The sequence below is a fragment of the Aristolochia californica genome, unplaced genomic scaffold, assembly GCF_029961685.1.
Source record: "Aristolochia californica isolate CCGP_79_NKW_82.1479 unplaced genomic scaffold, dmAriCali1.0.hap1 SCAF_10, whole genome shotgun sequence".
In the NCBI taxonomy this organism is placed as follows: domain Eukaryota; kingdom Viridiplantae; phylum Streptophyta; class Magnoliopsida; order Piperales; family Aristolochiaceae; genus Aristolochia; species Aristolochia californica.
The window spans coordinates 32,606,545-32,711,845 of NW_027181771.1; the positions used below are offsets into that span (position 1 = coordinate 32,606,545).

Below are 105,301 nucleotides of genomic sequence, written 5' to 3' on the forward strand. Positions count from 1 at the left end.
TAAAATTAATTTAATCATACAAAATGCATTACCCTTTGGGGATTTTGTAAATTATATAATTAAGTTAATTTTCACGTACAAATACATAAATATATAACAAGGCATGTAATAACAAAAATTATAAATACTTCAAATAGCCAAATAAATTCCAAATAACATGGAAATTCTATTCAAAATACAATTCTGGGTAAAAATAAACCCTTAAGACACATTCTGATTCATTATATTAGCAAAAATCTGGTTTGGTTCATGGTTTTCGGTCATTATCGACCCGGACCGCACAAGCCTGCACCAGCAGGCCCGTGGACAACAGCCCGCACCAACAGGCCCGCACACAGCAGGCCCGCGCATAGTAGCCCGCACCAATAGGCCCGTGCATTGGCAGGCCCGCCTGCGACGCCAGAACCCAATAAACCTAAACTAGGCTATTTCCATTCACAAATAAATAGCCAAAAAATCCTAAAAAATTATGGAAAAATATAGAAACCTAGAATCTATCTCTATGATACCAGCAGAGGCATTAATTACTTGTATTTGTTAGACTTGATGTCTAATAATAATATAAACATCATAGAAAATAGATATTAAATCTTCCATAATTCCATTATCATGAAAACCATACATATATCATAGAATTGAAATAAGAAGAATAAAGAGAGCGTACATTTCATCTTGAAGAATATAAATAGAACTTGAAGTGCACAAGATAACATTTGATAATTTGTTTACAAGTGATAAGTTTGTTCCCGTTCAGCCAGACTGGGTGTGCAAATAGCCTTAGCCTCACTTGTAAGACCATAGAGGAATTTATAGATTTTCAAAGGGTGTGGCACTAATGACTATTCATAAGGACACATCCTCTTAGAAGAGATATATCCTCTCAGGAGAGATACATCCCCTCAAGAGAGACACATCTCCTTATTCCCAAAGGATGTGTCCACTAAGTCAATGCACCCATTTAATCTACCTCTATAGGGTAATGTGTTGGCCATTATTCTATGTACTGAACATCCAATGACAAAGCATCTAGAAGTAAGCCCCATGACATATGAATCATAATAATTTTATTTTATAAATAATATATTTGAAAACATAATTCTAACATCGCCCACCGTGCCGTTCCTCGCGGAGAAAGAAGTTGATAGGTACCGCCAAGTACAGCGTCAAAGATGCCTTAAAAGGGATTGAAACGGGGATGGCGAGGTGGTGCGTTGTACACTTCTCTTGAACGGGGTTTCTGGCATGGCGGACAGAACATTGAAGGTGAAGCTCGGCTGTGGAAAGAGGTTCTTGAGTACGTGGGAGAGATTGATCATCACGATCATGTGTCGTCTGATTCGGTCACAGAATCGGGATATTTCCGGTGAGCCGAAGAAAGAAGCATTACGGCGAATTTTCTTGTTTCCCATGCTCAACAAAGATTTTCTCCTTTTTTAGTGTTTTTCGTTCTTCCATTACTTTATTCTTGACAAGACGAACGATTTCTACACAACCATTATAATATTTAAAAATATAATATATTTTATGTCTTAATGATATTTATAGATTTCTTAAACTTTTATATATGATTATAATATAAAAAAAGGAAGGGTGGGGTTGGGAAAGGCGTGGCATCTGTACACGATCGCGCAGGGCCGCCTTCGTCGTCAGAGGAAGGTGAGTGTGGCTGTGCGAGAGAAAGACTTCAGCGACAGGACGTTTCGCCATGACAGAGATACAAAAGCCGAAGCCCAAAGAAACCCTCTCTTCTTCTGATACTCCCAAGGCCTCCGGTGGTAAAAAAGGTGACGGGTCCTTTTCCGGCCACAAGTACAAGTTTCCGAATCCGCCAGAGTCTGAAATTCCGGATGCTGCAACTCTTCGGGAGCAATGGCGATTTGCGATTCGGCACTATGGTAAATGGTACTCGCACGCTTGGGGTACTGCTATACTCGCCGGTGCTGCCTTTTTCGCCCTAGGTTGGATCCTCAAGGGTGGTAATCCTCTTCCTTCGTCGCCGAAGGACACCCACTCGTCTGCCTCCTCCGATTCTGATGGTAAATGAGAGCCTTACCGGACAGTTTATCCTGTTCGAATCGACCGGTTTTCGGAGGAAATTAGTAAGCCCTTTCCTTTTCTTTGCTTCTTTTTCTCTGCTTTGCGTTTGCGCTTGTGGTGATGTAATCCTTTTGTAATTATAAGCGCCACAGTTCCCAGAAATGGAGTAAATTACAGATACGAAATGGAAACTCTTGTTGGATTCCGAGGTGAACAGTATCTCAGTTGTGGAGAGCAATTGAAGCTCTAATATTTTTCGGGTATGGTAAAATCTCGGCGGTTGGTGACATGGCGAGAACTTATACTGAAGGACCAGGGCCCTGCTTCTCTGCAACGTGATTTTCTCGGAGGGGGAAACGAAAGACTGACTCAAAAACGAGAGTTGAAATATTGTAGTGCCGATGATTTATTTGGCTTGAGGTTTAATTGCTATGAATGTTTCAGCCTGTCAGTGATTGCCAGCACTCATGATTTGACTAAAACTGGCGTCCTAGTTAACTAAATTATGTTAATGTAAATATGTGTATGTAAATAGGAGTATTTTGTCTTTTTTATTTTTGTAAGGGTATACTTGTAATTTCCCTTTTCCTTCTTCGTTTTGGAATAGGGTTTCTCGTGAAACCTTCGGATTTTTTATGATAATAGAAAATACTCTCTAAAATCAAAGAGATTTACATGGTACGAGAGCAGGAAATCGAGCGATTTTGCTTCGATTTTGCAATCTAAGGTGATTTGTTTGTTCTGGCACTCAATTTTTTTTTGTTTTGCTCGGTTTGCACTCGTTCTGGTCATTTGCCATTTTTGCGCCACCATCTACTCATTGTCCAGTGATCTCAAGTTCTTGAAGACGCCGCGCCGCCTTGCAAAAACTCCAACTTTGGTTGAATCGTCATTTCGGCGCCATCAGAGGTTGGTTCCCCTCTCTCTGTTTGGTTTGTTCTCGACTAGTTTTCTGTAGTGGATTTCGGAGTTCTTGGTTCATTTGGGTTATTTGTGGCTAGGGGTGGCATCGAGCCGAGTTTAATTTAAATATTTTGAATTGAGCTTCGAGCCGAACCTCGTCTCGAGCCTAAAATTGTTATCAAGCTCGAGCCCAAAAATTTTAACTGAGTTCAAGCCGAGCTCGAGCTTCAACATATGTTTAAAACTTTTCAAAAAATATATATATAATTATACATATATTTTACATAAAATTGGGTACGACCTCTACATAAAATTGGGCATAACCTATATATATAATACATGTATAAGATTGGGTATAACCTCTACTTAAAATTGAGCATAATCTATGTATATAATACTTATATAAAATTCAACATGACCTCTACTTAAAATTGGGCATAATCTATATACATAATACCTGCATAAACACTCCATAAAATTGTCTAAACACTCCATACAATGCATAACATTATGAATAAATTCCATACAATAATCAAACATAAAAAAATTAAATGTAATATCACTATCAATTTACAATCACCCAAATAAAAACTATAAATAATTTAAATAGAATCCTATTACTATTAGAGACTTACTAGAAAATTACAAGAAATATTTTAAAATTTTTTAGGAAAGTTAAATGGACCTCTTATTACCTTTTCTAAGTAAATAAATAATAATTAATAATTAATCTAATATACTGTTATACTTATCGATAAATTTTTAATCAAACAAAATGTCAAACACAAAATTGTTATGAAAATTGCCTCATACTAAAAGGATTATATCATCAACTGTCAAATACTTATTCAAAATTTTTCTATACGGTTTTCTAACCCATCTTGGCAAGAATATCTTACTTAGAAAATTATATGATTTTTTAAAAAGAATTTATAATTAGAAAAATATTTTCAAAAAAACACGAGGTGCTAATTGTTCCTATATTTCTAGTAAAAATATTTTTTCAACATTTATTCAAAAAACCACTAATAGTCTCTAGAAACACATTTCTACTAAAATATCTTTTCAATTTATTCAAGAGCCATGAGGAAGGGACAAAGAGTTTTTTTTTCCTTGTTTATGATCTCGCACGTAGGGGTGACTTCGAATAAATTATATATAAAATTATGAATACATTAAAAAAATAATGATAGGGGAGGTTCAGGATTGAATTTCAATAATAGATTAAAATGTACCAATATTAATCTTTTTTACTCCAATTGTTGTCTAACTTGTTTAACAATTTTTTAATCTGGCTATAAATTTACTATGGCCTCCTTAGTGCCCCTAGATGAAAATTTATATTCTAGGAAAAACTAGAAATATTTTCCTATAATACATATTCCCAAAAAAACTATTAAATAAAATCCTATTACTATTAGTGACTTATTATAAAATTACAAGAAATATTTTAAAATTTTCTTAGGAAAGTTAAATGGACCTTTTATTGCCTCTTCTAGGGATATAAATAAAAATTAATAATCAATCAAATATATTATTATACTTATCGATAATTTTTTAATCAAATAAAATGTCAAACACAAAATTGCAATGAAAATTACTTCATGCTAAAAGTATTCCAGCATCAACTGTTATATACTTATTCAAAAAATTTCTATACTATTTTTTACCCCATTTTGGTAGGAAAATCTTACATAGAAAATTATATTATTTTTAATAAGAATTTTTCATTAGAAAATTTTTTAAAAAAAACATGAGACATCATAGAACTTATTTCTATAAAATGTATTTTTAATTTTTTCAAAAGCTATGAGGAAGGAGAGTTTAAAGAATTTTTTTTTTTTACTTTATGATCTCGCATGTGTGAAATCGCACGTGCGAAATCATCTTCACACGGGGCAGGGGGGAGATTATTTCTCCCCTGAACTTACTGGTTCAGGTTTTCCACCGAAACGACGCGGAGAGAAGGGGATTACAACGTCGGGGAGGACCTGTCGTCGGGGATGATGGCTGCGACGACGGCGATGGAAGCAGCGGTGATGGAAGCGGCGACGACGGAAACAGATGCGACGTCGAGGAGGGGAAGAAATCGAACGGACGGCCACAGAGGCCATTGTTGAGCAGCTGTCGACGACGATAGAGACAACAACAATAGCCGACGGGAGAGGCTCGGCGGTGACGAGGGGGGAAAAAAAATTTCCCCCCTCGCTCCCGCTCCCCCGATCCCGACTCACCTCGAGCCGGCTCGTGAGCCGAAGAACCGAACCTAGCTTCGGTTGAACTCGGCTCATTAAGGTAAACAAGCCGATTTTAGAGCTCGAGCTCGATAGATAACGAATTGAACCGAGCCGAACTCGACCCACTCGCGAGCCGACTCTGTTCGAAGCCACCCCTATTTGTGGCTTTCGTTGCTTTGTTTCATCGGCGAGAGGTTGGGGTTTTGTCAAAAAAAATCGTTGGCAGAGAGGTGTTGGGGCTTCGTTGGATTTCCGTTGGCAGATAGGTTGTGGTTTCGTCGGATTTCGGTGTTTGGGTTTCCGTCCAGAGAGGTTTTATTTCCTCTCTCTGTTTTGTTTCCATCAATTTCGTTGTTTACTTGGGGTTTGATTTTTCTCGCAGCCGCTGCGAGTGGGATTTTCTAGTTTGATAAGAATTCTGAAACAGGAGGAGATTTGTAAGTAGGGGTTTTGGTTGTGGACTTCTTGAGTGGTTCGTGGCGGTTGGACGTGATTTTTTTTTTGGGAAGGGTCCAGCTGAGTTTTGCTTTGACGGGGTTATGAAGTTGCATGGTGAGTGTGGCTGCTTCAGTTGCTGGTTTGTTCTGGTTGGAAGTATCGGTGGAACAGTAGCTTAAGGAGGATTATTGAAGTTCAGTGGCATTGCTGAATCGGGTTGGGTTTTTTATTCTGTTGGGGTTCCGTGGCAGAGAGGTTAGAACTTTAGTTACCGTTGGCAAAGAAGAGTCATTTGACAATTAATTCTATGGCTTCTATTAGTAACTCAAATGACCTATCATCATTAGCCGCTGAGATTGCTTGCATTCTTAGTAAGTCGTCTGTTCCTAGCACTCAATTTGCATCTCATGCAGGTATGTCTTGTTTGGCTGGCTCTGATACTACGTTAAATTGGGTTTAAAACCTTTTTTTCCCCATCTAATAAATACAAGATCTTTATACTCACTAAAAGATTTTTTTCCCATCTTTATACAAGATCTTTTTTTCATAGATGTTTCTAAATATAATATTCATTGCGAGTTTAATTGGCATAGGTTACTTGCTAGTTATTTTTGGATAGGCTTTGACCCAAGTTTACGGGGGCCTCTATCTAAATTATTTATATATAAAACTACAAAAAAGGATATGATGAAGAATATTAAAGAATAGTCCTATATAAATTCGTAAATACAAATATCTTGAATTTATTAATTAAAGAATAAGTTTACAGAGGTTGATTCACCTTGAATGACCACATGATTCAACTTGATTGATCAGACTTGAATTTCTCTATGTATATCTATCTATCTATCTATCTATATATATATATTATCAGTAGAACTCACCTCTTTTTGCTAAGAAAAAATTAATGTGATCATAAGCGGAAAAATATTTCTCCACAATCATCTAATTTGTGTAATAGGAGAGGACTAGTCCGATCTTTGCTAACACACACATGCACAAGCGTACACATATAAAGAGTCGGTTTAGTTTGAGTGATATAATTGGAGTAGGCCATTATAATATATAAATTTGATATTGTCTTACAATAAATACAAGGTAATAAAACTTCTTCTACCAAAAAAATGTGATTCTTTAAAAACTAAATTTAAATAATGTTTTTAGATTGAAATAGCATTTTAATTTAAATTATATAAATCAATTAAATAAAGGTGGGAATGAGCTTTTTTAAGTTTTATTAAAAAAATTTAAACTCAATTGGACAAAAAGAGATCATAAAATACTTTTGACTAAAGTTAAAATTGAGTATTTTGACAATTAAATATGAAAGTTTTATATTTACTTAATTAAAATTTTATAAATTCCGTAATTTATTATCACAAAATTCGCCTAACTAAATCAAGGATCTCAGCTCACAGGCAGAAATTCTGCGAAGAAGACCTGTCATAAACCAAGAATTAGTAAAAATTGATGAGAATTTGAAGAATCAGTGCTCTTCGAATTTGAATTCAGTAAGGAATTCCGCTACACGATCCTTCCTACACCAAAAATACAAGTTTCCAATTCCCTTCCGCTTCAGTTGCAAGGAATTACCCCGTTTCGTTTTCGTGATTCGATTAGGATTAGGATACCTCTGCCTTCCATATCTATTAAGTAACGCAGATTTTACCCTCTTTCGTAGTTGCGGTTCGATTAGGATACCCTGCCCCTCCTTCCCTCCTTGTATATAAGCGAGGGAGTGCGCCATTCACTGCTGTTCACTCTCGAGTCCCTCCTGTACTTATGGCGGCTTCGCGTTCCTCCTCTGTCGTGCCTTTCACCCCTTTCTCCACTCCCTCATCTTATTCTCTCTCCTCCCCTCGTCAATACTCTCACCCATACAGAGTCTTGGAGGTGGAGACGGAAACCAGGGCTTCAGTGAAACTATGGGTTTACCACGACGACCAGATCGTTGCCAAGGTTGATAGGACGAGAGCTGTAAACACCGCCTGGAACAAAAAGTTTATTTCCGCCGTCACGGAAGAGTTCCTCTTCGACGACGATTCTCTGCTCTTCTTGGATATCTACAGTCGCCCCACCGTGCCGTTCCTCGGGAGAAAGAAGTTGATGGGTACCGCCAAGTGGAGCGTCAAAGATGCCTTAAAGGGGATTGAGACGGATGGGGATGGCGAGGTGGTGCGTTGTACACTTCCCTTGAACGGGGTTTCCGGCATTGCGGACGGAACATTGAAGGTGAAGCTGCGGCTGTGGAGAGAGGTTCTTGAGTACGTGGGAGAGATTGATCATCACGATCATGTGTCGTCTGATTCGGTCACGGAATCGGGAAATTTCCGGTGAGCCGAAGAAAGAATCATTACGGCGAATTTTCTTGTTTCTCAGCATGAACAAAGATGTTCTCCTTTTAGTTTTTTCGTTCTTTCATTACTTTGTTCTTGACAAGACGAACGATTTGTACACAACCGCAATTAGTGATTATAATATTTAAAAATATAATATATTTTATGTCTTAATGATATTTATTGATTTCTTAAACTTTTATATATGATTATAATATAAAAAAAGGAAGGGTGGGATTGGGAAAGGCGTGGCATCTGTACACGATCGCGCAGGGCCGCCTTCGTCGTCAGAGGAAGGAGAGTGCGGCTGTGCGAGAGAAAGAATTCATCGACAGGACTTTTCGCCATGACAGAGATACAAAAGCCGAAGCCCAAAGAAACCCTCTCTTCTTCTGATACTCCCAAGGCCTCCGGTGGTAAAAAAGGTGACGGGTCCTTTTCCGGCCACAAGTACAAGTTTCCGAATCCGCCAGAGTCTGAAATTCCGGATGCTGCAACTCTTCGGGAGCAATGGCGATTTGCGATTCGGCACTATGGTAAATGGTACTCGCACGCTTGGGGTACTGCTATACTCGCCGGTGCTGCCTTTTTCGCCCTAGGTTGGATCCTCAAGGGTGGCAATCCTCTTCCTTCGTCGCAGAAGGACACCCACTCGTCTGCCTCCTCCGATTCTGATGGTCAATGAGAGCCTTACCGGACAGTTTCTCCCTGTTCGAATCGACCGGTTTTCGGAGGAAATTAGTAGGGCCTTTCCTTTTCTTTGCTTCTTTTTCTCTGCTTTGCGTTTGCGCTTGTGATGATGTAATCCTTTTGTAATTATAAGCGCCACAGTTCCCAATAATGGAGTAAATTACAGATACAAAATGGAAACTCTTGTTGGATTCCGGGGTGAACAGTATCTCAGTTGTGGAGAGCAATTGAAGCTCTAATATTTTTCAGATATGGTAAAATCTCGGCGGTTGGTGACACGGCGAGGACTTATACCGAAGGACCAGGGCCCTGCATCTCTGCAAGGTGATTTTCCCGGAGGGGGAAACGAAAGACTGACTCAAAAACGAGAGTTGGAATGCTAAGTGCCAATGATTTATTTGGGTTGAGGGTTAATTGCTATGAATGTTTCAGCCTGTCAGAGTGTGATCGCCAGCACTCATGATTTGACTAAAACTGGCGTCCTAGTTAACTAAGTTAGAGCATGATGGTATAACTGTTCCATTGTTTGGTGCTCACATTTACCCGGAGACTTCTTTAAGCAGCTGATCTTCAATTGAAAGATATCCTCTTTCAAATTGTATCTGTTATGACCACTTATCTGACTGAAACAAGACCATAATTGTGTACCTCTTGTGTGATTCATGAATTGGGAAGTTGTAAAGTTAGTTTTGGTGTGTATTATGTGTGAAGGGCAAAGTTAGGTCATGACCTCGACTGCGGAGAAATATGAAAGCTTTCAGAAGAAGTTTCTCAAGATTCATTATCCACGCCCACTTCATCATGTTTGGCACTTTCTTTCTCTAAAAATCTTACATTACTCTTAATGTTTTATACTGTCCATATCTTATATGTTCAATGGTCTTAAAACTCTTGCTTGTATTGAATGCTTGTCAGAGTCTCGATTGTGAAATAGGCATCACTGATTTATTGATTTGTAATGGTAGTGCTCAACTGACCCCTAACTGTTTGTGTTGGTGCTGATGGAGGTGAAGAATTTTCCAGTTATAGGGCATCTGGGGTCCTTAATCAAGTCATAATAAACTTCAGGTTTTTTTTTTTTTTTTTGTTCCCCTTTTGCACAAGGAAGGTCTGAACCATGATCACCACCCCCATAAGAGAAATAGGTACAATATAAATGTGCACAACTAGATCAGCTTGAAGAGATCCACAGGTTCATCATTTGTTTTAGGCATCTAGTTTTTTTTTCTATCTTACAAATCCTTATACATTTTTAAGTACACTAAGATACCTGTAACATGAACAACTTATCTGCCATGGACCACATTCATTTGGTGGATTCTCTTGACTGCAAATGGTTTTATGGGCTTCCTCATATGAGGTTGCTGTAAACTTCTTGGATTGGGTGGCATGCATAATATGAGAAAATGCTGTGGAATTGTTGTAGATATATGATAAATGAATTTGCTGCTTTTACTTTTCTCTTGTTGGTCAAGACAGTCTCACCTGAAATCAGAATTGAGGTGGCAAAATCATTATTAAAACATATAAGTAAAGCAAGGTTTCCCCCTTCTCATTGTCTTCAAATTTTATTTTATTTTTAAAAAAAGGTATCCTGAAAAATGGTACTGAAAAGCTAAGATTAGAGATGAGTGTGTCTGTGAAGGACTATTTTGCCAAAATATTGACTATTTGACTGGATTAGGAATATCTAAATGATTGCTGAGAAGTTTCTAGAAACACTAAGAAAAGACTGATAAATTACATGATTGGGAATGTCCACATTTTTATCTTAACTCTTGTAGGATAATTCGTCAGGATGAAGGAAATTTTTGTAGATTAATTGGCAAGATTCAGATGCTAGCTTTGACAACTGAAAGTGAAACTCAGGATCTGTTAAGGAATCAAGTGTATTAGTCCCAGCAGTTTTAAAGTAAGGGATTGCCAAACCATGTTGAATACCCATGTCATGGTTAAATTGTGCATTACCTGTTTCTAAAATAAATATGCAACTAAAGATGTTTTAAAAGAATTGGTTAAGTGCTTAAAAATATATTCCCAGACGGCTAACCTTCATAAAGATCAGGAATCTGTTCTCTGATATAAAAAAGCATTGGTTGTATTTTTCAGGATCCCAGATGCTAGATTTTGCAACTACCATTGCAGCCTTTCAAAGGTCACCACCACTTCTAGCCTTTGCCAGTCGGCTGAGTGATAGGAAAGAATCCTAAATTGAGGTTGATCTCAACTCCTTTAGTGTTTATCATACTGAGAAATTTCTTTCAGAGCACAGGGTACAGGCACAGGGGAGAGTGGAAATCCTATACTGAGGTTGATCTCAACTACTATGATTTTGGTTTGTATTGCTCTCTGTATGCTTGTGTGTCATAATGGGAAATCTGTTATTTTCATACATAGCACTGGGAAGCGACGAGAGGGTTGAGCTCTTGCCATAAAAGAGTGCTCTCAGAGTAGTAAGCTGTCACACATCAATTGCTTGTTAATATGATTAGTGCTCAGATGAGTAAGTACAGGGTTTGTGGCAATTACTCCTGGGAGAGTGAAAGAGTTTTATGTGTTTCAGAAATAGGGCTCAAGACTCCTTGTCGCGATGTTACATGGGGTTTTTACTAACATCATTTCCAGACCACATCAAAGAAATGGTTTCACAGCATGGTTTAACTCTGTATTTGCTGAGTAAAAAAAAAAATTGATTGCCCTTAACTATGCTCTTCTGTCTTTTTATTTTCTTGTGTTATAACTTAGGGTTTGTTTAGAACCCTTAAAAAATAAAATAAAACTAGAATTTGATCATTATTCTCTTATTTTTATTATTTTTTTCTTTTTTTTTCTTGGGGCTCCAAACAAACCCTTTATTCTAACAAATTTGAACTCATTAATCTTCAAATTAGAGTTAACAATGGTATTTTTTGGTTTGCATGAAAAATAGAAAACAACATGGTATTCATCAAAATATAACATTCCCAATTGTTGCTTTTTTTTAATCTTATTTACCGTTGCAAGGAAAAGAAAGATGATCCAAGGAAGAACAAGGCAGTTAATAGGTGACTATGTTTCTCAGAAAGTTGATTGACTTTTTTTTTTTTTCTGTTTTTTTTTCTTTTCATGGAGGCTACTGTTTTGAACTCTATGGACATGTCTCTTAGACGGCTAAATCAATCACTCGTAGCTCTAAAACACTCCCCTCGAAAAGCAAGCAAGATCTCCGAACATGAGTGCAGTGGTGACTTTCCCAGACGCCTGCAAAGATGCCGTCAAGAACCAGACAGGAGCTCTTTTCACAGAGATTTCGTACAAGATGGACAACCTCTCCAAGCTCTCCACCAACGTTCTAGCTCTGGTTAACCGAATCACCTGCTGCCGCGAAAACACATCCGACGACGCTTTCCTGGCGTGGGTGTCCGGGAAGAACGCGGTCACGACTCGGGGATGACGCGGGGGCGACACACCGGTGGACGCGGGCGCGACTCATGGTGAACGCGGCGGTGACGCGGGCTCTACACGGCGGCGGCTCGGGGTGAACGTGGGGAGGACGCGAGCGGGACACGGCTGCGAAGCGGGCGCAACGCGGCAACGACTGGGTGGTGGACGCGGCCGCGACACGGGGTGGACGCGGGCGCGACACAGGGACGACGCGGTTGCGACTCGGGAGTGGACGCGGGCTCAACTCGGCGGCGCTGAGAGGACGCGGAATCAATGATGGCGATCCAAGAGGTCATAAATCAATGATGCCATGTTCGTACTGGAGCAAGGGACCCTCCGTTCCAGATTCCCTCTCTGAGTTCATCACTAAATACTGTATTAGACTTGATTTGAATAAATAAAAAATTTCTGAATTCTTTTTAAAAAATATATAATCTTTTAACCGTTTTTATGAATTTCTATCATCCCTTCTTCTAATTATTTTACTCAGAATTTATCGATTTTTCTTTGATACAAGCTATGGGTCTCAACTACTCTTTATGCAAAACAATCACAATATATTTAAATTATATATTTTCTTATTTTCTTATTTCTAGTTATTAAAATAATTTTAGTAACTCCAAAATTACTCTTGTAAATCCTCATATTTAAAATATACTTAAATTTTGGTTAAAGTACATAAATAAATATAATATAATTTATAGTTGATTTTTTCCTCCCATTTTATAAACATATATTTTTTTAATGGGTTTTTTGGTTTTTTTATCGAATTATTAAGTGTTAAAATTTAGGATTCTATGATGTATAATCTCAATAAAAAAGATTAATGGGTAAGAAGAAGAAAAAGAAAGTTGAGGAGAAGAGGAAGAGCGACCAATTTGGAGAAAATTAGGCCTCTCTTAATTATATTTATAGATGTTAAAAATACCAATATTATAATTATACCCTAAATGACACTCTAACATATTCGTATCTTCCAACATTAAGTTACCTTTGCATTGTTTTTATTAATATTTATTTATTTATAAAATTTAAAAATAAAGTAAAGACAAATACCGCCTTTATATTTTGTAACCTAATTTTTTTATTGTTTCTTATCAAACTGAGTAATAAGTTTATTTTTTAGCCATTTAATTGTTAGGGTGGAAGAAGAAGAATTGAAGCGATTTTTTTTTCTCCTAAAGGCTCAAGAAAATATCAGAAAAAATTGATCAAATTGTGTCCACTTTGCCTTGCTAATGTCAATTTTGGATCCCTGTATAATATTCGATTAGCATCAACAAAACTTTGTGCAACTGATAATTGATTAAGCTACTTTTTACAGATTCCTTAGCCATGAATATGAAAACCAATGATGAATAGTAGATTTTGCAGTTTTATAAAGATTAGAGGAGAAGAGGAAGGGGAAGTTAAGACTAAGTTAATGTATTCCTTGCTCTTACAACATAATAAAGTTTGGTACAAATCAGATGAATATTAAAATTAGGACACATTTTTTCTACTAATAATCAATAACCATGACTGACACTACACTATCTTTAGCTGCACATAGTTTAATCAATGTAGATTGGACATGCCAATTGAAGCTAGTTCACTCGAACCAATTCTCCTATTTTGGGTTAGTAAGGGAAAAATACCCAAAAATGAATCAATATCTCATTGACATGGTTTGTTTGCTTGACCCAATAATTCATTCAAGTTATTTAGTGTGGTAAATCCCTTGTTAAACATGTTAAGAGACACTAAGTGTGTAGGGCGGTATGACTAGTAAATAAGGAGAACTTTCATAGAGATGATATAAAATTATAATTATGCAAGTTGGTGTATGTCCTCTTATGTCGTTTTCTTTTTGAATCATGCAGCCCTAAAGGTATTGTAGTCATTGTAAACACCTTCATACAACTATAAATACAACCTCAAGGCATGTGGTAGAGCATTTAAGTTTTTTCCTCTTGCTCAAATTCGTCCGTTCACCTCTCTCTTTTCTGCTTCTTTCTCTCCCTTGGTTTTTTCTCTAAATTTTTTCAAGAGCTAGAATTCTTCACTTCTCTCTTTCCTTCAAGATCTTTGTGTTTATATGTGAGCCCTAAAAATCAACAAAATAGAAAAAGGGGGAGCCCACCCTATAGCAAGAAAAGGTCAACCTACCCCTTGTTAAACTTGATTTAAATAGGTTTAATCATACCTGATTACTTGCTTCATAAATCCTTTTTTTTTAGAAAAGAAATATCTAAAATTTGAAGTTTGAATCTCTTCTCTTCTAGTGATTTGCCCTGAGTGGATCACTTCCAGACTTTATTGGGACACTACCTTTCTTGGATTTTTTTGTAAGTAGTTCAAAGGTTTTAGATAACAACAGGATACGAATTTCTTGCTAGAATAAAATTTTCTTCCTGTCTAACAGAGAATTGTCCGACAATCAACTCAATGGAATGGTACCGCAATCTATTATCAACAACAAGAGAATATCGCTCGAGTAAAATGATGTGCTTCTGCAATCCTCAGCTAAAGGTACTGTGAGAAGAAGAAGAGCATTCCACTGATTGTGGGAGTATCAGTCACAAGACGTTCTTTATTTTTACTAGGTTGGGTCCTCTTAGTTATACTTCCTTGGTTCAAGAAAGGAGGAGAAAGCGAGGAAACGGCCATTGAATTGGGCAAGCATTCCACGAGAGAAAATGATCCAGTTACAGAGGATAATGATCAATTTGAGGAGGTATATGAAGTGTTTAGAAGGCAGATGTAGGGGTGGCATCGAGCCGAGCCGAGCCCGAACCTGCCTATGTTCAAGCCAAGCCTCATCTCGAGCCTAAAATTGTTATCGAGCTCGAGCCCATCGAGTTCGAGTCGAGCTTCGAGCCGAACTCGAGCCCCAACATACATTTAAAACTTTTCAAAAAATATATACCAAATAAAATATATAAAAAATTATGCATATATTTTACATAAAATTGGGCATAACCTATATATATAATACATGTATAAGATTGGACATACTTAAAATTAAGCATAATCTATATATATAATACCTGTATAAAATTCGACATGATCTCTATATAAATTGGGCATAATCAACATACATAATACCTACATAAATACTCCATAAAATTGTTTATACATTCCATAAACTCTCCAATAAATTATTTATACATTCCATAAAATAGTCTAAACACTCCATACACTGCATAATATTATAAATAAATTCCATACAATAATCAAACACAACAAAATTAAATGAAATATCAATATCAATTTACAATCACCCAAATAAAAACTATAAATCCATTATAAATTTACAAACTACAATTATTTCTCTTTATGCTAGAAAATAAAATACGTCCTTGCTTGAGCAAAATCTCCACCTATGACAAAAACAAAAAAATAAAATTAGTTATTGTCAGATAAAAAAATACTCTTCCACTAGTAGTTACTTAATGTCATTAAAAATATTCAAAATTTCCATGATGAGAAAAACATGAAAAATCATGTAGCTGGTAGCATTATCTTTACACTCTTCTTCTTAGGCTGTAATCATAAAAAAAAAATTTAATAAATAAAACTAAAAAATATCATAATAAATAATTAATCAAAGAAATTCACCTTTTGATTTTTCTTTATACCGTGAAGAGTCCGAACCCAACCAATGCCACAAATCAAAGTTTGAAATGTATTTGGTACCAAGGAAGAACTATACGAGTCTATTGCTCTACCACCAACACTAAATAATGACTCCGAAGCTACTGTGGATATGAGAATTATAAGGGGGGTTAGTCAATAAACTTAAAATTTGAAGTTCATCTTCATCTCCTGCTTCAAATTCATTTAATTCCTCTACATGAAATTTAATTTCAAACTTGGTGTTAGTGTGGACAAGTTCATATACATTAGAAAACAGTTTCCAGTGTTAGTGCCCCAAAATAAGAAAAATATAAAAAACAAGAAAATGAGTAACTTATAATAGTATACTTAATTAAAACATAATATTTAAACCCCAAATTAGGTAAAACAAACATGATTACAACACAAATAAGTAATTTAATGTATAATTAATATATTAATTAATTAAATTAGATATTATATTATTTATTGATTGTTGTTTATTATACATTAATACAACAATTACGTGAGCCAATTAACTGTGTACAAGATTAATTATAAAAAATAAAAAAATAAACAGGAAAATTTTATCAAATGCTAACTTTAACACATTATATTTTTACGTATTATTGCATCGTCCATAAGAAAAACAGGCTGAGAATAGGATTTGCAAGTTTTTTTTTTTTTTTTATAAAAACCACACGTGCGAAACTCGCATGTGTGAACTGCACATGCGAGTTCGCACGTTGTGCGGGACGGAGCGTCGAGGGGGGAAAATAATCTCTCCCCCTTTCTCTGAACTTTAGGTATCCGGGGGTTCCCGTTCCGACGAGAGTGGTGGCAGGCTGATTTGACGGCGGCAACAAGCGGTGGTAGGGGGGTGACGATGACGAGAGAGGGTCCAGAGCAGCCGCTCTAATTGGGGTACGACGAGGTGAGAGTGACGCTACGGGAGTCGACGGCGATGACGATGAGAGGCAGAGAAGGCGATGAGCGGGGGGAAGGATTAGGTGCAGCGGCGGCGGAAGGGGCACCAGCGGCGAGAGGGAGAAGGGAGATTGAGGCCGAGAGTGGGAATTTCAGAGGAAAAAGATAGAAGGGAAGGAGGAGACGAAGAGAGCGAGGGTGAGAGAGAGAGACCGAAAAAAAATTTCGGGAGAGAAGAGAGCGAGGGCGGGAGAGAGACCGAAAAAAAATTTCGGGAGAGAAGAGAGCGAGGGCAGGAGAGAGACAGAAAAAAAAATTTCGGGAGAGAAGAGAGTGAGGGCGAGAGAGAGACCCCCGATCCCGCTGCTCGTGAGCCGACGAGCCGAACCTGGCTCTGTTAGAGCTCGGCTCGTTAACCTAAACGAGCCCATTTCTGAGTTCGAGTTTGGCTTGAGCTCGAAATATAATGAGTCGAACCAAGCCGAACACGAGCCGCTCGCAAGCCGGCTTGGTTCGAAGCCACCCCTAGGCAGATGGAAATAAATGCTAGGGATTTACTTCCTCTTACGTTGTAACAACTTAGTACAACAAGAAAAAACTGCAAAAGACCGTCTCCAATGTTAATGGAAGAGTGAACGATTTGGATTAATAGTCTTCTGGTGTGGTATCTTCAGCACAAACTTGTTGATGCTTCTCTTCTTGGTCTCAAATTGAAATGCCGAAGTTATGAGTTTGGTTCGTTATCAAAAGATTAAAAAGTTAAATAAAAGGGACCTCTTGTTCTGTAAATTGGATTACTGTTTTTTGCTTATTTGTTGTCTTCGTGTTCGTAGTGCATGGAACAACAAGAAGCTTTGGTCATCTCTAAATAAGAAAAACCAATTGGGAAGCCTTTAATCTCTTTGAACTAAATCGTTTGCAGTTGTGTACAAGACACAAACCTCTGCTACGAACAAAGTAATGAATGAATGCAAGATTTAATTCACGTTAAACTAATTGTGGTTGTGTTCACATCGTTCATCTTGTCAAGAACAAAGTAATGAAATAATGAAAAAACTAAAAGGAGAATAATCTTTCTTCATGTTGATAAACAAGAAAATCCGCCATAATGCTTCTTTCTTCTTTGCTTGGTTCACCAAAATTTTCCCGATTACGTGACGACACATGATAGTGATGATCAATCTCTCCCACGTTGTTGAGATTTCTTCCTTTACGAAGAAATATATTCTTTCCTTCACAGTATATATTCTTTAAATCCTTGTAATTATGTGATTTTGTAATCCCGTTAATCACTCTTAAACTCTCCATGTATAGTTTGTAAAATGGCTATTTAAGCCGACGATGTGAATAACAGAATATCATAGAAATTAAAGGCTTATTCTCAACTTGGTATTGGAGCGGGAGAATTCTTTTCTCCTTCCAGTCACCGAAGATCAGAGTCAGTGCTCCTGTATTCATTTCCCATATTCATCTCCTTTGCTGGCGAAAGTCACTGGAAAAAAGAAGAAGCAACAACTCTCCGTTTTCTGCTCTGGCCCGACGGAGAAGTTTCAGTCATTGAAGAACAGAGCAGCAGCTCGTTCCCGTGAACAACACTGTTCAGTCCCGAAAGCCGACGATGAACCGCAATCGAACCACCTTCCAGCGTCGCTGACGGAGAAGACGAAGGTGCAATCATTTAATTTTATCTTAACTTAGATATTGTTTATTTATTTTCTGCCGAGCGCGATCCGGACTTGGATCAGACTGAGACCCAAAATCGGGTCAACCCAGCTGACCAAACCAAAAACCAAACCGGGCCAACCCAGTGGCAGATCAGACTAGAATCAAAGACCCAAAATCGGGTAAACATAGCGACATACCGGACCAGTTCCCAGACCATACCAGAATTAGAGACCCAAATTGGGTCAACCCAACGATAGGAAGCGAACCAGACCAGTTCGTTGAATGTTTAATTTTATTCTGATCATCGTCAATCTCCTTGCATCATGGTGAAGGAATCAACATCGATTATTTATATTCAATCCAAAAACTCTGGTTTTACAACCAGCATCATTCTTACGAAAGTTAATTACGATGTATGATCCCAGATCATGGAGACGCAAATTGCAGGACGTGAGAAGCTTGAATATATTATGGGAAAACACCAATCCCATAAGAAATTGATGTTTCCTATATGAAGTGGTATGCTGAAAATCAAAAGGTGAAGGGGTGATTGCTAACCTCTATGTCACCAAATATTATGAAGCGTTATATTCATCTACGCACTGCACGCAAAATTTGGAATGCTCTGGCCAAAATTTTCTACAATGGGTCAGATGTATCACAACTTTTTTCATTGAATCAGAGAGCTTTCTCCACCAAACAGACCGGTCGCCCTCTGTCAACATTTTATGGTGATCTTCCGAAAAATTTCCAAGAACTTGATCATCGTTACAGGATTATAATGAAATATCCGAATGATATTATCTCCTATAGAAAATCCGTTGAAAGATTGCGTGTAGACACTTTCTTAAACGGATTGGATGCAGAATTTGAACAAATCCGATACAAAATTCTCAAAAAGGACCCTATATTAGATATTAAAGAAGCATATGCTTACGTACGTCGTGACTCCGTTCGCATAACCACTTTAAATGGTGAAGTTGATTGTGTTGAGTAATCTGCAATGGTGGCACGTCGAGCTAAGCCTAAAATAGCTCGACCAACTGGTCCTACCAGTGATCAAAATCAAGAATCAGGATCTCAGAATCACAGTTATGAGATTGGAGCAGCAAAACCAGAACATATTTGTACTCACTGTGGTGAGATTGGGCATACTAAGTCAAGATGCTATGAACTTATTGGGTATCCAAAATGGTGGAATCCTAACAAAGCGCCTCACAAACTGAACTCTAAACCAAATATTCATGTTTTCGTTGCAGTAGCAGAACCCTCCACCTCTCACACGATTGAGGATGCGGTAAATGGTATGTCCTCTCACATTATCAGAGAAGGTTCCATCACCCTCACTGAAAATCTGAGTCTTGATTCTGTATTAGTTGTTTGAACCCTCAATCATAATTTATTAACTTGCACTCTGCTTTGTATTGTGATTTTTTGGCTTAACCTGTGTGTTTTTAAGGACATTCGAACTCGAAAAATAATTAGTTATGGTATTTGAAGGGGGAAACTCTATTACTTTGATTTGAAGCTAGAGAGTTCTCATCAGTTAGCTAAAGCATTCTCCGTGAATAAATCTGTAGATTCTGAAATTTGGTTATGGCATAAACGGTTGGGTCACTCATCATTTGGTTATTTAAAGAAATTGTTTCCAAAACTCTTTACTAGATTATCTGTTTCAGATTTTAAGTGTGATATACATGAATTGGCTAAAAGCCATCGTGTTCCATTTCAAATAAGCGTGAATAAGAATCCAACACCCTTTATGATTATCCACTCTGATGTATGGGATTCAACAAATATAGCCTCTCTTGGTGATAAATGGTGGTTTGTTTCCTTTATTGATGATCACACCCGTATGACTTGGATTTGCTTAATGAAATAAAAAAGTGAAGTTAGTTCATTGTTCAAATAATTTCACAAAATGATAGTCACTCGGTACCATTCTACAATACAAACTATTCGCACTGACATTGATGGAGAATTTGTTGATCAAGGTTTGAAAGAATATCGACATGATCATGGTATTACTCATCAACTACTTGTCCGTATACCCCTCAACAAAATAGGGTTGCATAACGAAAGAACTGCCACCTTCTTGAGGTTGTTCATCTTTCATTGTTTCAAACTCATATGTCGACTAGTTACTAGGGTGAAACCATCACAACTGCAGCTTATCTTATCAAGTGAATACCCTCGAGTGCATTATAATTTCAGACTCCCTTGAGTATTCTTCATGAAACCATAAGTTCACCTTCTATGTCGAATCTGCCACCAAGAGTTTTTAGGTGTGTAACCTTTGTTCATCTTCATAAGCCAATGAGAAATAAATTGGAACCCCGAGCTCTCAAGTGTGTCTTTGTTGGTTATGCTAAACATCAGAAAGGCTATCATTGTTACCATCCTCCCTCTCATAAATTGTATATCACTCTTGATGTGGTATTTCATGAAGATAACATACATTATTCTACTCCTGAGTCTTCAATTCAGGGGGAGAATATGATTGAATTGCATACCCTTAATCATCATTTGGACACCTTGGATACTACAAGTCGTAAGTATTCTTGTTACAGTAGTGAACATCAAAATGATACAAATGAGCATGGTTCACAAGATGGAGGTAGTCAAGACCAGATGGAAGTGATACAATCAGAGTCTCAACCGACATCTTTCCCCCTTCATAATGTACCAGTGGATCAATTGCTTTTTGAGTTCGAGTCCATGTCTGAGCTTCAGGTAAGTTCTGAAACTCAACTAAGAGTGTTACCTTATCAAATCACAAGAGGAAAACCTAGAGTTAATTATGAACCTCTTCTCACTTCTAAATCTCAGTATCGTATGCTTAATTTGGTGTTTTATCATAGATTGTCTAAGACAAATAAAGTATTTGTGAATCAATTATCTGTTATATATATTTCTAATAGTGTGTAGAAAGCTTTAAAAGATCCTATGTGGAAAGAAATTATGAATGAAGAAATGAGGTCCCTCCAAAATAATTCAACATGGGAAGTGGTTGACCTATTTGTAGGAAAGACACAAATCGGATGCAGGTGGGTATTTACCATTAAATATAAAGCCGATGACACCATTGAAAGGTTCAAAGCAATGTTTGTCGTCAAAGGATATACTCAAACATACAGGATTGATTACATGGAAATATTCGCACCAATGGCCAAAATCAATATTGTTTTAATTCTACTATCTCTAATTGTGAATCTTGACTGGCCTTTATATCAGTTTGATGTTTAAAATGTATTTTGACGGAGATCTCTAAGAAGAAGTATATATGGAATTACCTCTTGGATGTGTTATGCAAACCAAATGATGCAAACAAGTATGTAAATTGAGGAAATCCCTATATGGTTTGAAGCATTTTCCAAGGGCGTGGTTTGGAAAGTTCACTAATTTTATGAAATCTATCGGATACAAGCAAAGCAACTCAGATCATACTCTCTTCTTAAAATCTAACAAAGAAACAATCACAACTCTTATTGTGTATGTTGATGATATGATAGTAACTGAGAATGATCCAGAAGAAAAGAAATCATTGCTAAGTCATCTTGCCAGAGAGTTTGAAATGAAATATCTTAGTTACTTAAAATATTTTCTTGGTATTGTCGTGTCAAGATTGAATAAATGATTTTTTCTATCTCAACGAAAATATGTTTTGAACTTGTTGAAGAAAATTGGTATGACAACATATAGTCAAGTCAGTTCTCCCATGGAAGAAAATCTAAAATTGGGAACACATTCAAATCAAGTCCCTATTAACAAGGAACGTTATCAGAGACCAGATTTAGCCTATGTACTAAGTGTGGTTAGTCAATTTATGCATTCTCCAAGTGAATGTCGTCAACCGTATCTTGCGCTACTTGAAATCATCTCTAGGGAAATGAATTTTATTTAAAAAAAGAGGTGACTTGAAAATTGAAGGTTATACCGATGCTGACTGGGTTGAGTTAATAGAGGATCGACGATCTACATCTGGATACTTTATATTTATAGGTAGAAATTTGGTCACATGGAGAAGTAATAAACAAGAGGCGATGGCTAGATCGTCAGCTGAAATAATATTGTGATAGTAAGGCAACATGTAATATTGCCTACAACTCAGTCCAACATGATAAAACTAATCATGTTGAAGTTGATAGACACTTTATTAAGGAAAAATTAGAAGCAAGAATCATTGAAGTCCTTCATGTTGTGTCTCGAGATCAGCTTGCCGATGTGCTGACTAAGGCACTCTCTTACCCCTTTAATCACTCTTAAACTCTACATAGTCTTTAAAATGATGTGAATAACAAAATATCATAGAAATTGAAGTATTATTCTCGACTCACGTAATCAAAAACCTCTCTCCACAGCCGCAACTTCACCTTCAACGTTCCGTCAGCCATGCCGGAAACCCCATTCAAGGGTAATGTACAACGCACCACCTCGCCATCCCCATTCGTCTCAATCCCCTTCAAGGCATCTTTGACGCTGCACTTGGCGGTACCCATCAACTTCTTTCTCCCGAGGAGCGGCACGGTTGGGCGACTGTAGATATCCAAGAAGAGCAGAGAATCGTCGTCGAAGAGGAAATCCTCCGTGACGGCGAAAATAAACTTTTTGTTCCAGGCGGTGTTTACACCTCTCGTCCTATCAACCTTGGCAATGATCTGGTCGTCGTGGTAAACCCATAGTTTAGCAGAAGCCCTGGTCTCTGTCTCCACCTCCAAGACTCTGTATGGGTGAGAGGATTGACGAGGGGAGGAGAGAGAATAAGAGGACGGAGCGGAGAAAGGGGTGAAAGGCACGACAGAGGAGGAACGCGAAGGCGCCATTACTGAGTTGGATTACTTTGGTGAAGAAGAAAGAAATTAAGTGTAGGAGGGACTCAAAGGGAAGTGAATGGCGAAGTCCCTCGCTTATATATACGCAGGGCCGAGGTATCCTAATCGAATCGCAACAACGAAAGAGGGTAAAATCTGTGTTACTTAATAAATATGGAGGGCAGAGGTATCCTAATCGAATCGCAACAACTAAAGAGGGTAAAATCTGTGTTACTTAATAAATATTGAGGGTAGAGGTATCCTAATCGAATAGCGAAAACGAAATGGGGTGAAATCCGCGTTGCAGATTGAACTAGTAATTCCTTGCAACGGAAGCGGAAGGGAATTGGAAACTGGTAATTTTTTTAGTAGGAAGGATAGGGTAGCAGCGATGAGAACATAGACTAATTTTCGTTTTTTGAACTTGAATGTCAAAAAATTTCTGTCTCCTAACACATGAAAAGAATCGCCTCTTCTGTTGATGATTCCTGTTCTTCAACAAATGCGATTCCAAAACGCCTAGGCCATTCAATAAGTTTCTTAAACTGTTCTGTGGGATTCTGCATTGCCCGCTTGTTGCCCATGTTGTTCAAGCAAATCCTCAAATTCCGATTCCATCTGTCTTCTCAAACCGGCAGAGATTTCATCATCTTCCTCTAGGTTCACCGGTACTGAATCCTCCTCACTTTCTAGCCCAGTATGAACCTCCTCAGTGGGATCTTCCCCATTTAACACTACTGTCTCAACTCTTGCAGGAGCTGCTTGAGCAGCCGCCTCTGCTTCACCAAGCTCTTCTTCTGTGTCTGTTTTTGCTGGTTTTCTGCATTTATAAATTAATACCGCCAACAGAATGCAAATGACCACAAATAGAAAAGCTCCACCAACTGATAATCCCACGATTAATGGGGTCTTGTTCTTGTCTGAATGCCCAAGGCTGGGGTTGCTGGTCACACTACAAATAGAGAAGCAAAGTTAAGACCTGACTAGCATGGAGTTGCAGAAACGGATGTTGCTTACTTCAGCGAAATTTTCTTGTTATTGGTCAGAGACTCGGGAATTTTGCCATCAAAATTGTTCTCCGCTAAATTTCTGCTTCAAATAGCAAGAAGAGATGAATCCATGAATGTAGCGCAGAATAACATTTCATTATAAAGACAAGAAGAATCTAGGTTTACTTACAGCTCCTTCAAGTTGGGTAATCTTCCAAGGAAGTCGGGAATGGGTCCAGAGAGGCTGTTGTTGTGTAGATCACTACAGCATACATGAAATTTTAGATCCTTCCTATGAAATTCTAGAACAGAAACAGACGCGGTTCTCTTTCTGCAGTAATAATTTCCTGCTCGTTGCATTGCTGTCAGTAACTTACATGATTTCGAGTGCATCCATTTGACTGAAATCATGCAAAGGCCCTTGAAGGCCATGACCGGCCAGATACCTGAAAGAAGAAACAAACACGAGAGATTATTCATTCTAAAGATAAACTGATGAGAACCGCACCAGAAACAAGGACGGGTAGAAGATGTTACAGAGCAGTAACCCGAGGCGGGTCTTTCTGACTGCATCTCAACCATTCCCAGACGGTATTGCTAGGTAGACATGGATCCCCTGTCCAGCTCCTCAGCTTCTCTGAATTGTACGCAAACAGCCCTAAACCGCTCACTACAACGACAAATTAACCATTATGACAATAGGGAATAACAAGAAGCAGCATTTCTAGATTCTATAGTCGTCGTTCAGTTTCAGTCTTGACACCTAGCCAATATTCTGCTCGATTTTGGAGCTGAGAAAGTATATGAATAAATGCTCACCATCATTGTCATTGGTCCCCTGAACCAAATCTGGGCTCACTGTGTACAATTCCATGGCACTGATGATCGGAGGAAGAGGCGAGTCTGCTTTGGGAACAAGCGTCAGATGCAAAGATGCAGTATTCGTTGGCTCTGTGACTACATAGACTTCTTCAGAGTATTCCAAGGTAGGAGAGACTGTCATATTTGTGTTCTCTCCATCTACGTAAATATCAAAGCTTCTGCCCTGTGAGACAGAGTAATCGATGAAGTAGAGATTGACGTACTTGGACCGTTCCTGCCGCAGTAGATCGAAGGAAAGCTCGATCGGGTCCAACGGCCGCAGTGCTTCAATGGCGAACATGATCACGGTCGATGGAGGTCTATCATGCAATGTGTTAATCGGACCCGTAGCAATCACATTTATGTAGTTTGCAAACTCAGACGGGTACCAAATTCGCGCGTATGGATCATCCGGCCACCTGCAACATCACGACCCAGAAATCAGAAACCTGATTAGATTAGTGCAGATGAGTTAATCAAATTCGATGTTCAGATAATTAATGTATCTCACCAGACAGTTTCTGAGTATCCGAAGTTGAGTCTGTAGTCCATGAACAAAGCAGTGTTGTTGTCCATGGCGCCATACATGTCTGGAGAAAGATTTATCATTTCAAGAGAGGAGATGAATGGAAGATCCCCATCCTTAGTCCGAGCGACACAGACGCTGATGTTGTCTCGTTTTGCTACAACGATTGCTTCCTCTGCAAAGGGGGTGTTATTCGAAGTGTCCACAGTGACCCAGAAGTTACCATCGAACTGGAGATCGAAGACGGGGCCTCTGAATTTCCCATCGTAATTCCCGTAATAAAAACCAGCTCGAATGAGATACTTCTCCTGAGCGGTGGCTGGCAACGTGTAGCAGTTTTTGTTTTGATCGGAGAAGAATCGAAGTGTGTTTAGCTGTAACATATCTATTTTTTCTTCAGGCAGGGAATTATGACCGGTGCTGATGAAGCTGTCATCTGATACCCATCCAGTGACACTGTCGTCTTCTCCTCCACAGTCGATTTTCAACCAGTAAGGATCTGCACTTTCCAGTAACGCAGAAAATTTAACCTAAACGACTATCGATGTTTAACAATCTGAAGATCAGTTGAGATGTTTAACAGAAACTTAAGGAGCTACGAATCCGGTGGGACTGAGGTTGATTTTACCTTGAGAAAATGCTTGTCGACTGAATAGCGCCAGCAACAAAACCACCCAAACCATCTTCTCGAGCTCTGCTCCTTGAAGATTGAGAGGCAAGTGCAGATGCACTGAATGATTGTTTCAAGAACATGGAGCGAAATCAAGAACTGGTCAGCCTATCTTGAGGGAAACAGCTTGTAATTAAACGAAAGGAATGTCTGTTGTGTTTGGCAGCAGAGATGACGATGATGTATTTCATGAATTGTTTATAAATTTATAGTGATCCATTGCTGGCTCAACGAAGCTACGATAGAAACAAGACAAAGCTGGACTGGTTTCTCCACAACTTCGTCTTCCAAAACAAAACAGATAACAAAACAAAGATCGACGAAAGTGGTTTTTGAGGATTTACAGATGCGGGAGCCTTATTTACCATCCGGATCTCAGGCGACTGTGTTAGTAAGAAACTGAAACAGCCAAGAATGGTTTTTATATTAAGCTGCGCTTAAAATGCTGTTATGTTTATTACTATTTATCATAATCATTTATCCATGGGCCAAACAAGTTCATATGAGGAAAAGATCAAGGCCCAAAACTGTAGAAGAAATAAAGAGAGCCCACATATGAAAGGAAGTGCAAGAAATAGCTTCACATATGATCATAATATCAAGAGGAAGAAGAGGCTTTTCCACCTAGGCGTGTGCATAAAGGGTAGATTAAATGGGGATTTGGTCCTAATTTAATGTGCCAAAGGTGGATCAAAGTGAGCAAAACACATCATATATATATATATATATATATATATATATATATATTTTAATAAATATAGCTATTCATTATAAATAAATAAATAAATAAATATTGTAAAAAAATTGAAATGATGTTTATGCTCTTCTTTTTTAACTAAAAAGATGAGATAATATTTTAAAAAGTTACATAACATGATTAGTCACTTTGAGATACGTCTTAGACGGAAATTATTACGATATCATATCAAGTGCTTGTACGTATGCTTCTACCTAAATTGTCCACATGTAGGAGCAAAAAAAAGAGTCTACACATGAGAGAAAGCGTTCAAAAATAGATTCACATAAATTAATGAATCAAAAGATCTTAAGTCTATTAATCGAAAAAAAAATTACTAGTCATTTTGGGATAAAACCTTTCGATCCAAATTATCAATGAGAAAGTTCCCCTTCTTCTCCCTTTCCTTTACTTGATGGAGGAATTATTTTGTTACAACATAAGGTTAAGAGTTTCAATAAATTTGTTCAACTACTATTCCTTCGTAAGGTTGCTATTTTCACCAAGCACCTTGTACTCTCTAGAACAAAAGCTTGAGTATCACACTGTAACGTGGGAAAGTAAATAATTTATTTTTATCAAGTTTCTATGGCGAAACTAAAAATTCATTGCATTTCGAGTGTCTAAAAACAAAGATAAGCAAATAATTACTCGTTGCACTAATAGTTTTTATAGTGGTTCACAATCTAAAACAACCTTTGATATTTCAAGCATTTGAAATTCTTGGGTCGACTCCAGTGCATGGGAGTCGAATCCTTTACTTCGAATGGTCAGATTTGACTTTGAATCCTTCTTTGTAAGCTAGAATCCTTCTGCAGCTTTAGTAAAGAGTCGACCATGGTTGGCCAAAGTCTGACTCCTCTTTGTTTCTTTTTCTTTAAAATAGGGTTGGCTCCTCCTTTGTGAGCTCGACTCCTTTAGTTTTAGTACAGAAGACGACTCCACTTTTTAATAAAAAAAATTATTGGAAATCAATGTTGACTCGTTATTTCTTTTATGCTTTTTGGACCGGTTTGACTCCTTTGGAATGAGCTCAACTCATTATGTAGCTTCAATACAAGGGTCAACTCCACAATTTAATCCAAAACTTACCATAAGTTGGTGTTGACTCCTCTTTTCGTTTTTTGCTTATTGGAAGGGTTGGAATCCTTTGAAATTGAATCGATTCCTTCTACAGCTTCAGTGCAAGGGTCGACTCCACATTTTAATCCACAATTTCTTGTAAGTCAATTCAACTATATTTTCTGTTGTTTGTAGCAAGTGGGTTCGACTCCACTAGTACAAGGCCGACTCCTTTTTCAAAAATAATTTTATGCTTTTCATTTACATAAAAATTCCACTCATAGACCAAAGTTAAATAAATTAGTTTGTTATCATCAAAATATTGGAATTTTAGAGGAACCTTGAGCCTCAATTCCCACAAAAATAAGGAGGAAAGCATATGATATTTTCTCCTTAATTGAACATGTGATAGGAGACTTCTCCCTAACGTGGGACAGACCCACTTTTATTCAATCAACAATGAAAGAAAGGTAGGGTTGATTCATTCATTTCAGAGTTAGGACAAGAAATAAAAATTGGGTTAACCCACTTATGCATTAAGTCTCTAATAATAATGAGGGCAATGGCTTTAGCAACCACACAGCGGTGATTCTTCCTTTGTAGTTAAGTACTTTAAAGGACTAGAGAGAGAAAATTAAAGGAAGGAAAGCTGCTCTTCTTAACACCTTCACTAATTTGAGCAAAAGTCTTATAACATGTCAGCCACCACATCATCGGGAAGCCACGTTATCCTCCCTGTAGGATGTCACATCATCTAGCCATGCCAAAGAATAAATATTTTAAAATTATTTTAAATTAAAATTTTAAATATTAGGTAATAAAATGTGTATCGATAAATAAAAATTTTAAATGCTAAAATAATTTTTTCAATTAAAAAATATTTTAAATGGAGATTAAAAGATGTTAAATAGGTAAATTTAAAAATATTTAATGAATTAATATACGGATTTAATATTTTAAAAAACAAATTTATTTTTTACTAAATATTTTATTAAATTAAATAATATCTTAAAGTAAAATAATTACGTTAATATATTAATTATATTTAATTTTTTAAAAAATTAATTAATAATCATTTTTTATATATTTTATCATCTTAAAGTGAAGGTAATGCAATAAAATGTGTAAGATTTTTTAAATCCAGAAATTAAGATTTATAAAATATTTTTTAAGTACAAAATAACTTAAATCAATCATGAAAAGAAAAAATTGATGTAGAGGGTTCATGTGGCATTCTGTGGCGTGATGACATATAGACAACATAAGCGATCAAAGTTTACGTGTCATTTTTTTATAGTACACATGTGTTGTAATTGACCGGTCAAAGTTGGGTATTTGTGATATTAAAATTAAAAATTTGGTTATTTTTATTATTATTTTTTAATAAATTAGATAATATAGTAAAATTCCCTTTTACAAAAGCTTTCATGTCTACCATGACTAAGAGCCAACATATATTTACAAGGCCTCTTCATTTTCCTGTTACTCTAAAAGCACACAAATAGACAGGCAGAGAAAAGTAGCCATCTTATTTAACATCTTTCTCTATTCTCTCTCTTGCTTCGTCCCTCAACTGGTAAGAGAAAGAGGTCAAGCTGTACAAAACATTGAAAGAACCATCATCTAGCATGAATCAATAAAGCCACTCCCCTCATCCTTACTGGATTTCGTAATGGCTTGTTGTGAAGCTTCGGAGGCGTTTCAAACACTATTACTTTCCAACTACTTCATTTTAATGAGGAACAGATGGGGGTTGCGAATGCTTTAATGCATGCGATAACAAGCTTTTCCTTCTGCAAAATCTGGACCTTACCGCGATCAATTTGTTTAATTACTGAAACACTGTAGAAATGTTGTTTGCTAAGCTGCTGGGTGGCTCCTTTTTTTCTTTTCTCACTAAGGGCTCGTATCGTTTGAAGAATGGAAAACTTCTTCGTTTTCTAGCAGATGCTGGATCTGCTGTCTTCTCACTCAATTGAGTATTTTTCGTAATCGATTAGGAGTCTCTGTAAATTGTCTATATATGCCTTACTCCACATCAAAGAAGACAATGACAATCACTTCCCGGGATTTGGATTGTGTTGAGTGACTGCTCGGAAGTCGGAATCAAGAAACAGTTCAGTTCCCATCTGGAAACAAGAGAAACAAAAGAAAGGAAGGGAGATCTTTCGAACCTTTTCTATATTATCTGCCTCAATTATTTGGTCTGATAAAACGCTTTTACATGATTAATAACTTGACAGAAAGAGAGAAATTTCAGCAGTTACATTCGGATAGTTCATGAAACTCAGAAAAGGAAATCTTAAAGTGCATTTAAAAAACAAAGAAAATAGAAGAAAATGGAAAACTATTATCGTCTTCTCTCTATCTCCTCTTGTTTTTGCTTCCAAGCAGCAGGGAGAAGTAGAACAAGATTCTGAAAAAGATCCCCCAAGCGACTGTGATCCACAGACAGCTCCATTTGCTCAAGTCTGTGATGCCTTGCTGCTTCAAGATGTCCACGCCAGTGGTGACACAGGTGGTGGGAGTGATTAGAACACCGAGGGACGAGCTCAGCGATTTGAGGATCTGTCCTTTCATGGCTTCGGGGATGTTCCCCAGCGGGGTGCTGTCGAAGATCTGCGCGCCTGTGACGAAGCACTTGGTTGGGTCATCGAACTCGTTCTGTAACACCCCTTCGTAGGGGTATTTGACTAGTGAGATGTAGTGGAACCAAATCCAGTAAGGAGGAATTCGATCCCGGTTGATGAAGAAACCGCTGAACAGAAGAAAGTATGCGAGGATGGCGACGACGATGGTGAAACCAAACATGACGTTAGAGACGACGCCGGAGAGGAAGGTGACGAAGGAGCTTCCGGCCCAGAAGGAAGCTAAGATAATGAAAAAGAAGAAGAAGAAGCCGGAGACTCCGCCGGCGAGGCCCACTGCCCAGAACGTGACGGCAGCGAATGCGAACGCCAGAAAGATGAGAGAGGGAAGTGAAACAATTAAGTTGGAGAGAACGTAAGAGGATCGACGATAAGCGTTGTAAGCTGTTTCTCTCATGAAGATGTATCGCTCCTGGAGAAACACCGGGAGGGCGTCGGCGCAAGTGTAGTAGGTAGTCGACATGGCGAAGGCGAAGAAACCTAGTCGCTCTTGAACCCCTCTAGGCGAAGTGTCCAACTGCCAGAAGATGGTGGCGAGGATGAAGCCGGTCACAAGAACAGCACCAAGACGGATACCGAGCAGTTCTGGCATCCTTCTGGTGTTGGTAGCGGATCGTTTCGTTAGGACGGCCATCTCGACCCAGAAGGGGTTTGCGTAAGTGGTCATGGCTGAGGCGGAAGCCACGTCGTTCGTCGTCGCCGTGGCGCCGGAGACCAGTTTCCCTCTCGAAATGCTAGCGCTAATGGCGTCTTTCAGAGAGAGACCGAGACGGCCGGGACTCGTCGTACGAGGATGCTTCATGGACTGCCAGGACTTGTTGAATTCCGCCAGGCCCTTCGTCCCGCCGGGAGTACCCTCCAGCTCCCTTATCAAATCAAGGGCGAACTCCGTCCGGTTCTCGTTCTCGGGTATCGGATGGCCGAACTCCGCGAAGAAGAGAGGGAGGCCGGAAGGAGGTCCACTGTAAACCGTCTGACCTCTCGAGAGGAATAGCATGCGATCAAGCAGCCCCACAATCCGATAACTCGGTTGGTGAATCGTCATGATCACGATACTTCCGCTCCGTGCGATCCGCTGCAACACTTTAACCACCATGAACGCGCTGGTGGAGTCTAAACCGGAAGTGGGCTCGTCCAGGAAGAGAACGATGGGGTCGTGAATGATATCGATCCCGATCGACACCCGCCGGCGTTCGCCACCGGAGACCCCTCGGTGGCCCTCGTCGCCGATAATCGTTTTGGCGGCGTTCCGAAGACCGAGCTGGTCGATCAGCGCCTGGACTCTCGCTTGCTTCTTTGATTTCGAGAGCGACCGGGGGAGTCTGAATTCAGCGGAGAACATGAGAGTTTCTTCCACTGTGAGCATCGGAAAGAGAAGATCATCCTGCATCACGTAGGCGGAGATCACTTTCTGCAGACGAGATTCCAAGTTCTCGCCGTTCAAAGTTATCGTCCCCTTCAAGCTGTCTCTCGAAATCCTGTTCGCGAGCGCGTCTACCAAAGTCGACTTACCGGAGCCACTAGCACCCAGAACAGCCAGAATCTCACCATCGCGAGCATCGCCGGAGATATCATCCAACAGCGTCTTCGTCCTGGAAAAGTTGTTCCCATTCATAACCGGGTTGGCCTCCACGCCCAAGCTATCGCTCGGGCGGAAAAATCCGGGAAGCCTCAACAGCTTCCTTCTCCTCTTCACTCTGTAAGTAAGATTGTTGAAGGAGAGAACAAAAGGAACCACTCTCTGCCCAAATCCAGGATCGCTGAGGTCGATAACCTGGTGCGCCGGATTTTGATCCCCGTCGCCATGGCTTCCCCCGTTCCGCGCATCACCCACGCGCTTCAGCAGCTGCCCGAGAGTCGGCGACGGCCCATCAATCCGCCGACTTCCTCGGGCAAGTTCGTCGAGCTCCATCGACTGGTAATTACTCGAGAAACGAATCGACGGGAAAACATCTTCAGAACCAACACGAGACATTTCAGATTCCAATTCACTCCGAGTCTCTCTAACTCCCACACTACCCCACAGAGAGCGAGAAACCGCTTCGATTTATATAATTCCTTAATCAAGAAGAAAAACAGAAAAACTGGGTCCGTGCCGCCCTTCTCCCGTCCTTGATTTGAAAGGCAAGAACGCTAATGGAGAGAAAGATAGGCAGGCAGGCAACAGTGGAAGAAGAAGAAGAAGAAGGGAGAGAGACATAAAAGCAAGCAAGCAAGCAACACGTCCGTCTTCCAATCCTCTCTCTCGGCACAAAGCGAACTCCTTTTGATGTTTTCTATATATAGCTAAGAACAATAACTGCGACAGCAGAGGGTTCATCAACCTTAAATTATATTTTCTCTCATGGAGGTGACCAACACCTCCTAATCTCTCCTCATCACGCTTTGCTTTCGTGAAGAAACCATCCCTCCATTCACACCACTCCACGTGGCCCTCTGTTTCACTGGGTTAAGAGAATTAGGTGCAGGTGTTGTTCATCTGCCCTCTGTGACCAAAGACTAACCCTAGGTTTAATACCAGCATCGTATGGAGACTTTTACAAGTGGGTTTGAAAGACGGCCATGAGTAGTCTTAAGGTATATACCCTCCAAATTAGAGTATACAGGTCCCTTAAAATTCTATTTAATGGATCTTTATATATCTGTTTACACCGAACAAGAAGCTACTTTGAGAGAGAGGAGGAGAGAAATTTTATATATTCTGTGTGAACTGTGTCTGATCGTGGGTGTGTTCGAGTCAAAGACTGTTCCCCAGAGGTTTTTGATCCTTGGCAGAAATGTTTGTTTGCATTTACTTTCTTCTTGGGGACCTTAGATAGCCAAGCGAATCACCTCGCCATTATCACGCTCTCTCCGAAGCTGGATTCCGTAACGTCTGCGCCGGAGGAGTGCTGAGTTCGTGTTTACCCAGAATGGGAAGAAATGACACTACTTCCTGCAGTTACGTTTGCTTCGGCTGCCTTCATCATCCCTTTCAGTTGCGTGAGTCGTCCTCGTCGATCCGAAGTAATCGCAAGCCTACGTCCATGATCTGGGTAACGTTCTTGGTGACGAGATAAAGATGGGAGATGGAAGAAAGGACAGTTTCTGCAAGACCTGCCACGGAATCCAATGCGTAACAAAGTGTTTGTGTTGGGTCTCTGAGAATTCGTTAATCTTTTTTTCTTTCTTGGGTCTCTAGGCTTAGAACAATGCCAGCCAGTGCAAACGTAAGGTGATGAGTTCTAACTGTAAATGACGGAGTGATGAGACCAGAAGTTACAGAGCTTGTGAAGCAGATGATTTCCTCAATCAGGCCGTCGTGGAAGAAGAAAACACTAACCACAAATGTGCCCATGTTTGAACTTTTTTCATAAGAACGAAAGTATCCTTGCAGGTTCAATGGAGTTGCCCCCGGCTGCAACTACACTCTTCTAGCTTGCAATATTTTACTTACTAATGGTGGCAAATTCATGGTGTATGACTATTGTTTACATATATAAAGATGGGTACCACGTGGGTTTACGTGTCACAGTGACATTACTGCATTCATGAGTTAATTTTTTTCTGAACTACGTCTTAAAAAAGTAATTGGGTAGATGTAGATAACACAGTAAAATCTTCAAAGCTTATAGCGTATAGACCTTTGAATTGTATATATAATTGCCTGGCAGGTCCATAGTAGTTCATTTCATCTATTATAATCATCTCTATAAAAAAATAATCTCGCATAGATTAATAGGTATAAAGATCTTGAGCTTATTAGTCATGAAAGAATTTTTTTAACTTTGTTAGTCATTTTGAGATAGGCCTTAGACCCAACTTTACATGATATCAGATCAGGTACTTATACATGGGTTACCGCCCAAATTGTCCATAGGACAAAAAATTACTTATTTCTTGGGTTTTAATCTTGTTATTGTTTCGCCTTCAAATAGGTTCAAATCCTTGTTGTTGTTTTGCCTTCAAATAGGCTTAGATCTTATTGATCTGGTTGAACCCATCCTTCTTTACAAGTTTTCTTCCTTTAGATGGTTTGGAATCTTGGATTCAAATCCATTTTTCAGAAGTAAATTTATGTAGCTCATTTGAGAATAAATAATTCTTTTTTTTCTTAATTATCCTGTGAACTGAGGTTCATAGATGATTGAGCCACTTTAGGCTACCTAATATAAACCTTTTATCTATTATTAATTGTAAGCGCATGAATTTCTACTTTGGTAGATCTGACTTATGTTTTTTTTCTGGTGTAGCAGAGCTTTTCAAATCGCTTACACCCATCTGTGTCATAATAAATTTTACTGTTCAAAAAATGATAAAAATAAAAACAAATGAGAGAAAATGCTGAAAAAGAAAACACATTATCCATTCCAAATTCTGAGAGATAGGAGAAGACAGGTGAAGGCGAGAGGGAGACAATGGCGACGCTCTCATCTACACCAATCTGCCACCCTTTTCCTTGCTTATCTCCCAAAAAACATGCTCTCACCTTCTTCCCCAGAGCGATGGAGCCCGACAAAGACCAATCTGGGGACCCAACTGAACCAGACGAGTTCGAGGAGCGACTCGACCAGGTCCGTTTAAAATATCGCAGCGGCAAAGGCAAGAAAGCGGAGCTCCGGAAAGCTAGAAAATCTGGGTCGCCCTCTTCCAAGAAGAAGGGGGACGGGGTGTTTCTGCCGCCCGTCCCGCTCAAGGAGTCCATGTCGGACGGCCTGAAAGTGGACTTCGGGTTCAGTCCCTACACGGAGCGTCTTAACGGCCGGCTGGCCTGCCTCGGCCTGGCGGCGCTCTTGCTGGTCGAGCTGGGATCGGGGAAGAGTCTAATAAACTATCACTCGCCGGCGACTCTGTTGATTCAGGTCTATTTTGTGGCGGCAGTCTCAGCCGTGTATATCAAATACGAGAAAGAGAAGGTGAGTGTTTGGCCGGAACCGAGCAAGAAATAGATTTTCTCCCTTTTTCCGTTAAAGAAAAAAAACCCCTGCATAATCATGTACTAAATGGATGTATTTGTTCTATATCGATTTGTTAATCGATATAATTTGGATTCATATTTATTCTACTAGATTGTATCTGTCGGCTCCGTAGGCAAGTAACAGGTAATAACATTCCTTCTATAAAGACGATCAGAGATTGGAAAAAAACCCTTTTAACATAAATGTTCCTGTCTCAATTTCTCTGCTAATGAGGTAAAAGGACCCCAAGCTCCTTTTGTTTTTTCTAATAAACAATAAAGATGCACCAAAAACTATCTAAAGCTGCAATAATTGCCACTACAGGCTTATAAAAAACAAGTGGGGAAGTTTTCCATTTTCTTTTCGTTTTTCTCTCTATTGCCAATTAGACACTTTTACTCATGTTACAGTTACAGCTACTGCTACTTTTGATCATTTGTGACCAGGAGAAATGAAATCCTTTCCATTTCAAACTGATCAAAGCCATCATACATTCCTACTCCTTATATCCCCATCACAGTTGAATACAACAGAGACCATTTAGGTTGTCCGTGTAAAAAAATCATTTACAGCAAGATTTGCATCTCCGTGGGCAACTGCATCCTCTGGTTCCGGCATGTATAAACTGAATGAGGATGCCTGCATTTGAAGCCAAAACACAGTGAAATTTTGCAGCCACAAACAGTCACCAATTGATAGTAGATGGACGAAACAACTAAAACAGACACAAGCAAACAACTGGTCCTTTCATGGCTGTTGAAAGAAAGTATGCTCCATGCTAACAAGATAGTAATTATAATTGATCCAATCACCTTTGTGTCTAGCTGTTTTTCTCCATTGTTGTCTAAAATGATGCTTGCACCATGTGCCCTTAGCCATTCTTCACATTCTTCCACTCTGTCTGTCTCCTTCTCATCATTTAATTCCGCTGTTGCAACATGTAAGAAGCCCAAAACCTGAGCAATGAAAGCAACAGGGACTGTAGGTCGATAAGAACGTGACATACATCTCACAGCATCAAACCGCATTTTCTCCACATAAAGATCTGCACACAACATAATAACTTTAATGATGAAGAAAATGCATTTAGATATCAAAAAATCTTCTACCTGTGCAAATTCCAAACGTGAGATTAGAAAAAATAGTAAATATGGTGTCAATATCCTGGTATATGTGAATGATCATATTAAGTCAGTAGCCACCTCAGTGTTACAATGTCTATTTTTAACAGTGTTACTGTTATCAAACCCAGACCAGATGAGCCGGTTCAACATGACCCATTCCCTCTGAGATACCTAGTAACCTGTAAAACCCCAGTTAGCCAACTGAATTTTAACCAGTTACTGCCGACCCTGCCAAACCCGGGTCAGTGAATGGTCACATAGCATGGGAGAGGAACCCGCTCCGACTCAGTAGGAGAGGGGGCCCTCCCATCTTTCTTACTTACAACACCAGTGGAGAAGTGTCTCCATCTTTCAACCACTGTGCAGGAGGAAGGCCTGGGGCAACACCCCAGCCAGAAGATGCAAGAGGGAGAAGCCTCCAGAAAGAAAAGGGGAGGGGGCAGACCCCATCTCCCCAGTCATCTGTAACAGAGAGGCAGGGAAGGGCGGGGAGCTTGCCTCTTCTCGGTTTTTTTTTTTTTTAGTTTCTAAAAAAAAAAAATTATGACATCATTAGCCATTAACAACAGGTCAACCAGTGGTCACACCCAGTTAACCCAGTCAAATTTTCAGGTCAGGTTTTAAAATTTTGGCTTTAAGGTGCACAGTGCTGGTAGCAGAGAAGTCCTAATCACAGAGTATATGTGCACATAAATGAAAAAGAACAGATAATGCACATATATGAAACCGCAGAAGAACACAAGGAAACCCCAAAATTTATATAACTACATCAGCAAATATCTAAAGTAACTCTAGCACATGCATACCCATGAGGCATGTACTCAAGTAGGGAGCTGTCTTGTAAAGCCTGAAGAAGAGAACATAATTTCCTGAGGTGACAGCTGAACGAACTTCAAGTGCATGCTTTACTACTTCATCCCCTTTTGCTTCAACAGACAACCTGGCAATTAGTAAAAAAATTGCAAAAAAAAAAAAAAAAAACTAATCAGTCAATCAAATCTTAAAAGAATTTTATAATTTAAAACTAAAAATGCACACCATTTGGGTTTGAACAATTAATGAAATCAATTAATGAAATACAGAATTTTGCCTCTTAAACCAACAAGAATGTGTTTATATCAAGCCTTTAATAACACTCAGCTGCTTGGGGATCAAATTGCAATAAGGTACCTTGCCATTGATGATAAGAGATCTCTATTATTATTGGAGTGCAAAATAACACAAAGTAAACTGTAAGCTGTAAACTCCATATAGCACCCCTTGATCCCCTCAGAATAGAGTGTTTTCAGTTGTGATTGGCACTGCAGTAAACAAACAGTGGTATTTATCATCATACCAAAGCATAAACAACTTCTCACATGGAGAGTAGCTTCCTTGCTTAATGGCAAGGTTTAGAAAATGATTGCTAACCTGGTTATATTCAGGCAAATCAACAGCTTCCAATGCTAATCGTGCATGAGTTTCATAGACCTAATAAATCAGCAAAAAATATATATATATTTAGGTAAGAAATATTATGTGGAGAAAGTAGTTCAGAGGCTATTTTTACTTGTTTCTTTGTCTTTCCTGTGTTTGATGGGCCTTGAGGGGCTTGCTATGTAGGCTTTGGCTTTCTTTTTCTTAACAATTTTTTGCAAATTAAAAAAAAAAAAAAAAGAAGAAGAAAGATGAAAGGTGACAAAAACATGTTAGATACATCAATAGTGTTAGAAGATATAGGTAAACTTGACTTTGTTAGAAGATATAGGCAAGCGTCTAACAAATAGAAATGATCGATTGCCTATAAAAGGGAAACCATGCATTTAGCTCACACTCGGTATGAACCACTGGCTCAATAGTATACATGCTCCATGTCTCAGGCAAATTATCAAAGAGTGAGTTGTTATTGTGCAAGGATAGTTTCAATTCGGTTTGGGCTTAGAAAATTCCTATGCTTATCAGTTGGGAAATGGCTTCCTAACTTTAACTAGTAATTTTGAGAGAGACAGTCTCAACTTTAACAAGATGATTCATTTGATTAGTTAAGGTTGCCTTCAACCAGCCAAGCCCATACAGAAAACAAATCTTAACAGCAGGTTGTCATAGAGTAAAGGCATGTGCCAAACTACATAGGATAAAGTGGGAGGAATCTCGGGACTTACAAAGCGAAGGCAGGTCCTGATATTAGCTAGGCATGTTGAGGATACATTAACTCAAGACAAGGTTTTCTAAATAAGATGCTGTCAGACTAATGAAATATTTGTGATGCAATAAGCATGTCTAATAGGGAGCACAAGGCTCTCTTGGGCTTCAGTTTCAGCAGGATGCAGAAAACCGCAACCATGTCACATCTAAGGCCCAGAGACCACTGCATTCGTCAGTCTAGAACAAAGCCACCCATTAATCATTAACCATCACCCTTGCATCAAATGAGAATAAAATTACATAAACCCACAAAGAACATATACCTTTACTGTCAGCTCATTGCGTATCCGTTGAACAGTCAAGTCTTGGCGAATTGACTTTAATTGGTCACACTTGTAAAGGTAGTTCTTGTTAGAGCTTTGAACCATGACCAGAGCTTTCTCCAAAACTTCTCCAGGTCTCACCTGCAACAGGAACATTTCCATGTCAATCCAGAATAAAAAGTATAGTCGATTAGCAAGAAAAATTAATCAATCAAACTCTATATGTTTCTTAATAACAAATTAAGAGGAAATCTATTTTAAAAAAAACAAATTAAGAGAAAATAATTACAGTAGCAGGGTCAGGTGCAGAAGTGAGACGCAAGTAGCGTTTCTCTATTTCCTGGCAGGTGCCTTTGACAGTTAATGCATCCCAGTCCATGTCCTCTACAGCCCTGCTTTGACCCTCTTCATTCCTCTTACTCATGAGGAGAGCAGTGGTCCTTCTACTGTACAAATTTCCTGCTCCAACCCCTTTGTGTCTAACTGCCTTAACTTCGTGTCCTTTATCAAAACGCTTAAACCGGTTTTCCCTCTTCTTCCTTTCCTCTGGCGAATTAGCTAGGTTCATTGAAGCTGCATAATATGAAGTTAAACCTTGCTCCTTGTCACTACCACTAGAAGAACCATCATCATCGCCAAAACGTGGCTTCTTAACTGGCCTCTGGGTACTTTTGCTTTGGTAACTTAAGTTTGCTGAGAAAAAGACCTTCATGTGACTTCCTATTTCATCTTTGCCCTCTGACTTTCCAGTATCTACCTGCAATGATTTACTCCAACAATTAGAAAACATTGGAGCATTATTTTTTTAAAATCAATGAGAAATAGCATTCATTAAGGGGGGGCTCAAAAGAGCAAAGGTACAAGAGATGATAAATAAGGACCAGGGCTAAGCACAAGGCCAAACAGAGAACAAAAGAAAAAAGTCATAATGGGAATGAACTGCCAATAGCAAGGTGCTGTCATGTAGCTCCCTCTCTAGCTTGAGAGTCTGCAACCCTAGCGGCAAACCTAGGAATATACTACCAAGTGAAGATCAAGTGACTACATATGATAGCAGCATTATATCAACTAAAACTGTTCATAAACATGTAACTTTGACAAAAGAGAAAGGGCAAACAATTACCACTCTTTCCCTTTCTTTGGAGTAGTCCCAGCAAACATCTTTTATTGGATCATAATTAACAGAAGCCAGCTTCTCGACCAACTTATCCTCAGGAAGTGGTTCCCACCTACTTTTGGTCCGTTTAGAGGGACTTTTTTTATATTTGGACAACGAAGAAAGAATAGGACTGTGAACTTGGCTGCAACATGGCACATCACTTAAGGGTCAGGTACTTTCCTACCAAACATGTCTATATGAGTGAAGACAAAGTACATAAGCTCAAAAAAAACAAACTTAAAGACAGAATGAAAATAGCAGCATGATCATACCCAGTAAAAGCTTGTCCCACAGACATGGCAAACGAGCCTTCACTTTCAAAAATTATGTGTCTTATTTTTGTCTTTGTAAAGATTGTGGACGATACAAGAAATGTTAAAAGAAGAAAGCTGCTTCAAATAAGTTTAGAAGAACAAGTAGTTACATGTAAAGATATTTAAAGATAGAAAGTGCCCTACTTTAAGTATGACAAATAATAGAAAAAACAATTATTTTGCATATATAAGCTATGGCATAAGTGATCACACAGAATTAAACAAACATCAGACAATAGCCAAGTAAATAATCAGAGATTGCAAAGAAACCATAAACAGAAGTTTTTTTGAGAGGTGGATGTTTTATTACCACAAAAGGCAAAAACAGAAACAACTCCCAAAGGGAGGGAAAAGAGGATGAAAAACAAAGAGAGGGGCAAGGACACCCAAAATATTACATAGAAGGGGACAACAAGCTGTTGGTAAGACGTCTCCTGCTAAGCAAGAGAATCAACTAAAGCTAGCTGAACAAGGTACTTAGGCCCTACTGATGGAGATAATGCAGCAAGGTTGGCAATGTGTAGAAAATGATGATCTAACTGAGACATTAAGCAACTACATTGGTTCCATGAGGATTGAGACATACTCCTTCACCAAGTTCGCCACTGGTAAAGGAAAAAGTGGTTCGATATCCCAATTTCGAGTGAAAAGTGTACCGTCGGCAGATGCTTTAGTTATTATCTGAATCAAAATGAAGAAAAAATTTGTCAGATAATAAAAAAAAGGACAGGAAATAACAGAACAAAATACGACAAACATGCTGTATGAAAGATCCTAGCCCTACTGGATTTAGTGACTCCAAGCCCATGCTGTAAATGAATTAAGAGTCCACAATGACAACTGTGACAAGCCGTTGATTGTGGGAAGCAACTCAAAGGTTGTAATAAGCTTAGGTACACCTATCCTAGAGACTATTGCAATTCCTCCAGGGATTCACAATTCATCTAGCTCTGTTGTCCTAGGCAGCAAACAACCAATCCAATGCTATTGCAGACTCCCTCCCTAGAGAGGATGCTTCCTGTCAAGAACATTTAGCAGGCAGCACAATACCCCAAACTAAGCATTCTAGTTTTCACCTTGATTTCTTTCTGAACTTCAAACCCTCCCCTTTTGGAGCTTCTATACTATTTTTTTTTCTCTTGCATCTGTTTCTTTTCTAATAAAAGTTTTTCTGGCAATACTTTTTTCTTAACTCATGCAGCCATTCTTATTTTAATAGCAAAATATTCACAGTTCTTTGTTGTTGTCCAAAAATATTTATACTACACAAAAAAGTAGACTTTTTTTTTTAATATTGCAGCGCCTTTTGAGCAAGCTGTCACAGCATTAGCACTAATACCTTCATTTGAATTTTTAGTAAGGTGATATCCAAGAATTTGTTTGACATTCTTAATGACTGTTTTATTTTTTTTGGAGATGGTATCTTGTTGATATCCTCACCTCCTTCATAATATTTTGGCAAACTGCTTTCTGTGAGTCATCCTTGCAACGAGCCAAAGTCCTTTCCACATAGGCACGTAATGATGCAGGAAAAGCTCCCGGCTGTATCAAGAAAACTCCAAACAGAAATTCAATTTATGAGATAAAGAATCTACAGCTTATCAAGTATGAAAAAAAGGAGAAAAAGAAAAAGAAGATCTTGCCTTAAGCACAGTATCAGCAGATGAACCACTAGTAGAGGTTTTTAGATTAGGTTCTGGGATTGAAACACTGATATAGGCAGGTTGAGACAGTGTATCTGTTGCAAAGGTATCCTTGTCAGCTTTGGTGGTGCCCAAGGCCAAACCAGAAGCAATTCTAGGGTTTGTTGGCATCTGGATATTGCTTGTCCGGCACGTATCCAGAGTAGAAGCAGAGAATTGTGGCAGGTAACTTTGAGGATGAACCTGATTTGTAGTGGGACACTGTGGAGCAGGAACCTGAGGAGGAGCATATAAAGTAGTCTGTTGACATTCAAAACTTTTTTCCTGAAGTGTATTTGGTTCAGGAGGTTTGTGGAAGTAGGATGATGGGTTACTGAAATGACTATTTGAAAATCCTGAAGACATGTTTTTCCAAGAATTATCATGATTTTCACTTACAGCAGCAGCCACCTGATTGGAAATGGTAACTCAAAGTCAGAAGATGCAATTATAATGAACAACACTGTATAATAAATCCTATCAAGCAAACCTGAGTTGACTTCTACTTTCATTTTGTTTCTTTTTGCTTATTGGCACAGATCTCCTGCTTCCATTCATGACACATCGAAATAAAGCAATGAATATTGACCAGCAAAGATGCCAACTAGAATCTCTCTCTCACACACTCACATCAACAATAGCTACAGTGATGCCCTTAAAGAAAGATGCACTAAATCCCAGACATTCTGTGAGAATTAGAGGTGCAAAAAGAAGGCCATTATCAAGTTGCATATGGCAGGGTATTTTTTATCAAATGTATTTAACATTTGAGCTATCCATTTAGCAGAGAGAGGGTATCCTGACAGATGATAGGTCTATCAACTAGATGAACACTAAACCCAAATTTGAGTCCATCTCAAACCAGAGCATCATCCTTTATGATTAAATGGACCCAGTTGTACAAGCTTCACGTGCACCATAAAAATGAATGGCCTACAGGCAACAAGGAGCAGTTGCAGACAACAACCGATAAAACCTTTAAAAACAACACCTTCAGTTCATCAAATAGCTGTTTTCTTTTATTTGTCCTAGAAAAGCATTGTTTGATAGTATTCTACTTTTCAAAAAGACTGATTCTACGACTTCTTGCTACCCATGGTTTCAATGGTCAAATGTCTTTCAGAAATCAAGGGCCAATAGATTCAGTTTAGGCATATTAAATGGTGTTGGACATTTGAAGCCATAGAGGATTCACAATGATGTTTTTAGGTCAAGGTAAAGACCTCCTGAAGTATACCACATGAACAGGTCCATTAGTATGTCATAAACACTGCATAATGGTATCATAGGAAGTCGTGTACCATAACTTGAAATTTTGTTTTGTTTTTGGCAAGAAAACAAAAACAAAAAACACCTTAAACTCATGCAGATAAAAGGGTATTTTGGGTGCAACTGCCTATGCAAGGATTCAGAATGCAGTCCTCTAAGATAATGAAAAATAACTTTGTAATAGTCCACAACAGAATAGATAGATTTAGAACTCATTTGACTGTTTTTCATCTTCATAACTTTTCTCAAAAAATGAAGCAAACACTTAAAAAATTGATTTATTCATTAAACTGACAAATAAGTCTTAAAATAGTGTAAGTATCAATAGAACGGGTATCTAGCCAAGCCATTGACATGTCCCTCAAAGGAACATAAAAGGATGAGAAATTTCCTGTAATTCAACCAACGGCAAAGTCTTCCTGAATTAAACCAACGATATAATTACATCTCTGCATTTTCCTAACAACACAATTTAATACGTGAAATCTCCTCCATGTTTTCAGTTGTGACGGAGTTTTTATGCTGCCATCAACCCTGTGTAAACATTCTTCTATGCCTGGGCTTGGGACAAGCAGTCAAACACTTAAGTTGACAAGAAAAGCATACTGATAAGTATCCTTCAGTCAATGAACTTATGGTATAAGACTTAAGAGGTAGCTAAAGCTCTCACATCCTACTTAGTTACTAAATGCTCTCTGAGATAACCTTCTGTAACAAACTTATCAGTTATTTTCTACTTTTAAGTTCTATGTAATGGTAGTTTATTAGTTATAGTATTAAATGAAAGCCTAAAAAAAAAACACAGACACTTGAAACCTGAAAAGAAGGTAATTCAGATGAACTGCCATCAAGTCTCCTAGGTGTTGTGCCAGGTGGTGGTGGCTGGCTACTTGCAACTGGATATCCTCCGCTGACACCTGGAATGGGACACTCAAGATAGGTAGTAGTAGTAGTAGTAGTAGTAGTAGTAGTAGAAGTAGTAACAGGTATATTCTCTGTTCCAGGAGCACAACTAACATCAGAAGAACATTGACTATAATAATCTGCCCATTGCTTATAGTGTTGCTGATATTCAACAGAAGGTGCAGCCGCAGCACTTGAACCATGATTTTGAGTACCATTTGAATCTGACGGCGCATAATGTGGATAATGATGGTGGTAATTTCCGTAGTTTGCGTCATGCCACAAGTTAGTCTGACCACTGTAGCTGCTGTTTTGGTATCCACCACCAGTTGTCTGATAATCACCACCAGCATTGTAGTAAGTGCCTGAATAACTTGAAGGGGCCACATATGAGCCTGTACTCTGAAATGATGAGGTATAAGTCTGATAAGGAGCACCTGAAGTTTGATATGCCCCAGCTTGATGAGAATAAGGATGGTTAGTTGTTTGATCTTGATAGCTATTATAGTACGGATGTCCTTGATACCCCCCAGAACCATATCCATAAGGGTCAGAAGAAGTTGGATAAGAGGTATAACTTGCATAATCATGGGCTCCACTTGCTACAAAACCAGATGATGTGGATGAGTAGGATGAACTGTTTTGTTGCTCACTGGGTCCATTCTGTTGATCATGATTATAACCAGAACTCAAAGGGAACCCATTTTCCGTTGAGTCGTTACTGGTTCTAGGCAAACTCCATTGGGCAGATGTGGAGCCAGTTGTTGATTGTGATAGGTGGCTCACATGGTAAGATGAATAAACAGGCAATTGAGCTTGATTTGCATCAGCAACCTGATAATTCTGCTCATAAAACAAAAGAGCTTTTAGTCGCAATTTGTAGAACCATGTAAAAAATGTGAATAGAAATGCACAAATACTGAAAAAGGAAGGATTCCAAGAAAAAAAGGTTACATCTAATATTAAAGACAATCAAAAGTAGCACACTAGATACAGACAGAAAATGCCAATCTTCCCTACATAAACTTAAACTAATGCACACCATTAAACATGTATGATGAATTTGAGGAAATCAGGTATCACAAGCTGAATTCCATAATTTTAGTAACACAGTGAAAATCAGCTTGAAACCCTTCAGTGTATGAGTTTATTATTTTCTTAATCACATTTAGGCTTTATTTGATATTAAGATTTACATGTGGGTTGGTTTTATCTGCTATTAGGATCATGTTCAACCGGGCTTCGAATTGGGCCTTGTTTGATTAGTTTTGAGTTACCTAGAGTGCTTTTGATGGTTAAATCTCGGCCATTAGATTTTGTTCATCTGTTTGGGCAGTGCTAAGATCAATTGGGCTTTGTACGAGAAAGAATTTCTACCAAAAAAAAAAAAAAAAATATATATATATATATATGTAAGAGAAGAAATTTGGACTAGTAACTTGCACAGACATTTTTAAACAAAAAACTGAGTCTAATTTACACTTGGATGTGATGTCCCATCTCAAAAAACTACCGCAGTTTGTGTATTGCAGCTTAGTTACTGTAGTGCATAGTTTTATGTTGTCATAGCAGCAATTAAGACATCTTTTCACCTCTTTCTAGCTCTCTATCTCTTATTTCTAGGCTTTATTTTCCCTTTCAGGTTGCACTTCTCTTAAATGGTTGTATAAAGTCAAATCAAGACAGATGCAGAATTTCAGCCTCAATACCTTCCTCAACCCAATTTTCAAAAACCTATCAAGCCAAAGCCCTGATTACAAATCTCTCAAAACAAATGTAGCCTTTCTTTTGTGTTTCCTTAGTTTTATATCTTCTTCAAATAGACTTACAGTAAGGAAAACAATAATTGAATACATTTGATAAGATAATCAAACATGAAAAATATGACTAGATTTTCTTGATCCAGAAATGCTGCCTAAAAGGCATCTGAAAAGCATGAACACACAATAACAAGGTGCAATAAACAAAAGATATGTGCCTCAAGAAGTTAGGCATTTTCATTAAGGAAGCCATTAAGCAAAATACAAGCATATAGACCTCTTGTTCTTTCAATCATATAATCCTCTTGGGAATTTCATGTAATATACACCTCTTGTTGTATTTCCTTGATTTGCCAGCTATAAGAGTTTCAGAATCATAGTTCCATGTATGAGAAATTTATTCAAATCCTAACTCAGCTCAATCACCAAAACAAGCGACTTAACTTCAAGAACAAAAGACATTCAACTTCTCAAATCAAGAACAGCTAATAAATACCTCAGTAGATTGAGAATCCAGTTCAGTTGCAGTACTGCTTCCTTGATTCATCATTTCACCCGCATCACGTACCCCCAACGATCATCAAATATCTCAATGTCAATTTAGAAGCTCTCCATCAGATACAGAATAGCGGGACAAAACCAATTCCAACCACTTACAAGTAACGAAATAACGAGCTTCAAACAATCTCAAATTAACAACAACGGGGGCAAAGGTCCAACATCAGCAAAGAATGAAAATAAACTCGAAATATTACAGAAGCTGTACCTTCTAACCCTCTCGATCACTGGATTGGGAGATCAGACGACGAAACAGAGCAAACGATTCAAAACGAAAGAAGAGGGAAATTATACTGAAACCGAGGTCGAGTTCGACGGGAAAATCAAAAACAAAAAAAATCCTTAATAATAAAAATAAATAAATAGAGAAAAATGATACGTGCTATCAGAAAGACAGGTCTCGGAGCGAGAGAGGAAGGAGGGTCTTCTGAATCTTCTCCCTTCTTTCAACACCTGAGATAATTGGAAAATCTAAACTCAAAAGACGATACTACCCGCGCAACATTCAAAAATATTACGGCCTCGTCCTTGCGCGTTCTTCCGCTGTGGAAGCGGACTACCTAAGCTCAGTGGTCTGCCCTAGTCCGTAATACCACACGTGCGCGAAGCGGAGGCTAGATGTTAACTAGGGACACAAGTCCAAAAGGGAATAATTGTTCAGGGCAAGATGGGCTTTTGTCAACGTCGGGCTGAGACGGAAATATTGACTCCGGTCGGCCGTCGGTGATCGGTGTCAAAGCCCATAGAGAAGGGATTCCAAAAAGGGATTTTAAGAGGCTCAAACGGAGGAAATATTTACTATTATATATTAATAATAAATTATTAAATATTAATAATAAATGTTAGTGGCATATTAAAAATGTGTATTTCAAAGAGAGTAATTAAATAACCAAGATTAAATTGTTCACAAAAAAATATTATTTTTTCAAACATAATTTTAAATTTATTTCTTAAGAGATAACACATTTTAATATAATTTTTACCATTTATTAATAAGGTTATGTATAAATTAAGATTCTTTTATTTTATTATTTTAATTAATATTATTTGATATTCAAACAAAAATGCCCTTGCAACTATTTCAACCCATAAGAATTAGCCAATATCTTCTTATATGTCTCAGTGTTGAAGCATTTGACTACTTTTTTGTAATTGATTATAGTTAGGAGTGACATCGAGTCAAGCCAAGTTTGAACCTATGTAGTTTGACTTTGAAGATTTCAAACTTAACCTCAACTTCAAACCTTAAATTGAACTTTGAAGCTCGCTCAAGCATGAGATCGATTCAAGCTGTATATTTAAAACTATAAAAAAAAAATATACAAAGGAATGATGAGAATTTGGTATGTGCTTGGTACCATTGAACTGCACGCTATTGCAATGAAGTAAGCCAATGAATACTAGTCAGTTTAATAGATGTAATAGAAATAGCAAACTTTTCGATCAATAACGTTTGTTCTATTGGCAAGCAACAACATTGAACGTTGAAAAAAAGTTGAATAATCGATCATCTTTGAGGTTTGAAGGAAATAAGAGTAAGCATCAACTAATTAAAGAGGAAAATCAAGAGACCAATAAGGGTAAAAGGATATTCCAAGTTTAAAAAATCTCAAACTCACTTATTATACTTAACAAGTCTTAATGAGCTTTGTCTCATAGCCATGGATGTTGAAGGAGAACAGCCTCTCCTCTCCATTCTTCCTGCAATAACCATTAAGAAAGAGGAACACCATTAAGAAATTAAATCATCAAATGCAGTTTTTCTTTCTCCTTGGTAAGAAACAAATAATGAAATAAACATAAAAGATAAGCAGTGTCTTAAAAAGAGAATGAATCAATAGTAAAAATTTTGAAAATCAGCTGGTTACTGCTCATAACTCCTCCTGTTAACTGTAAGAGAATTGTACCTTTCTCTGTCATACTGATAAATGCTGCAGGGAAGTTTTGTGTCATTGGGTTTGCTGCAGAGACAGCTGATTCGCGTTTCAACCTCCTCCACAAAATCCTCCGGTCTTATCCTTCCGTCTTCTTCCCGCTTCTATTTCTTCCTCCTCGCTTCTTTCTCATGTCTTCTTCTTCTTCTTCTCTTCTGATGCTTCTTTTGCTTTATTTGTTCTTACTCTTTCAAGCGCCGCCGCCCCTCTCGGCGCAGATAAGAGAAACGAAGGACGCGTCCTCCTCCCATTTTCTTCTTTTCCTCTTCTTCCTCCTGTTATCTTCCTCGTTTTTTTCTTTTTTCTGTCGAACTCAACCTGGGTTTCAGTATAATTTCCATCTTCTTTCGCTTTGAATCGTATGTTCCGTTTCGTCGTCTGATTTCCCAGTCCAGTGATCGAGACGGTAAGAAGGTACAGTTTCTTTAACATTTCGAGTTTATTTTCGCCCTTGGCTTGTTCTTAATGGACAGTGAAATATTTGGCGATCGTTGTTATATATAGGGGTCGACCCAGATTTTAAAGGAGGCGGTCTGGGTTGCCCTCTTGTTTTGGCCGAGTTCTCTCTCTGCCTACCCCCGACTCACTCCGAGTCTACCTCCAGATTCAGTATGACCCAACCTGGTTTTAAAGAACCGGGGTCTCAGACCCTGGTGAAATGATGAACAGAGGGAGCAGTATTACAACTGAACTGGATTCTAAAGCCACTGGTCAGGTATGTTATTGGCTTTTCATGATTTGAGAAGTTGAATCTCTTTGGTTCTTGGAAGTTAAGTTGCTTAACACTCCAATCCCTTGTTGTTAGGGGTCTGCTCCTCTAATTTTTATTTTTAGTTCCTGGTTCATTTATTCATATAATCATCTTTTCTAAAAAAAAATAAAAAATAAAAATAAAAATAAAAAAACTAGGTCGAGTTGTTCGATCAAGATTTGGAAAACCATTGTAAAGTCATATTGATTGGTAAAGTATTTAATTCAAGAAAGTACTAGAAGTTGAACTTGATCGACCAAGCCATGTTGTTCGACCAAAATGTAAAATAAGAAGGCTACTAGAAGCAAGTTTATCGATCAGGTTCTAGCTGATTGATCAAATCATGCATCAGAAAGAGAAGAAAAGTTGTTCATTTAAGTCGAAACCAAAACATGTTGAGCAGATTTTTCGAGCCTCAATTCATAATTTGTAGGTGAGGTGACCTTCCATTGGGTTATGAAGCTCAAGTCATGAATTTTAAACATTGGTTCATGATTTTTCATGCATGCTTTGATCAATTTTCATATCGAGCAAAGGTCCCTTTCGCGGCATATATGTTGGGTTTCGTGATGTGTTTGACTAATTTCTTGTCGTTTGAACAAAAGAAACTGTACCACTATAAATCCTTCCTGTTGGAACTAAGAAACTAGGAGACCATGTATTATTCCAAACTCCTTTTTTGCACTAAGAATCAGGCTAGGGTGGACTTCTACTTCAACTAGATATTTGAGTTGGTAGAAGCAAGGAAGCAATTCAAGGTAGTACAAATATAGTACTTGAATTAGAAAATTGACCAATAAAGCCAGTGGAAACGTATTAGGTCACATGTCATATAGTAACTAAGGTATTTTGATAAAATATGCAACAAGAGAGATAATAACCCGAACTTGTGAACCCATTTCCATACCTAAGTATGGATAGACTAATCGTTGACTCAGATTGTGATTAGATGTGAGGAAAAAAATTACTTGCACTAAAATTGGATTCTTTCAACTTCGCAATGCTATTTTCTAAAATAGATATAGTTTGACTGCCTGCGAAAACAAACTTAATTTTAGCAAGTGAAAATTAAATTTATTTTCATTTGCATAAAGCTATTTCTATTTTAAATAATAGAATTGGAAAGTTAAAAGAGGTCACTTTTGGTGCAAGTAAATCTTATCACATGCAATCACAATTTAACTCAACAATTTGTCTATCCATACTCAAGTACGGAAATAGTGTTACAAGTCTTGTGGTAGTTGTTTGATCTCTTGGTGTGGAACATGACCGAGTATGTTGTCACTAACCTAAAGACGGGACTCGCTGGTGTTATTGTTTGTTTCACCTTAAATTGTTTCTTTGACATCTACAGAGTTGGACATCTAGTTAAAGTAGAAGACCATCCTATCCTGATTCTTAGTGCAGAAAATAGACTTAGGGGGCTCATTTATATGCTCTCCAAGAAATCTTGGTGCCAGTATCCAATATCAAGTTGTGTAGGTCTATATAGGCCTTGCTTATATGGTCTATACTATTAGAATTTGGAGACTTGAGATTGTACTTTCTTTCAATATTATTCTTTGAACAACATTAATGAATTATTTTACAAGATTTTAATAATAAACATTTGGATGGAAGGGACATGTGATTTATGTGTCAATGGATATCGGTCTTCTTCCACCACTATAACTTATTCATTTTGAAAATCTTAGTGACTCTAGCTAGTTTTTTCTGTCATAGTGACTCTATTATCTCTAGGGCATTTGGAGTATTGATTTAGTATTTTATGATGATTACCAAGTAAGACAAGTGAACTTTTTTAATTGATGAAAAGCTAAAAATTGCACTACAAGTTAATAAAATACAATTAGTTTAAATTGTTTTTTTTTTAGTTTTTGAAGTTTTTCGGGAATGATGAATATTTGTCTTTGGTTGGTAACTCAATTCAAGGAGTGGGCTTTGGATTCTTAATTTTTCTCGCAATGCTATAATGATGAATATTTATGTCTTTTGAAATATCTATTTTAGAATATGCTCTGTATTGTTTCGTATCTTCATGTTTATTTTATGATATTTGTCTGTTATCCTAGTTGTTGGTGTTTTCGTAGTATACAATAACTAGATAAAATATATAAAACAAGAGTTTAATATCATCGCTTCTATTAATCATATGGTGTTTTTACAAAAAATATTAGTATTATACTTAGAATTGTAGTTCCACAACACTATTAGCAAGAGATAGTTCAAAGGTGATGAGTTCATAAGATCATCAGTAGAAAAAGTGGTTGACATTCCTTTGGAGGGTTGAAGTGTACTATTACTAGAGAGAGATTATTCAAAACTTGTCACTCTTTGGACCAGTACTTCAATATTCGAAGGTAACCCTCTATCCTATGATATGTTTTTCTCAATCCTTTTCTCTAAGAGACGAATTCCTCTAACTTTTATTATATTTTCTGAATTTGAGAGACTGGGGCCTTTATCAAATTGGCAACAGCTATAACCTGAACTCCCAAATTACTCCTCTCTTTCTTGTGTACCTTTTCTCTCTTGTCTTTCAGTTGTTTGTCAGAGGAATTGTATCATTTGGTATCAATTCCAGGTTGTTCACTAGGCCTAGCTCAAACTTTTTTGGCATCAGGCAAAGGGTGAGGGTTTGTACAAATTCCTAAGAAAGGTTAGTGTTAGCAATTCATTGTTGGGTTCTTAACATTCTTTTCTTTCTTTCTTGGATTCCAACATTCTATCCAATTTACTCAAGAGGTGATGGATAGTAAACATGCATGACTTATGCTTTAACTATGATGAAAATTTAACCCTAAAAGTATAAGTGTAAACATTTTTAGTTACTCCTTTATGAAAAACTCAATGAAGCAACTAGTAGTGTTAAGATAAAGAACCACACCAAGCTACAAGAATTGTTTTCAACAATGTCCCTTCAAGATATGACATGGTCCTTACACCCTTGCACCATGGAATCAATGAGGACTATAAAACAAGAATGAGGTGGTGGTATTATTGAACAGTTGAAGCACACATAATGTGGTACTTGGCCTATGAACTCTTCTTGGGAGAAATTTCCTAAATCTTTCTTTGAAATTGACAAAGATGGACAACAAGTTAGCAAACTGAGGTGCTGCAAGAGGGGGATTGAATGGGTTATTGAGTCACTGGAGGGAGAAACTATTTCAGAAGCCACTTATCTGCATTGGAGGAACCTATACACCATTCAGTTGAGGATCCCAAGTCAGAAGAGATGCCAGTGGCTCAGAATCATAAGAAGTAGAAAGCTGCCAAGCACCATACAGAAAGAGAATTCCAAGTTAGCGATAGGATCTATTTGAAGCTTCATAGCGTCAGATATTGGTGGTGGAATGATGGAATCAGAAGCTTTCTCTTTGGCCCTTTCAAGATTTTACAGCATATTGGACCAATGGCTTACAGTTTGAGACATTGTGTGTAGTAACCAAGATAGTTTAACTTGGCCCTCTTGATAATCTAAGATGTCTTGCGTTAATGAGATACCCACCTTTGCCGACTTGATATGGGGCTTGATCTCAAGTAGTCACAGGTGAATCAACTCTATCAAGATCATGAGCAAATCCTGGCTTTTGTCTTGTTTTTGGATCTTCAAATTTCGAGATGACTTGTTAGAAGCACAATATTACTCATCGAGATAGATAAAGAAAAAAACTTTCTTGAGCAAGTGTTGATAAAGGCTTCATGTCATTATGAAACAGGAAAAATATAGGTTGGAGGAGATTTTTAAAGGTTAGTTTTGACTTGTGAAAAATGGTAGAGCCTTTTTTCTTTCCTTCACAAAAAGGCAACAGGAAGAGAACAATTTTTTCATAAGCAATTCAACAACAAAAAGGATTCTAAGATCCTCTTTGTCTTTCAAATTTTTTATTAGAACATTGAGGTTAAGCAAATAACTTTCCCACCTATATTTATCGACTAAGTTGTCATTATTTACAAGTATGACATTTAGCTGTGGCCATAGTAAAAGGTTTTTAGTCATTTACAAACTGCTAGTAGTGCTCTGCTTCTTCTTAGTTTGCTCTCAGCATATTTGTTTGCTATGACCTTCCCTAAAACATTAACAATTTTAATTTTCCAGATTCTATTTTCACCAACAAACACATTTAACATTAAAATAAGTATAACTAATATTGCACCTCTGACCTCTTAATGGGACATTCTTATCAAATGGTCCCACAAATCCTTGTCATTAGTGCTTCCTCATCTCACCAAACTTTTTTTGCTTTCTGATTGGCACCAACGCATCAAAAGACGAGAAACAAGAAGAAAGAAATTGTAAATAAGAATAAAAACAAATGAAAGAGATGACAACTATTTACTAGTTGTGAGAGTATGAAATGAAGTGTGCCTTTTCTTTTGCTTTATATAGACTATGCAGAAATTTAAAACAAAAAATTGTAAAACGTTTCCTTAAGTCTTTATTGAATGCCACTACGGATGATGCAAAGCTTCAATCACCAGCTCAAGATAAAAAAAATGGTGGCGGATGCAGACTCAGCCTCATGAACTAGTGAGGGTCTTGAGATCCTCTTCACCAAGAAAAGAAGGAAGAATCTCCACGGGCTGAATAGTGAGACCGGCTTCGTTACAAGCCTCTTCAAGAAGCTTTGCTTGTGAAGGTCCTTCAGGGCAGAATGCAACAACTGCTCCTCCACTTCCAGTAAACTTTGATGCAGCACCTACACTTCTAGCTACTTCCACCATCTTAATATTCAAGTCGCCAAGGGCATCATCTCCAAACATTTTTCTGCAAAGTCCAAACAGCAGGAGTAATTATCAACTGGTACTCGAAATGACTGGCCACCCCTGAGTCAAAGCAGGATACATAAGTATACTGCGATATTAAAACGTGAAAAAAAAAGTAAAGTCATAAAAACAATCCCTGTTCGTCACTAGAACCTTTTGATGTTAGAAATCAAACAAAATTGCCTAAGACATTTACAATCATCTTTTTGAAATAGAGCATGTAAAATATTTAATGTTATTCCTAATGTAAAACAGATAATCCCAGGGAGAAAAAGAAAAAGGAGCACATTTTCCAGTCAAAGCAACAAGTGACTTTGTAAAATTTCACCTGTTTGTTTTAGGTAAAGCATGAATTTTGTGGCTTCATCAAATCAAATGCTTTTGGTCATGAAATACGGTCCACAACACAGACAGTTGTAAAATTTTCAATTCATCAAATAGGAATTAGCAATAATGACTTCTAGGCATAATTCAAAGAACTAGAAGACCTCTCTAATGCAGTTGTCAAACAATATTAGAAAACTAGGCACCAAGTTGGTAAATGAACCCATACAATATTCCATGCAAATCCATTCATGATGCATGTGAAGTGGTTGAACTCTTCATAAAAGAGTTGTTTGTTACTGTGTATTGCCAAAAAATCATAGTTTCTAATAGAGATACAAAATTCTTGAGGAATTTTCAAAGTTGTTTGTGAAAGCAATTAGGGAGTGATTTGAAATTCATTACTCCAAATCATCCTCAAACGGACGGCCAAACAAATGTTCTAAACAACACACCTAGCAATATGTTGTAGTATCATGCTAAAAATTTGGGATTGTTTGTACTTTACTCTTATCTTTTAATAGCTTATACATCACATTTCAAAAAAAAATTGGGATTTAACTTTACCAACGTCAGAATTTAAACTCGAATGCAGTAAGAAAAGACTACAAAATTTTCTCAATTTCAAGTAGCCCAAGGTCAAGGAATGGACAAGGTCAGTAAGAAGCTCATATTGCGCCAAGAATGAGTTTAGCGTCCTCTGCGTCTCCGGCGACCACTAGTTGCTGATCCCTACTTCAGATGCCGAATTCGATAAAAATGGCAGAATTCCTAACACAATAGAAACCAATGATATTATGTGGACATATTCCCTTTCAATGTCAGTTATGCCATAAAACTGGCCTTGAACCAAGATCGTTTATATGAAAACCTTGTATAGAGCTCCATTACTACTCAAATACTTTCACCAAAAAAACAAAGGAGATGGATGACAAGAAATCTTTGTGAACCAAATACATGAATACTTGGCTTCTTTCTAGAAAACAGATACGGAAACTTATTTGCAAAGATCATGGAAAGAACAATGAACGTTGAGCTTGGCCCTGCTTCACTCCACAAAAAGTCTGGATGGAAATGGCTGGATAATTCCCGTGCATCACAAACTGGATGAAAATGGCTGGCTTAATCCCTAGTTAAAACTAACGTGAAAATCCTCAGCACTCGCCCACCCCTATTGGTAATCCCTGACCAAGGGAGGAACACAGCTATGCATCCACCCCCCTTTACTTCAAAATGCTCCTCATCTGTTGCAGGGGAACATCACCTACCACCCCTCAAATATCTTTGCTTGACATACCAAACAATCATAACCCCAAAGTAAGGACCTACCCAATTTATAGTCAAGCATTGGTAAGTGGTATCCAATCCCTAAACCCAACAGACTTGAAGCACTCACTTACCAACAAAAGCCTCATAAACATCAATCGCAAATTCATTAAAGAAAAGTCAGAGTTGCTAAAAAAATGTCTTTTGATCAAAGTGCAAGATGTTGACCCCGACAAAAAATGGGTTAAAGAGAAGATGCATAAGCACCTGCACCCAATGCTCCAGTTGTGCATGCACTACCTTAGACCAAAGGCCTGGTTAGTTTCCCTTCCCCCCCTATAGAAGAGAAAGATCAAATAATGAAGTTGGGCAAGAGGGTATTAGGCGAAACCTCTGCTCAACAAGACTTGGGTGACATTCTGAAACATACAGTAGCACATTTGTTTGGAGTCAATCTTCAAACAAATTGCTGGTCTCATTGGAGAAATAATTGTAGATCCAAATGCTTTCACGGACACTGCTTAAATCGTATCAGAGTGAAGGTTCAATCACAGTTTTTTTCTCTGGTATCTACGAAGTCCTGATTTAAGTGGAAGCCTTGGGGCTGGCATCTCCAGCACAAAGGGTGGGAGCTCATTGATTTCCCCCTCGTAATATGCAAAGCAGAGCTCCCAAAAGAGTGGAAATGGTTGATCATAACGCTCAATCATAAGAAGAAACAGAAGTACTCATTGTTGAAGCTGCAGTTGCCAAAGATGACAAAAACTACCAGCAAGAACTCACTATGGCTGATGAAGTCTTTGACCAGTAGACAAACTCTTCATCCACGTGAGCCTTGGAAATACCTGAGATATCGACAGCAATGAATTCAAACAAGCAGCCGAGTATGAAAATAGAGAGTCATATCCACTCTGGTAGCTCTTCCAAATTATCTTTTCTCTCTTTTGAAATGCCCAGCAAGTGTCGTTGCAAGGCAAGGTCTGTTTGAGAAAATTGTTCTGGTGGGCCTCTGAAGAAAAAATCAGATATCATCTACTTAGGTGTGAAAGAGTCTGTCAAAGCAAAAGAATGGGAGGCTTCGGAATTAGAGACCTGAAATCAGTTAACTCAGCTTTTCTAGCTATATGACTCTGGAGATTCTCAAATAAAAAAGCAGCCCATTGGAGAGGAATTATTGTTCAGAAATACAATATAAGTTCTCAAGTGTGGCTCCCTTTTTTTTTTTTTTTTTTGAAACTCCAACAAGTAGATCCTCAAGACTGTGGAGAGACATTTGTAAGTAAAAGAACACAATGCCTAGCAATATTTGTTATCATGTAAACGAATTCAGATATCCTCTAGTTTGGTGCAAAACAGTCTATCAAAGCAAAAGAATGGGAGGCTTAGGAATTACCTCAAATCAGTTAACTCAGTTTTTCTAGTTAAGTGGCTGTAAAGATTCTCAAATGAAAATGCAGCCCACGGGAGAAGAATAATTGTTGAGAAATACAATACAAGTTCTGATGTGTGGCTCCCAAATGACACCCCACTAAGTAGATCCTCAAGAATGTGGAGAGACATTTCTAAGCAAAAGAACACAATGCCAATATGATGTAAAAGATTAGCAACATCAAATTCTGGAAAGACCTTCGGGTAGGAGGATCTGTCCTCAGTTTCACCTTCCCTCCATTATTCAGGGTAGCCAGAGATAAGGAAATTTCAGTACGGCAATGGTGAAGGATTAGAGATTGGAACTTCAATTCAGAACACTTCTAATTGGATAGATAGAAGAGCTCACCAGTCTCTTAGCCCTCCTCCACCCTCCTTTCATTCTTGACCAAGGTATCAGCCCTTTTGGAGCCCTTGTCCCACTGGCACATTTTCACTAGCTAGCTTCTATTGGTCTCCAAATCAGTATTCTGATTGAAACTTTAGTTACTTATGGAAGATCAAAGTCCTTGCCAAAGTTGCACTTTTTATGGAAGGTGGTTCACTACAAAATTCTCACCTGTAATCAGTACGAAAAAAGAGGATGCCAAGCGATAGATAATATGTGCACTTTGTGGCAAACAAGAAGAAACAGCAGCTCATATTCTCATTCACTGTTCTTCCAGCAATGCAGTCTGGAGAGTAATCATCAAGAAACTCAGGCTGGAAGCTTGTCTCAAATAGCTACTTTTGCCACATTAAACAGTTCATAAAAAGTCCTTCCCCTATAGTGGGGAATATTCTTTGGGACCTTGCCTCTGTTGCAGTCCCTTTAGAGCTATGGCAGGGACACAACAAAAAGACCTTTGAATCAAAGTCCAGTACTTTGGGCAATGCAATAGACATAACACCCTGCAATGGATTAGCGTACTTGAAGTGCTACCTCATTTCCCAAGCTCAATCATCTGGTGGAATTGGAAGGAAATTCTCTCCTATAGTGAAGTTTCACCTCTGGTTTTGCCCCCTTGGTTTGCCCCTCCTAGGGGATGGCTCAAACTAAATTTTGATGGCAGTTCCCAAGTGATCTAGGGCCTGCTGGAATTGGTGGCACCGTCAGGGGTCATGATGAAAAGGTCCTCTCCTACATCGGGCCAGTAGGTTTTGGCAGTTCTATGGATGCTGAATTTCTAGCCTTATTGGAGGGTGTTCGTCTTTACTTCTAGAAATTCTCTTCTCCGGTAATTGTTGAAGGGTTCAGTTGTCACGCTGTCTTGGTTTATAAAGAAAAAAGACCCTCCTTAGAAACTACAAAATGTCCATGATGGAATATCTTATATAGGCTCAGACAAAATCATAGATTGGCAGCACACCTGCCGATCAGGTAACTCCTCAACCAACCAACTTACTAATCAGGTTGTCTCCCGATCAGGTAACTCCTTAACCAACCAGCAAGTCAATATATGCAAAATGTAAACAGTAAGCAGAAAAATAGAGGTGAAAGCTTCTTTATAAGTTGGTGATGAAGTTTGAATTTACCTTTATAAGAAATGGTACCCTGGCGATAAATATCACCAGTTCAAAAGAGAAAGATTGGGCCTTGGATGATACTTACAAAAATGATGATAATGCTTATAAGGTGGAGCTACTTGACGACTTACAGATTAAAGTTGTCTTTAACGGAAAAAAACTTTTTTTCCTTATTATGGAGAACAAGAGAATGAGAACTTGAAAATAAGTTGTTTTCATGAAAAGAGAATGATGTCGTACATGATAATGTGGAAGAGTTAACTCAAGAATGATAATGACGAGGTTACCTTAGGGTCACTCATGCTTATCAAAAAGGAAGCAAGAATGTTCTTGAAGAGAATGAGCATGAGCAGAGAGAGAAGTTCCCTAGGGTTTCCCTTCCCCTTAAAAGGAAAATCAAATAAGAAAACTCTGGCTTTCTATCAATCTTGTGACATATCAACAGCCCAAGATTGTGACAACAAATGCAGCAGTGAGAAAGCTTCCTTGGATGGTTCTATTGGCAGCAATGCTATTCCCCCTCAATTTCCCTTCTTTACTTAAAGGTTTCTATTGCAGTTTTTCCTCCCTTTCAACCAAATTTGGGGGTTGACGCACAGTGAGGGCAAGAGGCAACTCTAGCCCCATGAGTAACAAGTTGGGGCAGGGTTAGCTTTCCCATTTGACCAGCCCCAATGCCATCCTTCCTCATGGCAATTTGTAGTACCGTTGGTGATGTTTGGAAGTACCAAAGGGAACTAAAGACAGGATACCGCTTACAATCCATGATTATTGATGATGGAAGAAAAAAATGGTGGAGAAGAAGGTGACTTTTCATGGTGGAGGAAGTTGACAGCCATGCCAATATCACAGGAGTGGCTAATGCAATTTGAGGGTCGAAAGAAGATGGAACTTGTCAAGTCCATATCCCAACTCTACTGAAATTTAATGATACATTTTCAAATTTGGAGCTACAACTATTGTCACTAGTAAGAGATTTGGCAAGACCTGACATATTCCATATTGTCATGTGTAATTCATACCAAGATATCATTGCCACAAAGGCATACCTGTAAGCAAAGCTAAGCTTTACAAAGAAGAGCATTCAAAAAAACACATCACGACACAAAAGATTACCTTCGAATGTCGAAGTTTTGGTTCATAAGTGTGGCAAGTTTTGAATAATCTCTCTCTAGCAATATTGTTCGACCCTCCAAAGCAATCTTAGCCACTTCTTCTATTGATGATCTTATTAACTCATTACCTTCAAGCCATCTCTTGCGAACAGTATTGTGAACCTGCACTTTCAAGTAAATGATTAATATTCTTTTTGAAAAAGTCATATGATTAATAAATAACTGATGATATTGAACCCATGTTTCATATTTTTTGTTTGGTTATTACACACTAAGAAAACACCAACAAGTAGGAAAAAAGACTAAGAACATGAAGGTACTACGAAATACAACACATCTGCTAATGTAGATATTTCAAAAGACATAAATATATGAAATTCTAGCACTGCAAGAAACAATAAGAATCCCAAGGCGACTCCCTCAATTGAGTTCACAGCCAAGGGTAAATATTCATCATTTAGGAAGGTTTTTAGATAAATAGTTAGTTCAAGGTTTTGGCACTGGATTCTATATGTTGGGCTAGTATCGATACCTTAAATTCTAATTTTCAAAGTTACGAGGGTTCTTTATCTAAAAAGAAATAGTTTAAGAAGGATCCCATCATGATACCTTGTTCCAGTTTCAACCATCCTACCCTATTCTATGGAATTTTTAGGGGCAGATTTTTCCTAAAACTAAAAGAAGGACATATAGTAGATATAGCCATCAAGAATATTCAACAAAAAATATTTTGTCCAACATGCTGCCCTTTGTCAAAAATATACTCTTCCTTGCTAGTATTTAACCTAAATCACTAACTCAAGAATTTTAATCTTCCCAAAAAGCAACATGTCCCTCTTCACTTGTTTGTAAGTTTCTAACTTACAACTTCTTGATTCAAAACATATTGTACCCAATTTTTTTCTAAAACGTAAATTATACAATTCAAACCCCTTGTATTTTATTAATTTCAATGCAATTAGTAGCTTCTTATCAAAAGAAAAAGTTCGGTCGTCTTACCAAAATTTCTACCTCAAAATTTTATTTGATAATTATCATGTAAAGCAATACATCAAATGCCCTATCTATAACGATGTCATTGTGAGAGAAAAACCTTGCCAGAGTCACTAGGATTTTCAGCATGAATTAGATACAGTGGTGGAAGCAGACTAATATCCAGGGGCACATAAACCCCATGTCCCTTTGCGTCCATATGTTCCTTGTAAAAATCCTGCAAAATAAAGCCTTAATGTTGTTAAGAAAATACAATTGAAAGAATAACGTAAGCTCAATACTCCAAAGTCACATGGTACAAACCATATAAACGAGCCCTCCATAGACCTGCGCAACTCGATCTTGCAGACCAGCTATAATACCAAGTTCGTTTTCTGCACTAAGAATCAGGCTAGGGCGGTCTTCCACTTTAACTAGATGTCTAACTTTATAGAAATCAAGGAAGCAATTTAAAGCAGCACAAACAATAGCACTTGAACCTGAGAGCCCTGTCTGGAAGGTCATTATCAACATACTTTGGTCACATTCTATATAACAACAAAGGTATTGTGATAGAATATGTGCACTAAGAGATAGAGAATACTACAAGAACTTGTGACATCATTTCTTTACTTAAGTAGGGACAAACAAATTGTTGACTCAGATTGTAATTCCATGTAAAAAAAAATGGACGGAAATTGAATTCTTTAGACTTTGCAAATCTATTCTCTAAAATAGAGTAGCTTGACCACAAATGAAAACAAATTTAATTTTTTTCAAGTGGCATTGTTTTAATAGCATTAGCCCTAAAAAACGTGTAATACATGATCAAAAGACAAAATTGAATGTGACAGCAGATTACAAGACGCTGTGGTACAAGACTACAGACTATGCCCAAAGCAGAGGTAGCTCTCTAAAAAACATCACCACTAGTAATGGTTCAAAAGCTTTACCTGGCGAGGGATATTGGTTTCATAAGACAACGTGAAATTTCCATCATGCAGGTCAATCTTTTCATTAGAACAATACTTGTAGAAAACCTTACAAAATGCCATAAGCAAGCGAACCCCTCCATAAAAGCCTTCCTTTTCCAAGCGATCCACCTATGAAAAAATTAAAAACCAAACTGTCGGGAAACCACTTCACAGAGAATTTGAGATGAGAAAGATACGGTAATGCCCATCTGGCTAACAAAACAGTTTTAATTTCAGAAGTAAATAATCATCCCAATACAATAACTACCATGAGTAGCCAGAAGAGCTGCCCGAGTAAAGTAGTTTTAGGATCATGTAGACAAGTGCAATGTCTTTTGGTGAGGAAGGAAATATTAAAAAACAGACAAACATGAAAAAATAAATAAAAGAAAATTGGAAAGTTAGTAAACTTAAAAAAATTGGACAAGGCTAAGACAGTTCTGTCCAGGGAATCCACATCTGATAGGCCTAAATAAACTCACTACATACTATCGATTTTAAACAGAAATTTGCACAGCAACAATTCACATTCTGATAACACTTCCTAAATTCGCCAAACATTATTTACCCCATCCAAGATTTAAAAGTTTTTACTAAGACTGTCAATACAAATTGCAAATAAGGTCTCAGTGAAGTAACAGAAAAACAGTTCTGCTTCGTGCAAGTTCCAGGTCTTGATTAAAATTCTAATGCTACACTATTCTGACTCTGAATTTTCACAATAAACTAAATTCAAGTTATTAAGCGTTGTGTTTGCTCCGATTTAAGTTGCCACCAATACTTAAGATACTCCAAAGCTTGTCTTCCTTAAAAGCGATAACAATGACTTATACCATATTTATGAACAAGAAATCGAATTTAATTCCAGCAGTAAAACTAAGGCGTCTTGCACATGAATGTCGGATCAACTTCAAGATCAGGATGATGGTGGGAGAAACAGACCAGATGATGAAAGGTATCGAACCGGACGAAATCGTGGATAGGATGGGGTTGGATGACGAGTTCATCAGAAGGCTCTAGCCGAACGGTCGCCCAGAAATTGCCGATGCTCACCGAAATTGTACGACCAAAGTAGACGTCGCTAGGGTTGCCGAGCAGCCCGATCCTAGCATAGGCTTTGTGCTCGATGAAATCCGATGAAGCGTCACTCTCCATCTCCGGATTCGGCGTCTTCCTTCTTCACGGCGAACAGAGCCTCCTACCCGGAAACGTCTTTTGGTTCATGGAAATGAAATCAATGTAGTTCAGTCAAGATAAATCCGCACCGGGCGGGTCCAGGGCGAATTATAAAAATGGAACTATCAAAAAAGTAAAAATATTGCGAACCGGTTTCAATGGACGGGCGATGAAGATGAATTAAGTCCTGAGAACAGTAAAACCACGGCTAAACAATAATCCATAAGACGCCTTCAACAAATTTAATTGAAAATCCCACTTGATCTACAAGGATTCGGTTCTACTCATAGCCAAAAGCTTGGTACGTCTGATTGTCCACATGATAACATCTGGAGCAGCACCTCTAAAAGACCTTTCAGAAAAAGAAAAAAACAGTCCTTAAAACCACCAGAAACGCAGTAGATAGATGTCGGAAAGAAGATGTACTTTTGGAGAAAAATCGACAGCGAGCTTCAGAGTTGTTGTCCTTTTGCAGAAGAGACAATGACCGTGGGAAAGAGGATAGAGCCTGTCAGAAACAACCATTAACGAGTACGACTTCTACAGGAAAATGGTAATTGGGCATTAATTTGAAAATTTAGTGTAAATTTTTTTTTTTGTGTGTTAGGGTGCACAACGAAAATTTTATGGGAAAGTTATTAATAAAATATTCTGATATATTTAACTTTATTTAGTTTTTAATTAACAAAATAAAAATAAAATTTTTATTTTTAATAATTAAATACATCAAATACAAAATAATATACCGTTTCTTTTATAATATCTAAATTATCACTCTTAAATTAGTAATTTAATATACTATTAAAAGTCATGAATATAACAAATAAATAAATAAATTATTTTATTATTAAAATAAGATAGATATTTGTTTAGTCTAAACTAATACAATAATTACACACTAAAAAGTCATTAATTTAATTAATTATAAAAATAATACTTAAACAAAAATATTTACTCTATATACTTAATTATTATTCTTAAATTAGTAACTTAATATAATATTTAAATAAATATGATATTTGATTAATAAATAATATGAATATTTTTATTAAAATCTAATTGGATTGGTTTAGTCTCAACATTGAGCGTCGAGTGAAATAACGAGTGAAAGTGAATTTACTTTGGGGGACAGGGGAGGTACTTTACTTAATGTAAGTGAATGTTAATAAACTAGTGTAAGTGAAAGTGAATCACTTGTTGGTATTAGTGTGGTAAATTTGAAGTGTATTGGAAAACATTTTCATGTGTTAGTGCCCAAAATAAAAAATGTAGTATAAACAAGAGAATGAGTTACTTTTTATAATATACTTAAAAGAGATCATATACCTTAACAGTTAATTAACCAAAACAAACATGGTTACTACCCCAATACGTAATTTAATGTAGTATTAAAATATATTAATATACTAATTAATTAAATATTTTAAAAAAAAATTAAGATAGATTGCAGTTTAGTTTAAATTAATACAATAATTACAGTATGACAATTAACTAATGCACTAATTAATTATAAAAATAAAAATTTTAAAATAACAGTAATGAATATAATAAATAAATAAACAAACATAATAATCCTATTAATAACATAAGATATATTTTACGTAGTATAAATTAATAATATATTTCTACAAAATAAATTTTTATTAGTTTAATTAATGATAAAAATAGAAAATTAAATAAAAATATTTAATCAATTACTTATTTTAACAATATTTTAACTACCACTCTTAAATCACTAATTTAATATAGTAATAATAAATAAATAAATAGAATAATTTATGAATAACATAAGATAGATTTTAACATAATATAAATTAATAATATTCACAAATTTTTAAATAATTAATTAAATTAATTATAAAAATAAAATAATTAAACAAAAATACTTGATAATAAACCAAATTAAGTTAAATAGAAGAACCATGGTGGGAATCCTGATTGACCCACTTTACTTGTGGCCGAGTTCACGTGGATGAAAGAATGGGCGCCCCGTCCGTGGACTAACACATTCTGGTAAAGTGACAGTATAATTTACTTTCAATTGCCATTGACCAAGGAGCCACTCACGCAGTGCACTAACGGACCCCAAGTACATTATAAATTTTTTGTCCATCACGGGTTCTACCTGTGACGTTGCAGAAGTGCACACAGCAGAACTGGATAAACAACAGCGCTAGAAGAAGGCTGAAATCCTAGAAGAACAACAAACCTAGACCATGATATGGCTGGGGACTAGAATTATGAATTTATGTTTTCATCCACCACTCTTGCTGAGATCTTCGGCTGTTTGCCTCAGACTAGCGAGTGCAGCCACCGTTTACGAGGTTCAGCTCCATGGACCTCCATTGCTCTGGTTCCGTGTCTCCTTTCATTTCTTATATGACTTCTCATTTTGCTTTGGTGAAGAAATTATTTTTGCTCATTTTGCTCGGCCATTCTTGTTGGTTTGATTTGCTTTCAATTAGTAGAAAGCTGCAGCTACGTTTTCCATTATTTAGCTTATCGAGGTGAGAAAAATTAGTTGGCTAAATGGGAACAAACAATGCGGTACAAATCAGATAAAAGGATTGCTGAGCATTAGTTTTAGTAATTACAGTAGACGGGAAGTTCATAGTTCTAATAGAAACCTCTAAGATTACAGATCTCTGGTAGTTTAAAACTACTTCTGTGGCAAAAAAGAAAGAAAGAAGCGATTTGACGTGGTTAAAGATCTTATGCTGGATTCTGTCGCATTTGATAGCTCTGTTGACTGAATCAGTGTAGTTTTTCCCCAGAACTTGAAGTGCTTGAACCAATACTCAACCGAGTTTTTGTCCTGGTTACAACACAAGGCCGGCCTTGAAATATCATCAACACTTGCAGTTGGAAATTCTATCTATGGCAGGTACTTCTCTATTGGGTTTCAACTTATTGCTCGTGCTTTTCAAATGTAAAACTCTGGTTTGGTGGTTTTAGAGTTTTTATTGCGGTTCTTTAACACAGGTCATTGTTTGCATCCGACACCATAAAAGCAGGGGATTGCATATTGAGAGTTCCCTACAGTGTTGTAAGTTATTCCTGCATGTCTTCTTAGAGGCAAATACTTACAGTCATGTAGGTGCAGTGCATGCATCATAAGATAATAACTAATTCCTTTTGTGTTGTGATTCTGCAGCAGATCTCACCTGAAAATATTGTTCCTGAAATTAAAGTGCTGTTAAATGATGATCTTTCTAATGTTGCAAAACTTGCTGCAGTTCTTCTAGCTGAGCAAAAAATGGGACAGGTATAATTTACTTGTTCCTTAACTTTGTCTGTCATAGGCAACGAACTGGTTCCAGGAGGTAAGATTTGAATTGTGGAAAACTGAAGAGCTTAAGAACATGTTCTTCTTCTGTGCAGAGTTCTGAATGGGCTACTTACGTTAATAGTCTCCCTCGGCATGGAGAGCTTCATAGCACGGTACTTACTTTTTAAATTTTATAAAAGAATGTTACATAGAGAATGACTCTGTTCTTCCACGGCATAAAGTCTGAAGCATAGGCTGATTGTTGTGTAGTGATCATGTACTACAGGCTTGATTTTTTCAATTTGGAAGCTGCTCTCTTGAGCAGATCCTGGCTTCTTCCAAAGAACAACAGCTAGGAACCCAGATATTGCTACATATGTCTGTAACCAATATTTGAATGACACCATAGGAGGCTTTTAGAAATTTAGAAGAGTCTTTTTTTCTTCTTCTTAAGCATACAATCTAAATTTAATTCACAAATTGTACACGACATTAATTTGTCCATTTTCCAAAAGAATGCACAAATTGTTTGTAGTGTTGAATATTATGGTTGGGTTTAGGTCTGCCCTAAAATGACTAGCTGAAGTTAGGAGGCATTTTCTTAACTAATAACCAGTAACCACAAGGTTTTTCTTGGCATTGACCTATGTGGGATTATTTTTTTTGAAAATGATGATAATCTTAAACTGCCCAGAGGTGAAAGAATACACAAAATGTCATGAGGGGTTGATCATGACCACAAGTGATTGATGATCAACACCCTCTTTGGCCAGCTTGGCTGCTGTGCCATTGCCAGACCTGTTTACATGAGACCAACTATAAACACAGTTCCTTCAAAGGTTGTAGACTTTATAAAAGGAGCCTATGCCAGTTCATTCCCACTAACACTCTCCCTCACATCTAGCCTTACTCAACCACAGGTATGAATGTGGATAACTGAAACAGGGTAAATACCAAATGGAGCACGAACTAGACTTTATAGAACAGACACCATACTTTGATACCATCAGTACCATGTTAAAGTTGGATCTAAGTCCATTTCAAAATTACTAGTTGAAGTCTGGAGATCTTTTTCTAATTAATAACTACAAGATTTGTCTCAACATTAACATATGTCGGATTATTCCCACTTAAAGAAGTACACAAGTTGTGTTCGAACTAGATTTAGCTAAAACTTTGGTGGTCTGTTCATCTAATTTATGGGGATTTTTGAAAATCAAGAAATGGAATGAAAAGAAAAGTATACCACTGTTTTTCGTGGATGATGGTTTTCAAAATATGAATGTTTCTAATTCTGTTATGTTGCTGCAAAACTTACTGGCTCCTATGTAGTTGGTATAAGGCTTTAGTGATGGTGACATCACTGCAAAACTCATAATGGACTGACTTGAGGATTGAAACACTCTTGATTGCTGTGCTGGCAATTACCAATCCAGGTATTTTGGAGTGAAGATGAACTGGAGATGATCCGGCAAAGCCCTGTCTATCAGGAGACAATCTGTCATCAAGCTAAAATAGAAAGTGAATACTTGAAAGTCAGACTGGTGCACTTTTTTAACCATACTATAAATTACTTTGTGTATTTTTTTTACTGTGTTCTCCTCCTCTTGTTATTTTTATTACTGTTTAGTTTGAAGGCTTATTACATGCTACAGCATGATTTTGATTGTTTTGGTCTAAAGGTATCTGGATTGCAGAAAAAACTAGTCAACTGAATCTTAAGTGCCTAGGTTTGAACGTGTGTGCTATCAATAATTGTACTGACATTATGAGACTTACTACAACCCATCTGGAACAAGTACAAAATAAAGTCCATTTGGACTATTTATTTCAATTCATTGGATTTATGAAATGGCACCCATGTGTTTATGTTGAAAAAAAGTATCGGGGGTATTTTAGTCATTTCAATTTATCTTTCTTTATATGTCTTGGTGTAATCTTGCTCTGTATGTCAAATTATATCTATGGTCCAAGTTTCATGTAAAGAGGACATCTAGAATGAGAGATATAAGGAGATTAGGGTTTCACTTAAAGTAAGGGCATAATTATAAATTGTATTATCCAGCATTATAAATAGAGGTTGGGGGACGTGCACAACCCCCAACGCAGTTCTCTCTTGAGATTTCCTCTTCTCCACTTTCTCTCCCTCTCATTCTTTCTCTTCAACTCTCTCTCTCCCTAATTTTTTCAGTTTACTTCAGGCAAAATATTGTATTGTACACTTTTAAACTTTACATTGGGGAAGCAGACGTACTTTTGGACAGATCTTATGCTTGAAATGTCTTAAGAGTGTCTTGTTTCCCATGTTGTTGTTCCTCAATACCCTTCTCATTTATAGATATGTGTTGCTAAATTTCCTTTCTTGTTTCTTCTGTCAAATCCATCAATTCCCATAAGATGTTAGTTATATCATTTGTGTTGAAGAACAAATATGGAAGAGTCTTACATGATTCTCACAGTAAGAAGTCTCACAGAGTTAGAATTAATATGGTGGAGTCTTATAAGAGTTTCACAGGAGGTCTCACAGAAGAGTCTTAGTTAAAGGTGTTTTAGTTATGTTAGTCTTCTATTTATGTTCAGCTATTCAATTGTTGTAGGACTTATCATTTAGTGTGTAACTTTGGGTGTAACTGGGATAAAGGTAATTTAATTGTAATTGGATTCTACTTGTTTCTTCGATTATAAATAGAGGTTCATTGTACTCAAAATTACAATAAGTTAGTGAAGTATTTCTCTTTTCTAGAAATTCAACAATTTGCCTAGTTATAAGTTCATCAGTTAGTAATGAATTGATGAGTTAAACTCAGATAGGCAATTCCACGTTCATAACGTTCGTAAACTTGATGGACGGTGGCCCATTGTAATCAGGGTGAATTGATCTCTTTCAAAGTAACTTGGTCTAGATCAAGAATTTTTTTTCTCTGGGAAAGGATTTAACTGAGAACATAGATGTCCATTCTTGACTATGTAAAAAAATTCCTTGAACTCAATATTTCAGGTAGTGGCTGGAAACTGTATGAGATTGTGATTCTATGCTATGGCTGGCAATTGTTTTAGAAGAAGAAGCTACTTCAATCTCCATTGCTACTTTGAATTAGTGAGATTCATGTCCGGGTACAGAGTCTATTACAGACACTCCTGTTACTGTAATCACAAATTTCAGCTGGAAGCTGTTTACATATGAATGAAAATGAAATCATATTTTGATCTTAATTAGAGTTGAATCTATGTCTAACAAGTTTGTTGTCTGGTAAAAATTAACTATGAATTCGGGTTACTTAGTTTTCATCTTACTTATAGTCACTTCACAATGATGTGTATGTATTTTATTTTATTTTTATTTTTTGCACAGTAAGAATAAGATTTCATTAACAAGAGAGAAGCAAGAAGAACCTGAGGTGCAAAGGGTACATCAACAAGAAAATATCCTTTGTGAACCATGATGCTGTAAAGTAGTACAAGAAATGAACCTGATCTTTTGCGACCTTATACTATAAAACCATCAAAACAAATAGACCGGTTTTTCTGTCTGTATATACATATAATAATTTAAGTGTCAAAAATTAAAAATTTACCTGGTTCCCAAATGATTCCCGATATGACCTTTCAAGTTCAATTTCTTGGCTCCAGCCAAATCACTTGCAAATTCTGATTTTCCAGCTGAGAACTCTTTCTGTACTTTTGTGCTTTTTTTTATTTTTTCTTCTTTTTTCCCTATTATTGATGTTTGATAGTATATTTAAAATTGATGGTTCAGTAACTTGGTTCTCTATCATACATTAGACTCATGGTCTTCAGAAATGTATAATCCTTGTTCTTTCCAGGATGTATTTTTAGATGTTTAGAGCCCTGGTTATAGATGCGTAGTAATATTTTTTCCTTTTTGACGCTGGACACTGCCTTTTCTCATGTTGTCCTCCAATTGATGACAATACATAATATCACATGAATTCAGGTCTTTGAGCTCTTTCCTCAAAGATTTTCTGGTATTTCTTTGGAGGACTTCATGCATGCTTATGCTTTAGGTAAACACTTACATCACTAATAAAATCCCTCATTGAATTTCAGTACCGTTTAGGTGCTTGGTCTAATTATCACTTTCTGTTATTTCAGTTGCTTCACGTGCATGGGGGACATCAAAGGGTCTCTCTCTGGTATGTTTCATTTCAAGACTTTTATTATCAGATGTCACTAGTTTTCTGCTATTAGTAATTTAGGTTTTACATACATCCCATGCTCTGATTCCATTGTTGCTGTTTCCATACGTGCTATGCACCTGTCCTGTTGACCCTTTTTTTCCATTTCGTTAAGAAATTTTGACTGTCATTTGAAAACACAAAAATTAGAAAAAATTCTGCATGGTTCTGAAGTGACAAAATGTCTTTAGATTCCATTTGCAGATTTTCTGAATCATGATGGGCTGTCAGGTTCTGTATTACTGAGTGATGAAGATAAACGAATCTCAGAGGTATGGCTGCTCTATGATAAGTTTCATCAATGTTTTACAGCCCCACAGAGGCATTAATCTACTGGAATGTCCACATTCAGTCTAACCAGTGAGACTGGCCATGTAACCTACTCTATTTACATTGTTTATAAGAGTAATAAGTTATCAGTTCTAACCAGTTGATCTGTTTCTGGGTTTTTAGAGTCAGAACAAATTGGATCTGTTTAACCCGGTTATGTGTCATGGTCATGGATGAACTCATTTGACTAGCTGGACTTGGCTGAGTTTTACAATATTATGAGGTCTTGACTTCAAATCTCACCAGGGTATTGGGTGTAGTACATGTGTGTCATCATCATTAAAAAAAATCGTTTTAGGTGAGATTGGATCCAACACATGCACATGCATGGAATGAAGAAGAAAAACACATGGCACACAGGAAGACAAATTTCTTAAGGCTGTTTGTAGAACGTGCTTACATCTACGGAGAGAAAAAATAACTGCTTTACCCTGTCCTTTACATCTTACGAGAGAAAAAATAGGGTAATTTCCATGTAAAATAACTGATTTACCCTGTCCTGCAAGGGCTAAATTGACCCAATTACATTTGTAACCTAAGTATACTCCCACATAGTACAAAACATAAAAACCAACAATTTCCTCCTTGATTTCAACTCTACAAGCCGCCTTGAAGAACAAATTGAGTTGATTCTGCCAATACCTTTTTGCCTCTGCTTTGTCAGCCATACCCAAACTAGCATAGCAGGCACCATCAATTACCATGTTCCCACTTGCTTGCCCACACCACCAAACTGAGATACCATGTGGCTGCACCTCTTCCAGGGTGCCTGTAATCCTATATTAGGGTGCCTTGTATCTGCAGTGCAATCAAGGTGCCCTCTCTACAATAGGGAGTACCATGTCCATCTGAGTGTGCCTGCACTTCTACCTAAATTTCACATAAGTGCACCACCATCTGAAGTGCCTTTGGCTGCCCTATACCTTGATGCCTGCATCAATAAATACATGAGCAAGAAAAACAGATGCCCCACTGGAAGACAATTTTTATGTGGTTCAGCACAACATACCAACATCTACCCAAGAGAGAGACTCTATTACTCTATCCGTTCCAATTTTTCTTCCATCTTTTACATCTTATAAGCGACAATAAATAGCAAAACCAAAACCCTAGCCCCCAAACAAAATTACAACTTTACCCCTGCTCTGCTATGGGGCCAAAACTGACTTAATGACATTTGCAATCTAACTATACTACATGGGCCCACAAAATAAGAAATGTGATAAAGGTATGGGTCTCTATATAAATAAAGATTTAATATTGTGACAAATTCTTTCTTTATTGATTTTTCTCCTTCTTCAATGAAACCCTAAAATAAAAATAAAAATACATAGATAAATAAAAAAAAAATGATTCATTTTCATTCCTTCTATTGAGAAGAAACAAAAGGGGTGAATCATTGTTAGATCCATTACTTTATATTAAAAGTAATGACCCTCTTTTTCCTTGGATTGGGACTGAAAGCTAAATTCAGCATGCAATTTGAATAAGAATAAGATAGATAGATTGTTTTTAATTACTTTACTAATTGAAGTTGCACAAAATAGTATCTGGAAAACAAAAGCAAGTAGGTTTAATAGTACTCTGCTGCTTGAGTAACTATGTTTCTAAGTTAATTAATTGTGTATCGTAGAATAAGTGAGTAAAAAAACTGAATACCCTTATTTCCAGTTGCATCATGTTGTCTCTGCTCTTATGGTTCCATAAGTTCTCTTGGTGTTGCTCTTTGAAATAATAGGTTCTCTGGTATGATACTTAATGGACTTCTCTCTTGCGCTTGTACAGGTCATTGCTGATCGGGACTATGCTGTTGGTGAAGAGGTCAATGATCATTTCTGCTTATTTCCCTGATTGCTTAGTTTTTCAGAAGAAACTGTTCCTTCTCATCTCAACCAAAATGTTTACATTTCTTTCACAAAAGTTCTTATTGGGTCCTCTTGCTTTTAATTTTCAATTAGAAAACAAGCATCTTTTATCAAATTCAGTTTCTTTATTTCCCTTTAGGCTTCAAAAGGCCATTATATTCTTGCTACTGTTATTTCATTTGACTTTACTGTATCACACCAGGATCATGTTTGTCTGCAAAAATCTCTCAACTTGTTTGCAGAGTGCAATTTAATTATCATGTAGTTGGTAACGGCTTCTACATATTGGTGGATGTGTTTAGTTCTTCTATGATATGACAGGTATTCATAAGATACGGAAAATATTCAAATGCTACACTGATGCTGGACTTCGGTTTTACCCTATCACATAACATCTACGATCAGGTCTGGCTAAGCATCTTCCTGGCTTCTTCTATGCGTCACATAGTTTCAAGTTTTAAATCCTGTTGCAGTATTAGGCTTTGTCTCGAACTTTCAGGACTTTGATTTTGAGATTACTCAATCATTTTATCACGCATTTAGTTGGATTTTTTTAATCATCAAGGCTTGTTGTATGAGCCAACTGTTATTTTTTTGTGATTGCCGAACGTAGAACGGATATGTATTTCACCAATTCTTTTTTATGATAATCCATTTCCTGCATGATCTGCTCATATTGGAGGATGAATGCATGATGTAGAGATTTGAGAAATAAAATTGACTCTAATTTTGCAGAATAGTTCTATTGTTCAGGTCCAGATTTGGATGGCCGTATCTGAGCATGATCCATTATGTGCAGAGAAAGTGGAACTTTTGCACAAACACTCAATGCCAACTATCATTTGTGAAAAGGGTGGTGTCAACTATCATGGGAATTTATTCACAATCAAGTGAGTGACAGTTCAAACCCCTCAATTTGGATGTTTTTGTGTTCCAAGAAAATTCGGACCATTTCTGGCATGCTGTTACAAATTTTGGTGGTCATTTTACTCACAAAGTTGATCTGAATAGGGAAGTGAGATCTGCTAGAGGAACAGGCAAGGGTATTCCACAGTCACTCCGTGCATTTGCCCGTGTTTTGTCTATGACTTTTCATCAAGGTAATTCTCATCTTTTATTTTATTTTGTTCTCATAAAAATGGACTTCCTTTTAAATACACAATCTTTGATTAAGTTCCACATTTATTCCTCAGAGCTAGATGATTTGGCAACAGAAGCCACTCAAAATGATGGACGGCTTGCTCGGCGTCCTTTAGGAAATAAGAACAGGGAAGTTGAATCTCATCGTATCTTGCTTTTAGAAATTACAAATATGGTTCGAGAATATATTGCTTCCATTAAGGTGAGTTTGCTTCCATTAATATCCTGTCTTAACAGTTTACGAATCTATTAATTGATTTACGGCCTCATCTTTACCACTTCTCAGTTGCTGAGGAAGGAAAGTTCTCACTCCATTCGAAGACAAATGGCAAGTGATCTTCTCACTGGTGAACTACGAGTTCTCAAGTCAGCTTCTGCGTGGCTAATGAATTACTCTGCTTTGTCACCCCCAAGTAAGCTTGACCTGTCATGAACGGGGTTTGTATTTTATTCAATTATATTGTCTCCAGACTTAGATTACCAATGAAGAAAAGAGCCCTATCACTCTCAACGCTATTGTGGGCCCATTGGTCCAGGAAGAAAGTCACGATCATATGGATTCCGATTCGCGTCCATCATCAACGGTACAGAGTGACCTCGCCTATCGAGATTCGCCGCTCTTTAAGGAGATCATATTCGTCACCGAGAGGTCTATGTGGGACCCGCTCCGCACACTACTCGATTCATGAATGCTCCACGTGTCATAAGAGAGGCGTGTCGACAGCCGCTCATCAACCCGTGTCGAGCCCGAACCTCAAGGATGCTTTGCGCGTTTCAGCTAGTGGGTTCCACCAGGCCATCCCAATAATGAAGCGTCTGTTACGCTTCTAACCGAAAGTCTCAGATATATGAGATATTTCTTCGCTCGTCGACGGTTATAATGCGCGGAGACTCGGCGAACGCGAACAACTTGAAATAGCAGCCGTTGATTTAAGGACAGCACATATCCGCCTTCGAGTGTCATCTTGTTTCTCTCCACTGTTATAAATTATAATCTTGACCGGGAACCGCGCGCCAACGAAGCTTACCCAGTTTTTTCATACGAGTTCTTCAGGTGATCGTTCTCCTCTGTTCAAAGTTTTCCTGCGTTTGTTCTGTTGATCTCTGACATTTTTATTCTCTTTTTGTTGAATTTTGGGCGGAAGGGAATTATATTCTGATGGTCTCATATTTTGATTATTTGTTTCGTCTGGAAGCTATGCGAATTTTATCGTTCTGGGTCAAAGTTTAATGTGTCTTGATCTGGTGTTTGTTCTCGATATTGGTTCAAATCTGACATTGATAGAATTTTTTTTTTGATTTAGTTGGTTAACTTATTTGTGTTTTGTCTATTTGTTTGATGATTTGTTTGCTTCTGTTTCTTCTCTGAAAGGATCCTCTGTTGCACCTTTCAAGGCGATCTCTGATTCTAATGAGGAATATTCATATGTTTCTTTGCGTTTCTGCTGAGAAAAGCAAAGTGGTGGTTAAATTTTTATTGTGAAATCGGCATCTTAGATTTGAATGATTTTAACGCGTACAATTCTTTGAAAGTCTATGATATGTCTGCTGAAAAATGGAAGAACTTTGATGATCCAAATTTGGAGCTATCCTCTTGCGTCTCTAGCCGCGCTGACGGTCACTTGTTTATTTGCTGATGGTTCCAAACTTTGATTGAAATTATGTTATTCAAAAATATTCATCTAATTTTGTTCCTTAGTATCAGGGATTTTAGTGTACTAGTTTGGGATCGGGTAGGCGGTGAAGATTGATGCTGGAGATTTTTTCTTGAAAAAATTTCTAAGAAAATAAGGATAATGTAATTGCTTTCGCAAATGATTATGTTACAGTTGCTGTCTCTAGAAATTTTTTCTTTGCACTTATTTTATTGAAGGACCTGTGTTTGCTTATGTGCTTAATTTTATGCTTATATATCTTTCTTTTTCTCATACGACTTTATGCTCATATAAGTAGAAGAGTGGCCGCAGTTTGGGTAGGACCATTTTATCTAATGGGCATTATTTGGGATGGGAGTTTCTGCACTAGTATTTTTGTGATTTTAGTTAATTATGTTGAAAGAATTTTTATTTTTTTAAACTGTGAGCTTTTATTATGCTGAAACCTTATATTTGTCCTCTATTTGATTGAGTCTACTTAATGACACATTTAATATTTCATGACTTTTTTCTTTTTGAATGTTTTACGAAGATTATTTAAGTGTTTACCTTGCAGTGAGTCTTAACAAAGAATTGACTTGGAAGTGGAGACTTTGTCTCTGTATGTTTTTGCATTGCACACGAATATGAACTGAGGCTTTATATCTCTTTTAACTAGTTTGACTATGTTTCAAGTTTCAAGAGGAGCTTGCTAAAAAAATGGAGCAACCTTCTATATCTCTTTTTGTCGTCTCCTTATGAGCTCGTGACTGTATTCAATTTGTTGGACTATTTGGACCGAGTTCTCTTTGATTGTTCTCTCCAGTAAACTGAAATGGGCGGAGGCAAGGACAAGCATCAGGAGGGAGACTCCAGTGACAAAGGCCTCATGTCAAACTTAGCACATGGGCTTGCAGGAGCCTATTCACACCAAGGCGGCCACCAACCACCACCCGGCGCATATGGTTCCCATGGCTATCCTCCACAAGGATACCCTCCACAAGGATACCCTCCTCAAGGATACCCCCCACAAGGTTATCCACCTGCGGGGTACCCTCCTCAAGGATATCCACCAGCTGGTTATCCAGGCCAACATCAAGGTAGCTATTAGTAATTTGATGTTTGATTTGATTGCTTGTATTTTCGTACCTCTTGATTATTGGTTGAAGTGCAATGCGTATGTTTTTTTATAAGTTTGTCCTGATTATGTGATATTGTTATGTACAGGTGGGCATGGGTCGTCTGGAATGGGGATGCTAGCTGGTGGAGCTGCCGCTGCTGCAGCAGCTTTAGGGGGTCACCATCTTGCACAGGGTGCACACGGAGCACACGGAGGACACGGAGCATACGGAGGACATGGAGCTTATGGATCCCAGGGCTTATACGGCCATGGGAAATTCAAGCAAGGTGGAAAGCATAAGCATGGTAAATTCAAGCGTGGAAAGCACGGCGGTGGCAAGCACAAGAAGTTCGGCGGCAAGTTCAGGAAGTGGAAGTGATGATGCTATGTTGTTACTGACTCTTTATCGGTACGTTTAGCTTGCACGGCTGATTTGGGAGTATCTTGCTCTTCTACATACTTATTTTACGGTTTCGTTAATGTCATGAAGTGAACCAGTTTTCAGGCTTACCTAAATAAACAATTATTTAGCATCGCTCTCGATGGAATAAAAATTTGGTTAGCCAGATCGATTTGGTCCATGGTATGCTAAAACTGCGTTAACCTGTCGGCGAGTCTTCCCCTTCCCTCCTCCGCTATGGACAGATGAGATTTCCTGTCTATGCTTTACTTTCGATGGGGGAGAAAGGAGGAGAGGCTAGTCTAACCCAGGCTAATTTTTACTGGTTGAATCAACCAAAAACGTGGTACTCAAATGTTAGAGGCCAATCTGATCGTGATAACTGCCCTCGTGCCAGTTTGGGGGTCCAATCGTCTATCCGATACGAATTCACGTCTATCGAGGTGTGGTTTGTGTCATTTTGTTGAGGCAATTTACTACTCGAGTAGTCAAAAATTCCTTTGCACGGAACAACACACCACTACCATTCCTTAATAGCTGCTATTATTCTCCATTTATCCTAAATGCTTAAAGCCATTAATCAAGAATAACATTTTTAATTTTGAAATATTTAAATTACATTAAAACATTAATAACGAACTTTTTATATTCGCACTCATTATTAAATATGAAATAGTTATTTATACATAAAGGAGTCATTCTTTATAAATGCATTAATTAATTTATAAATTTACATCAAATAATACATTAAAATTTTGAATTTATTAAATAACACTTTAAACAATTGAATAATTCAGGACTGTTTAAATACCCAGAGAACCAACCTGGTCTCCTCAAGACAATTATTTTATACTAATCTTGGAGACCAAACAGTCTCCACTGATACAATCAATACACTCGCTGCATTTTACATCTTCTGTACTAACCACCTAATTAAGCTAACCTGCATTCTTCTACTAAAATTTTTTCACCCGCAAAACATAAAACCATTCACCTAATGAAGCTTACTACTAAAATATTTTCACCGAACAAATCGTTGCTTTGAAAGATTGTTTAAACCACTCTGTTCGAACAGAGTCTTGGCATAGAAACACCATTAGTACTAGTTCTTGAGATAGCAGGTAGCATCACAATATAACAAATGTCAAGCAACACTAATAAGAGTTAGTTCATATTATCAAAGTTCACTATTGAAACAAGTTTTCGCACTTCAGTTCTGGCCGCTGGCAGGAGACTCGCTGCCTCTTGGAGATCCTTGATTATCATCATCAGCCACAGGGCTCCTTTCCTCTCTGGGACTAGGGCTCCGGCCATTAGCCTCCGGGCTCTGACTCATGTATCGCTTCCCATTTAGGCTACCCTCCCTCTCATGGTTGACAGGACTCCGGCTGTTGTCCCTAGGGCTTTCACTATATTCAGACCCATCACGCCTACCAGCAACCTCCTCCATTGGAGAGCTAGCCTTCCGCCTTCTGGGGCTATTATCCTCTGGTGTTGGGCTGCGCTGCCTACCCTTGGAAGCGGGTGGACTCCTGGCATTAGGACTTCTGCTGTACTGGGGACTCTTTGACATCTTCTTTTCTTCCCGCTCCTCTCCACGCCCATCTCTCCTTGGTACTGGGGATCTCGATTGGCTGGAAAAACAGATGATCAAACGTCAAACCCTTTCGAGACACTTCAAAGGACTGACTTATGAGACAGCTAACAACCATAACCTGCCAAGTAGAAATTGTCAAAAGAAAACCTTCGATGACAAACCTGTAACTACGGCTTCTGCTGTAGCTCCTGCTGCGGCTTCTGCCACGGCGAGGAGAAGGTGATCTTGAAGGAGATCGAGAGTAACTTCGAGCACGCCTGCAATACAATATTCATAATTAAAAATGATGAAAAAACAATCTTTAATAAACAGTGCAATCCCAAGAGAGGTTAACACATACTTGAGGCTCTTTGGACTATTCTGGCAATTTCTCTCTATGTGGCCTCTCTCACCACATCGATAACATTTATTCTTCCAATCACCAGCTTTACAATCTCGAGCCCAGTGTCCATCAATACCACAGTTAAAGCAGCGACCAGAGCCAGGAGGAGGACCTCTTCCAAGATACTCTCGAGAACCACCAGGGCCACGAGGTCCCTGCATTCACAATCACAACTGAATGCCTAAGATCCAGCATTGACTCATAAATATATAACATAATTTGATGGACTGGCACTCTACTTCTCCAAAGTGATAGAACCAGTGAAGAACAGTAAAATGTTTTATGAGATGACCCACCAACTTCTCTTTCATAGTTATCAGTCATTGTCAACTCTACATCTATGTCTAATCATCTGTTCGCATCACAAAAAGCAAATATAAACACCACAGCAAAATTACAAAGGCTTAAAGAAAAGAAATTTACCCCTTTAGCAAATTCAACAATGATGCGGCTGCCACCTAATTCCCTGCCATTTAAGCTGTATCTTGCATCATCCGCATCTCGAGGGTCGCTAAATTCCTGTGGAAGACAGCAAGGACCCAACAATGGCACCGAAGCACTCATATTTGATCAAACCAATTTGACAAATATGCATCATGACATTAGAGCATATAACAAAATTCAGTTAATGGTTGAAGAGATACATACAACGAAGGCGAAATCGTGCTTCAAATCCACATCTCGTACTCTGCGGAAATTGTTGCCACAAACAGTAAGGCCATCATGTCTTAAGTAGTGAAGGGTGTGATACTTCGCCCCTCAGCAGATGAACTAAACACCACTCGTCATGGTTGCCATTTCCATAAAAACACGCATTTAATTATAGAAAGAATCGCCAAAGTCTCCTATAAATTCTGCAACAATAGCCACCAATTCCACCAAGGGCATCACCTCTCACCATAGACCTCCAGGTCAGGCAAATGCCCAGAAACCTTCAACAAGATCATTCAAGTTAAACATTGGACCACTTGGCGGTGCAACCTTCTCACACTCATAACGCAAAAAAAAACAGAAAACCAAGCACAAGGAGCCTGGCAAGGACCCTAAATACGTCACAGACCCCAAACTCTTACTGAATGACAACAGATCTTGACCGCTGGCTAAGCCTCAAAGGACAAAATGAAACCTATTTCTACCAATGCAATATGCATTTAAAAGTTGCAACTTTAACCTTGATCAATCAAAGAACGAGAAGAACAGAGATATTTATCTTAAAATTTGTAACAATTATCATTGATAAGCATGCACATGCATACATCTCTTAAGGCATGTGTCTGTACCCTACCATATTCACACACGATATAAACAAACTACATCATTAGATCCTTCATTATAACTAATTACCTTCCATATCTGCTGAAAAGATCTTCCAAATCACGCGATCTAGTGCGGGAAGACAACCGACCAACATACAGCCGGGTACTGCCATAACGATCATCATAGCGAGGCATTTTCACTCTGCAGACAAACATAAATAACATCAAATAACACATAGAAGCAACCATTGCAGTTGAAAATAAAGGAGAACACCAATGTCCATTTAAACCCAAGATCTTTGCATAACACTCGATGTAGTTATGTATTACTTAACAGTAAAAACCATGCAGAACTAGCAATACACAAGGCACTTGGTTGATACAAGAACAAGAACAAAGGATCAATTGAGTAAAGAATAGGCAGCCACCGAGCGTGAAGCTATAGGGGCTATATAGATTTAAGTAAATAACTTTAGCACCAAGTTGTCCCACATTGGTACAGTCAGTTCTAAAATGTAAGCTCCAAATGAATTTTCAATGTCTCGTTCTATGGTAGGGTAAACATCAACATTAAAGCACCAAAATACATAATGACTGAAAACTTGATAAAAAAGATATACATGTAAGCTGAACAATAAATTGATAAAACAAAGAATTAGCGGCCACTGAGCATGAAGCTTAAAAGACCACTTCGACTTAATTAATTTACAACCAAGTCATCCCACACTGATACAGTAAGTAATAATATGATAGCTCCCAAAGACTTCTCAATGTTTCATTTTATGGCGGAGTAAACATTACAGCAAAGCACATAAATGAATACGATTCGAGCAAAAATGAAAATAAAGAGATACAGATAAGCTGAAGAATAAGACACGATTCAGCTAGGTCAACACAACCGCAAGAACTAAAAAAGAAACGCCAGACTTCACCAACAGAATAGCATGTCTCCTCCTAATGATCCACGTTTAGAAGAACGAGAAACAGTTCGAACAAGAAAAACGATTTAATTCGCAGCAGAGGCAATGACAGCGAATCCAAACCTAAACTAACGAAGAGCAACATCATAATAAATATAAAATAGTAGTCCTAAGTGCACAAAACCTTTGTTTAATCATGACAGGACAACCAATTTCAGGTATGCGCCTTAAATTCAACAGAAAACGAACACACGCTATTGGAGAAACTAAAATCATAATTTTCCACAGACAACGAAACAAACAATTAAAAGAAAAGGGTTTTCATCCAGGGAACTAGATCCCGATCCTAAATTTGGTATCTCTGAAAAGAAACATTTTACAAACCACAGAAGAACATTCCTTCCAACACCATGACAAAGAAAATATTCATTTTCGGAAAAAAAACGCCCACCTGACGAAGCTGAAGCCACCGCTCACCTGAAATGCACCGGAGTGAACAAAACCCTAATTTCCAAGGGGGTGTGAGGGTTACGAACTGGTCATATATATAGTGCTAAAGAGGCGGACTTTGACGACTGAGATTGTCTTGAAGGTAATTAGCTGACCAAGATCCAACGGCCTGAGTAGGAAGCCCGCGCATGCTGCAAGTGTCAAGCATTAATATTTGCGACAGAAGCTAAAAGTGAGAAGTTGGTGAGAAGCTTCGAGTGGACCCACCTAAAAAGAGGTGAGCTGGTGAGCCGTTAACATTATCCGGATCAAAAGGCACGTGTAAAGACAAGGGCCGGTCATTGAACCGGTTCAGCAACAAGAACCGTCTTAATTCTTTAAAAATTGTCTTTTTTGGCTTATAAATATGTTGAAGAGTTATTGGCTTATAGAAGGAGATCTATAATAATTAAACCCAAAGAGTGTGAACCCATTTGACAACCAGATGGTGAGCCTCATTCAAGTTGCCTCCAAGAAGGACTAGTCCCCTTGCTGCACCAACCGAACCAAAATCAACAGAAGATCCCCTTCAATTTTGAGAGGGAAGCTAGCTCTTCCTCGGTAAGGCAAATACCATCCATGTGAAACAGACATGGTTGAGATCAGGAGAACCCAACAGCAGAAAAGGCCATGGGAGAAGCATTAAAATGCATAAATCCAATCCAATAAACCAATACAGCAACAGATGTTTATCATGAATAACTCTTTCATATATCTGGAACTTTGAATAAGGTTTATATGAGGTTATAGTAGTGGAAGGAAGATCTACAAAAAATCTGATATGCACAGACTGTACATGGATACATGTAGCAATGATAGAATACCATGGAAGAGAGTTCAAAAACTGGTGTTTATATCTCATGCCCGAGACTCAGTTCGTCTTCAATGTCATCACCCTCTTCAAATAGCTTTAAGAAGCGTGCTTGGTCTTGTTCCCTTTTTCTTCTCTGCCAGTACCTGTATGCAGCCAACATACCAGCAAACGATACCACAGAAGCTAGTACAATCACTAGAATGATTATAGCTACAAGCGTTCCTTTCACAGGAGGACCTTCCTTGGACTTTGGACTTTCAACATGACCTGCAAAGAGTAGATGGAGAAAAACAGTTACAAATAATGATAGTTTAGAGTAAACGATGTTCATCTAGAAATGCAGTTCACACTTACCAGGTTCTCGAGGTACACACTCAGGACATGAGAATGTTGCATTGAATTCTTTCGCCCTAAAGTGTACGTATTTACCATCAGGACCTGCAAATTCATCAGGACAAAGCTCCCACTCATCAAACACGTCGTCTGATTTTACAGTGTCCTCCTCATAGAAGCCGCACCTCTTGCATTTATTATCAGGGAGCTCCGTAAGAGGCTGCAAAAGAACAACAATGATTAGAATTTCGTTGGTAACTGTTGTCAGTAATGCAATGGTTATGGTGTCCAAGTAATTCTTTTAAGTTCACATTGGACAAAATAAGTTTAAGAAAGTCATCAATAGCTTGAAGATTTTAAAAATAGCAAGTTCATCGTCTCTCTTTTGCATGGGTCGCAGATTTTTCGACAAAGTTATTCTTGCTCTCTGCTTGGAGGACCAGGAAGCCCCCTTCGAGTCTGCTTGATGATATCTATGGGATTTTTAATTCTATTGAAGCTTCTTCATCCTATGTTCTGCAACATGAGAATTGTATAGCAGATTCTTCAAGTAGAAGTAGGATCTCTCTTCATCAATATGTTTAGGGATATTCACTACCCCTTAATGAAAGCTGATTCATAGTATTTCTTCTCCTATGAGGCAGGCTTCGAGTTAGCCTTTGTATGCATTCTTGCAATTCCTTTAGTCATTTTCCCTTAGTGAAAAATTCACCATCTACAACAAAAAAAAAAAAAAAAAAAAAAAAAAAAAAAAAACATGTAGAAAATATCCACACGACCGACTAATATAAAGTTGAACCCTATCTAAGATCCACGGAGAGCATGTTAACGAGGAACGAGAGCAAGTAAAAGAAATGACATGTTTAAGTTAAAAGAAGAAGGGACATTTATCATCTTTCATATGGAGGTGTGATGTCCCCAATCTTCAAATTCTCCCTTATAAAAAAGCTTTTCCATTCTAACATAGAGCAGATGGAATCGTAGATGGCATCTAGTCCTACCTGTAGGTCTATATTTAAGAGAGACTCCAATGGTTTGAATACCACAAAAGAGAGGTTGTTTGTTGCACGAACCTGATGTTTTAACCCTGAACTCACTTACCCCAATGCCCAATTTGTTATTCATCTTATTTGAATACAATTAGAAATATATCCTTCTTTGAATGCAAAAGATGAGACCAAATTTGTGGAGCTGTAGAAAAACAAACCTGCCATGACTCTGCACCTTTGAAAGTGTACACAATGTTTTTTTTCTTCACATCCAGCAGAACGGTTTTGTTCTCCTCTTGACAATGAAAGTAAACTCGTGGGTGGCTAGAGAGCCACTCATGGGTGTTAAAAAGCTCTATTGAGTCAAGAGTAACAACTCTGGCTGAAAAGCTTCCTGCAAGAGAAATAAGTACCAGGTGTTATTTGGTGAAAAGAAGAGCTATTCTTTACAAAATACATTGAAGAAGTCATATTCAAAAGATCTTTATAACATTTTTTCCCCTCCTTCAGCATGACACCAGTCTCATAAGACTGGATAAATTGATGCTATTCAACTCAATCCTGTCCAGAGAAGAGTCTCTCTCGCTTGTTTTTCCTTGGGGACTCCCAGTCATCTCTCTCCCCCTTGCGAAAATATGCCACAAATGACTTTGAGCCAATTCTTTCCCTCTGACTTAATTCGTTAAAGCTTTTGAAGACGGATACGATCATAGGCCATCTTAGAGAGAATTAAATCCAGAATTAACTACCCAGAGCATTTCTCGCAAGGGCAAAAAATCCAATCGCAGGTTATACAAACCCACACCCAGAAGACAAATTCAACATTCGGAAAATAATCAAAACAAATCATAAGAAAATGGCCTCCAATCATATTCTCATAAACAGATGCAAATAACGATTAAAAAATAATGCAAATCTCAAAACGGAAAAACCGGAATTACCAGGAACGGAGCAGAGAAGAGTCCAGCTAAGAAAAACCCAGAACGCAATACGCGAATTAAAATAATCCCTCATAACGTTTGCCTCGGATCTAATCCACGACCACGCGCTGTTACAACAAGCGGCAAAACTCCGGGCAAATCGTCCAAAATAGAAAGAGACGTTACTCCGTGAATTTTTCTCTTTTTACTTTTCCGCTCTCCTGATAACCTGATGCGCTCTGCCACCGCCTCGGAGAATTGGATTGTAGAAAGCAGAAACCACCGTTATTTGACAATAAAATTCACTTTTTTTTTACCCCTTCTGTGTGAGGCACGCAATTGGAGAATCGGTCGGAAATCTCTTGCCGCTTACGTCACCAAACGTCGATCGGGAATATAAAAAGCGTGAACCGTCAGGTCGCCTGGAAATAGTCCAACTCGCCTAAGCGTTTTAACAAGAACCAGAAACCTTTCTAGAAAGACCGCTTAATGGCGCCCACCCTGTAATTTCGCTTGATTACTCGTGTTGCTCGTAAGAAGATTTTAGATAACATCATGTACTAAACCAATACAACTGAATGAAGAAAACCACTCTGAACCCACTTCCACTGTTCATACGACTTAATTGTGTTTCAACTTAATGATGCGTTTAATGATTAGAGTAAAATTTAAATTATTAATTTTGACATGGGTAAATTTGGTTCTCGTTTTTGTTCATTACAAGGTTGATTTTACATAAGATAACTAAGGTGCCTACATTATAGAAAAATATCGAATGATACAATCCTATATGATTATCACATAACAGCCGTCAGGCTGTTTCACCCTCAAACCTGCACAAGTAGTTGGGAAAATGGTAATCCAGTGTTAACTACTCTGCCGAGAAGACCTTCGTCTCCAACTGGTAAGCTTTTGTGAAGAAGGCAGGCCAACAAAGATAAGTCGAAGTGATGCTACTAACAGTTGATGCGCCGATAAGCATGTTCATCACCACTATCTGCAACTGAATCGCTTCCAGCGGCGAGGCACCTCCCATTATAAGACCAGTCATTGCTCCCGGAAGAGAGATCAGTCCAACCGTCTTCGCATTGTCCACTACCGGTGACAGTGCGATAATCAGAGCCCTTTTCACCTGTTGCAGTGTTGCTTGACGGGGAGTCGCTCCGAGTGCCAAAGCCGTTTCTACCTGGGGATAGATTGAAACCAGTAGCTTAGACATTTGATGCGCATTGAAGTGGGAATGTTAATATTCCATATAAAAGAGACGTTTTCAAGACGGAAGATGGAACGAACCAGGTTCTGCTGGATTTTTATGTCGTCTCGAAGCCTTTTCATGGCGACACCTGTGACAGTCATCGCATTCCCAACCATCATGCCTGCAACAGGGATGATAAACCGTGGAGTGAAAGGGAAAACGTTCAGGACTACAAGCATGAAAATGGTAATCGAAGTTCCGGCTAGAATGGATGCTCCTGCGACTAATTTCCCTCTGGGAACATGTTTCGCTCGTTGACCTGCTGTGTAACCGGCGATTGAGACCTGCAGTAATTCCATAGAAGAAAATCTACGAGGTGAATACGGTGAGTGGAGCAGATGACCGCATCCCAGATGTTGGTCATTGCAGCCGAATTTCTGCTGCGCAAGTTTCTACGAGACTACACGGTTCTTCGTAAGCAGTCGGATGGAACATAGCAGAAAGGGACGGAGCCCCAATTCCACTCCTTATTTGTCAATTAATGTTCTCTTTCTTGAAAGGAAGCTTATTTAAAACAACAATTAATATTAATAATAATATTATAAATTACATAACCAAATATTATTAAAAAAAAAGCCTCCTTTCTTCCCTCGTCGGAAGAAAGGAAATATTCCAGACGGGAGAAAAACAGGCGACAGGCGACAGTAAACAGACGGGAGAGGAAATACAAGCGTACCATAAACAAGTAGGCGAGCAGGATCCACCCGCTATTCTTCTGACTGAAGATGAATTGAAGCACAAACCCAATCACCGATAGTTGTAGAAACGCTCTAGTGATGGCATAGAACATCTCCCACTCCAACCCAAGGCCCTGAAAGAAGGACAGAGCCACCGCCATTAAAACCACGGATGTGGCGGCCACCGGTTTGAGCATTCCCTTCAGGAAATCAATCCAGAACTCCTCCATTGCTCAAGCGGAGCAAATCGGTGAGAGTGAGCGAAGATTTTGGACTTTTGAAGCCGGAGTGAAGGGGCCTTCCCCTAATAGAGTTGGTCAGCGATTAAGAGCATCTGGGGAAGGTTTTATTTGTTTGTTTATTCTCAGCGAAGTATTCCAGGTTCCCACCTTGCCCGTGGAGGCGAAGGACGAGTTAGGACGTACGGTACGTCAATAGAAAAGGGCGGCTTTTGGCTGTAGTGTACTTGGAGAGTAATTTTCGCACGGCAAAAACTGGTGATTGACACGTGGCCTTCTCAATAGGTAAGTGGTAACTCTGGAATCACTCCAAAAATTTCCCACTCTTTAGGTTTAGCTCTGTAGCATCGCTAGAACGGCAGCTTTCCTGACAAGGAGTTCTGACCAGTTCCCGCTGTCTTAGATTTGAAGTGCTTTAATTTGAACACTCAAGCGCACCTGCAAAGAGAACAAGGTCCGGTTCTGGATGGAGTTCTTCGACCTTAATGTCCCCTACCATGGAGGCGGAAGAGGACAGAACCTTGAAGCCCAAAAAAACGCGAGACTGAAAGTCGTCGTCAAGGCCATGGAACTTGGATACAGTGGAGTCGCCTGCAACGTTTCCATCAGAGGCGTTATGTCAGACTCTGATAGATGCACCATTCATCCCTTCCCTCTTTCATCTATCCTTAAGCTTGCCCCCTCTCTCTCCGCATCCGTTAAGTTCCACAGGAAATTGTTGGGAGTCGCACCAAACACTCCCTTTCGTCAATACAATCGTCTGACTGTAACTGTTGATAACATTATACACGCAGCTGCTCTCAACTCCGGGAACCCAGTTCTTAAAACTTATGATTTGGTTGCTGTCATGCCTTTGAATCAGGCGGCATTTGATCAGGCCTGCAAGGTCTCCGAGGTATATGAAGTTTTAGAGATCAAATTCAAGTTGAATTGCTCAAAGTAATGCATGCATTGTTAACCTTTCTGCTTCTCTCCTTACCCTAACTGCCTCGCAACAAAAGAGTATGGCAAGTTTCTAGTGTATGTATATATATATGTTGTTGTTTTTGTTGTTGTAATGTTGTGTACAGTAGTTTTAATTCTTAACTTGTGTTAGGTTGTGGAAATGACTTATCTGGTAATGCAATTAACTGTAAGAATTTTCTTGTTAGAATGATTGTCTTACGATTTCCTCTTTTCAATCATGTCTGTGAACTTGCAAGTTAGATGCTACGAAAGTTATCCATACTAACCTAGTAAAATGCTTCGAGGAACCGATGGAAACCAACAACTGGTTTCTAATGTTTTAAATATTCTTAAGGTATGTTTGTCATTATAAAAAAATTACATTGTGTGTATAAATCATATAATATCAGTTGTTAGAAACCATGACAATTAGTAGCTAAGACATTGCTTGCATAGCTTGATTGTTGAAGATTTCATGATCTTCTCTCCCCAATTACTGCCAAACTGGAAGCCGCTTTTCATTAGGTGATGACTTCATGGGGAAGCAAATATGGTAAAAACAGATGAGTTGGGAAATGCTGCTAACATTATTTTACTTGTGAATCATAGTTGTTATGGTACTTTAAGGTTGAGGGGTAGTTTGTCAAACCCAGATATGGTGTCATGCATGAGTTGAATCATTACATGATGTCTAAAAGCTCAAAGTAAAAGAATGTTTGATTATTGTGGTTAAATTAGTCTTTTGATATGACGGAGTTCTTTCTAGATTTTGTCTTTTATATAATAACTGAGAAATATTTGTACTTTGTGTAATCATTAGATGGTCAATGGTCAGCATTTGGCCAAAGGAAAATTTGCTTTGCTGCTTGATTTAATGTTATTAGCAAATTGCCATTAGTTTTATGCTTATTATCTTTTTTTAATGGGCTTATAGTGGGTTACCAGAACATGAAATACAGGCTGTGTTTCAGATTCTTATGTTATTCTTCATTAAGCATGATTGAGCAAGACATGATTCTTTGTATTTGTTATAAGCTCAGGTGAGAGTTATAGAAATCAGGGTGTGAAGGTGTTGAATATCTTTTCATCATTATTAGATGATGACGGCATGATTCTACTGAGGCTTTTGACTTTCTAAATTTTAGGATTCCTTTTGTAGCTTAGACTGGTTTGTCTAAAAACTGTCAGAGTTTTTCTTGATGAGGTCATTTCTTGCTTCATTTTATTTTTTATACAGTATTTTTCTAGAGGAGGTTTGTGGCATTTATTTTTTAGTCTCAACCTGGTGTGATTGCTTTCTGCAGGTAGACTTGATCACCATAGATTTCTCCCACAAAGTGCCATTTCGTTTGAAGCTTCCCATGATTAATGCTGCGATCAAGGTATTTCATGGTGTGCTGTTGATCTTTCATTTTGTTCTTATATGATTCCGTGAAGAATGCAAGTAAGCAACAGGTTTCTTGGAAATTGAAGTTAACTTTAATAGCTGAATGGTTGCACTCCATCTTGGGACACAGGGCAGCTATGATCTACTAATTGCAAAGCTACTTTCTGTCCATTTTCACAATTGGACAATTCATATCCATCAAACTTCACAGTTGTCCACTCTTTAATCACGTTAATCTTTAGACAGGGACTATTCAAAATGAAAAAATAGAAAATCTTTCAAACAATGTTATAAATCTTGCCCTGGTGAAGCGTACCAGTCCATTGAACAGGTCAACCAGGTTCGACCGATGGTTGACTTGGTGATGATGTCACATGATGTTATAATGACAACTTTTTAGTTTAAAAAATGACAAGTTTAAAATAATAAAAAAAAACTTGGATTGGGGAGGAGAAATCTGCCCCAATCTGCAGGAGAGGAAGGGTAGGACTATAAATGAACCAGATCCGGACAGGAAATAGCACTCTTTAGACGTGATCCATTTACAGGTATCTAAATATCTGAAATTTCAAAATTCACTGAACTATCTGAAATTGGATATTCAAATCTGACTCCGTTGGATATATCTGGATTTGGATACTATCTGAACCCTAAAACCTGTATCCAAAATAAAGCAAAAAAATTAGAAATAAACCTGAAATAGAAAAAAGGGTTTAGGGTTGCTTCATTAAAAAATTTCATTAAATATAGTGCTGCTCCCAAGTCAGGAAATGTCCCAAGGACAGAGAATGACTAGACGATTATTCTGATTTTTATTACATATCACTATCTCTAAGAAAGAGAACATAGTATAAAAAAAAACACAGTATAATGCTTGAGGCGTTTCAACATATGCCATTTAGCAGTAATGGGGCAAAATTCTGGTGTCTCGTTCTAGTCTTCTGCTGTTATTAGCCATTAAAATTGACAATAATTGAACATGACCAAAAAAAATTAGGCATATAGAAAACGTACCATCAATCGAACATGAAACAACTGAACGAGTTGAGAAATTAACTTCTTTGAGCCCCCCTTCTCAAGAAGGGATAAATAAAGAAAAAAAAAAAAACTTCTCACAATTTTCCTTGAGATTTGTAATCTTGCTTCTAATGTAATTTGTAAGTGGTCTCATGTAAATAGAAGTGCTAAGGGCTTACCTGATAAGCTTGCCAATGATGGGGTGGCTCAGCAATCTTTCATTGTTCTGTGCTCTCCTTCCTTGCAATTCTTGTTTGCTTTTGGTCTCTTGGACCTAATAAAATCGCCTTTTTTGGTGAGGACAGAGATGATTATCCAATTGATCTTTTTAAAAAAATTCTTTTTGATGAAGCCTGGCTTGCTTTCTTTGTTCAGCCTTTTGAGTGGCAAGTGGCGAGTGGGAGAAAGAATAAAGAACAAAGTTTTCTGATGAGCGATTGATGAGATAAAGAAAGAACGGTTAAAGAAGAAGGGAGCTCATTGATGGTCAATTGATGCTGTTGGACGAAAAATGAAGAGAGGAAGGCTTCTTTCAAACTAGAAGCCTTAGGGTTTAAGTAGCAAGAGGGAAAATGAAAAGCAGGGAAGGAAAATGGAAAAGGGAGAGGATCTTTGGGAATATATTTAGAGTATATGTCACATGAGTCATAAATCTTTAGAGTATAAAGTCACATGAGTCATACATTCTGGTTCCAGATCCAGATCACTTGATTTTGGATCTGTATATCCATCTATAGTCCAACAGATCCAGATCGGATCTTGATAATATTTGGAGCCTTTTACGCCCTTACTTCTGAATAGGGGAGGGTGTCACTAAAAGTAAGAGGAAAGTGGGCGGGGAGGGCCGGTGGCCCCTTTCGTCCTCCTCCTCTCTGGATAAAACACAGATATGGGACTTCCATACTTTCAGGTAGTGGATGATATGGGATCACATATCAGTTTGAAACATATAAAAATTCTGGTTGCCCTGTTCAACCAGCTGCTCCTTTTTTTTTGGTAAGAGTGACTTTATTTGAGCAAAAGCTAGAATAAAACAACAAAGGGCAGCCTAGGTAAGGTCTCCTGTAACATTGAAAGGATTAGATGGTGACTCCTTTCTTGGCTAAGGAGTCAGCTAAAGAATTAGCTGACCTAGGGACATGAGATCATACACAATTAAAGGAATCTATAATATCAATAGTTTCATAAAATATTATCCAATGATGCCACAGAAGGTTTTAAGTTGAGGAACTCCACCCAATGACAACTTTGGAGTCACCTTCAATACGGAGCTTGTCACCTTACAAGTTGTAGTAGAGGAGGAGGGCATGAAGCCTAGCTGAGGTTGAATCAAACAATCCAAGGGGAACCGAGTAGGAGAGCTTGGTGAACCTTCCCAATTCATTATGACCCCTCCAAATCCCGCCATACCTAGATTGCCGTTTGTGCAACCAAAAAAGTTTAGTTTGAGTGATCCAAAGGCGGGAGGGGTCCTTTCTTGCATTGCTCTTGGCTGAGAAGGGCCAGACATTTGGGCAATGTGGTGCCAGTTCTCTCTGCCAGGAACGACTTTAAGGGCTTCAAAATCTGGTCTTGTATGTATCCAGGCAGTTACCATTCCTGTTATCCGAAGCTTGACTTCGTCAATTGTGGAAAATTTGCTTTTGAATCTTCTAATTTTATTCTGTCCATAGTCCCCACGGCATATGTGCAATACAAGCTGAAAGAAGTCCTTTTCCCGCGTGGGAAGCGACATCCATGACTAATTTGGCTGATCAAGTGCAGGTTGTCAGGAATGCAGCAATTGAGCCCCAGTTTGTGGAAGAAATGTGTCCTGATGTACCAAGCAAAAGGGCATAAGAGCAACAAGTGAGGATCAATGGTCACAAAGGGGTTTGAGACTGGGTTTCCTCTTCTTTTAAGATTGTCAACCGTTAGAGCATGATTAAGAAGGGCACTCCAAAGAAAGAATAGGACTTTAGATGGTCCCGATAATTTCTGGGCGGTGGCCGCATTTTGGGGCTGAAGGTTACCACATCCCTTTAGGTGTCTATAGGCCAAGAAAACAGTGGTTTTGACAATTGATTGAAAATTTTATGCCATCTGGTTGGTGGCTTTTTGTATGATGAGTAGATTGGTATGCAATTATTTTGTTCCATGCTTAATAAGATTTGTTGGAAAACATAGTTTGAAGAGCATTTTAGCCTTTTTACTTAAAGAGTATTGATGGTATTTATATTCCTCTCTCAAAAGATGCTATATGCTTCGTTCTATTTATTTTGATGTAATTTTTTGGAAATGCACTGGTTTTATGTGTTTTAGAGAGAGAGGAGCATTGTCTTTTTGGTGTATTTTTCACTTAAGTGATATTAAATAAGAATTAAGGGTCAAGCTTGTTGCCTAGTCAAGCTGTCTTTTTTTCTGTAGCTGATGCCAGTCCTGATATCGCTCTTCTTGTCATTTTATTTTCTATTCCTTTTCTTTTCATACTTAAATCCTCTCAATTCTACAATATTTATCTTAAGGAAGAGTGCCTCTCTGGAGATTAAACTTTTAATATTAAATTTATTACATTATTCTTGCTTGTGCAGAGAGGGATTAATTTTGAGATCACATACTCTCATCTAATATCTGATGTTCAAGTCAGGAGACAAATGCTTTCAGGTGCCAAGGTAATACCTTATTCTTAGGAAGGAAATGTGGTTGGGCCATTCAAATGGAATACAATGAAACGGATGAATTTTATCTTGTAGTTTGCATTTTATTGTTGGAGTTCTAGTGGGATATGTTACTTTCTTTGATTTTCTATCAGATCCTCACTGCTTCTTGTTTCAAAAAAATAATATTAATAAATATAATATTGGGAGCATCAGGAACATTGTTGAAAATTTTCATGTGAATTTAGGGTGAATCTGATTGTAACTGGTTTTGACCAGGGTAACTTTTGAATCCGAACGCTAACATTCTGACAGGATAGTTATTCTAGCCAACCTAACTCGCAGTATGGCCACACCAATGAAGGCATTTGGCTTGCTACTGTCTTATGGGTCATCATTTGTTTATGTTTGTTATTTGAGAGAAGGCAATTTGTATTAAGAGCCAAAAGGCAAAAAACAAGAAAGATCAAAAGAAGGGATCCCTTACAATGAAAGAATGAAGGAAAATCCCCTCTTTAGCAAGGGAGCCAGCTAAACTATTAGCTAATCTAGGAACATGATGCCAATCACAAAAAAGGGTCTGAAAAGTCCTGAATTTTACAAAAACAACTTCAATGAGGCCAAGGGGGAGTTCTTTTCTCCAAACACCAGCTGATGATGCTTTTTGAATCCCCTTCAATCTGGAGTTGCCCCTGAATCGGCTTCAAAAGATACGAAGCCCTCTCATAAGAACGAACAATTCAGCTAATATATGGGTCATCATTTATTGCATCTTTACTGAAGAACGTAGCAGCTAGTACGAGCTTATTTTGATAAAAAAACATGTCATTAATGAAATGCATGTTTATCAAAATGTCTGTTTGTTGAATAGGAAAAGTATGTACATGTTCATCGTTCCAAATGCTATTTTGTGAACACTATTTTGTAAAACTCAGTCCAAATTTTGGTTGCACTTTTTAAGACACTTTTAAACTTATAAAGAATTTCAGTATGTATCTGTATTGGCACATATGGTGGTTAGTGCCTCATTTCGAGGTTTTATGGAGAAATTTCTTGTACATACAGAAAGTAACTAATAAGGGAGTAATATCAGTACTCACTCAGTTACATATTCTTTTCTTTTGAGCTGTGGGTCATTCTATTTTTGAGATCCAGATAAAAATTGTAATTTGTGGGTCATTCTATTGAAAGAGGGTAAAGATAAAAAAAGATATCCACATCATGTTTTATGCAAAAGAACGTGAGAGGAGAAAACGAATGAGCAGATGCATCTTGAATGTCAAAAAACACCATAAAACTGGCTCAACCTGGATACCCAGTTCAAGCTTCGTTGACCACCTTCAGATGTAACAGTCGTCTGAAGAAAAATGTCACTTTTGAGAGAGAAGCAACTTTTGATAAGCTTGTGCACAACTAGAATCTATCTTAATTTTTGTTCAACATTTCATTTTACATCTAAGGCTTTCTAGGAAACTATCTGAACGGATTTTTTTTTTTTTTGAAATGTCTTATTGTTTTTTTTTTTTTGAAATGGTTAATGGATGTTTACTAACATGAGTTTTTAGGTAAGAGTCCCATGTCAGCAATGCGTTTAGAAAATTATGAACTAGTTTTTCAAGCAAAAAATATGAACTTTGAAGTTTGGAATTTTCCTTCTATGCAGCTAATCATTTTGGGGTGGGTAGTTACAAACCTTCTAAAGTCTATAATGGAGAGGGAAGCTAGTGCTTGACAAAGGGATTAAGGGTTTTTCCGAAGGAAAAAAAAGAAGATAAGCTAATTATGGTTTGTGGTTGAGCTTTTGCATGAAGACACTAATAGAAATAGAAAAACTATAGGGTTTTTCTTGGTTGCCCTACCCAATCACGGATTTCTCATTAAATAGATGATTCAAGCTCATTAACCCTAATTTCCATTTAATGACCATATTACCCTTACGAATTAAAGTAATTCTTTTTATGTTTTAGTTATACCTAAATTACATCAATACCCTCTTACAAGACATAATTTCTCTACTAACTAAGATAGTGCCTAACAAGGATCTAGCTGAATTTGTCATGGTATTTCATTTTACCTAATTTCATATTTGCTATTTTGTACAATAGATGTTCCATGTCTGAGACCCCTACTTACCCAAAAAAATGTCTTAGGCCCCTGTGTTCATCTTCAATTGGTGTTGGACATGGGAGCAAGTGTCGGATGATAATAGTGCGGAGTTGCTGGGGTTTGGAATACCTACACTTATTATGTCGTGAACAGCCCTTCCACATTGGTTAGTCATGTTGGGACAGTACAAGCCTAATGCATCAATGAGGATTGGCTTAGTAGAAGGGGAATGGAGCTTTGAAACCTTTAGGTGGGAAGTTTAGTGAATGATTATCCCTTATACCCATTTGACAACACTTGTTGACATTTATACTGACCTTCTTTCATATTCTCTTTCTCCTTTGTGTTATAGACATACACACACAAGTATGGTGCTCTTTCTGCATGTATAACTGACCAATTAACAGAAACTCCTTGTTCCCTGGATCTGTATCGATACATTAAGAGAATGATATTCTGTTACCTGGATGACCTTCTCCTTTTTGAATTATTTGACATATTTACTTCTTAAAGGGTAGATGGATACCATGTTGTTATCCAATTTTGGCCTCAACTTTGAACTGAGCAACTTATGGTATGTTGACAATACCTCTAGTACATCAGGTAGTTCAAGTTCCACAAATAGCGCGTATTTTACTGTCCAACCTGTGTATTTTACCTGGTTCAGCTTGTCCAAGAAAACAATTTGCCATGTTCAGTGCAGACCAATGAACTGTTAATTTGGCTTGTCCATGTTGTTAGTCAGTTGTAGGGCAGGTAGGTGTTTCTTGCTGTTTTGATCTGCTATTGATAGTGGGATCCTTTCAATGACGGTCCAACTTACACACCATATCCTCACGTGAATAAGAAAAACAGGTTACTGAGTACATGTTTCTTGCATGCAGTGTAATGGTTCATTGCATACTGGATGGCAGTTTTATGTCATGTGTAGGTTCAGTCATGCTATTTACTGTTAGTTGTCTAACAACTAAATATTTGTTTCTTGTATGTGAAGATGCTAGTGGAATGGACACGAGGGAAAAATATCATTTTTTCAAGTGCTGCTGCTACTGCAAATGAACTTCGTGGTCCAAATGATGTTGCAAATTTGTCGACTTTGTTAGGTCTTTCTATGGAGAAAGCTAAAGCAGCTATTTCCAAGAACTGCAGGTTAGCAGCTTTCTGTTTATAACTCTGTTGGTACCAAAAGCTTTATGCAAACAAGAGAGTTTATGTAATTAAAATAAGATTTGGGTCTTCAACCCTTCTTTTATCTGCTAAAAATATTTTGAAATGTCATTGTACATGAGTGTCTGGTGTGTTGTGCTGCAATAACAATACTTATATGCAGAAGTATCATATAATCATCAGCATGTGGCTTCAGTTGATGTTTTATTGGATGTATTTGCATTAAGTTTGCCTGTTTGGATCATTAAAATAGTTAGTTCCTCATTTGGTCATGGGTTGCAACTGTGGAGGAGATGAGACCCATACTCCAGGGCCTCTGGCGTTATATGAGAAGATTATCAGCTCCTCTAGTCATAGAAGGGGACTTTGTCGTTGTCATTAGTTGGGCAAGTAGGGAGAAAGACTCTGCCGGTCCCTTAAGTATTTTGATGAAATTGAAGACCTTTATAAAAACTTGAATGTCACCTGGTAGCATACTCCTAAAAGTACTAACGGCTTAGCCGACTCTTTAACTAGGGAAGGGTTCCTAGGCAGCACTCCTTTGTGGGAACTTGTCCTCCCCTTTGACCCTTATTCAGATCTTGTTTTTATATTGTTGCTGCCCATCTCATGTACTCTTTGCTCCCTTGGGAGTTTCTTCAATGGTTTCCTTCTTTCTCACAATTATTAAAAAAAATAAAAAATGGAGTATCCTGTACCATCCACAAATCAATACTGTGCTGTGGATCAATTGATGGTAATGAATTGAAACCTGAAGTTAACTCCATCTTGCTCCTTTGCATCATTAATATCGAACTTAAGTGTTGCTTCAGATTGATAACATGCATATTTAAGTCAATCATTAGTACATCACTTGGCATAGAGATGAAAATACCCATATTTTTATTCCATTTGCATAAAGCTAATGTCACTTGCAATGTGTTCATTTGATGCTGACAATAGCATGTAGTAACTCATGCATCAATATTCATTCAATTTCCACTCTTATAACATACATGTGATATATGACTGTGCTAGACGCTGCCTAAAGGGAAGATGAAAATTTTGGCAACAAATACTTTTAACTTTTAACTTTTATATAGAAGAACTCATTACTAGCTAATGTCAGCTATGAGGTTGATTTGTTTGTTCAGTATGGTTTGGTGTGGTAATAAATTAATGAAAGTACCTCGTTTCTTTTAGTGATTAACCTTAATATGTTATAATGTTGCTTTGGTTTGCTTTTGTTTTCTTATATCCTCAGGCTTGAGGTCTTTCCTCTCTCTGTCCTTTGTTGTTTAATATAAAGCCTATTACATGCTTCTTCTATGAGCATTTTCTAAGTTTTAATCCTAGGTGACCTTTGTGATATTCTATTGTGCTTTCTCTTGTTTGGGAGCTTTCTTAATGGATTCCTCTTTCTCATTGTTATAAAAAAAGAAAATACTTTAAAGGAAATTAAATATTAGATTATGTAATTTGGTATTATAACTATAGGGAAGACATCGGAAACTTGTTCTGATCTTCTGTGCAAATTACATTTAATATCTATTAAAAAATCTGTGAATAACAAATACTAAGTTTTCTGGATAGGTACCATTGAAAAGAAACTTTCAGTGTGAGACTTGTGATTTTGTTTAGTTTTATGTGTCACGCAGATCTCTCCTAGTCAGATCTCTGCTAAAAAAACAGTACTACAAGGAGGCTATTAAAGTTGAGAGAGTTTCAGATGGTGGACCACTATTGTCGAAAAAATGGGATCCAATCTCTAGTGGAGAAGGCGACTTGTCCTTGGATGATATTGCAAAGTCTTTTTCTGATGCCAGGAAAGTGCCTATAAGTGTTAACTGGTCTAATGTATCCTTTCAGTCATCAGATGTTACATCATCATACAAGTTTTCAAAGAAGAAACTTGAATCTGCTGGTCCCCCTGAGGAAACACCAAGCTCTTGTGGCTTAGTTGATGGGGTTATGCCTGTAAATGCTGCTGCATCCATAGATCAAACTGGCGATGCTGCTGTTAAACCTACTTTCTCTAGTGGACTGGACAGTTCCGATTGTTTTGGTGTTGTTGCAGATGAGAACCCTTCAAGCAGTTGGTCAAAGGATCATACTTCCAAAGCCAAGGAACTTGGTCTCAATTTGTCCAACGATGGACTCAAAAGTTTTGCTGGACCTGGTATATCTTCAATTTCTGGGGCAACCCAGCCAGATGTTACCTTATCCAAGATTCATGCCTCAAATGGTGAAGTTGGTGTTAAATCGGGTAATGAGAATGTCATTTTGACTGCTTCTGCCAAGGTAGCCTCTCATTCCGAAGCTTGTGATGAAGAAATTAGAAGCTTGGATGAACTTGAGGCAGTCATTGATACATGTGATAAGCCAATGGAGCAACTTCTCGAAAAGAAAGAAGAGGAACAGAAAGATGCAAATTTGGCTAATGATGGGCCTATTGAGGAAGGTTGTGCGGGGGTATTTGAGGGGAGGGTTATGATATCTACAGATGAGTTTCATGTAAAAGAAAATTATATGAAAACGGATGAGCAGAAGCAAGATAGTGGTGTGACACCTGATATGACAGTGGAAGAGGGTTTAATTCCAATGCAGAGGTCGGAACAGGAGGAGGTGACTGGTGGAAGTAATATGCGCATGGAGCTCAGAGGTAAGTCAGGTACCACATCTATCCAGTAGGCATAAGATCTTGTCTTGGTTTTCTTTGAAACTCAGTATTTGCTATTTCTTATGATTTTAACAAATAACAAGGTTACTTGTGTTCCCCCTGTCTGCCCCTTACTCCTGTGATTTTTGAGAGGAAAATTAAATCAAGTTACCACCAATAAGTGGGTCGGGTTTGGGCATTTTCATATCTAGATTCAGTTGCTGTCATCTGCTCTGGATCTGGTGACATTACTGACTATGTAATGATTGAGTGCATGATCAAATGTAAATATCCTTGTTATTATTCTGAAGAAGTTTCTTGTCTTTTGGACTGGAAAGTTGGGGCCACGTCCAGCCCAAAATGACTGAGTTAGGAGGGATTTTCCCAAGTAATAACTACAGGATTTTAACCTATGTCAAATTATGCTTATTAATACTCTCCCTCATGACTAGGCCTGAACAAATGGACAACAGGTTTGAGTTGTGGACAACAAAAATGAGGTACAAACTAAATGGGGCACAAACTAGGTCCAATAGATTAGACACCTTGCTCTGATACTGTGAAGAATGTGGGTAAAGTTGGGTCTAAGTCCTTCCCAAAATGACTAGCCAAAGTTAGGAGGTCTTGAATCCCAGAACTTTTGCTGACTTCAACATATAAAGGATTTACTCTAACTAACAGTTCATCTTCTGCCTCATATCTGAATTATGTTTTCCTTCTAAATGTTAATTAATGTGGTTCCTGACTCTGTACTTTGGTTCTTTCCACGAGTTGATCTAAATAATAATTACCAGATTGATTTATACCCCATGCTATCTGAAATGATTAGGATGTAATCGGTTTGTGATCTGGCAGGCCATATTGTATGCACTAAAGTAGAACTGGTTAGTATGTTTTGAAACTGCTCATGGCTGAATCAGGACAACACAAATGATGTTCAGAGCAAAAAATATTTACAAACTCTTATAGAAAACGTTAGATTATAGTACTGACCAGCAGACAGAAGCTTCCGGTTGTGAACTGGATTTACTGGATTCTCGTTAGAAAACCGGGGCCAATGACTTACCCTATACATGAACTAAAACTAGAATTCGGCTAGTTCCTCTCCAGGTTTAGCTGGATCTAAAACCAATCGTATTCTTTTAGAAGTTCCTACTTTTTACTTCTTTATAACATTAATATACAGTTAATCTTTGTGTAGGAAAAAACAGATTGAAGCGAAAATCAAGTCTGCCTGCACATCCATTGCCTTTCAAAGGTTTGCTGAAACTTGGTGTTATTTTTAAGAAGGCACGGAGGAGACTTTGAGGGGAGTATGGCAAATTCTTTATTCTTGGTAGAGGATTTATTGCTGAGTGGCATCTTCCTGGTTTGACTGCTGTTGATGAACGTGTCTCTTGGTGAAGTGCCATTGTTGTCACTTCAGTAAAGCTGCAGAGGTGGTGATATGACTTTCTGGTTCAGTTGAGGTTGCATAAAAACAGAGTACTACACTGGATGAATAGGTTTTGCCATTCCTGGAGAAAAGTCAGGTGGTGGAGAGGGTGGCCAAATGCCCATGTGGAGTAAAGGCTCATTTGGAAATCATATCTCTCATGTAACATGCTCTAGAAAACCAGTTGGGTGGATAATTTGGAGAATGGAGACAAATCTGAATATGTAAATGCAGCCTTCTGAGTTCTCCCCATGAACTCACCATAGCAGAAAGCTTCACATTGAGTTTCTCATCATATATAAGTTAATAGTATAAATTGATATTGACTGGCCAGCTCTGTTGTGTGCACTATCATCGGACCTACCATGAAAGATTTTCTTTACCCATCACATGGCCAAAAGGCCCGTCCTCTCCTTCCCACCTCTAGGGAGATTCTAGGCCTGCCCAGCTGCTCTCCCATAGCCTTTGGCTAAAGTTTCAGAGCTCAATCATTGAGTTCTAAAAATAAGCAGCATCTCCTCTCCACTATCTTTTCAAGTTCTTGTTTGGTCTAGTTTAGTAAGAGATAAGTGTGTTTAATCAAATCTTTATGCCACAATGAGCAAGATAAGAGGTAGACAACCTCTAGTGGACACCTTAGAGCTTTTGACCAGAAAAAGAATTTTTTTGGTGTTTTTTTGATACCCACTTTCCTTCTACTTTGGAAGGTGGTTGTTTTTTTCTTTTGTTTCGAATGATTTTGTTGGAAAGGAAAGATACGCGACTCAGTCAGGTCGGGGGATTAGACTCAACCCTTGTATTTTCCCGAGTTTTCTACGATTCCAAATCTTATCCTAAGTTTTTGACTCTAACAACCCATAACCATTGCTTAGGACTTGATTACCATTTTTAACTATATTTTTCTACTTATGAAAAATTACACCCTTAACTCTGGATGAGTCAACACGGACTAAACTAACTCAGTAATATTGAGCCAGGCTCTAGATCGTTGAAGTAAAAACTCGCCCACCAACCTTCTATTTACATTGTAAAGAAAAATTTAACTCAGTTATTTGAGTTGGCAACTCTGAAATGAAAAACTGAATAACAGACGTACTGGGTCGTAGTATTATTACGATCGTCAATCTTTCTTATTTCTCCTTCCTGGTTTCTCAAGGAATCAAACTCATGGAGAAGGAATCGAGGAAGTTGATCCAGCCTTCCTCGTCATCTTCATCGTCTTCCAGTCCGGCAGGCGCCCACTGGGTCACGGAGCTGTCTCCCGTTTCGTCGTTCCTCGTGAACCGACCTCTCACTCGGGGCCGGCTGTCAGCCAGCGTCTTCCTACATGCGTACTGATCATCACAGAACACAGATGAAATTAATGTCATCGGTCGTATACAGCTCGGAAGAACGAAGAACAAGAGAAGGAGACGAAAAAGAACTTGTGTAAGGATCATACTTTGATCTTTTTATTGAAGTTCCTCTGGTTTCTCTTGCTTCGGTACCTCTCGATCCTCTCTTTCCGCTCTTCCGCGCTGTACCGACTGACTTTCGTTCCGTGGTCTAGTACTCCACAGTGCTCGTGTCCGAGGGGAGATTCTGCTCGATGGTTGTGTTGCGAGCAACTAATTCTCTGTTTCATAAGCCAAAAGAAGAGTAATCTTTTTAATGATAACCCTTTCATTCATTTCGAGGAAAAGCAGCAAATTTAAAGCAAAAACCGGCAAAATAATAATAATGTCTATATGAAACAGAGCATGTGGAGGCTCAATGTATTCGACATTTTCATGCTCAAGCTAAATTTAGCCACCCATGGTTCTGAAAAGTTCCATATTGGAGCATTGAGAAACCAGAAAAGCTTTCATACTTGCCTGAATGTCGCCAGTGCTGAACGCCTTCCTAATCGCACACCCCTGCGGGTCCGAGAACTCACCGCTCGGAAAGGGAAACCTCTGGCTGCTGAGACTCCTTTGAAACTGAAGAGGCGACGGGCGCTGCAGAAACGTCGGAAGAGAAGAAGCAGCGACGGGACCGATGGCCGGAGGGGTACTACCAAAGTCGGATCTCAGGGCCGCCACAGCATCCCTGACGGAATCGAACCCATTAACGGGAACCGAAACCGGGGCCGGTGCGGAATATCCCGGCAAGAGCTGTGGATATTCCAAGTGGCGCGGGAGAAGATGGGAGGTGGGCGGGGGGAGGAAGAGGTCGACGAGGTCGTATTCGTACATCGCGGCGGGTGGACGTGGGAAGAGTGGGAGTGTGTGACTCGGTTTTATACTCGCGCGTGGAAACTTGCCAAGTAGGCGATGACGTCATCAAGCGTTGACTAGAGAGAGTAGTCTAAGTGAGGCAGAGTAGATGAGTAGTGGGGGCCAAGTGAGCTGAGTCGATGGGGTGGGACCCGCTAGGGCATAGGGGGGGGCTAAGCAAGTGGTTCTAGCTATTTCAAAATTCAAAGTGCGAGTGTTAGTGGGAACAGCGTATGCTCATCATGAACGAGAGCCAAAAGTGGCCCCATCGTGGCCCACGTCTGAGGTGTAATCTTGGCTTTACACGTGGATCTACTTGAAGTCACCAAGATCGTTGATTTCACCACTCTCATCAACTCTCACTGCACCAAACAGGGTTTCAGTTGGCTTCCGCTTCAGAACCATTTGAAGAGCAACAACGCGAGGCTGGGCAAGCCCTACTGAAGCAAATGGGAGAGTAGTGGGTGTGCTTTCACCGGAAATCTCAGAGGAGGTCAACAGGGAAGACAGGCAGCTCTTTTGGACTTTGGGGCTGGGGGCGTCTCTGCGCTCTTTGAGAGATGATGGAGACACGCAGTGCAAGCGGGTTTGTTCGGACAGGATTTGATGAGAATTATGGGAATCTACTTTTCATTTAACCTAGTCACAGCTCAGTAATGCTGCATTGACTTTCCTTAATTGGTTGTCCTCTTTCATCGTCCCTAAAATGTTGTCGTGTCTGCTACGGAAAGCTACATGCTTCAATTCTTTGTTAAACTGTTCTTCGTTACCCCTTGAAGAGCTTCGACTTCTCTTCGTTGAACTGTTAAACACAAAGGAATTACAGTTAATCTTTGTTGAACTGTACTTAATGACTGTGTCCCTAAGCTTTAAAATGCTCAAACAGACATGGATTCAAATACAACTTTCATTTGACTAGAGAAAAAAAGTGACCCACCATTGATGAGAAAGAGAGACAGAGACAGAGACAGAGAGTGCTTTTTTTTTTTTTTTTTTATGATAAATTGATGCTAGTTTGGATTCACAATAAGAAAACCTCTTGCACGTGCTCTTCTCTTTCACTTAATTTAACACATAGCCATGTGAAAGCCAATTTTCCCAATCATTCTGATTTGTGGGAGATGATTAGAGAAGGTTTTATGGAAAAAGTTCATTACTGACAGCAAAGTAGTTGCATTTGTGTGTTATTTTAGTGTTTTTGAGAAAGAACTTGGTGTAGTTGTACCTTTTAAAATCATCTCTAACCTCCTTTCATGATTTCCAAACTGCTGCCTGGATTAAACAAAGAGCAACATAGCGGCTACATGACTTCTGGGAGAAACTTCATGACTGTTTTGCATTGATTGCATGGTGGAGACAATGTCAAGTTGGAACTTCACAGCTTCCAAAGCTCTCAGTATCTCTGAATCCTTAAAGAAGCCTATAAAAAGCTTTTCTCAAACCTCCATGCCCTACTTGAAACCTCTCTGCTCTTTCAATCAAGGTTTTGTCAGATCAATTTCAGGTTTGAGTATCAAATCTCTGAAACTTCTTTTACGGTTCAAACTGATACCCAATCCCGTATCGGCAGTTACACCTGAAAGTATAGAAGTTTTCTCTCTCTCGCTCTCTCTCTCTCTGCTTGTCTCTTACAGAACAGCAAAAGATTCTGGATATGGTAAATACACTCGTCTAGAAGAGAAACTCCACCGAATGAAGCCTGATTTGACGTAGCAACCTCATTGCCGAAGTTAGGTTCGCGTCTTTCATGATGATAGGATATTTCATCAATCTGTGTAAACGAGAAGAAAGATTTGGCGTTGCGCGTTCTGGTTCTCCCGCTTCCAAGCATCTTCTTGATGGGTCCTCCTGAATCCTTTTTATCACCTCAATTTTCAAAACTCTATCATGTGAAAACATTCACAATCATAGACCATGCAGAGGAAAAAGTCAGTTTAGAATCATCTGAAGGCCCAAGTATGGACCTTCCCATTGGCCATAAACCAGATTAATGCTGTGATCAGGCCCCAGTCGAGTGTTTTTTTTTTTTTTTTTTCATGACCCGTGCCAGTATAGTCATCCCATAACCCTAAGTTGAGGTCGAGAAGGATAATTGCTGGGTGTTGATCGTTTCATCCTGATCCCACCGCCCACCCACTAAGCAACAAAGTTGAATAAACAATAAAGTGATGAGACATGACATTTCTAATGTTAAGGTTCATCATGCTACAGACTATGATGGCTGGTTTGCTTAGTTTAATGAAGGATTGTGCAGCAAAAAATGGTTTAAGGATACATTTGAATCGACTTTCGTAAGCTTTTTCTTTTTTTCGTTTTTTTAACTTTTATGTTTTGTTATCGACTCTTCTTCATCAATTACTGAACTGTAGAAAGCATAAAAAGAGAAAGGAATTTGATTTTTGGAAGTAGACTCAATGGAAAGCTCAGTGGCAAGTTCAACGTTACATGGAAAATCCTTGAAGCAGAAGGGGCAATGTCGCCACAAGTTCTTCATGCCTGACATGAAAGATGGAGCAAAAAGAATGAGAAACAGGCGTTGGTTTTTTATCTGAAGAGGCCTACTTGTGGGAGAGATAAGGTGATTGAGACATGGCTGTGGCTCCCTAAACTCATCAAAATGCCTGCTTTTGATCATTTGGGGTCAACACTCAAAACAGTTTCACCACTACGTAGTGAAGTGGGAATACAATCATGGAGCTAGCTTACATGTCAACTGGAGAAGTTGTGTTGCAGCATCTATAGCCAGATGATATGGTGAAAGGAAAACAAGGATTCTCAATGCTTTGAATCTGTCTTCCATTTGCCTACTCAATTCATCATTCTCACTTGATTCTGATCTCCTTCTCCTCAGTGTTAAGATTTATCACTGGTAAAAAGTTAAACAAACCTTTGTGATAAGTGATCACCATTGAGTGGAGCTGAAAGGACTGCCAGAAAAGGTTCTGTAACACTTCCAAGTGAAGGGACAGAGAGAGAGAGAGAGAGAG

At 38.1% G+C, this 105,301-nt stretch overlaps 13 protein-coding genes across 21 annotated transcripts; 5 read left to right on the plus strand and 8 right to left on the minus strand.

Annotated features, from left to right (window-relative positions):
- The first annotated feature begins 8,196 nt into the window (after positions 1–8,196).
- On the plus strand, positions 8,197–12,360 carry LOC137936768 (uncharacterized). Of its 2 annotated transcripts, none has more exons than XM_068781640.1 (2): positions 8,197–9,444; positions 11,753–12,360. In XM_068781640.1, exon 1 carries the CDS (start codon positions 8,298–8,300, stop codon positions 8,634–8,636), a length of 339 nt encoding a protein of 112 aa, XP_068637741.1. In that variant the 5' UTR covers positions 8,197–8,297; the 3' UTR covers positions 8,637–9,444; positions 11,753–12,360. The 2 variants fall into 2 exon arrangements, 1 of the variants encoding a protein (XP_068637741.1); XR_011109567.1 differs by lacking the exon at positions 8,197–9,444 and adding an exon at positions 10,183–10,857.
- Positions 12,361–23,604: 11,244 nt separating this feature from the next.
- On the minus strand, positions 23,605–26,123 carry LOC137943109 (probable LRR receptor-like serine/threonine-protein kinase At1g05700). Its single transcript, XM_068788806.1, has 8 exons — positions 26,069–26,123; positions 25,426–25,939; positions 24,873–25,333; positions 24,591–24,723; positions 24,431–24,499; positions 24,244–24,315; positions 24,082–24,153; positions 23,605–24,016 (listed from the first exon to the last, which is right to left on the minus strand). The coding sequence occupies exons 1-8, from the start codon at positions 26,121–26,123 to the stop codon at positions 23,605–23,607; spliced, it is 1,788 nt and encodes a 595-aa protein (XP_068644907.1).
- Positions 26,124–30,090: 3,967 nt separating this feature from the next.
- LOC137936779 (ABC transporter G family member 6-like) lies at positions 30,091–32,792 on the minus strand. Its single transcript, XM_068781656.1, has one exon. It carries the CDS (start codon positions 32,529–32,531, stop codon positions 30,273–30,275), a length of 2,259 nt encoding a protein of 752 aa, XP_068637757.1. The 5' UTR covers positions 32,532–32,792; the 3' UTR covers positions 30,091–30,272.
- Positions 32,793–34,916: 2,124 nt separating this feature from the next.
- Positions 34,917–35,600, plus strand: LOC137942777 (uncharacterized). The gene has a single exon (XM_068788517.1). The coding sequence runs from the start codon at positions 34,954–34,956 to the stop codon at positions 35,482–35,484; it is 531 nt and encodes a 176-aa protein (XP_068644618.1). The 5' UTR covers positions 34,917–34,953; the 3' UTR covers positions 35,485–35,600.
- Positions 35,601–35,764: 164 nt separating this feature from the next.
- LOC137936786 (SAC3 family protein A-like) lies at positions 35,765–47,122 on the minus strand. 2 transcript variants are annotated; one of them, XM_068781667.1, is made up of 14 exons: positions 46,918–47,122; positions 46,648–46,739; positions 44,305–45,234; positions 42,181–42,630; positions 41,978–42,079; positions 41,097–41,218; positions 40,188–40,365; positions 39,354–39,821; positions 39,065–39,205; positions 38,028–38,087; positions 37,788–37,918; positions 37,424–37,557; positions 36,306–36,538; positions 35,765–36,132 (listed from the first exon to the last, which is right to left on the minus strand). In XM_068781667.1, exons 2-14 carry the CDS (start codon positions 46,699–46,701, stop codon positions 36,034–36,036), a joined length of 3,102 nt encoding a protein of 1,033 aa, XP_068637768.1. In that variant the 5' UTR covers positions 46,702–46,739; positions 46,918–47,122; the 3' UTR covers positions 35,765–36,033. The 2 variants fall into 2 exon arrangements, with proteins under 2 accessions (XP_068637768.1, XP_068637776.1); XM_068781675.1 differs by having other exon boundaries at positions 41,124–41,218; positions 46,648–47,122.
- Positions 47,123–53,751: 6,629 nt separating this feature from the next.
- On the minus strand, positions 53,752–63,103 carry LOC137936814 (glucuronokinase 1-like). Of its 2 annotated transcripts, XM_068781714.1 has the most exons (7): positions 63,076–63,103; positions 62,692–62,961; positions 61,729–61,878; positions 61,100–61,288; positions 60,897–61,013; positions 59,805–59,965; positions 53,752–54,165 (listed from the first exon to the last, which is right to left on the minus strand). In XM_068781714.1, exons 2-7 carry the CDS (start codon positions 62,902–62,904, stop codon positions 53,919–53,921), a joined length of 1,077 nt encoding a protein of 358 aa, XP_068637815.1. In that variant the 5' UTR covers positions 62,905–62,961; positions 63,076–63,103; the 3' UTR covers positions 53,752–53,918. The 2 variants fall into 2 exon arrangements, with proteins under 2 accessions (XP_068637815.1, XP_068637824.1); XM_068781723.1 differs by lacking the exon at positions 63,076–63,103 and having other exon boundaries at positions 54,046–54,224; positions 62,692–62,996.
- A 1,991-nt stretch (positions 63,104–65,094) lies between these two features.
- On the plus strand, positions 65,095–74,235 carry LOC137936799 (fructose-bisphosphate aldolase-lysine N-methyltransferase, chloroplastic). Of its 3 annotated transcripts, none has more exons than XM_068781688.1 (15): positions 65,095–65,249; positions 65,700–65,809; positions 65,908–65,971; positions 66,080–66,190; positions 66,307–66,366; positions 67,630–67,737; positions 70,149–70,218; positions 70,307–70,347; positions 70,581–70,661; positions 72,505–72,540; positions 72,906–72,989; positions 73,338–73,474; positions 73,596–73,684; positions 73,778–73,926; positions 74,011–74,235. In XM_068781688.1, the coding sequence occupies exons 1-15, from the start codon at positions 65,142–65,144 to the stop codon at positions 74,155–74,157; spliced, it is 1,395 nt and encodes a 464-aa protein (XP_068637789.1). In that variant the 5' UTR covers positions 65,095–65,141; the 3' UTR covers positions 74,158–74,235. The 3 variants fall into 3 exon arrangements, with proteins under 3 accessions (XP_068637789.1, XP_068637796.1, XP_068637804.1); XM_068781695.1 differs by having other exon boundaries at positions 67,630–67,728; XM_068781703.1 differs by lacking the exon at positions 70,581–70,661.
- A 427-nt stretch (positions 74,236–74,662) lies between these two features.
- LOC137942501 (glycine-rich protein A3-like) lies at positions 74,663–77,059 on the plus strand. 2 transcript variants are annotated; one of them, XM_068788186.1, is made up of 3 exons: positions 74,663–74,778; positions 75,936–76,458; positions 76,586–77,059. In XM_068788186.1, the coding sequence occupies exons 2-3, from the start codon at positions 76,194–76,196 to the stop codon at positions 76,855–76,857; spliced, it is 537 nt and encodes a 178-aa protein (XP_068644287.1). In that variant the 5' UTR covers positions 74,663–74,778; positions 75,936–76,193; the 3' UTR covers positions 76,858–77,059. The 2 variants fall into 2 exon arrangements, with proteins under 2 accessions (XP_068644287.1, XP_068644285.1); XM_068788184.1 differs by having other exon boundaries at positions 74,664–74,778; positions 76,185–76,458.
- An 868-nt stretch (positions 77,060–77,927) lies between these two features.
- Positions 77,928–81,546, minus strand: LOC137942502 (serine/arginine-rich splicing factor RS2Z33). 2 transcript variants are annotated; one of them, XM_068788187.1, is made up of 7 exons: positions 81,485–81,546; positions 80,202–80,315; positions 79,506–79,545; positions 79,281–79,376; positions 78,816–79,012; positions 78,637–78,732; positions 77,928–78,512 (listed from the first exon to the last, which is right to left on the minus strand). In XM_068788187.1, the coding sequence occupies exons 2-7, from the start codon at positions 80,306–80,308 to the stop codon at positions 78,089–78,091; spliced, it is 960 nt and encodes a 319-aa protein (XP_068644288.1). In that variant the 5' UTR covers positions 80,309–80,315; positions 81,485–81,546; the 3' UTR covers positions 77,928–78,088. The 2 variants fall into 2 exon arrangements, with proteins under 2 accessions (XP_068644288.1, XP_068644289.1); XM_068788188.1 differs by having other exon boundaries at positions 81,511–81,533.
- A 623-nt stretch (positions 81,547–82,169) lies between these two features.
- LOC137942779 (uncharacterized) lies at positions 82,170–84,955 on the minus strand. The gene is made up of 4 exons (XM_068788519.1): positions 84,600–84,955; positions 83,877–84,052; positions 82,691–82,889; positions 82,170–82,603 (listed from the first exon to the last, which is right to left on the minus strand). The coding sequence occupies exons 1-4, from the start codon at positions 84,670–84,672 to the stop codon at positions 82,374–82,376; spliced, it is 678 nt and encodes a 225-aa protein (XP_068644620.1). The 5' UTR covers positions 84,673–84,955; the 3' UTR covers positions 82,170–82,373.
- Positions 84,956–85,245: 290 nt separating this feature from the next.
- On the minus strand, positions 85,246–86,866 carry LOC137942503 (protein ALUMINUM SENSITIVE 3). The gene is made up of 3 exons (XM_068788189.1): positions 86,510–86,866; positions 85,872–86,117; positions 85,246–85,764 (listed from the first exon to the last, which is right to left on the minus strand). The coding sequence occupies exons 1-3, from the start codon at positions 86,738–86,740 to the stop codon at positions 85,450–85,452; spliced, it is 792 nt and encodes a 263-aa protein (XP_068644290.1). The 5' UTR covers positions 86,741–86,866; the 3' UTR covers positions 85,246–85,449.
- A 246-nt stretch (positions 86,867–87,112) lies between these two features.
- LOC137942504 (protein GAMETOPHYTE DEFECTIVE 1-like) lies at positions 87,113–100,405 on the plus strand. 2 transcript variants are annotated; one of them, XM_068788190.1, is made up of 6 exons: positions 87,113–87,644; positions 88,999–89,076; positions 92,669–92,749; positions 95,835–95,989; positions 97,645–98,657; positions 99,847–100,405. In XM_068788190.1, the coding sequence occupies exons 1-6, from the start codon at positions 87,216–87,218 to the stop codon at positions 99,951–99,953; spliced, it is 1,863 nt and encodes a 620-aa protein (XP_068644291.1). In that variant the 5' UTR covers positions 87,113–87,215; the 3' UTR covers positions 99,954–100,405. The 2 variants fall into 2 exon arrangements, with proteins under 2 accessions (XP_068644291.1, XP_068644292.1); XM_068788191.1 differs by having other exon boundaries at positions 97,645–98,648.
- A 681-nt stretch (positions 100,406–101,086) lies between these two features.
- On the minus strand, positions 101,087–102,293 carry LOC137943110 (protein VERNALIZATION 2-like). Its single transcript, XM_068788807.1, has 3 exons — positions 101,934–102,293; positions 101,522–101,695; positions 101,087–101,414 (listed from the first exon to the last, which is right to left on the minus strand). The coding sequence occupies exons 1-3, from the start codon at positions 102,291–102,293 to the stop codon at positions 101,232–101,234; spliced, it is 717 nt and encodes a 238-aa protein (XP_068644908.1). The 3' UTR covers positions 101,087–101,231.
- Between the last annotated feature and the right edge of the window lie 3,008 nt (positions 102,294–105,301).

Bases quoted from the DNA above. Each gene is read 5' to 3' on its own strand.
- LOC137936768 (XM_068781640.1), top strand. From the start codon at position 8,298: ATGACAGAGATACAAAAGCCGAAGCCCAAAGAAACCCTCTCTTCTTCT.
- LOC137943109 (XM_068788806.1), bottom strand. From the start codon at position 26,123: ATGGTTTGGGTGGTTTTGTTGCTGGCGCTATTCAGTCGACAAGCATTT. The intron at 24,500-24,590 runs GTAACATCTTCT...TTCTTCTTTCAG, and splicing joins CCGCCTCGGGTTACTGCTCT to GTATCTGGCCGGTCATGGCC. The intron at 24,154-24,243 runs GTAAGTAAACCT...TATTTGAAGCAG, and splicing joins TTACCCAACTTGAAGGAGCT to AAATTTAGCGGAGAACAATT.
- LOC137936779 (XM_068781656.1), bottom strand. From the start codon at position 32,531: ATGTCTCGTGTTGGTTCTGAAGATGTTTTCCCGTCGATTCGTTTCTCG.
- LOC137942777 (XM_068788517.1), top strand. From the start codon at position 34,954: ATGGCGACGCTCTCATCTACACCAATCTGCCACCCTTTTCCTTGCTTA.
- LOC137936786 (XM_068781667.1), bottom strand. From the start codon at position 46,701: ATGATGAATCAAGGAAGCAGTACTGCAACTGAACTGGATTCTCAATCT. The intron at 41,219-41,977 runs GTGAGGATATCA...ATTTTGATTCAG, and splicing joins GCCAAAATATTATGAAGGAG to ATAATAACTAAAGCATCTGC. The intron at 36,539-37,423 runs GTATGCATGTGC...TGTTGTGTGCAG, and splicing joins CTTGAGTACATGCCTCATGG to ATCTTTATGTGGAGAAAATG.
- LOC137936814 (XM_068781714.1), bottom strand. From the start codon at position 62,904: ATGGAGAGTGACGCTTCATCGGATTTCATCGAGCACAAAGCCTATGCT. The intron at 61,289-61,728 runs GTAAAGCTTTTG...ATGACCTTCCAG, and splicing joins AAACCAATATCCCTCGCCAG to ACAGGGCTCTCAGGTTCAAG. The intron at 59,966-60,896 runs GTTTTTCTCTCA...TTGAAAGTGCAG, and splicing joins ATCCTAGTGACTCTGGCAAG to GTTCACAATACTGTTCGCAA.
- LOC137936799 (XM_068781688.1), top strand. From the start codon at position 65,142: ATGATATGGCTGGGGACTAGAATTATGAATTTATGTTTTCATCCACCA. The intron at 66,367-67,629 runs GTACTTACTTTT...TTACCAATCCAG, and splicing joins ATGGAGAGCTTCATAGCACG to GTATTTTGGAGTGAAGATGA. The intron at 73,685-73,777 runs GTAATTCTCATC...TTTATTCCTCAG, and splicing joins GTCTATGACTTTTCATCAAG to AGCTAGATGATTTGGCAACA.
- LOC137942501 (XM_068788186.1), top strand. From the start codon at position 76,194: ATGGGCGGAGGCAAGGACAAGCATCAGGAGGGAGACTCCAGTGACAAA. The intron at 76,459-76,585 runs GTAGCTATTAGT...TGTTATGTACAG, and splicing joins TTATCCAGGCCAACATCAAG to GTGGGCATGGGTCGTCTGGA.
- LOC137942502 (XM_068788187.1), bottom strand. From the start codon at position 80,308: ATGCCTCGCTATGATGATCGTTATGGCAGTACCCGGCTGTATGTTGGT. The intron at 79,546-80,201 runs GTAATTAGTTAT...CAATTTCCGCAG, and splicing joins CTTTTCAGCAGATATGGAAG to AGTACGAGATGTGGATTTGA. The intron at 79,013-79,280 runs GTAAATTTCTTT...TTGTGAATGCAG, and splicing joins TTGTTGAATTTGCTAAAGGG to GGACCTCGTGGCCCTGGTGG.
- LOC137942779 (XM_068788519.1), bottom strand. From the start codon at position 84,672: ATGAGGGATTATTTTAATTCGCGTATTGCGTTCTGGGTTTTTCTTAGC. The intron at 82,890-83,876 runs GTTTGTTTTTCT...GTTCTTTTGCAG, and splicing joins AAGGTGCAGAGTCATGGCAG to CCTCTTACGGAGCTCCCTGA. The intron at 82,604-82,690 runs GTAAGTGTGAAC...TACTCTTTGCAG, and splicing joins GTGTGTACCTCGAGAACCTG to GTCATGTTGAAAGTCCAAAG.
- LOC137942503 (XM_068788189.1), bottom strand. From the start codon at position 86,740: ATGGAGGAGTTCTGGATTGATTTCCTGAAGGGAATGCTCAAACCGGTG. The intron at 86,118-86,509 runs GTACGCTTGTAT...GAATTACTGCAG, and splicing joins TGCTCGCCTACTTGTTTATG to GTCTCAATCGCCGGTTACAC. The intron at 85,765-85,871 runs GTTCGTTCCATC...ATCTATCCCCAG, and splicing joins TAAAAATCCAGCAGAACCTG to GTAGAAACGGCTTTGGCACT.
- LOC137942504 (XM_068788190.1), top strand. From the start codon at position 87,216: ATGGAGTTCTTCGACCTTAATGTCCCCTACCATGGAGGCGGAAGAGGA. The intron at 87,645-88,998 runs GTATATGAAGTT...TGCTTTCTGCAG, and splicing joins AGGCCTGCAAGGTCTCCGAG to GTAGACTTGATCACCATAGA. The intron at 98,658-99,846 runs GTACCACATCTA...ATCTTTGTGTAG, and splicing joins GGAGCTCAGAGGTAAGTCAG to GAAAAAACAGATTGAAGCGA.
- LOC137943110 (XM_068788807.1), bottom strand. From the start codon at position 102,293: ATGTACGAATACGACCTCGTCGACCTCTTCCTCCCCCCGCCCACCTCC. The intron at 101,696-101,933 runs GCAAGTATGAAA...CTTATGAAACAG, and splicing joins TCAGCACTGGCGACATTCAG to AGAATTAGTTGCTCGCAACA. The intron at 101,415-101,521 runs GTATGATCCTTA...TGTGATGATCAG, and splicing joins ACTTCAATAAAAAGATCAAA to TACGCATGTAGGAAGACGCT.